Source organism: Hypomesus nipponensis, chromosome 23, assembly GCF_054491055.1.
Source record: "Hypomesus nipponensis isolate SF chromosome 23, ASM5449105v1, whole genome shotgun sequence".
Taxonomy (NCBI): Eukaryota; Metazoa; Chordata; class Actinopteri; order Osmeriformes; family Osmeridae; genus Hypomesus; species Hypomesus nipponensis.
Window position 1 is genome coordinate 21,427,507 of NC_140383.1, and position 141,820 is coordinate 21,569,326.

The 141,820-nt window shown below is 47.3% G+C and overlaps 8 protein-coding genes across 16 annotated transcripts in view; 2 read left to right on the forward strand and 6 right to left on the reverse strand.

Moving 5' to 3' along the window:
• The first annotated feature begins 27,315 nt into the window (after positions 1-27,315).
• Positions 27,316-47,296, forward strand: arhgap20 (Rho GTPase activating protein 20). Its single transcript, XM_084689151.1, has 15 exons — positions 27,316-27,660; positions 29,974-30,059; positions 35,755-35,925; positions 36,591-36,740; positions 37,543-37,584; positions 37,969-38,053; positions 38,186-38,263; positions 38,421-38,487; positions 38,598-38,777; positions 40,261-40,442; positions 40,743-40,907; positions 41,012-41,121; positions 41,686-41,875; positions 44,083-44,197; positions 45,045-47,296. The coding sequence occupies exons 1-15, from the start codon at positions 27,562-27,564 to the stop codon at positions 46,640-46,642; spliced, it is 3,318 nt and encodes a 1,105-aa protein (XP_084545277.1). The 5' UTR covers positions 27,316-27,561; the 3' UTR covers positions 46,643-47,296.
• A 4,664-nt stretch (positions 47,297-51,960) lies between these two features.
• Positions 51,961-63,588, reverse strand: fdx1 (ferredoxin 1). Its single transcript, XM_084688589.1, has 5 exons — positions 63,554-63,588; positions 61,036-61,095; positions 59,487-59,611; positions 55,527-55,656; positions 51,961-52,252 (listed from the first exon to the last, which is right to left on the reverse strand). Exons 1-5 carry the CDS (start codon positions 63,586-63,588, stop codon positions 52,132-52,134), a joined length of 471 nt encoding a protein of 156 aa, XP_084544715.1. The 3' UTR covers positions 51,961-52,131.
• A 2,316-nt stretch (positions 63,589-65,904) lies between these two features.
• On the forward strand, positions 65,905-91,077 carry LOC146234865 (radixin). 4 transcript variants are annotated; one of them, XM_084688423.1, is made up of 15 exons: positions 65,906-66,104; positions 69,895-69,992; positions 77,804-77,887; positions 81,672-81,767; positions 82,012-82,134; positions 82,787-82,938; positions 83,582-83,665; positions 83,917-84,063; positions 86,327-86,423; positions 86,633-86,796; positions 87,466-87,596; positions 87,895-88,055; positions 88,904-88,996; positions 89,346-89,549; positions 89,977-91,077. In XM_084688423.1, exons 2-15 carry the CDS (start codon positions 69,981-69,983, stop codon positions 90,139-90,141), a joined length of 1,713 nt encoding a protein of 570 aa, XP_084544549.1. In that variant the 5' UTR covers positions 65,906-66,104; positions 69,895-69,980; the 3' UTR covers positions 90,142-91,077. The 4 variants fall into 4 exon arrangements, with proteins under 4 accessions (XP_084544552.1, XP_084544549.1, XP_084544550.1 ...); XM_084688424.1 differs by lacking the exon at positions 65,906-66,104 and adding an exon at positions 67,932-68,208; XM_084688426.1 differs by lacking the exon at positions 88,904-88,996 and having other exon boundaries at positions 65,905-66,104.
• A 781-nt stretch (positions 91,078-91,858) lies between these two features.
• LOC146234866 (putative ribonuclease ZC3H12C) lies at positions 91,859-101,448 on the reverse strand. Its single transcript, XM_084689170.1, has 5 exons — positions 100,662-101,448; positions 100,027-100,166; positions 97,073-97,307; positions 96,796-96,902; positions 91,859-96,418 (listed from the first exon to the last, which is right to left on the reverse strand). The coding sequence occupies exons 1-5, from the start codon at positions 101,348-101,350 to the stop codon at positions 94,950-94,952; spliced, it is 2,640 nt and encodes an 879-aa protein (XP_084545296.1). The 5' UTR covers positions 101,351-101,448; the 3' UTR covers positions 91,859-94,949.
• A 9,454-nt stretch (positions 101,449-110,902) lies between these two features.
• Positions 110,903-119,464, reverse strand: LOC146234867 (interleukin-1 receptor-like 1). The gene is made up of 11 exons (XM_084689256.1): positions 119,340-119,464; positions 116,938-117,025; positions 116,532-116,787; positions 116,232-116,403; positions 115,865-116,015; positions 113,167-113,235; positions 112,952-113,075; positions 112,705-112,853; positions 112,479-112,616; positions 112,013-112,177; positions 110,903-111,599 (listed from the first exon to the last, which is right to left on the reverse strand). The coding sequence occupies exons 1-11, from the start codon at positions 119,364-119,366 to the stop codon at positions 111,190-111,192; spliced, it is 1,749 nt and encodes a 582-aa protein (XP_084545382.1). The 5' UTR covers positions 119,367-119,464; the 3' UTR covers positions 110,903-111,189.
• A 1,434-nt stretch (positions 119,465-120,898) lies between these two features.
• LOC146234868 (interleukin-1 receptor type 1-like) lies at positions 120,899-131,397 on the reverse strand. The gene is made up of 11 exons (XM_084689245.1): positions 131,325-131,397; positions 130,560-130,641; positions 127,788-128,001; positions 127,476-127,644; positions 125,125-125,275; positions 124,806-124,868; positions 124,570-124,699; positions 123,683-123,822; positions 123,188-123,334; positions 122,922-123,086; positions 120,899-122,798 (listed from the first exon to the last, which is right to left on the reverse strand). The coding sequence occupies exons 2-11, from the start codon at positions 130,627-130,629 to the stop codon at positions 122,434-122,436; spliced, it is 1,614 nt and encodes a 537-aa protein (XP_084545371.1). The 5' UTR covers positions 130,630-130,641; positions 131,325-131,397; the 3' UTR covers positions 120,899-122,433.
• A 3,106-nt stretch (positions 131,398-134,503) lies between these two features.
• Positions 134,504-138,937, reverse strand: LOC146234869 (interleukin-1 receptor-like 1). The gene is made up of 10 exons (XM_084688587.1): positions 138,806-138,937; positions 138,285-138,534; positions 137,881-138,061; positions 137,372-137,543; positions 137,162-137,224; positions 136,923-137,061; positions 136,669-136,823; positions 136,306-136,449; positions 135,360-135,527; positions 134,504-135,168 (listed from the first exon to the last, which is right to left on the reverse strand). Exons 1-10 carry the CDS (start codon positions 138,873-138,875, stop codon positions 134,690-134,692), a joined length of 1,821 nt encoding a protein of 606 aa, XP_084544713.1. The 5' UTR covers positions 138,876-138,937; the 3' UTR covers positions 134,504-134,689.
• A 1,410-nt stretch (positions 138,938-140,347) lies between these two features.
• LOC146234870 (interleukin-1 receptor-like 1) overlaps positions 140,348-141,820 on the reverse strand; it is a 17,484-nt gene continuing 16,011 nt past the window's right edge. For all 6 annotated transcript variants that reach the window (XM_084688584.1, XM_084688585.1, XM_084688583.1 and 3 more), the window contains exons 10-11: positions 141,596-141,763; positions 140,348-141,404 (exon numbers count right to left, since the gene is read on the reverse strand). In XM_084688584.1, coding sequence (XP_084544710.1) covers positions 140,926-141,404; positions 141,596-141,763 — 647 coding nt within the window. In that variant the 3' untranslated portion in view covers positions 140,348-140,925. The remainder of the gene's footprint in view (positions 141,405-141,595; positions 141,764-141,820) is intronic.

Consider the following 141,820-nt stretch of genomic DNA (forward strand, 5'->3'; position numbering starts at 1 on the left):
GTCTTTGCTTCATTTTACAGTTTGGGCCGACGGTAGGGTCAGACTGCAGACACCCAGTGCTTGGTACCACCGGTGCCGTCTGAGAGTGAATGCAGGTCAGTGGAGAAGAAGTGACTACAGTGGCTCTGCCCAGCGTCCATACCACCATGTTCCCATGACGCCCACATAACACAATGCTCACGTTGGTGTCAATGTTGTGTCGTAACTGGGTGGTGCTGATAAAGCCAACAGGCACACGAATATCTGAAATGTTCTAGAGACAAAGACTTCTCACCCTGTTACAGTTTAACTGTCCATTTCCCCCCTATTCTTTGTGTGTGTGTGGGTGTGTATATATATTTCACAGCAATGCAGAAATCATATTTGAGAGGTTCTTGACTTTGGCTCCAGGCCTGTTGTGGAGAATGTTCAGTGTCAAAAGTTCTATCCCTGGATGTTGATAGGTGAGGACATACACATATCAAATCAATGTGAACACAATAGCCTGCCTAGCTCTGTCGACTTGTGTGTTTAATGTTTAACTCTGCTGTAAATAACTGAAATCAATGGGATGTTTGAGGGAAGGGTGAGGCTACGGGCAGGTACAGGGTAAAGGACCAGGGTGAGGGTAAGCATCCAGGGGGAGGTTAAGGATCCAGGGTGAGGGTAAGCATCCAGGGGGAGGTTAAGGATCCAGGGTGAGGGTAAGGATCCAGGGTGAGGGTGAGGGTAAGGATCCGGGGTGAGGGTAAGGATGAGGCTGGAAGTAGGTACGGGGTAGGGGCCCACCATGACCCAGGGCTAGTGGACCGGCACAGATTGTTTCCGGGCTCGAGTACCAGTGCCCAGACCCAGGATAATTAACTAGGATGACTTGTGCTGGAACACAGACCAGATCGGACATGGGCCAAAACAACAGCCTCACTGAGAGCTTGGCCTCCCTCCCTCCCTCCCTCCCTCCCTCCCTCCCTCCCTCCCTCCCTCCCTCCCTCCCTCCCTCCCTCCCTCCCTCCCTCCCTCCCTCCCTCCCTCCCTCCCTCCCTCCCTCCCTCCCTCCCTCCCCTGCTTTAATTCTTCCCTCCTTCCTCTATCTTCCTATCAAGAAAACATATTCCCAGAAATTGACTTTGACTCATCCAAATCTTAATTGCAAGTTTCCCAATACAATATGGTGCTCCTACAACATGTATGTTTGTAGGAAACCTCATCCTGTGTTGGTCTATAATAATGAACGGTAAATAGGTTGCCATGGCTTGGTCTTTCTGTGTAGCATGTGAAAAACACCTGGACGGAACCAGGTAAGACCTCACATGACAACAGACTCATCTCGAGGCCAGGTCATCTCTGATTTGCAGAGCGAGCGCAGGTGTCCATTTGGACAAAGACATGTTTGGTAAACAGTCTCAAGGTGTGTTTGCTGTCAACAATCTCCACTTTAAATGTATTCACGTGGAGATCCTTAGTAAATAGGAGTCTGGGTTCCCATGCAAAGACAGACACACACACATGCACACTCTCACGCACACTCCCAGGCACACACACTCGGACACACTCCTCTCTCAGCCTCTGTTCTAGCCTTCCCCATTGGACGAGTCTTCCGTCCAATAGTGTGCTGGAGCACAGGTGCAGTCTGTCCAGGCTTTGGCTCCATCTAACGCTTCCTGACTCAAACCTTCCCTATTAGCAGATGCTGCCCTGCTTATCCTACACACACTCGAACACTGACACGCACACACACACACCTCTCCCCAGGCCCTCTCTGATTACAGACTCTCCTGTGTGTTTGGATGAGCTCACTGCAAGATGATGTCTGCAAAGCTTCCACACAGTTCATCCTCCCCCAGCCTCCCTTCCAGCCTCCCTCCAGCCTCCTCCAGCCTCCCTCCAGCCTCCCCCAGCCTCCCTTCCAGCCTCCCTCCAGCCTCCTCCAGCCTCCCTCCAGCCTCCCCCAGCCTCCCTTCCAGCCTCCCTCCAGCCTCCTCCAGCCTCCCTCCAGCCTCCCCCAGCCTCCCTCCAGCCTCCCTCTAGCTTTCCCAGCCTCCCCCAGCCTCCTCCAGCCTCCCTCCCAGTATCTCTCCCAGCCTTCCTCCCAGTCTCTCTCCCAGCCTCCCTTCCAGCCTCCTCCAGCCTCCTCCAGGCCATGCGCCTGCCACCCTCCCAGCCTCCCCACAGCTTCCCCTAGCTTTAAAGGTGGTGTGTGTTTGTTTGTGTGTGTGAAAGAGGTGTGTTTGAAGTTAATAAATGTATGTTAATGAGTTCTGACAGCTTGTGAATTTCTTTTAAAGAGGACGTCACCCTGCAGCAATGTTTGTAAATGCATGTGAGTTTGTGCGTGTGTGTGTGCATCAAACAAGGTTATGGCGTTTTACTACAGTTGACACGCATTCCCTTACTCAAGCAAACATGCTTGTACAAACACACTGTGTTCCACGAAATGTACTGTACATGTGGCACACACCCATAGACACACACTGCTCTGCACTCATGAGGAGTGACATCGTGTTGACATTGATGAACTTGGTGCTTCAGGTCATTTCTCAGTGAACTTCAAATAAGGGTACATTGGAGGCAACATGTAAGATGTGAAACAAGCTGTAGAGTTTCAAACACATGGAAGATACATGAAATGAGGCCAAGCTGAATTCTCTCGGTCCAAATCCGAATATTCTGTTCTAATTGATGAATTTAAGAGAGCTTCATTTACTCATTTGGTGCCTTTGCATGTACTGTACGCTTTACATTTGTGATCTCTTTACTTTCTTTGACAAAATTAAGCAGATCACAGGGTTGATTAGGTCAAATGCTGTTGCTCGGTAGACTGATTTTAAACTTGTGACATGTTGAATACAGCCACGCTCCACTCCCTGGAGGATCCTGAGCTTACTGTAACTGGGCCAGGGTGTCTAAAACAGAACATCACACATCAGTCTGTCGGTGTGTCTGTGTGTGTGTGTGTGTGTGTGCGTGTGTGTGTGTGCGTGCGTGTGTCCCCTCCCCACAACTCCACACACCCTGAATTGTGTATGTATCCCAGATGGCGCATAAAGCAGAGATACATCTGTAAATAGCTCAGATTGTAAATAAAAGAGCAAATTCAAGCCTGATGTTAGCGGATGCTTCGTAACATTCATAACATCCTCTTACAACACAACCATTTCCTTAATGTGTTTAGGACGTGATCTAGTGCTATCTTTAATGTGTCATGAAAGTGTGTTTTGGTGTGTTTCTGCCAGTGATGTCTGTTTGCATGTCTGTTTGTGTGTACCTGTTTGTGTGTGTAGAGAATGTCTCTGGTGATGGTTTGTTGCCCTCCACCCCTGTGTAAAGTAGTTTCCTGGAATTCAGCTGTATACAGAATCCTGGTGGTTAGATACATGAAAGTTAGTTCTCTGTGGATAACTTACTAGTGTTGCAGTACCTCTCCCACCAGGCTGTAGTTGTGGTTACATTTACATTTAGCAGACGCTCTTATCCAGAGCGACTTACAGTAAGTACAGGGACATGCCCCTGAGGCAAGTAGGGTGAAGTGCCTTTCCCAAGGACACAACATCATTTTGGGGCAGCCAGGAATCAAACTGGCAACCTCCAGATGACTAGCCCGATTCCCTAACCGCTCAGCCACCTGACTCCCTTGTTGTGCTTCATAACATGATCGTCGAGCAGACTCTTTTATCCAAAGTAACAGGTATCTCTGAGCTCTTCATCTGCCATCAAATGCCCTACCAATGAGCTATATCTATCTCCATCCTTCATCACGCAGACTAGTCTGATAACGGTCCAGTCCATCTCAAATGCAGATTGTTTGATAACAGAGGGTGGAGCTGCACTTATGTAACCATCTCTTCACTGCTGGAGGAAATCCCTGCGTACAAACATGCCTCTGGGCTGATTGGAGGGATCACATTGGAGTGTGTGTGTGTGTGTGTGTGTGCACCCATGTGTGTGTGTGTGGGTGTCAGTGCGTTCACACGTTTCATGCATCCATGTCTGAATCTAATCATGACACACACACACCATGGATCTTTCAAATATGTGTGTGTGTGTATTTGTGTATGTTTGTTTGTTTACTCTTCAACCGCCCTGAACAGGGTTGATTCTCAGACTCATTGAAGTTGGAGTGATCTCATGGAGTATCATGGTCAGTGAGACAGGCAGGCTGCTCTCTCTGGATCAACATCAGACAGATATGATCATTTCCTCTAATCAGTCCTGTTTCTCAGTAATGAGAGCCTGACAGTCACTTAGGCTCTCCTGGCTGTTTGTTCACACAGACAGCCCCTGACTTCAGATCGTGTCGAAGGGAGTTTTGCCGTTTTGGCTTCAAGTAAATGTGAAACATCGCTGACCTAAATAATGTCATCAGCCATCTGGAGCTAACAAACAAACTGAGAGCTGAGCAAAAATTCTGTTTCTCCGGGAAAGACAGAACAGAACATGTCTAACTGTTCTAAGGTTTTCTCTGACCAGAATGCATGCCTTTGTGTCTGTGCATTGTAGACTTAGTCGTGTTTGTTAGTGTTTCCTTGTGCACCTGAGTGTCAACGTGTGTGTGTGTCTGTGTAGGTTTGTGTTTGAGGGGGGGGTGGTGAGTGAATGTTTCCGGCTGGGTCCAGCTGCTCCCAGTCAGAGATATTCTGTTTGTTCTCCTGGTTGTTTAAAACAGCACAACTTAGTTACCTGAGGACAAACTCAGATCTGAATTCTTTCTTTAGACTCTCACCTTCTCACTTCCTGAGAAGTTTGGGAAAGGGGAGACCGAAGGTAACTTACAAACTTCTCAGGAAGTTAAAAGATGAGAGAGACTACAGAGAGGGAAAGAATGACGCTCTGGTTCATCCTCGGGTATACACAGGTCAGGCCTGTATTCTCTCTATCTTAGTTTAACACAATCCTCTCAATCACAAACAGACACACGCACGCACACAGACACACACCACGTCACTAGTACAGAGCTGTCCAGTCCATCTCAGCTTTCAAACCGGTCAGCTCAGGACGGCTGCCATGTGAGTCGAGAGAAGATCGGTTCTGTCTAACCGCTGTCTGAGGCTGAAGAATGTGTTTTGTTGGGCGTCCAGGGCCCTGCAAGGCAACGTTGTGTAAGAGAACGTCACAGGCTAGTAACAGAGCAGAGAGCAGACATTGTCCTGTTCGCTCAGGTGGAGATGTCCAGTACATGCAATGAGCCGGGAGGATTGCCAATACACCTCTCTCCTGCCTCAACCCTCTTGTTATCTGCTAATCCCTATTTTAGTTTGCAGATTAGGATATTGATATGTTTATAATGACAGGCAGGAGTCTGATTGTGATGTTTTAAAAAGCACGATAGCCACACAGGAATGAAAATAATTCTCTGCTGTAGAAGACCCACAAAGAAGTGGATTTTAGCTGAGGCAGGCGATGATCAGCTGAAACTGGAGGAGGCTAGCTGAGGCAGCAGAGGCAGCAGATACAGCAGAGGCAGGTGGAGGTTAGCTGAGGCAAGTGGAAATGAGTTTAGGCAGGAGAAGGTTAGCTGAAGCAGGTGGAAGTTAGCTGAGGCTGGTGGAGGTTAGCTGAAGCAGGTGGAGGTTAGCTGAGGCAGCAGAGGCAGGTGAAGGTTAGCTGAGGCAGGTGGAGGTTAGCTGAGGCAGGTGGAGGTTAGCTGAGGCAGCAGAGGCAGGTGAAGGTTAGCTGGAGCTAAGTCCTGGCCGCAGGCTGGATCAGCCTCAGATCTCTGGCATTTAGAATTAATTTAGAGAATGAAGAAAAAGTGTTTCAGTAGGAGGACTGAGAAGGTTCTCAGCTACCAGTCTGTCTTCAGCTACCAGTCTGTCTTCAGCTTCCAGTCCGTCTTCAGCTACCTGTCTGTCTTCAGCTACCAGTCTGTCTTCAGCTACCAGTCTGTCTCCAGCTACCTGTCTGTCTTCAGCTACCAGTCTGTCTCCAGCTACCTGTCTGTCTTCAGCTACCAGTCTGTCTACAGCTACCTGTCTGTCTTCAGCTACCAAACTGTCCTCAGCTCCCTGTTTGTCTTCAGGTACCAGTCTGTCTTCAGCTACCAGACTGTCTTCAGCCCACTTGCCACAGGCCTCTGACTGGGTTTTCCTTCCTACCATGTATGGCAGGGCCTGTTACGCTAGCTTTTACATAATGGCGAGAGACTGAGACAGCAAGACAGATGGAGTGAGAGAGAGAGAGAGAGAGAGAGAGAGAGAAAAGAGAGAAAAGAGAGAGAAAGAGGGAGATGAAGGTCAGGAGGAAGAGAGAGAAGAAGAAAGTGAGGGAGTGAGAGAGATAGGGAGGGAGAGAGTGAGAAAACTATAAGGGAGAGACAGAGAGGGAAAGACAGTGCGATGGAGAGGGAGAGAGAGAGAGAGAGAGAGAGAGAGAGAGAGAGAGAGAGAGAGAGAGAGAGAGGGTGTGTTCGAGACTCTAGGGCCTGTGGGCTAGCTGCTTCTCCTGGGTACTGAGGGGACTGGCTGAAAGAGATTGTGGAGGAGTCGTTAACACGTTGGGTTTTGGGCTTTGCTTGGATACAGAACAATACATCCACGCACGTACATACTGTGCTACAGTAACAGGTCCTATACATCCACTCTCTGATATATACACTGTGTCCTTGTGGCTGTGCCAAGACAAGACTTAAGGAGTGTGGGAGCAGGAAGGGGACATGTTTTCATCTTGAGGCTGTGGCATTCTGGGAAAAAGAACACAGCCTTCCAGACTTCCACTACTAGACGATCCCGTATCCCATGTTTTATTGCTGCTTCCTATTTAGACCCCAGCATACAAACAAGAAACACACACAAACACGCTCATGCACACACACAGCGCTATGTATGGAAAAGGAGGCTCACACATGCCAGCAGATGGTATTTGTGTGGCTTGTGACAGCCCAATGAACACCTTCTCCAGTCTAGTGGAGCTGGTCTAGTGGGAGGGCTGTTTCTGGTTACTCTCTGACCCAATCAGAGGGCTGTTTCTGGTTACTCTCTGACCCAATCAGAGGGCTGTTTCTTGTTACTTTCTGACCCAATCAGAGGGCTGTTTCTGGTTACTTTCTGACCCAATCAGAGGGCTGTTTCTGGTTACTTTCTGACCCAATCAGAGGGCTGTTTCTGTAGCCACCACAAGTGGGGGTTTCCTGGTGCAGCTTGGGGCTGTGGTTGAGTTGATTAGTGGCCTTTCTATGTGGGTCTATATATACTCCACAACACACCCAGAATACAGGCTGGTCTGGAGCGGAGGCAATAGAGCCAGAAAAACACACAACATACCTCAGATAGTTGTGCACCCATGGTGCCTTGCTGCAGTCTGCCTGACGGCAGGCCACTCATTTGGTGCCACTCTCTCATGACGTGGAAGTGAGTCTGTTCATTCTGCCATCCTTCAGTCTTTTTACTGTTTAATACGAATATTTGGGGATGAGTGATGGGCTTAGCTTCAATTTACCAAGCCCCCCTCCTCCCAGTGCTCATGTTATACTGGGCAGACTGGAACTACTTATGGCCATTCAGCTGTCAGCAATATCATATATCATATCACTATAACACTGTGACTTGTTTACAACAGTACTGTCCTCCTAGTATCGGTGGACTCATCTACCCCGCTGTCCTCCTGGTTTCGTTGGACTCATCCGCACTCTACTGTCCTGGCCTTTTGAATGCCAGCCTACATTTCTCCTCAGATATGTCAAGTAACAGTATGCACCCTTCCAGGAAATGGGGAAATATCTTTAGAAAACATCTGATGCTCCGACACCCCTGACCGGCCCACTGAAGTGGACTGAACTTGGGGGGGGGGAATGGCCCGTGAATGCTGTCACGGTTAGGTGGCTGTCCATTGGAGCAAGCATGACTGATGTTCCAGCGTGGTTGTTGTCTGGTGTTGTTAATGGAGGAGAGCCAGGGTGTTGTTGCTAGTCTTATTGGAGGAGGAGGGCTTGGTGGTGCGGTCCTGCCAGGCCAGCAAGCATTCCTGGGCTTTGCCCAGCGCGGGGCTGCCAGTGAGGCTTGGTATCTACTTCTGCTAACTACATCCAGATTGTGGAGCTGAGGGTTTGATTGGCTGTGTGTGGGACTTGGCTACAGGAGAGGTCCCGGTCAAAATACCCCCCGATCAAATCAGAGGCTAATAGTGTGTGTGTGTGTGTGTGTGTATGTGTGAATGCATCTGTGTACACATTTGTGTATATAATACCCTGAGATCAGTCAAATCCAACGGACTGTAGTGCATTTAGCTTCTGTTATAAACTCATTTAGACCGACAACACATTCATTATTAGAAAACACAGCAGTACCCTGAGAGAGAGAAAGAGAGGGGGAACGACAGGAAGAGATAGGGGGTAACAGAGAGGGAGGAAGGGAGAGAGAGGTGGAGTAACAAAGATAGAGACAGAGAGAGAGGGAGGTAGAGGGTGAGAAAGAGAGAGAGAGATAGCCGGGGCAGAGAGGGAGAGAGAGAGAAAGAGGGGGAGACAGACAGCAGGGGGAGAGAGAGAGAGAGACAGAGAGGGGGAGAGTGAGAGAGAGACAGAGAGAAGGGGGGAGAGACAGGGGGGGAGAGAGAGATTATGAAAAGCTGCATAATGACAGAAAACACTCCTGCTGCAGAGGTGATGTTTTTATGACCGTATTTGGAAAAGCCTTCTGAACCTCATCTAAGTAAACAGATCAATGTTTGGATGAAGCATTGTTTTTAAATTGGTCAGCATACACATATCCACACAGGCTCTCTCACACACACACACACACACGCACACACACACACACGCACACACACACAAAGTAAGCATTAAACACAAATCCTGTGAAACTCAAAGGAATTTAGTGTGTTTATCTTCATTAATAACATCATGAGCGAAACCAATGATTGTAGGAATGTGGGATCAGTCTTAACAGTCTGCTGTGTCTCTCCTCAGGGTTGCTGGCTTCACTCCGCACTGGCACAGACATGCTGTGTGAGCATTCAGTTCACACACAGATCATATGTGGAAGCAATAGCATCCACTCAGAACTGACACTCTTTGTCATTTGCAGGTAAAAGTATACGTTCACAAGTTCAAAGTATAGTTTGACCATACTTTGAATCTGCATCAAGAGATTAGCTGTCACTTAAAAGCTGTCTCTATTCACCTGTGGCCTCCCTGCAGATCTTGTGGCACATTCCACCTGGGACCCTAAAGCAATTTCCAAAAAACAGCTGTTTTGGAAAGATACGATCTTGTCAAATTACCCCTGTACCCTCTCCTGCTGACTCTCTCAAGCTTCAGACACACAAGGTGCTACCTGTTAGATTTAGGGGTGATTTGCGGTGGAACATGCCTGTCTGGATTTGACCCCTACAGGAACCCAGTGGCCTACATTCCAGCAGGTCATCCCTCTCTCCCTGCAACCTCCACCCAGCCCAACTCTCTGTCAAGGCCGTCGCATTTCCTCCTCTCCCTGCACAAACACATGTCATCATTTAATGGCGAATCAGTTGAAATAAACATCAGTTTATTTGGTTTCCATCTCCGAGTTTATGTTCTGGTGTCTGACCGAGAGTGCTCCAGTGAGGGCCTGGGGAAGGAGTGGGGGCGGGGGGTGGGGGGCGGGGCAGGGGGCAGGGGGGGTTGGCGGGGGGTGTTGACTCATCATCTTCATGTTTATCATTACCGTCGTCATCATCAATCGCTTCTTACGCTTTAAGAGTCTGCTCTGTGGATGGGAAAATGTTAGGTACTTGTCATTTACTGCAAGCCTCGGAAGGATCACTGTATAAATACAGGACACATACATTCACTTACATCACGTATGTACGTATTTCTGTGGTAAATATTTAGGGTGACAAGTAGCATGATTCCGTTGAGAGCACGGGAGGACAACCCTCCTGCGCTCCGTCTGACTGCAGTGCATGGGTTTCATTCCTGATATCTCCTCAGTGAATTAAAGTCAATCTGCCAGATGCCAGAAGCCTTTGTATTCTCATGCTTTAGCAGGACCTGGGTATGAGCGCTGTTTGTTTTCTTTATCATTTTTTAAGGTATGTTTGATTTACGTTGACTCTGTGACACGACCAATGGAATCCTTTCGCTAGTGCCAACGACACTTAATCCGGGTGCCAAGCAGGAAGATTCAAGTCCAAGTGCAGGCTTGTTTGCTCAACCATCACTTGGTTTGGCAGTCCATAGCACGTAAAATAACAGAGCACTCTATGCCCTACTTATCTCCTTATGTATCCTTACGATAGCTAACCCTAACCCTAACCCTACCTATCTCCTTATGCATCCTTATGATAGCTAACCCTAACCCTAACCCTACCTATCTCCTTATGCATCCTTATGATAGCTAACCCTAACCCTACCTATCTCCTTATGCATCCTTATGATAGCTAACCCTAACCCTAACCCTACCTATCTCCTTATGCATCCTTATGATAGCTAACCCTAACCCTAACCCTACCTATCTCCTTATGCATCCTTATGATAGCTAACCCTAACCCTAATGACAGCTGTGTAACCTTTGGCCTTGGCCATGCTCTCAACGGTGAATCAAGTCATCTTTGACACTCATCCCTTTCCTTTGGCCGATCCCTGACGATCACGGGACGTTAGCACGCAGAGCCCCGTCAGCTGTTAACACTGGCTGTCTTGGAACGCAGTCTCTCTCCCGGGCTCCAGTGCAGATGAATGAGCCTCATTAGTGGGTGAGGCTAGCCCACTTAGCAAAGGTCGCTAATTCTCTGTTAGCGCTGAGCCCAGGGAGCGCGCCGGCTCACTGCAGAGGTTGGGGAGAGCTCATTTACAGCGTGATGATCACTGTTATAAATTAGATTAATGAGACCCTCGATCATATGTCAGCCAGGAAGGCTATTGGGTCCAGAAGGGATGCATCTGAAGCGTGAAACTGGGTCAGCAGCACACTAGCTAGCAGCTAAGAGGGACTAGGCCCGAGAATAATGATGATGACTTTAGCATGGATAAAACCCAACAAGAACCAATGGAAAATGACACAGTGGAGAGATGGCGGAGAGATCCGGAAGGATTTCGGTGTTTAGAGTTATTGGACGCTGATGCGTTTTTACGATGCATCACATGCTGCTCACATGAATCTGTGCTCTGTTCCTTTCAAAACGCTGTACGCTGGAGGGCACGCTGTGCTTGCAGGAGAGGGGGCGGTTTGGTCGGGGGGGGTGAGAAAGATGTCTGTGTGCGTGTGTCTTTGTGTGAGGGAGAGAGAGAAGTAAACTCGTCCCTCAAGTGTACGCTGGTTGATCTTAAGAAGGCAAACAAGTTTACCCTCACATGCTCTCTTTTATTCCTCCGAGTTCTTCCATTCTGAATAGATGACTATAGGATAGAGAAGGCTCTTGTTTTTCATTCTCCCTCTCACTCTCCGTCTCTCTCAGAGGGAGAAGAGGGAGAGAATGGAGAGGAGGATTTGGAGGAAGGAGGAGAGGAGGGAGAGAAGGTAAAGGTTTAGGGTTAAGACGAGAAGATATTTATTGTCTGTACATCGGTGTCCTAACAGTCAAGACTCCACTGACCTGGTTTCTGCTCTGACTGTGAACTCCTTACTCCACACTACCTAGAAGATTAGGGAAGTTTGTTTTTGCCTTCGTGCGTGAGTATGTCTGTGTATATACGTGTGTGTGCACGTGTGTTTTCTAGCAAACCTAAAAAGCTCAATATTTGTTCGTATGAGGGGAGATAAGAGTTGAGGCCCAGATGACAGATGAAGAAAGCCAGGCTACTGAGACACCAACTTTGACTTCTCACTCTTCAGGAATTCTACCTGGCACTGATGAAGTATGTCCAGTATGTCTGAAACCCGTCCAGATCTTGGTGGTGTGTATTCATACAGGAAGACTGAGACAGGTGTCACACTCACTGCAGCTAAAGTTATTATCCTGTTGGGACTCATAACCCAGCCCTCCACACTCCAGCTTGCGTGGTTGTCCCTGCATGCTAACACTCTGAATAGGCGTAGCGGGTTTAACAAGTCGTTCCTCAGAGCACATTCATGATGTAATGCTTTTTCTTTTTTCTATGGAGTCAGTGTGATTTCTGTCTCTATGGAGTCCTGTCCCTGTACACTAGTTACCCCACGTTTTAACTGTTTTCTTGTAATAGGAGCTGGTATCATTATCAGGGGTAACCATAAACATGCACAGCTACAGGGATATAAAGACATGATTGACAACATACCTTACTTGTTCACGACACACCACACTCCCGCCCCCCTCCCCCTTCTCCCCCAATCAGAACTCAGCAAGGCCCTTGGAGGTCAGGGCCCTGTCAAAGGTAATAGGCAGCTCCATTGTTCTCGTCCACCAATGGGAAGCCGGCGATGTGGTACGGGGGTGTGGATTTGTGGACGGCGTGGGTCTGTCCGACGGCTGTGTGTAGCCGGCTGGAGCCACTCCCTGCCGTGACACACAGGCACTCTTTCTCCTGGTGTTTACCCTCGTTTGACCTACGGGTTCAGAGCAATTTCACTAAATTGCCCCCCTGGGTCCTCCACCCCCCCCCCCCCGCTCCCCTCCTCTCTGAGATGAGGAGCTCCCGGAGGCACTAAATGCTGCCTCTCAGGAGCGGTAGAGACCGGTCTGTTGTGGAGCAGGGTGTCTCTGTGGAGCAGTCAGCAGCAGAGAGGCAGGTCAAACTCTAGCTTGTTCTGGCAAGCCGGGACTGGGGAGGGTGGGTGACTATGGGGTTGGGGGGGGGGGGGAGATGAGGGGGGGAGGAGGGGGGGCCAGGAAACACCAGGTGAGGACAGGAATCTTTCAGTCAAAGACTTAACATACTTCTCCTGTTTGAAAAGATGACACCGTTAGTGTGTATGTGTGTGTGTGTGTGTGTGTGGGGGGTTGGGCTGTAATGCAAGAAAGTAAAAACATATGACTAGTACACCCGCACATTCGCACACCAAACACACCAAACACACACTCACACAAACACACATTTACACACACACACACACACACGTACATACCTGTAACAAATCCATCCCTCTCTTTCCCATACATACACATGCACGCAGGTACATACACACCCGAACGCATTAGTTCTGAGGGGGTTAAGAAGAGGTGAGGGGTGATTTCTACACATGTTGTAACACTTGTCAAATTGCTTTATCGTTTATAAATGAATATACGACTAGAGACCTACTCTGAAAGTCTCCGACAAGTGAAAGAGAGGATACATCTACACCCTGTTAGCATCAGAACACCCTCATAGCTGGGGGGCGTCCTTCCACTGGAGACAGCCATTAACCTCACTCCCTCCCCTGCTGTGATAATTAGCTTGTCTGGCGTGCCATGCTAACCTAGAGCGCTGTGCTAACAATCCCCCCTTTTGTCCGGAGGCCCACTCAGTTCCAGCAGCTTGGAAGAGAAGAATGAGAATATCTGGAGAGATTTCACATTCATATGGTTGGGTTGGCCTCAGCTGTCATAGATGCTAATTGCTACAATTCTTGTTCTCTTTCCAAGAATTGAGTTAACCTAGCTTGTTAGAAGTTTTGTAAGGAATTTTGGGAAGGAGCCAATTATTGGAAGATAGATTGGTTGTTTTTTTTTTCATCTATTGATTAGGCAAACCATGAGAAATGTGTTTTTTAGTTTTCTTTCAAAAATATTTTTCTATTTACTCCCCACTCCAGCCTGGTTGGCATGCAAATGTGATTCTTTTAAAATAAAAATGAAAGAGCTAGAGACAGATTCCTTAAAATGTAAATGTTTTTAATGTACCTGGCTACGACACTAACTCCTATATTTTGTCTCCTTTTGTGTTTGTGTAACTATGTTTGTATGTATGCCGCTGGCTATCTTGGCCAGGTCTCCCTTGAAAAATAGATTCTTAATCTCAATGGGTCTGTCCTGGTTAAATAAAGGTTATAATAATAATAATAGAAAATGTGTGTTCATGTAAAAATGCTGACCTTAGATTTGAAATTCTGTAAAATCTCTCTGGATGGGTAATGTATTGTTTACGTTTAAATTCTCTGTATCAACTTGCTGAGCCCTGTCTTGATGAACAACTGCTCAGGGTAAACAGATTCATGTGCTTTTCCTATGTGAGACAGAGGAGTAATCCTAACATATACACATGCATCAGCTTAAAACTCTCATAGAAACTGGAGCACCATCTGAAAATAAACACAGACATGCTAGCATCAAATTCAGGGATTCCCAGTCCCTTAGCCTAGTGCAGCACACGGGCTGTTCCACTCTTTCCCCTGCACTGACACTACACGTGTTTTGCGAGTGTTCATCTTGCCAGGCATATTTAAAAATAGCCTGTTTGGGATTAGTGAGGGTAAAAATGAAATCTCCTAATCTGCCGATGTAAATATTTGAAAAAGATCTACCCTGTGATGGCGGTTAACCTTCACCTTTGGTTCTGGAAGACTCGGTTTAAAGGAGAGAAAGAACAACTGTTCTTATCAAACGCTCCCCATTGTGTCGTGTTTGTCAGAGAAAACCTGTGTCCAAAGAAACATGTCATTACATGGCAATCTGAGTGTATCTCTCTGTAACTGATACACACGCACCATCACACGTGTGCATAAGGTAGGCTTTTCATGGTTGGATCCTATACCCAGTCATGTCTAGCACCAGGCCCAGGTGGCAACACTCAGACGGCCTGCGGTGAAGGGTCCTCTTTGTCTATCTGGCTGTGAGGTGAGTGACAGAGCAGCCTCTATCACTCGTCTGATTGCATGTTTGCATACATGCTCTCCACTGCATCTCAGGGCACACAAAGAAGACTGAGGAGAGAAGAGGAAAGCGAGGAGGTAGTGACAGACGAGGGAGTGAGAGAGAGAGAGTCGGGAGGGAGAGAGTCTGAGAGGACAGTTTCCTTTTGTTGTTGTTTCCACGCTCAAACCTCCGTGACCATGAGATGAGCCATGTGGACGTGGTAGGATGTGTAAACCTGAACTCTGACAGACAGCACACACAGGAAGGGCTTATGACTGTGTTTGTGTGCCAGAACACATTCCACCTATGTGTTCAATAAACCATTGCCTGCCTGCCTGCCTGCCTGCCTGCCTGCCTGCCTGCCTGCCTGCCTGCCTGCCTGCCTGCCTGCCTGCCTGCCTGCCTGCCTGCCTGCCTGCCTGCCTGCCTGCCTGCCTGCCTGCCTGCCTGCCTGCCTGCCTGCCTGCCTGCCCGTCTGTCTGACACTATCTGGTCCTAATACTGGAGACAGTGTGGTTGTCTGCCTGTCTGTTTGTCTGTCTGGCACATTGCTGGTTTGTCTGTCAGACTACAGTATTTAGTCTGGAGCTCCATAAAGAGGCTTATAAGCAATCATCTGTCTCTTCTCTCTCCTCTCTTCTCTCTTCTCTCTCCTCTCCTCTCCTCTCCTCTCCTCTCCTCTCCTCTCCTCTCCTCTCCTCTCCTCTCCTCTCCTCTCCTCTCCTCTCCTCTCCTCTCCTCTCCTCTCCTCTCCTCTCCTCTCCATCTGTAAGTCAGAGTAACACATAGAGACACCTGTTCTCTGACAGGAAAAGTAAAAGAAAAGGTTCATGTCGATTCTGGCGGGAAATCCCGTAAAATGTTGCCATGTGAGACACACTAGCTGCCCCGCTACCACGGAACAAGTCCACAATTATTTTCCACGCTTTCCAAAACACAATCTGTCTGGCGAAGTGAGGTCACCCCCCGCCCCCTCCACTCTATTCTTCTGAACCTCACCCCCCCCCCCCCCCTTGTCCCTCTCAGTATCTCCCCCGCCCCTCCTCCTGGCCTCCCTGGTCCCTCCCCACAGCCTATCTTCCCCCTGACTGGTCAGTGAGTGAGGGGGAAAGACCTTCTCGGCTGAGGGGGAAGCATAGCAGCCTGGGTCACGCAGAGATAGGCCAGCGCTTGGCCAGCACTGCACAGCAACACGGCTAGCGAGCCACCCAGCAACAGCAGGTTCGGTCAGCTGGCCTGACGCAGACACACACACACACACACAGACTGACAGAAACATAGACACAGCTGTGCAATGCCGGTGGGTCAGAAGCCCCTCGTTGCTGAACTCTCAGCGAGGATGGAGGGTAACTGTGGCGACCCCAGAAGGAGCAGAGCGGGGAGTTGTGTGGAGTTCTACCAGGTCAAAGTGAGTGCTGCTGCTTGTTTTCTTCCGCTTGGTAACACCCTCGATTGCTCTTCTTCTTCGTCTCCTTGACTGGAGGATTCCTGGAAATGGAGAGAGAAATTGTATATTCAGGAGATAAGAGAGAGATTTACAGTGACAGACACTCCAAAACCCCAAACTGTTCAGTGGGGAGTAAAGTTGTGGATTGCTTTTTCTGGAACTTAAAATATGATTCACAATAGTATGACTAAGTGTGTATCGTTGTCTTTGCCAACTTCAAACTTAGGAGATGGGCAGAAAGCTGGAGGTGTGTAGAGGAAGATGATGGAACGTAGAAGAGGGGAGGAGGAGATGGGGGGTGGATGGTGGTGTGTAGAGGAGAGGAGGAGGTAGATGAGGAGGAGGGGAGGACGGGGGGGGGGGGGGAAGATGGCAGTGTGTAGAGGAGGGAAGGTGGAGAAGGAGGAGGAGGGGGGGTGGATGGTATTGTGAGGAGGAGGAAGAGGGGCGGAAAGATGGTGGTGTGTAGAGGAGAGGAGGAGGAGGGGAAGGTAGATGCGGGTGTGTAGAGGAGGGAAGGAGGAGGAGGAGGAGGGGGAGGTAGATGGTGTTGTGTAGAGGAGGGGAGGAGGAGGAGGAAGGGGAGGTAGATGGTGTTGTGTAGAGGAGGGGAGGAGGAGGAGGAAGGGGAGGTAGATGGTGTTGTGTAGAGGAGGGGAGGAGGAGGAGGAGGGGGAGGTAGATGCGGGTGTGTAGAGGAGGGTAAGTGGAGGAGAGGAGGTGGATGGTGATGATGTGTGACAGGTTTCTTGCTTCTGGGGTTCCTTCAGGTGGAAGAGAGAGCTGTGATGATGGACCTGTTGTACCTGTTGAGCAACTGTTGAATTGCTGAGCTGTTCTTAATCATTGGTCTTCTCTGATTTATTTAGACACAGACATTTTTACTGGTTCGATTAGTAATAGTGGAGCCTGTGACCTAAAGGATAGATAACCTCAAGTGACCTAATAGTTTAGGTGGCCATGACTGTGTGTACGTGTGTGTGTGTACATGTGTGTGTGTGTGTACATGTGTGTGTGTGTGTGTACATGTGTGTGTGTACATGTGTGTGTGTGTGTCAGGCACCAGGATCTTGGTGTTCCCAGGGACCCGTTTCTGAGCTTCTCTGTAATGAGAACAGGAGGCTGGTCACGAGGGCCTCACCTGCTCGGGGGCTAGGAGAGGCTGGGGGAGGCTAGGAGTGTCTAGGAGAGGCTGGGAGAGGCTAGGAGTGTCTAAGAGAGGTTGGGAGAGGCTGGGGGAGGCTAGGAGAGGCTGGGAGAGGCTGAGATAGACTGGGAGAGGCTAGGAGAGGCTAGGAGAGGCTGGGAGAGACCGGGAGAGGCCGGGAGAGACCGGAAGAGGCTGCGAGAGACTGGGAGAGTCTAGGAGAGGCTGGGAGAGGCTAGGAGAGGCTGTGAGAGACTGGGAAAGTCTAGGAGAGTCTAGGAGAGGCTAGGAGAGGCTAGGAGAGGCTGGGAGAGTCTAGGAGAGGCTGGGAGAGGCTAGGAGAGGCTGGGAGAGGCTGGAAAAAGCCAGAAGAATGGTCAGGATAGGCTAGGAGAGGCAAGGAGAAGCCAGGAGAGTACAGGAGTAGCAGGAGCACACAGGAAAGTGTGTCATCGTGTCCTGGTGTTCCCCAGCTGAGCACGGGAGGGGGAGATTTGTGGGTGTGTTGAGATCCCCATCAGCTGCCGCTGGTGCGGGCAGCGGCCTCTCTTCTTCTCAGTCATCATCTGAAATAAGGAGGGGATTTGGTTTGGACGTTCCAGATGAATATGCAGGATTACACCGTCACACTGTGCCGTGAGCCATTGCTGTAGCAGAATGGGAGATTCAGAACTCGGATTAACAGTGAGTGTTTGTGGAGTAAGTCTGCTCAGATGGCCGTCTGTGTGAATGCTGTGGAATGCCAGTGAGATGAACGAGGTCAGAGGGGGTGTGTGGGGAGGTGGGGGAGTGTGGTGTGTGTGCGGGGGGTGCCAGGGTTGCGTGTGTGTCTGTGTTGGGGGTGGGTGGGGGTTATGGGGGGGGGGGGTTGGAGGAGTGGGGTTGGTCCTGTATCTGCACTCTATGGAAAGACTGATATGATGAAGTTTGTAGCTGAAGAAACACACACACACACACACATCCAAAGCAACCACAAACTCCCGTGTGAGAGATAGACAGACAGAGAGGTGGGCCGGGAGGCCAAAGGAACACACAGCAGGCAGTCATTAAAGTCATCATCTCCATCTGCAGGGGCATCATTACAGAATACCTGCTGCCCCTCATGGCTGGCTGACTGACTGAATATATATATTTAAACAAGATAACTAGTGTATATATTCAACTTTTAGGCGCCCATACAGAATATGAGCTGCTGGTGTGTGTGTGTGTGTGTGTGTGGAGAGAGACAGTTCATGTGTGGATTACGTCACACCAGCACACATCTCTCCCTGTGTTTATCCCTGACCGGCGGCCATGTTGGATCTGAGATCTGATCCCTCCACCAGCTGACCAGGTGCATGCTGGGAGCCCCGGGGTGCAGGAGGGCCCTGGACGCTGGGCCGTCTCAGTGACACGGCAGGCTGTTAGCTCTCAGACGCTGGGGTGGCGGCGGCAGGTATTAGGGCCTGAGCTGGACGGAGGATTATGTCTGGATGACCCCACCATCCTAGACGAGGAAGGAGGGAGGGAGGGAGGGAGGCAGACGAGGGGAGAAGGGCAGAGTTTATGGAGAGGCGGTGGGCTTCCCTGAACACTTTGAGGAGGACAAGCGAAGGAGCAGACAAGCTCCCTCTGCTGATTCCCCCAGGAACTACGTCCTATCAAAACTCCCTCCAACCCCTCCTCCTCCTCATCCACCTCCTCCCCTTCCTCCCCCTCATCCCCCCCCCCTCCTCCAACCAGTCCTCCCCCTCATCCACCTCCTCCCCTTCCTCCCCCTCATCCCCCCCCCCCTCCTCCAACCAGTCCTCCCCCTCATCCACCTCCTCCCCCTCCAACCCCTCCTCCCCCTCATCCCCCTCATCCACCTCCAACCCCTCCTCCCCCTCATCCACCTCCTCCCCCTCCTCCCCCTCATCCACCTCCTCCCCCTCCAACCCCTCCTCCCCCTCATCCACCTCCTCCCCCTCCAACCCCTCCTCCCCCTCATCCACCTACCCCCATCTTCCTCCTCCACCTCCTCCTCCCCTTCCTCCACCTCTTCCCCCTCCTCAAACCTCCTCCCCCTCCTTCACCTCTCCCCCTGCCCTTCATCCTCTCTGACTTTCAGATCTCCCCTAATTAGCTGAAGAAGAACGCACTGCCCCCCCCCTCCCCATACGGAGGGCAGAGGGGATCAGGGCATGGTGTGTGTGTGTGTGTGGGCGGGTGGGGGGGGTGGGCGGTTGAGGGTGGGGGGTTTATATGAGGGGTTGTCGGGTTTGTTTTGGTCTGAGTAGAGGGATATTCCTGGATAACTGGAGGCCCACTAATCTAAGAGCAACATGATAACAAGATGAACCATGAAGCACTCAGCACCATATGACCCCATGGAACCATGGCTCCTGGTGAACATGTCAGGGAAATATGTGGTTTTGAAGCATTGTTATGGTTCACTTCTTGGATGCAGTGTCTCAACTCAAAATGAACCCTGTCAGACTTTTTCATGATTGAAACATCATATTTATACCTGTTACAGCATCAACATGAATGCTAAAGGATTACAGTAAAACAGTCAGCAACACACTTTGTGTTCCGTTATTCACCAGTTCAAACACGATTAGCAAGATTTGTTCAACACAAAGCAAACATGAAGCCAGCCATGTTGTTTGCTGGTGGATATGCTGCTGAGACTCAGACAGACAGACCAGGCAACCACAGGAAACCTCACTGATGCATGACGTGACAGGTGGTCTAAGCTGATAGATAGACAGGCGGATAGACAGACAGACAGACATACAGACAGGTAGACAGACAGACAGATAGACAGACAGATAGAGTTTGCAAAGGGACTGAGAGAAAAAGAGAGACAGAGGGAGACAAATAGAGAGACTGAAAGAGTGTAGCGTCAGAGAGATGGGGGCAAATGTAAAGATAGATTGTGGTTGGGGGAGCCACTCCTCTGTGTTCCTCTGTGGTGTCCTCTCTGCTGTGGGTCGCACCATCTGAGGAGCTGCAGTTCCAGCCTCTCATTTCCTTCTATCTGATCTGAGGACTTTGAGGAATGCAAGTACTGCAAAGTTTATCTGCATCAGATAGGGTGTGCACAGGGACAGAGAGTACTGTCTTCATGCACACTATCTTCAAACACTGCTACAAGTGTGTCTGTGTTGACAGAGAGAGAGAGAGAGAGAGAGAGAGAGAGAGAGAGAGAGAGAGAGAGAGAGAGAGAGAGAGAGAGAGAGACTGAGAGAGAGAGAGAGAGACTGAAAGAGAGAGAGAGACAGAGAGAGAGAGACTGAGAGAGACTGAGAGAGACTGAGAGAGACTGAGAGAGACTGAGAGAGTGAGAGAGAGACTGAGAGAGACTGAGAGAGTGAGAGAGAGACTGAGAGAGACTGAGAGACTGAGAGAAAGAGAGAGAGAGAGAGAGAGAGAGAGAGAGAGAGAGAGAGAGAGGGAGGGAGAGGGAGGGAGGGAGATGAGAATGTAGAGGGAGAGTAAGGAAAGAGTTACAAAAAAAGAGAGGTGAAAGATTGAGAGTGATAGAGAGAGGGGGGGGCAAGGTGGAGAGAAGGAGGGAGAGAGAGTTATATATAGCAGCTGAACACTGGTCATGTGACTCCATTATTCCTCCTCACTAACTGTTCCCCTGCTATGGCAACAACGGCTTTAATCACTTAAGTGGTTATTTAAAACATGGCAGAGAGTGTGTGTGCGTGCGCGTGCCTATGTGGGTGTGTATGTGTCGGTGTGTATGTGTGTGTGTGTGGGTGTGTATGTGTGTGTGTGTGGGTGTGTATGTGTTGGTGTGTATGTGTGTGTGCGTGGGTGTGTATGTGTTGGTGTGTATGTGTGTGTGTGTGGGTGTGTATGTGTGGGTGTGTATGTGTGTGCGTGTGTGCGTGGGTGTGTATGTGTGTGTGTGGGTGTCCACCCACATGTCTACTGTAAGTCTTTCTTGGCATGAGGGCTTGTAATGAAAATAATTGTCAGTCCCCCCCATCTGACCGTCTTCAAAGCATCCCCCCTTACCACCCCCCCCCCCACACACACACACACATTTACTCACACACACCCACACGCACACTCTTACAAACGCATGCCACCTCACACACAGGATCCGAAGGGTGTAAAGGTTGAGATTCCTTCTCACGTAAAGGCTGTGTGGTTAACACTGTCAGACAGCTGGGATTACAGCTGTCTGATTCAGATCATTATTATGAAGTCAGGAGTCAAACACCTCATCACGCACACGTCTACACACTCGCCACACACACAATCGCATGCTATGCACACGCACACATATACACCTTTCACAATCACTTTGGAAGACATGAATCAGTCCCTTTCTCTTTTGACGTACTTTCTTTTACGGTAACTAGTGAAGCAGGGATTTCACAAGCACGATTTCTCCTTTCCAAGTGACCACTGTACTCTCTTTCTCGTACTGCACAGACAACGTTTCTCTCTCGCTCTCACACACACACACGCGCGCACACACACGCGCGCACACACACATGCGCTGAACAAAGATGATGGCAAAGATGAAAGGTCTTGATAAGGTTAAATAAGGTCATGAGTGACTTCAGTTGACTTTTGGGTTGTGAATAGGGCTTCTGTTGGATATGATGAAATATTGATGATGATCAATGAGGCATGACATGACACAGAAATCCATTGCTGCTCTCTTCAAACCTACACACTCACAAACGCATGCACGCATGCACACAGACACATGCACACACATGCACACACACACCTGTAAGTGTACAGAGCGCTGATCCAGTCATGACCCCTTTCTCAACTCTGCCTCCAAATCAAGACGCCTGACTCATGACAAGTCCGATTTTCCCCAATCGCTCACACACACACACCCACACACACACACACTCACACACACGCACGCATACACACTCACACACACACACACTCACATACACGCACACACTCCTTCAAACTCCCTCTTACATCAAACCCACGAACATCACGTACCATATGTTTACAAACGTCTCATCTCATGTTCGTATGATGTCATGACCGACTTACTATTCTGAGTGGCCTGTTGATCCACTAGAACCGGGATATGGCTGCATTCCCGCACAATACATGATCTGCAGAATAAGCAGGTCAGCACAAGCATGTCACACAACAACATAGCATACTGAGATGTTGTAAACAAGCATTCAGCCCCCTGACTTATCTGCCACAAAGGGAGGATTTCACTGTGAGGGTGAAGTTTCTGGAAGCAGGATATACTCTTTACTAAAGATAGAAGAACCCTATGTGTGTGTGCCTGTGTGTGTGTGTGTGTGTGTGTGTGTGTGCGTGAAGGGGAAAAGGAGTTTGGTTGTGGGTCGGATGATGGAAAATTGTAAACGTAGTAATTCTGGTCCTGACTTATTTTTGTCACTGGAGAGGAAGACATGCTGAGGACATTCATTAAAGCACACACGTGCACACACTCTCACACACACACACACACACTCTCTCACACACACACTTTCAGACGCACACAAACACACACACAAACACACTTTCACACATACTCAATTTCACACGTGCACACACGCTCACATGGGCACACACACACACGCAAGTACACACACATGCACACTCTTACTTTCTCTCTCTCGCACACACACACTCACTTACACACACACACACACATCTTTTAATAGTATCCAGACCCCACCCTCCCTGGTTAACTAAGCCGCAATGAAGGAAGGCTTTGCCTGATTACAGCTCTCTATGGCCTCTGCTGACAGCCATGTTTACACTCACCATTCCCCTCACCAAGACCTTACGTCTCCAGTATGTCCTGCATATACATTTTAACATTGTTTTTTTTTTTTACATTTTCTAGTTTAAGTTCCCCCAAACTGTGCTAATGGTGTGTGCTAAATGTGCCCTCCAGTTAGCTGGCACCAGGTCTGACTCGCATCACGTTCACGAGAACCTGGCCTGACCCCTGGTCACCTTACGCGTTGTCACGGCAACGCCTGCTCGTCGGGATGAACCAGAGCGCAAGCAGAGAGTGATGGTTGAGTTATCAAAGATGGCATGGCATGACCACGTTGCCCTGACAATAAGCTCAAGCAGTTTCCTGTCTTGAGGAGGAGGTAGCTCGGTCGAACACCTCCGGACACTTAACCTCCCTCTGAACCGTCACTCACCACCTCTGTTGTGTGTGTGTGTGTGTGTGTGTGTTTGTAGAATATGAGAGTTTTTACCTTGTGTGTGTAAAGACTTCTCAAGAACTGTATCTTGCCTCTTGGACAGTGACTACACATCCCTAAGTCCCTAACAAGTCCACACATAGGATTCACAGGCCCATGACCTTCCTCTAATAATGCTGACCTCAGATGGAATGCAGGGCAAGGCGCTTGACCTCTGACCCTTAAGAGGCTGATATGAGCCCTTTGACCCGGCTAGCAACACACACACACACCCACACACACTGATCTGGTTCTGGTGTATTCCTGGTCATGGTCAGATCTATTCTTGATCGGGTCCTGGTCCTGGTCTGGTCTGGCCCTGGATTGTCCTAATGGTCTGGTCTGCTCTAGCCTGCTCTAGTCTGGTCCTGGTCCTGGTCCTGGTCCTGGTCCTGGTCCTGGTCCTGGTCCTGGTCCTGGTCCTGGTCCTGGTCCTGGTCCTGGTCCTGGTCCTGGTCCTGGTCTGGTCTGAGTTGCGAGTAGAGACAGCAGACTACCAGTGGAACACCACATCCTCACAGCAGTTAGTCTCATCCACATATCACACACATAAACACACACACACATACTCACAGTCTACCCTCAGCCATGGTGAGTGATTAAGATACCCAGCTCTGTAGATAGGCCGGCTAATCAGATTAGCATGGGGGTCTGTGTGTATGTGTGTGTGGAGGGGGGTGTCCAGAACATACAGGCTAACTCTAGCCCCTTTTCCCACAGCTTGTTTAACTCAGGGATGTTGTGCCTTTATGCTGCCTCGCAGTACTGTATAAAAGGTACAAACACGGAATTGGGGGTCAATATTGCCCCGGCCTTAACGCGGCCGCAGAGCTAGTCACAGAGCCAAACAGACGCCTGTTTAAAAGAGAGAGCTGGCATAGCAGGACTACATATACTAGAGGCCAACGTCAGAATCACACATGGAGCGGCATTACGCCGCCTGAGTTTGGTTCAGTGTAAACAAACAAAGCCTCCGTAAAAAGAGGGGCCTTTTTAACAGCGGGAGACTGTCTCTGAGCAAAAAGGTCTCCATTCTGACTCCCTCCATTGTGTTTCTCTGCTCTAACTGGTCTGTCTGGCTGTCTGGCTGTTTCTCTGCTCTAACTGGTCTGTCTGTCTGGCTGTTTCTCTGCTCTAACTGGTCTGTCTGGCTGTCTGTCTGTTTCTCTGCTCTAACTGGTCTGTCTGGCTGTCTGTCTGTTTCTCTGCTCTAACTGGTCTGTCTGTCTGTCTGGCTGTTTCTCTGCTCTAACTGGTCTGTCTGTCTGGCTGTTTCTCTGCTCTAACTGGTCTGTCTGTCTGTCTGTCTGTTTCTCTGCTCTAACTGGTCTGTCTGTCTGTTTCTCTGCTCTAACTGGTCTGTCTGGCTGTCTGTTTCTCTGCTCTAACTGGTCTGTCTGTCTGTCTGGCTGTTTCTCTGTTCTAACTGGTCTGTCTGTCTGGCTGTTTCTCTGCTCTAACTGGTCTGTCTGGCTGTCTGTCTGTTTCTCTGCTCTAACTGGTCTGTCTGGCTGTCTGTCTGTTTCTCTGCTCTAACTGGTCTGTCTGTCTGGCTGTTTCTCTGCTCTAACTGGTCTGTCTGTCTGGCTGTTTCTCTGCTCTAACTGGTCTGTCTGTCTGGCTGTCTGTTTCTCTGCTCTAACTGATCTGTCTGTCTGTTTCTCTGCTCTAACTAGTCTGTCTGGCTGTCTGTTTCTCTGCTCTAACTGGTCTGGCTGTCTGGCTGTCTGTTTCTCTGCTCTAACTGGTCTGTCTGTCTGTCTGTTTCTCTGCTCGAACTGGTCTGTCTGGCTGTCTGTCTGTCTGTTTCTCTGCTCTAACTGGTCTGTCTGGCTGTCTGGCTGTTTCTCTGCTCTAACTGGTCTGTCTGTCTGTCTGTCTGTTTCTCTGCTCTAACTGGTCTGTCTGTCTGTCTGGCTGTTTCTCTGCTCTAACTGGTCTGTCTGTCTGGCTGTCTGTATCTCTGCTCTAACTGGTCTGTCTGTCTGGCTGTTTCTCTGCTCTAACTGGTCTGTCTGTCTGGCTGTCTGTTTCTCTGCTCTAACTGGTCTGTCTGTCTGTCTGTCTGTCTGTTTCTCTGCTCTAACTGGTCTGTCTGTCTGTCTGTTTCTCTGCTCTAACTGGTCTGTCTGGCTGTCTGTTTCTCTGTCTTATGACCCTTGTTCCTCCCTCTTTGTTTCTCTCCATTTCTCTCTCTCTCTCTCTGACCATAATATTAACACTGGCTTCAGTAAAAGTTGTTGCATTTATGTTGTGTCTCTGTATCTCTGTGTTCCTCATCAAGTCTTTCAAATAGTGTTCAGGTACCGCCTACCCTACGCGTGTTTAGACTGACATGATCATGTGACCCTTGTCTGCTCCCGTGGGCTTCATCATTGTGGCGAGGAGGGAAGGACAGGGGAAGGAGGAAAGGATGAAGAGAGGAGGAGGAGAGCAGCGGCTCCTATTTTGGGGGCAGCTACGTGGACGTTTGCTGAAATGCAAGGCCCCCATAGCAGCAGTGTCTCCATTGAGGCAACGTCCCAGCAGTGTTTTCACAGCAACAGTGTCCCAGCAGTGTTTCCATAGCAACGGTTTCTCCATAGCAACAGTGTCCCTGCAGTGTCTCCATAGCAACGGTGTCCCCATAGCAGCGGTGTCCCCCCTCCACCACCCTGGCCTCACAAATGCTCCCACTGGGTGTGAGCATTCAGATTGTAGGTGGGACCAAGAATATGGGCTTTCTGACACACTCAGTAAATGTCAAATATCCATGAAGACATATTGATTCATTTTCTTTCAGGGGAGAATACCTAATGCAATCAAACTTACTTGCACATGACTTGCGGCAGGGACGGACCAGGACCAAGACAATTATTACTACTTATTGGCTCTAGTCGGCTCCAAGATCTCTCCAGGAACAGTCGTTGGTTAGTCAAGCAGGCAGCTCATATTCATTGAAGCGCAGGTTGTGTGCTTCCTGATTTAAACGGGCTGTGTGGAAAAGATGGAAAGGCATTCCAGAGCTCAACATAGTCAGCCACCGGCGACTCCCACCGCATTTCAGTCACACCCGGCCCATGTTGTTTCGGTTGAGCCAACCAGACAGGCTATTTGGGGAAGTTTGGAAAAATAACACATACTTCATTTTCGGAAAATGTCATTTTTAGCTGTAATTTCCGACACAAGACACTGCTGTAATTTCACTGTGGTAACAAACACGAATTGTTTATACTTGATCAATGAGTGTCATATTTGTCCTGTTTAAAGTTATCTTGAAGCATATAGGCCCTATGCGCCGCCACGACTCATGACGTGATCAAAGTAAAGAACTGAACTCGCGCTATCAGGCCTTATCACCCTGTCGCGTGCCTTGTTGTGAGGGGAGACAGCGAGGTAGATGCTCTGCAATCCTCACATACCTGACTGACTGGTAGCACCTAAAGTATCTCTTAAATACAACATAATGTTTTTCCACACGAAGGCCTACTTGAAATAGTCATAAACAACACGATTTCTGTTTGCAAATAGGCAAGATTGTTATTGTTTTTCTTAAGGTAGATTTAATTTGTAAACGTGTCCAAATAAAATCTGGTAATTTGAGATATGTGTTTATTTCAAGGTTCTTCCAACTCCAAAAAAATAAAATAAATCAAAACCCCTTTGGAAATAATATCCTACAGGTGAATTGGCTGGAGAATAAAACTAAAAAAAATATTTCTGCAAAGTCTTGTTATTGCAGGCATGCAACACACATTCCTCAAACTGGTCTGCTAAATGTTTTCTATGTCGGTCTAAGAACAGTTAGTTGATAATTTAACGTTTTTGCAAAAGCGGCGGCACTAGGACCTCGTCCATACAGCGAAACACACACATGGTCGAAGCAGTCGAAACAGTGACAAGTCCTCAGACCGAGTCTAGGGAGAAGCGAGAGAGGATGCCCCGCAACCAGTGTTCAAAGTGTTGACTTCAATGACTTCAGCTCGTTCCATGTTTAGTCCAAGTTAACACGTCTCGTTTAGTTGTCAACCTGTCTCCTGACTTTATTTTTCTAAGAATGGATTTCAAAATGTTTTTTTCGACTCATTCATTTGGCCCAGTCGCAGGATAACATAGGATATGATGGGAATACGTGCGCTCTGAGCGATCTACGCGCGGATATACAAGCCTTCATGGAAAACATGTCCCCACAACTGGCAACTTTGGGACCGAACCGGTCCGGGTCTTTGACAGGGGAGAGCAAGGTGTGCGCAGTCCCCGAAAGTAAAAAGGTATCTATAGTTCATGTGACGTCTGTCTAGACAGTTTGAGATGATGGGTTGCGTTCAGGCGCGTGTGCCATCCCGGCTTGTGCACAGCGCGTTACTCCTTTGTCTCTGAGGACCTTGATGTATTTCTGTTAGCTATAAAGTTCCCCTACTGGTCTGCACTGACAGGGTGTGGGCCCATATAGACTATGTTAGGTCATGTTTGATGACCATATGCTTCAAAGAAATTGTGCTCGAAAAAGCGCAGCTCTGGAGCTGCCAGGAGCGGCCAGTCTTTGCCCGGGTTATGGCTCCTCTCCTGGTGTAGCCTACTCAGGGTCTATGGGAGACCTTCACCACCTAGAATACTGTTTCTACAAGCTGAGAAATAACCTCATAACCACCATGATAGTCTGTTTAGAACATTTTATGACTATGTCTAAGTTTAACGAATATGGACACCCCTTAACATTGATATCCAATTAATATTGTTTACACGTTAAAGCAATAATTCTGCACGTTTAGAATTAATTCACACATCACGAAGAAGAAATGTTTGCGTGCGCGTTAAGTTTGATCAAAATGACAGTTGTGATGGGGAGCGCCCTTGGCAAGTTTATTTTAACCGGGATTCTTGTTCATATAACATGTAACACAGTTCATTTGAACAATGTCATGCAAAACGTCGTCTTCAAAATGTGACATTTCAGTCGCCGCTTGGTCCACAAGTCAACCTGGAAACAGACAGCACTTGAAATAGCCAGACGCGTCATGTTGTGCCCGAAGTGGCTCAATGAGTTGTCAGCCTTCCTCATGATCCACATCGCTGTAGTCTGCAGGAATAACTAAAGCTAAACCTGCATAATAAATCACATTTTAAAAAGACGTGTGATGCTTCTTTGTGCCTTTTATCATTTCAAAAGGTATGGCCAGAAAGATTGCCTATACCTACGGCTGCCTGTCAATTGTTTACCTACAATTCCTCATTTTCAACCGTGTTGGTAAAGGGGAAATGTCAGGCATAAACACGCGACTGCATTCACTGATCATCTGAGGAAGCCCGTCATGCCTGGATCAATTTAGAGAAATAAGAGAGAACAGCGCCCCCTCTGCACTTGTGTTTAGAATGTGTAACTACTTAAATGGATGAGGTCATTGGAAAACGAATGTTGCGCAACAGTATTTTTCCTGGATAAAAACGTTGCTGAAGGATATAATTCATCTGAGCTATTTTCTACCAGATTAACTACCAGAAAATAAATATGTATGTGAATGTCACAGATAGCTCAGCTGCATCTTTGGACAACGACTCTAAACCGTTCTCGGGGGACTTGCAAATAAAGATCTAAAGTTATTGGTTACACCACACATCCTTCTGACTGCAAATGTAGATTTGCAGATGTTTTTGTAGATGGATTTCAAGACGCCGCTCTGCACAAACCCACGTCATAGCTGCAGTTCAACTTACACTGAGCGCAGTGTACAGTATGCATTCCACGGTTAAACGTTATTCTCTGTAATTCAGTTTCCCATATAGGACTATAGAAGGATGGGATGTTCCCTCTGAAAAGGCTCTTTCAGACAAGGTTATGAAGCTGCTGTTATTAGATTTGAGGATGTCATGTTTCTGTAAGGGCTGTCTCCCAGTTAAAGGGTGACATACAGTATGTTACTCTGAGCAGAGACAGTTTTACAACCCACATGCTAGTCTAAATAGATTACGGTTAAATGAAATACCTGTGGCAGCGCTGTTGAAATTCCTGACATTGCAAGATTATGATTTGTCTCGGAGCATGTAGAGAGATGACAAACATTGAGCAACTTTTTGCTACATACCACTCTCTCTCCACTTCAGTCCTATCTATCTTCATGTCTCTCTCTCTCCCATTCTTTCCCTCACTTAATGTTGGACTCATTCATGCTTTATCTTTCTCTCTTTCTTGTTTTCTCCACCCCCTCTCCCTCAAACACACACACACACACACACACACACACACACACACACACACACACACACACACACACACACACACACACACACACACACACACACACACACACACACAGAGACTTACAGTGTCTAAATCAGTCTCATTCATCCTGTATCCCTCTTTTAAACACAAGCTAATTCTCCTCAGAGCCTGTGTATTACTGTACTATACTCTCTCCTGGACCTGATCTGTGTATTACTGTACTATACTCTCTCCTGGACCTGATCTGTGTATTACTGTACTATACTCTCTCCTGGACCTGATCTGTGTATTACTGTACTATACTCTCTCCTGGACCTGACTGAGCACTCTGTCTGTCTGACCCTTGACATTTCTGCCCCTACAGAAGATGAAGACCTTGGCCCAGCGCAGGCAGTCTGCTCCTTCATTGGTCATCAGCAAAGCACTTACCAAATCCAGAAGCACATCCAGGTACGTGCCGGCCAATCACAGGCCATCATTCAACAAGGTTTGCTGGTTTGAAGTCACAGACAACACGGTGGAGTGAAGAATGTTCGGTCCCATTGCCTTCTCAGGGTCATTAACTCAATTCTGTTAGGTTCTCTTCCACTCTTCTCATTTATATTTCAACTCCATTTAATTCTTCAAGGCTTGTTGACATGTCCAGGTTTGATTGGAGTTAGAATTTGAAGGATTGAATGATAAACCGGAAGGAAGCTGTTTGAGTCGCGTTGAGACAGCCTCCTGTACAAGATATTCAGTATCCTCAGGAACCGAAGACAATCAGGCAGGCAAGCAGACAGACAGACAGACAGGCAGGCACACAGACAGGCAGACAGACAGACAGACAGACAGGCAGACAGACAGGCAGGCACACAGACAGGCAGACAGGCAGACAGGCAGACAGACAGACAGACAGACAGACAGACAGACAGACAGACAGACAGACAGGCAGGCAGGCAGGCAGGCAGGCAGGCAGGCAGACCGACAGACCGACCGACAGATAGGCAGACAGATATAGGCAGACAGGCAGGTTGAGCAGATGCCTGACATGTTTAAGATGCTGTGTGTTCAGTCAAGGAGCGGCTGTTCAACTGCCCCAGTGAGGGTGCTCCGCTGTTCCCCTGCTCTTCCATGGGCCACTTCTCCGGTCCGTGGAAGTGTGCATGTGCAAACGTGTGGTTCTATGTGTGTGTGAGTGTGTTTTTGTGTTTAGTCTACGGGCTTGTTCCTCTTTGAACGGAGAGTGTGTGAGTGTGCAGCCATTTGGATTGGCTGCTGACCTGTGAGCGAGAGTGTGTGTTGTGAGGGAAGACCTCAGGCAGAATCCTTTCAGCTGCTCTCACCCTTGACCCCAAGTCAGTAGGGGCACAGGGCTAGGAGCAGGGCTGGTGATTCACACTCGGTAAAGGTGGTAAAGGATTAGGTGAGATATGATATAAAGAGATCCTTTCTTTCTCCCTCACTCTCTCTCTCTTTCTCTCCCCCCCTCTCTCACTCTCTCTCTCCCTCTCTCTCTCTCTCTCTCTCTCTCTCTCTCTCTCTCTCTCTCTCTCTCTCTCTCTCTCTCTCTCTCGCACACTCTCTCTTTCTTGAAGTATTTTTTCTCTCTGCATCGTAACTCCTGTCCCCTACTTAGGTAAGACCTTGACTGTTTGCTCACTGGAGGGATTGAGCTAATGATCCTCCGGTCGTTTACTTTTCCTGTTCCTGAAAGACAGACTGATGCTGCTATTGTTTGCTTTTCTTGCCACAAGTGACATCTCCCATCAGACTCTCAGGCTTCTGCTCTTTTAATCTGCAACATGCATCACACCTTGCACGCAAGGCAGGGACATACAAACACACATACACACACAAACACATCTCATAGAGAAGTAACCTAATTCTCCCTAACCCCTGCCCCAGGGTCACAGTCTAAAAAAGGACGTTCTTTTGTCACACCCTGACCGTAAAATTCCCGTTAGTGAAATTGATACTTGGAAGTTGCACTGTATTAAAACCTGCCTTTTAGTCATGTGACCTGGTTCTATGTGGCTGCTGGTGGCAGTGTTTCCTGTGTGTCATCCTCAAGTCATTTCCCGATATGGAGAATGCGCCTGGACATGTTCTTTTGTGAGTTATGGATGTCCTATCACACAACTCCATGTTCTACATCTGATGTAGAGCTTTTCCTGCCCTACGTCTGACCTAGCCTCTTAACCTGTCCTACATCAGTAGGGCTCGCTCTCTTGTCCTACATCAGTAGGGCTCGCTCTCTTGTCCTACATCAGTAGGGCTCGCTCTCTTGTCCTACATCAGTAGGGCTCGCTCTCTTGTCCTACATCAGTAGGGCTCGCTCTCTTGTCCTACATCAGTAGGGCTCGCTCTCTTGTCCTACATCAGTAGGGCTAGCTCTCTTGTCCTACATCAGTAGGGCTCGCTCTCTTGTCCTACATCAGTAGGGCTCGCTCTCTTGTCCTACATCAGTAGGGCTCGCTCTCTTGTCCTACATCAGTAGGGCTAGCTCTCTTGTCCTACATCAGTAGGGCTCGCTCTCTTGTCCTACATCAGTAGGGCTCGCTCTCTTGTCCTACATCAGTAGGGCTAGCTCTCTTGTCCTACATCAGTAGGGCTCGCTCTCTTGTCCTACATCAGTAGGGCTCGCTCTCTTGTCCTACATCAGTAGGGCTCGCTCTCTTGTCCTACATCAGTAGGGCTCGCTCTCTTGTCCTACATCAGTAGGGCTCGCTCCTCTAAATCCAACGTCAGTACACCTATCTCTTCTTTCCCACATCTGCCCTAGCTCCTGTCCTGTCTTCTATGTTTCTGATCCGTAGCTGCCTTGGCTCTGTGTCCACAGTGTTCCATGTACGTTGTGTGTGTGAGAGGGCCCTTTGAAGGACCATGAAACTGTAGATGACATGAGGGCAAGAGAAGAGGAAGGAAAGGGAGAGTGAGAGAGAGAGCTGAAGTGTACAGACATCTTCATGTTCTGTTACCATGGTGCCCTGGTGGAGAGCTGCCAGCGGTGGACACACACACACACACACCACACACACACACACACACGACACACACACACACACCACACACACACACCACACACAGGGCTGTCAATCACCACTCTTCTCAAAGTGAGTCTGGTCTGGACAGTGTTTGTCAGGGATGAGGAGAGAGTCTGTCTTCCCGTGAGCCCCCCCCCGACCCCCGACCCAGACAGGGGGAAGCAACACAGGCGCGCACATGCAACTCTCTGCTAGGATCACAAGAATAGCGCTGAGAGCTTGGATCGTCTCCTTTGAAAACACCGTTTGTTTTAGTGTCCTGTCAAAGTTCAGGTGTTGCATAAGGCCTTCTAGATTTATGAGATATCACTCTTCCCCTTGAGGCCTTGTTAAACCACCAGTTATTTGTTTCTCTCTGTGAATGTCGTCATAAAACTTTGAACCTTTTGTACACCTCAGAGGAGGCAAGAGCTTGAGCTCAGGGTAGACGTGTGCAGACAAATTGATTGTGAATGAAAACGTATAAGTAGGTGTTCTGCTAGCAAATTACAAAGTGAGACAGACAGACACACACACACACACACACACACACGCACATCTTAACCAGAACAATGACACACACATATAGGATGTGTCAGCCTGGGGGTTTGACAGTGTATGACCTCACTGAGCTAAGGGAGAATATGGAGGGGACAGAGTTTCAGGAATACCCATACATGTGTGTACGTGAGTGTGTATGTGTGTGTGTTTGAGTGCGTATAAGTGAGTGTGTGTCAGTGTGTGTGGTGTCAGAAGGACAGCTGTAGCTCTTCCGGGGGTGTCTCCTTCCAGATGCTCATCCACTGGAACAGCTGGACCAAGGTGCCCTCATCTTAACACAGCATCCACATCACACACCTCACCCTGTCACACACACACCTCACCCTGTCACACACACACACCTCACCCAGTCACACACACACACCTCACCCAGTCACACACACACCTCACCCTGTCACACACACACACCTCACCCAGTCACACACACCTCATCCTGTCACTCTGTCATCTCAACCTGTCACAACTCACTTAGACACACAAATCCCCCTGTGGCGCCTGTTTAGGAAGGTGGTAACACCAGCTGAACGATCCTATTGGCTGACCAGACAGATATGGTGTCCGCTGCCTCATCAATATTCCCCGCTTGGAACATTAGCATGCGCTGTGGAGCTGGCTCAGGATATCAACAGACCTCTTTGTGCTCCTAAAGTCAACATCTCCCATCACACAACGACCCCGCAACAAAGATGGCCGTGTATACGCAGGTCCGGCCTCCACACTCCATTTATCAACATCACATGACACACAATGGACTGGCCGGCCAGCCATCCATCAGCCTCTGGGATGGATGGTTCAGCTGTCAATCAAGCATTCAGAGGGCGGGAGGGGAGTTGAATAGGGAGGAGGTTGTGTGCAGGAAGGCAGGGAGACGTTGGTGAGCGTTTGGCTGTGTGTGGGGTCCTCTGTCCCTGGACATGTGTGTATGAACCAGCTGAGGTGATGAGCATGGGGAGACCCACTACACACGAGGGATGTAAGGTTGGCCCTTTGGTGAGGCTGAAGGTTCGAGTCTCTCTTTGCCCCTCTTGTTTCTCTCTGTCTCTTTGTCTCTCTCTGTGTCTCTCTGCCTCTCTTTGTCCGTCTGTCGTTCTCTGCATCTCACTGTCTCTCTCACTGTGTCTCTCTTTATGCCTCTCTCTCTCTCTCTCTCTCTCTTTCTGTCTCTCTGTCTCTCTCTCTCCCCCTCTCTTTCTCTGTCTCTCTTTCTCTGTCTCTCTCCCCTTCTGTCTCACTGTGTCTTTATGTGTCTCTCTGTGTCTCTGTGTCTCTGTCTCTCTGTGTCTCTGTGTGTCTGTGTGTCTCTGTGTCTCTGTGTCTCTGTGTCTCTATGTGTCTCTGTCTCTCTGTGTCTCTGTGTGTCTGTGTCTCTCTGTGTGTCTGTGTGTCTCTGTGTGTCTGTGTCTCTATGTGTCTCTGTGTCTCTGTGTCTCTGTGTCTCTATGTGTCTCTGTCTCTCTGTGTCTCTGTGTGTCTGTGTGTCTCTGTGTCTCTCTGTGTGTCTCTGTGTCTCTGTGTCTCTGTGTCTCTGTCTCTCTGTCTCTGTGTCTCTGTCTCTCTGTGTCTCTATGTGTCTTTGTGTCTCTGTGTCTCTCTGTGTGTCTCTGTGTCTCTGTGTCTCTGTGTCTCTCTCTGTGTCTCTGTGTGTCTGTCTCTCTGTGTCTCTGTGTCTCTGTGTGTCTGTCTCTCTGTGTCTCTGTGTCTCTGTGTCTCTGTCTCTCTGTGTCTCTCTGTGTCTCTGTCTCTCTGTGTGTCTCTGTGTCTCTGTGTCTCTATGTGTGTCTCTGTGTCTCTGTGTCTCTCTGTCTTGACTACGCCCACCCCGCCTCCTCTGGCTATCCACCAGGACTCAGACAGACTCACATTAATCTTGGGTAAATAGATTTTCCCGGCTCCCCTCGGTTCTTTGAGTGGATGCGGCGAGCTGAGAAGGCCATTAAGGCCAACCTCTGATCTTTGAATGACTTCAGTATTACATAACTAATTAATTACACAAGCACATGGGCTAGTCTTCACAGGGGACATCTCAGAGTGGGTGTATTGGGCTTGTGTGTGTGTGTGATGGGATAGGGGCAAAGATTTTATCTGCAGCGTGATCTGAGCATGGTTCTCACAGCGTCTGTAAACAGGACGGAACCACTGAAACTACTTCCTCTGTCTCATGAGAAACATGCATACACAGACACACACAGACAGACACAGAGACACACACACACACACACACACACACAGACAGACACAACACACTGTGTAGCTCAGGTTCAGTTTGCCCACGGCTTGCTGATACAGGAACATGCAGGATTACACCAGAAGTTGGTGTGTTTGTGTGTGTGTGTTCTACTCTGCGGAAGTTGAATCCATTGTACTGTCAATCCTTTCTCACACAATGTGCATAATACTAACACGCATACACACACACAATGCAGTTATTCTAAGGGTGCATTGATGACTCTGAACAATGCATATTTCTTTATTGTATGTTTGAAGAAATGCCAATACGTCCCTAATCTGTGTCTGTACCTGTGTGTGTGTGTGTGTATCTGCGTGTGTGTGTGTATCTGCATGTGTGTGTGTTTATGCAGGGAGAACTTTGTGCCCCTGGTCAGCCCAGAGGCGTGTCCTCTGGTGCAGTCCTTCCTGGTTCCATCCAGGGCCTTCCTAGGCCACGCCCACGTGCAGCTGAAGACAGGCCTGCAGACCCAGGAGAGAGACCTGCTCCTCTTTACCGACACACTGCTCATCGCCAAGGCAAAGTGAGTGTGTATGTGTGTGTGTGTGTGTGTGTGTGTGAGGGATTGTGGAGTTGCATGAATGAAGTTTATATGTTTGTGTATTCATGTGTTTTCGTTTTTTGTATGAGAGGGAGAGTGTGGAGAGATATCTCTCTTTGCAGTGTGTAGCGAGAGAGAGAGAGAGCGAGACAGAGAGAGAGAGAAGGAGAGAGAGTGCGAGAGAGAGAAAGAGAGAAAGAAAGAGATTGATGAGAGCCTGGAGACTGACGTGACATGGATAGCACAGGGGCAGAACTCAGCGCTGAGGCAGAAAAGAGAAGGGAAGAAGTGAGACCAGCTGAAAGAGAAAGAGATTAAAAGTGTGAGTTGGAAAGGCTACATTCCATCTCTTCCTCCGCCAGTCTCCAGGGGACTTATTACAGCTCCACCCCTCTCCCCTCTCCCCTCTCCCCTCTCCCCTCTCCCCTCTCCCCTCTCCCCTCTCCCCTCTCCCCTCTCCCCTCTCCCCTCTCCCCTCTCCCCTCTGTCCTCTGTTCTCTGTCCTCTGTCCTCACTCCTCTCCCCTGTCTCCTTCCCTTCTTCCCTCCGTCTCTCTCTCCCCTCCAGCGTGTGTTTGTGTATGTGTGTGCGAATACTGTCCCATCTGCACAGGCTAACACACTCCTACCACCATGGTGTCTGTGCAGGTCATCCACACACTTCAAGCTGAAGGTGCAGGTGCGTGTGTGTGAGATGTGGACAGCGGGCTGTTTGGACGAGGTGTGTGAGGGCAGGACCAGCCCAGAGAGGAGCTTTGTCATGGGGTGGCCCACCTTCAACTGTGTGGCTACATTCAGGTATGCTAACACGCACACACACATATACACACACACACACACACATATACACACATATACAGTATATAGGAGTCAGGAGGCTGAGCGGGTAGAGCATCGGGCTAGTAATCTGGAGGTTGCCAGTTTGATTCCCGGCCGGTGCACATGACGTTGTGTCCTTGGGCAAGACACTTCACCCTACTTGCCTCGGGGAGAATATCCCTGTACTTCCTCTGGATAAGAGCGTCTGCTAAATGACTAAATGTAAAATGTAATGTATATTATATATTTGCACACACACACACACACACACAAACACACAGTGAGTTTAGCTTGGAAGGTTACTCTCCGGCTGGTCTCTCTTCAACCCACCCACCTCTCCCAGCTGGGTTTGCCAGAGACCTGAGTACGGAGTGTTCAGAGCAGCTGCTACTGTACTCTATGGAACTAGCTTCACCCAGCATGGCCTTCAGCCCAGCAGCCTCCACACCGCAGAGAAACACTCTGCGTATTCCTGCCTATTCCTTCACATATTCCTGCCTAAAACCCCTGAGCTGCGGCCAGTTCAAACTCTCACTCACAGTATTAGTCCTGAAACACACACAGTGTATGCCTGACACAGACCCACACGCAGTATAGGTCTAACACACGAACACACACACAGTATAGGCTTGACACACACACACACACACACAGTGCCGTCCCAACACCAGCATTGTAGCAGTCCACCAGTGGTGTGCCAACTGGACTCTTATGTAAGACAAGATGAGAAGAGAGATGCTTATCACCGTTGAGTTCCTCTGATTATGCTCTGTCTCCGCAGCTCTGTGGAACACAAGGACAACTGGCTGTCTCTCATTAGCAGGTAGGAAACCACAGCTGGCAGCATGTTACCCCAGCTCCCTCTACCAGTGTGTGTGTTACCCCAGCTCCCTCTACCAGTGTGTGTGTTACCCCAGCTCCCTGGAACAGTGTGTGTGTTACCCCAGCTCCCTCTACCAGTGTGTGTGTTACCCCAGCTCCCTGGAACAGTGTGTGTGTTACCCCAGCTCCCTCTACCGGTGTGTGTGTTACCCCAGCTCCCTCGCTCTAACAGTGTGTGTGTTACCACAGTGTGTGTGTTGTCCCTGGCTCTGCTCCACTCATCTCCAGGACACATCTGAGGGATGTGTTTAGGCTTGAGTGTGTGAAAGAAAGAGTTTCCACTTTTTTGATGTGAACCGACTTCCTTCCTCCCCCTTTCATTCAGCCGCATAAACGAGGAGAAAGAAAGGGAGGACCCCAAGACCATCCCCATCAAGATATTTGCTAAGGATGTGGGGAACTGTGCTTATGTAAGTGTATGTGTGTGTGTGTGTGTGTCTGTGTGTCTGTGTGTGTCTCGTGCTGTCAGTGTCTAATGGTGTGTGTGTTAGTGTGTGTGTGTGTGTTTCTTTATTGTAATGCTCCTCATTGTTGTCTTCCAGGCCAAGACTTTAGCAGTGAGCAATTCAGACACCACAGCTGGGGTGATTAGTATGGCCTTGCAACTCTTTGGCATTTCGGTGAGTGTTAATGTGTCTATGTTGTATGCGTGTGTGTTGTGGTGGAAAGTGAATTTGAACCGTGTAAGAGATAAATGGTGTGTGTGCTCACAGGTGTTTTGTGTGGTAACCTGGTGCAATTGTTTTATTAGCATTGTCCCTCTCTCCCTCTCTCCAGGGTTGTGTGAAAGACCACCAGTTATGGGTGAGCTCCAGCAAGGAGGACCCCCCCTACCCTCTCATTGGTGAGCCTGACGCGTCGATACACAGTATACTTCCTGTTCCTGTCAGCTGACCTTTGCCGACACCTCAGACACACTTTTAACCTGCTTGCCCCCCCCCCCCCCCCATTCAGGCCACGAGTTCCCTTTTAGCATCAAGATGAGTCACATCAGGGACGGAGGTAGGAAGGACGCAGGGACTCCTCCAGAGATCCAGGGGGCGCTGCTGCTGGACCAGTGCCTCCCTCCAGACACCCAGTGCCAGTTCATCTTGAGGCCAAGCGGAGTGGCTCAGGGCCAGGCTGCTTTTACAGGTAACCCCCCCCCCCGCCTCTCCACCAACACCATCCAACAGACATCCCCTTTGCCATCAAAGCATAAAAGAGGGATCGATATACAGGCAGAATAGAGGTTGAGGGAGGGAGGGAGGGAATGAGAGGGGACAGAAGATACTGTTGACAGGAAACGTGTGACAGATGGAGGGAAGCGAGAGAGAGTCTGTGGAAAGTGGAACTGAGAGAAGACAAACAGGGGAAACAAAAAAGAAGCGGGTAGGAAAGGGCCAACGGAGGAGAGGGAAAAAGAAGGAACCGATTTGTGGGAGAGGGCTGGCGAGTGGAGGAGGTTTCCAGGGTCAGTCCCCCATCCTCCCCCTGGCCTCTCCCATCCTCCCCCGGCCTCCTCCGGCCTCCCCTGACCACTCAGTTTCCATATGAACATCTTACACAACCCTCGATGTTTACATCAATGCCAAGCCCCTCCACCCTGCTTCACCAGTGTGTGTATGATAATGAAGCTTCACTAGTGTGTGTATGATAACATGCTTCACTGGGGTGTGTACATAGATGAAGCTTCACTTGTGTGTGTGTGTATGCTAAAAAGCATCACTTGTGTGTGTGTATGGTGGCCCCATCTCCATAAGACCTGAGGCTCCTCCTCTTTCCCTCCCTCCCTCTTTCCCCTCCCTCCTTCTCTCCGTCCCTCTTCAGAACATTCCGCTGCCCAAACTGTGCGGTGATGTAATGTCAGAGCGGCCCCACATGTGTTCCTCTTGGTGTGGGCTGGTTATAGACCCAGGTGGCTCCGTAGCTCCGCTGGTATTCAGCGCTAGCCCCAGGCTCTTACAGAGTGGAAAGCTATGCTAGCCCCAGGCTCTTACAGAGTGGAAAGCTAGGCTAGCCGTAGGCTCTTACAGAGTGGAAAGCTAGGCTAGCCCCAGGCTCTTACAGAGTGGAAAGCTATGCTAGCCCCAGGCTCTTATAGAGTGGAAAGCTATGCTAGCCCCAGGCTCTTACAGAGTGGAAAGCTATGCTAGCCCCAGGCTCTTATAGAGTGGAAAGCTATGCTAGCCCCAGGCAGCTATGGAGGCTACACCCCAGATGTTTAGGACTTCTGTTACATTCCTCCACGTTCTTAAAGACTGCAACACTGTGTCCAGCAGACGCATGTAGACACAGGGTCCACAGGGCTATCAATCAGAAAACACACACTCACACAACACACACAACAAACACACATATACACCCACACACACACACAACAGACATATACACGCACACACACACACATAACACACGCTGAACAAACACTTTGAAACCGCTCAACACACACAGCACATACTGTTACATGGCACTTATGGCAAATTACACTGCACAAGAGCCACCCAGTCACACACGAACGCCCAGAGGAGTTCTCCCACACACCCCAGACAGCCCCCCCAACCCCTCCTGCTCCAGACCCATCGCCCCCCCCCCCCCCCCTAACACACACTGAATCAATTCTGCCTTCTCCCTGCAGATGGCCAGAAGACCTTTAAGAGGAAGAGGTCCATTATCAACTGGGCCTTCTGGAGGGGGTCCAGCCCCCAGCTGGCCGGACCGCCCCTCTCTCCCACCTTCCCCCTCACCCCGGGACGCCTGTTCGGGCGGAGCCTCTCCTCCGTCTGCACCCCGGAACTCACCCTGCCCAAGGCCGTCATGGTGAGTGTGTGCGTGTTTGGAGTCAGGTGGCTGAGCGGGTAGAGCATCGGGCTAGTAATCTGAAGGTTACCAGTTCGATTCCCAGCCGGTGCACGTGAAGTTGTGTCCTCGGGCAAGACACTTCACTCTACTTGCCTCTGGGAGTATGTCCCTGTACTTACTGTAAGTCGCTCTGGATAAGAGCGTCTGCCAAATGACTAAATGTAAATGTTTGACTCTGAGGTAAAGTAACCCTGCCTGACAATGTTTTGAATGATGTTTCAACTGTTTGTTTGTGTGCCTGTGCGTGTGTGTCTTAAGGCCTTGCTCGTGGTCCTGTACCAGGAGGGCCCCTACACCAGGGGCATCTTCCGCCGCTCTGCCGGGGTCAAGGCGTGCAGGGAGCTCCGTGATAGGCTGGACTCTGGGGATGAGGACACGCCCCTCACCCACCAGTCTGTGTTTGTCACCGCTGCCGTCTTCAAGGTAGGACCTGGAACCTTCCGCCACTCCCCTCTCTTGAAGAACAGTCTGCTCTTGTGCAGCCTGGATGGGAGATTGCTCAACCGGTCCTGTGTGTGTTCTAATAGGACTACCTGAGGAACATTCCGGGCAGCTTGCTGTGTGTGGAGCTGTATGAGGAGTGGGTCAGAGCCATGGAGAGAGAGGAGGACGAGGAGAGGACAGGGGACATCCACAGGTACACGCACACACACACACACTGGCAAATACTCACAGACAAACACACACACACACACACACTGGCAAATACTCACAGACAAACACACACACACGCACTGGCACTCACACACACTGGCCCTCTGTTACGTTCCCCAGGTTGTGTGTTTGCGTTGCGTTCCCTCTAACAAGAGGCGCACGTAACACCCTCACGAACGCAAACACACAAACACACACAGATATGCACACAAACACACACGTACACAATGGTACAGTTGCCAACACCCAGTATGTAGGAGGTAAGGGGCAGAGAGAGATAGACAGAAGAGACAGAGAGATGGAGGATCTAATGACAGGAACATACATTCCCCGTTCTCTGGCCAGGAAGGAACAAGATAGAACAAGAGAAACAGAGACTGAAACGTCCCTCAGAAGGATGTGTAAACACACCACCCTGCTGCAACATGGTTTACTTTACCTTTATCTCCTCCCCCCATTCTCTCTCTCTCCCCATCCTCTCTATTTCTCCTCCCCCATCCTCTCTCCCTCCTAACCCTTCCTCTCTTCCTACTCCCCCCCCCCCCAGGTTGGTCCAGCTCCTCCCCAGTCAGAACCTGCTGCTCCTCCGTCACCTGGTAGCTGTGCTCCACTGCATCCAGGACAACGCAGACGAAAACCAGATGAACGCCTTCAACCTGTCTGTGTGCATCGCTCCCAGCATGCTCTGGGCCCCGGCCCCCACCAGCCCCCAGGTGGAGGGGGAGGGCACCAAGAAGGTGAGACACAAACACACACACACACTCACACACACTTAAAAGCTGAATATTTGGTTCCAGCTTTTACATGGCCAAAAACAGCTTGACAGCAACATGGACGATGTAGTGCTAAAACACATGTAGATGTGTGAGCGGACACGGCAACGTAGCGTGCTAACTCCTGCGCGACACGTGACAATGTGGCCAAACTCTATTTAAGACCAAGCATGAATCACGAAGTCTACAATGTTCTGTTTTTGACGCGTTGTTAAAACGCACACATTCTCTGTGTGGGTGTGTCCAATTCTGTTTGTCCTATAATCTATTTCACATGTATGTATTTGGTGTGTGTTAGTGTGTGTGTGTGTTCATGTGTGTGTGTGTGCTTCTGGTCTGGCCTGGTGCTGTTGAGCTTCACTGGGACAAAAAATCCAAAGCATTTCCTCCAAAGAATTCCTGTGTGCAAAAACCAGGCCTGAGCACTCCTCTCTCTTCTACACAGATGCACACACATGTTTACGAGCCTGACAGAGACACATGCTCGCATGCACACTGGCACAGCAACATTTAGAAGCCTCTACCATACACAGTGGACACATCCTTTTGGTCAGGTTGTAGCAATACCCAGCCAGACCATCGCTGGCTCTCCAAGATGGAACCTTCGTTTTGACACAGGAAGCAGCACTCTCAGACACTTCCCTTTGGTCGCCGTGGCGCCAACAACTGGCTCATTCAGCAGTTGTGGCCGGACAGAGCCTCAGTGTTAAGAGTTGGGAGTAAATATGGAGATTTGTGTTGGAAACAACACTGTAGCGACTGGGTTGGGTTGGCAGCGAAAGCAGTAGACCTCTCTTTCTTTCTCGCTCTCATGCACACACACACACACACACACATACACACTGCTACTACGGGTGCCTATCTATGAACCAAAAGGGCTCCTCTCCAAAACCCATGATTGTTTCACCTCAAAGTGTGTGGTTGAACATTCAAAGACCACTGGTCCATATTCACCTGAACACTCCAGACACCTGAACACTCCAGACACCTGAACACTCCAGTCAACTGAACACTGCAGACACCTGAACACTCCAGTCAACTGAACACTGCAGACACCTGAACACTCCAGACACCTGAACACTCCAGTCAACTGAACACTGCAGACACCTGAACACTCCAGTCAACTGAACACTGCAGACACCTGAACACTCCAGACACCTGAACACTCCAGTCAACTGAACACTGCAGACACCTGAACACTCCAGTCAACTGAACACTGCAGACACCTGAACACTCCAGTCAACTGAACACTGCAGACACCTGAACACTCCAGTCAACTGAACACTGCAGACACCTGAACACTCCAGACACCTGAACACTCCAGACACCTGAACACTGCAGACACCTGAACACTCCAGTCAACTGAACACTCCAGACACCTGAACACTCCAGTCAACTGAACACTCCAGACACCTGAACACTCCAGTCAACTGAACACTGCAGACACCTGAACACTCCAGACACCTGAACACTCCAGTCAACTGAACACTCCAGACACCTGAACACTCCAGTCAACTGAACACTGCAGACACCTGAACACTCCAGTCAACTGAACACTGCAGACACCTGAACACTCCAGACACCTGAACACTCCAGTCAACTGCAGAACACTCCAGACAGACTCCTGACCAGCCAGGCCTAATGGAGGCCCAAGACCAGACAGAGTCAGGTCAACAAACAGAGAGGCCCACTGTTTGTTTCTCGCCTGTTTCCATGGCGTCATGGAAGCACACAGGAGGCAGCAGATTCATTACGCTCCCAAACACGGCTCACGGCTGAGAACTTAGGAAAAACTTACCACAGGTTACACTTCTGAGAAGACGACTCCAACTTTGTTTAGCTGGCCTTGAAGTCAGCTGAACTGACTGTTTCTGTTTTGTGGATGTTTCATCTCTCTTCAACATTTGTGAACACACCACTTTGCTTTCTGAGTGGTTGTTTAGTTCCTCATCAAATGTTTAGCACTTTTGTACATGATGAATCTCTAAAACCTTGCAGATTGCTGTCAACAGCTCAGTGAAATGTTATGACCTAATATCACACGTTACATTATGTACTATCTAATGCTACAAATATATAAAAAGCATCCTAATCCTGGGCCACACACTAACCCAGGACTGGTTGTTGTCTTTGTGACTGAGCGTTAACCAGGCTGTATCATCTGACCCCAGGTCTGTGAGCTGGTCCGCTTCCTCATCCAGAACTGCAGGCAGGTGCTGGGCGATGATGTCACTTCCTTGTTTGGAAGCTTCCCTCAGAAGAGCAGCAGCAGTGACCAGGGTTCAGGTGAGTTCAGCACGCAACTCGCCCACGCCTGTATTCAGACAGTCAAACCAATGCCGTTTTTCAAACAGTCTGTACCAAACGAAACGTTCCTTTGAATAACACAGCTTTTGCAAGTGGGATTTGTATGGAATAGTGGCATGGGAGTGGGGAGGGAGAATAAATAGGAAAATAAATAGTAACAGAGCATCTTGAGGAGGGAGAGAGAGAAAGAAAAAGAGAGATAAGACGTCTGAGGTGTGAGGCCAAACCGCGTAGAACGACATAACCGTGTTCATTCTTCGCAAGGGTTACAAAGGTCCTGTGTGTGTGTGTGTGTGGTCTATGCGTTAAGTATTCTCAGTCTGTATGTGGCACGTGTCTGTATAAGCCGTGTGATTGTGTGTGTGTGTGGGTGTGAGAGGGGGTCTGATTGGCCGGGGTCACCACAGTGACCTGGTGTGACAGCAGTGATTAGGAAGGTGTCCAGGTACACAGAGGCTGTTCAGACTGCGTGAAAGGCTGCATGCAGCACAGCCAGACAGGACACGGCCTTCAGGCTCATTCAGTCTCGTTCAAGGTTTCACGCACGACAAAGCAGGAGTGTCTGAAGAAATTGAACGGCAAATGTGAAAATATTGTGAGAATATTCTCAGGACATAATGAAATGTCAGTAATATCTTTCAACTCAAAAGAGTAATTTATAGGACACTATGATGTTGACTGTATGTGGTAGAAAATTCAAGCTGGTCTGTGTAAATATGAATAGTCGAAGATGGCGGTTTCAATTTAATTGATTAAGACTATACGATTACATATGATTAAACAAAGCTTTGCTGATCAGTCATTCCTCCCCCCTCCCCCTCCACAGATGCCTCCTCCTTCCAGATGAACGACTCGTCCTACGACAGTCTGGAGAACGAGCTCAACGAGGACCCCGAGTCGCCCTACCAGGCCCCGCCCCTCCGGGACAAGACCACGCCTGGCCGCCGCAGCCGAGACTCCGTCATCACCCTGAGCGACTGTGACCCCGACCCCGACCCTGACCCTGACCCTGACCCCGACCTCCTACAGCTCCCCCCGCTGGCCAGACCCAGGAAGTTCACCCCGGCTGTCCGCCAGCCCCGCCCCCGCCAGGCCAGCAGCCAATCACAGGGCCCGCGGCGGCTGAGACGGAGCTCAGAGCCTGCCCTAAGCCACGCCCCCTGTGGGCTGTCTGTCCACGTAGAGAAGCATGGACTAGTGTCTCGTAAAGCCAGCTACGATGGGGCCATGGAAGGGGAGGAGGAGGAGGAGGTGTTCCTGGAGCAGGGCCTGAGAGGGCTGCAGTTGAAGGAAGGAGGAGGTGGAGGAGAAGAAGGAGTAAAAGGAGGACCTCCAGGACTCAATGGGCGGAGGAAGCAGAAGCATGCCCCGCCCCCCCCTCTGAGATTGGACGCCAGCTGTTCCAGCCTGTCGTCCCCGGCCACCTCCCCCACAGGCTCCTCCCTCAGCTCTTTAGACTCCGCCTTCTCACAGTATTCCACCGACAACATGGCTAATGGTGTTTTACCAGTTTTCGAGCCCCCCCCACTCCCCAGAGGCCCCCCCCTGTCTCCCAAGGGATCCTCCCCCCAGAGGGAAGCCCCCCCAGACTGGCCCGTGCCCAGCCAGACCCCCCGGTCCTCCCAAACTCACGGACTACACCCCAACACCCTGCTCAAGGGAGACCGCCGCCTTTCTCTACGGCAACCTGGCAACGGGCAGCTGGAGGAGGTGGAGGAGGGGCCAGGGGGCGGGGGGAGGGGGAAGCCCCCCTGCAGCCCCCCCTCCTACCAGCAGGCGGTGCTGCAGCTGCAACACAACCGCTCGCCCTTCTACCGGGGCGCTGAGAAGCCGCTGACTGTTCGAGACTTGCGGAGGCTCCACGGCCAGTTCTGCGCTCACAGGCCCCCCGCGGGAAGTGACACGTCCCAGGGGCCCTCTTTGGCAGGAAGTGACCTCATTCAGCCCCCGCTGGGCATGTTCTACGGCCAGAGCAGCTCCAACTTGGTCCTCCAGAGGAACAAGTCCCACTCCCTCACGCCCGTCCTGGAGGGCGGAGCACGCAAGACGCTCACGCTGCCTCGCCGGGCCTCGGAGCCGGCGGGCACCACCTCTGACCTGCCCCCCCCCTCCAGCCACACCCTGGACAGGCCCCGGGGTACCCGGAGGGTCAAAGGTCAACTCCAGGAGAGCGGACTCCGAGTGTCCGACGTGGAGCCACAGCACGTTGCCGCCACGCCGCGTTTTTGCCTGTCTCCCTCCGCCACACGGGCTGTTAGGGACTACTTTTCCTCCCAGGCGGAGGAAGACGCGTGCAGTCGTCAGAGTCAAGAGGTGGCGCTGGCCATCGTCAAGGGGAAGAGGGAGTGGCAGAGCCGGAGGTGCAGCGACCCTCGCGTCGACGACTTTGACCAAATATTCTTCGCCGAAGAGTCTTATGTGTAACCGGACTTTGTATGACTTTGTATGTAAATATAGTCCTTTTGAATCCTGGTGTTGTATGTTTTCACATGCGTGCAAATTTGTGTGTGTGTGTGAGACAGAGAGAGAGGAGAGAGAGAGAGAGAGAGAGAGAGAGAGAGAGAGAGAGAGAGAGAGAGAGAGAGAGAGAGAGAGAGAGAGAGAGAGAGAGAGAGAGAGAGAGAGAGAGAGAGAGAGAGAGAGAGAGAGAGAGGTTGCGTGTGTGTACATTATACATGTATGTTTGAGGGTGAAAACACCTAAAATATGTTATAGAATATATCTGTTGTCTCTTATTTACATTGTCTAATTACATTATGATGTGTTTATTATTATTGCTGCCAATATTTCATTAAATATATGATTTTTATATATTCTTAAGACTTTATATATGTATCACCTTTCTCTGATGATTTGTATTCCTTGTGTATAGTTGTATGTATTTATGAATCTGCTTGGTTATAGTATTGTATGAGTTCTAAGAAATCTAAGGTGTATTTTTGTACATGCCTGCTGCTGCTGTCTAAGAAAAGTATATTTGCTACCAAACGCACCATGTGAATATTGTGTATATCGGATGTCCATTGCTTCAGAAAACAACTTATCATGACTATAATAAATGTTGCTTTTGTGAAAGTGTCTTGGTATGAACAAGAGTCGCTTTGTATCTTAATCTTGTTTGAATCCAGAACTTACAACAACCCTAACCCATTACCCAACAGAGTCCAACATGGTCCAACGTAGCTCAACATAACATATACCAACATAGCTCAACGTAACCCAACACAGCCCATCTTAACCAAATTTGACCTACGATTGTCCAATGCAACCCACCATAAGCAACTAGACCGAGGATAGCCGTACATCACCCAACATAGCCCAACATAGCCCAACATAGCCCAACATAGCCCAACATAGCCCAACGTAGCCCAACTTAGCCCAACATCGCCCAATGACACCAAAAACCCAACAGGACTGCAGATGTACATTGTGCATTGTGTTGTGTCAAATGGGGAGGGAGGGTGTCAAATGGCTGAGCGGTTAGGGAACCGGGCTAGTAATCTGAAGGTTGCTAGATCGATTCCCGGCTGTGCCAAATGACGTTGTGTCCTTGGGCAAGGCACTTCACCCTACTTGCCTCGGGGGGAATGTCCCTGTACTTACTGTAAGTCGCTCTGGATAAGAGCGTCTGCTAAATGTAAAATGTAAATGTAATGTGTCTGTGGACTTCAGCATGAAGCCATGTTAACTGTCAGTAGCAGACTGTATTCACCACATCTGCTCATTCTCATGAGGCCCAGTGTAAACATCACAGTTTCCACTATTAACTCATACTGTATCAAAGCTGGGCATAAGGCCTGATGTTGTGTTAGACAGCACTGGCTGTGCTGGCCAGGTGGCCAGACGAACTGCCAAGTCATGCAGCTAACAGAAACTAACATAATCTAGAGAGCTGAGGATGCAATACAATGAGCTGTTATTGCTGAATGATACTACAGTCTAGTTTCCAGTATGACCACCGCGTCTCTTACACTCTTACATGGAACCTTGAGATTCTCCATTATTGGAAAACCCTCAGAAAAGAAATTGCAAGGATTCTGATTACTTCTCCAATTCATTTTACATCAAAACGTGAGCGAACAGGAAGTGGCGGGGCAAGTTCAAACCCCGCAGTTCCTGCAGCCATGACCTTTGACCTGCGGGTCCTTTTGGTGGTGATGACAACAACACAGACTTGTTCCAGAATATCGCCATTCTGTTGGCACTGCGAGGCCCCCTCGGAGACAGCGTACGTGTGTTTTGCCGCGTGTGTTGCCGTGTGTCGTAGCGGCTGCTCGTTCCTTCTGGGAGGCACGTAGCTTGTTACAGTCCAGGTGCGGCCATTGCTTCCAATTCCTCCGTGGTTTCCTCGGCTACGGCCCGTTTGCCTTTGTTTGCGTTGGGCCGAGTTAAGAGGGGGCCCTCTCTCTCTCCCCGACATGCCTCGTCCGCCTCGTGTCCCAGCGGGATGAGGTCAGCGTTGATAGGATCTAGACTCACTTATGACTGTGAGTCAAAACAGCCATTAAAGTGTGTTTTCTTCCTTTTTTGCACTCTTGAACCTCTTTGGAGCACACGTCACCTCCCCCTCCGTAGAAAGGCTGGTCGTGCCCCAGCTATTGTTTCAGTGACACGCACGCTGGTGTTGCAATGTGGAGCAGGCGTGAACTCCGTCCCCACACGTCGCTTTCAGGGACTCTCCAGATGATTCTGATCAGTTTCTGGGCTGTAATTTAAAACCCAACGATGACATTTAACATTGGAATGCTTGAGTTTAAACTGTAAGCGCAACCTCTTTTACTATGTTGTTTGTTTTGGGGGGGGGGGGGTCAGGATTTCTGTCCGAAAATCGTGTGAGATGAAATTCCAATAACCCTCACTGCGGTTTTTACGCAAATGAGTTTGGAAAAAATTCAATCACCTTTATTTGACATTTCAAGACACTACTGTGCAATTAGAAGATAAACATGTCATTTTTGAAGAGGGCCTGAACGATGTCCACATCTGAACACCACTAATTATAGGGCTGTGCAGAGGAAGAATGTGTCTGTTGTGTTACACAATGCGACGACAGATCGTTTAAGGTGGACCGGAAGGAGCGGGGAGAATGATGAATGGGGAGAGAGAGGCAGAGAGAGGAATATACTTGTCAGGGGGACTCAGACTGTAAACTGGAAGATAGCCCAGTCTTAGATAAGCTGCACAATGGTGTTAGAAGGCCCTGTGATGTCTCTGTGCTGTAGGAGTGTGAGTGTAAATGTGTGCGCAGACAATGCTCTGAAGAGACCTCGGAAACACTCTGGTCTTCAAAGCCTTGTCCTCAAAAACACCCAAACATGCACACACACACACACACACACACACAGTGCCACGGAGACACTTCCTGTATCGGCTGCACAGGTGTCTTATCGGGGAGCCTGCTTGCTTTGAGGATCAGTCGTGTGTGGAGGCATTCCACCCCTGCTTCAAAGCTGCCATTTTCCGTTTGCCTGGGAGTGTTTGAGCGTGTCCGTGCGTCCTTTCATGTGTGTGTCAGAGAGAGGAAAGGAGCAGGGGAACAGGACACTGACCTTTGTTGGTATTAACATAGCAGCGTTGGTCCAAGCCTTCATCACCCCACAACCTTCTCTCGTCATGTCCCCCCTCCTTTCACAGACCGCCTCCCCCAATCATAATCCCTCCTTCCTACTCAGCCTCCGAGGGCTTCAAATACAGGCCGCCATTTCATCTGGGACACCCGTCCCTTCCTGATGACACGGACGCGGGCAGCTCTTCATGTTCAGAAGATCGGTGGATGACTAAAGAAACCCCGGGTGTGTGTATGTGTCTGTGTGTGCGCGTGTGTGGGGTTTGTGTGCGTGTGTGTCTTTGTGTGTATGTGTGCATGTGTGTGTTAGAGTTCAGGCTTGACTTTTTTTAATTGTCCAGTCCGTACCTCAAACAGATGCACTGACCTCCATGTCAGGGAAGCACTCAGAGGACCACCTGATAGAAGAGATAGAACTGGTGACCAACCTAACACACTCACACACACAAGGTTATGTAATGCCAAAGACCATAATATGTAATAGCTGTTACCTGGCCAGGCACAGAAGACCCCTGAGACTGCAGTCCATGAATGAGAGATGGACGTCAAGAAACAGAGGGAGAGAGAGAGAGAGAGAGAGAGAGAGAGAGAGAGAGAGGGACAGAGAGGGAGAGAGAGAACGAGAGAGAGAGAGAGAGAGAGAGAGAGAGAGAGAGAGAGAGAGAGAGAGAGAGAGAGATGTGTGTGTGTGTGTGTGTGTGTGTGTGTGATGAGTGAGTTAGGCATGTGTCTGTGTGTGGTTGCCATGGTGGGTAGTTATTATCAGCTTGATCTCTGACCTTAACACTGCCTTACATGAGACATACTCTACATAAACATTCAGTGTACATCTGGCCTCTATACTTACACAATAACTCAACTGCAGAGTAATTATACAGGCTTCTCTTATAATTTAAATGTACTGACCAAGACTGGAATTCCAACTTTGAACCTTTGACACGTATGGGTAGCTGAATTGTGTGCAGTTGTGTGTAGGTGAATATGATGTAGTTATGGTTAGATTAGGTGAATGTTGTGTTGGTGCGGTTAGGTGAAGTAAGAAGCTTGACTTGACTTTACTGAGTAAAACTGTTGGTCCAGTCAGGAGACTTGGGTCATGTTTCACACAACATTATTGAAGGTACAGACACATCATCGTGGAGCCCTCAGAGCTCAGACAGCCATCAATTCCCCATCAACAAAGACAGAACCAGGGGTGGAGGCTGGGGTGGACGAGGGAACAAAAAGTCTGAATGGGATTTCCTGGTCTGAACTAGACAGCGCCGAGAGGATTGGAGAGGATGATTATATCGTCCTGTGACCGTGGTAATATCAACTGTGCAGAACACCACAGTCTCCCGTCTGAACCAGTTCCGCTTGTTTTTTGAATGATGCACGTGTAGTACAGTACGAGCTATTTACTTAGCCTCGTTCCACACACGCACGCATGCAAATACACAGGTCAACACATTGCTCACATTCTGTTCATCAGAGACATGAGCCAGAACACATCATTATTTAGGCTACTCCTGAGTCTAACCCTTCCATTCCACCATACTCCTCTCCTTGCTCTCATCGTCTTCTCTACCAGACTCCTTTTCCCTCCCTCCCCACCTATTCTATCTACTCTGTCTTAGTCCCCCCCCCCCCCCCACACACACACACAAACACACACACACACAAACACACACACACACAGAATGAGACGTGTATGAGATGCGCGACAGCGGCTCCTCTGTCAAACAAGATGTCATCACTGCCAGGTGAGCGACAGAGCAATCCCTTCCCCCTCTCGCCCCTCTCTCCCTTTCCCTTCCCCCTCTCACCCCTCACTCCCTTTCCCTTTTCCCTCCCCCCTCCCTCCCCCCTCCCTGGTTAATAACAGCTCTGAGCATTCCGTGCATTACCACATGGAGTTATGTCGAGTTATGTCTCAATTAGGCAGAGGAGGTGACATTGCTGGAGGTCCACAAAGTTTGCCAAATGATGGAGTGTGTCCGCGTGGAACACCGTGTTTCAGCTTGTAACAGAGTTACGGAGCCGAGGTCTAGATGAGTCAGGATGTTCTCTCTGTGGCAGTTAAAAAATTACAGTGTTCACAATTGAGGCACTCTGTCACTCACTGCATATTGTAATCAGAGAAAGGTGTATTTGTGTGTGGCCCGAATGGAACCGCTGCATTTCAACAATCCAAATGTTTGATGTTTGGTCAAGACTACTTTATTGCAGTGTTTTAACTATACAAAGATTGACGTTTAATCCCTTCCATGGCGACTTTGATTCCCAAGGAGAAGGGAGGATCAAGAAATCATCAGTGTGGTTCTACTGCTAGTTAAAGGTGTGTGTGTGCGCGTGTGTGTGTGGTGGTCTAAGGGGATTTAGTGGAGTCTGTGTCGTCCACCCTTCTCATGTCGTTAACCCCCTCGGGGATGCGCAGAGTGATGCCTTCCAGCTCCTCCGTCAGACAAACCTGGCAACCCAGACGAGACCTGTGGAGGGGAAGAGGAGGGGGCAGCTTAGCAGAGTAAGCATGTTCACTCACCAGAGCAAAGCCATACACTCCATGTAACTATACACTCTAACTTTAAAACACCTATAAAACCATATAAGTAGGCTCACAGAAGAGTAACATGTGCAGTGCTGTCAGTTATGTGGGTGGAGCCTTCCACTCTGGCCTTGACCTGGTAACACAGCCCCTTCAATCCTGCACACACACACACATTCTCTCTCACATACACTCTCTCTATCACACCCACACACACACACACACACACACACACACTCATTCTCTCTCTCACATACACTCTCTCTATCACACACACACACACACACATGCACGCACACATCCGGACACACATAAAACACACTCTCTCACATGTGCCCTCAGAGGCACCTCCGTGTCTTGGGGGAATCCCTTCAGCAACTAAGCTGGACCTCTGAGTGGATCCTTCCAGGGGATGAAGGTCATTCATGCATCCAGTCACTCCAGCTGAGACCACAGTCATGTCTCTAATGACACGCATCATCATCTTCCTCACCTTCATCCCCTCAGGCGCTGTCAGGAACTCTAACTAACTTCACAACGGACCGAATACAGGCTACATTTGAGCTCAACCAATGGCAGAGGACCATTGCTGTACCATTAGGTCTGTTTTGATTGGAAGGGTTTCCAGTAAAGCTCTTTAATCTCGCATGGCAATTCTACCTTTTACTGTATTACTATTGGCTCTGACCCTTGCAGAGGTCAGGTGAACTGTCACTCACATGGCAGTTAGAACTTGGATCCTGCCACATGCTCACTTTACAGCGTCTGTAGAGGGGGTTAGTGTGCGTGTGAATGTGTGTCTTTGTTGAAATGTGTGTTTGTGTGTGTTACAGTTTTTTACAGTCGCTGGGACACATTTCTCAATACTTAAGTCACGTTTTCAAAACTCTTCACAAAGAAGTATATGTGGGCTACACTGTGGATCATTTATCATTGTTTTGGCACAAAATGCATTCAATGACCACATCTTTCAAATTACATTCATTCTTTTCTCACTTCGACACAACAACCGTGTACAATGTACTTACAGGCCAATTTACAGATGCTAACATACTGTTTTCAAAACTGTTAAACTTCAGTTCAAAACAATAACATAATACAAAACTGAATTAGACAGAAATTCGCTAAATTTCTATAGTAATATTGTAATGAAATACATTTTCAATCAAAAAATAAAATGCTATAAAATGATCTCTACGGAAGGGCTGTGCTAGGTAAGGAAAGGGATGCAGAGAGAAGAAATCAGCCAACATGTGTACGGGACAATGTGGCATTTCACCACTCCCATGCAGTCACTGAGCGGTTTGTAGCCCATCTCAGAATGGTGTCACTTTTCTTCCCACCTTACTCTCCATTCATCAACCCCATAGAATCATTATTTTCCTCATGGAGGTGAAAGGTTTACTGTATGACCACCATCCACATGATCAAATGTACCTCCTGGACGCAATGAATGCTGAATGCCTGGACATTGCCAGGGATGGATCAGGCATACCAGAAGATTCTTTTCTAGGTGTATTGCCTTAAATGACATAAGATGTGATGTGGATGAGAACCTATGGCCAAATGCAGATGATTACAGTAGCAATACTATTGTATCTGTATCAGTAGATGGTGTGTATACAAATTCTTGTATTCTGGAATTACTAGTGAGAAAAAAAAGAAAGATATACAACATACAGAAGCATACTGCATCATGTCTGATTCATTCCAGTAACATATATTGCAGTGAATTCTAAACAGTAGAGAGGTGTCCTTGTTTTACATTGCAAAACATTGTATAATGCTCCCTTTTGTTAGTGATTTTCAGGTCATTGTTTTGTGGGTGACAAAGTATGTTTGTTGGCTGTCAACCTTTGCTATTGTTATGGAAGAATGAGTTGATTTGAGACATGTATGAAGTGATTTGGTAGTTTTAGTGCATTTTGAATATACAATTAACTGCTGTGCCAAACTGAAAGTTGGTGAGGAGAACCGTGTGAAGAGTTTTGAAAACGTGACCTAAGTATTGAGAAATGTGTCCTAGCGACTGTCAAAAACTGTAAGGTGTGAATGTGTGTGTGTGTGTGTGTGTGTGTGTGTGTCTTGTGCAGAAAATCTGGGATTTCTAATGTGCTTATGTTACTGTAATCATCTTCAGTAGATCAGCTATTGCCTTATTATCTGTTCATGTACTCTGTCTTACGGTAATATTTATTCAAATGCATTCCTACTGTAACCTATATTGTGTACAGTGAGGACAGTCCCAGGTCTATGATGTAGTATCCGCCTGACTGAAAAACCAAACATCTGTTTGCTGTGAGTTATATTTGTTTTTCCCTATTTCCCTACACATACCGACCTCTGACCTCCATGCCTCAGAGGGAGTGACCCTGCTATAACACCGTTTCTTTGTAACTGGTCATTTTTCTTGTTGGGGTGTCCATGAACTCTCTCCAATCAGCTGGTTTCTTACTGTGATCCTGATACACTGTTCCAGCGAAGACGAACAAAACCTTTCTTCCACATTGTGTGTGTGTGTTAGTGTGTGTATTTGTGTTAGTGTGTGTGTGAGTCTGTGTAAGAGAGCGTGTGTGTATGTGTGTGAGTGTGTTAGTGTGTGTGAGTGTGTATGTGTAAGTTTGTGAGTGTGTTAGTGTGTGAGTCTGTGAGTATCTGGGTGAGTGCGTGAGTGTGTGTGTGAGTGTGTGTGTGTGAGTGTGTGTGTGTGTGTTAGTGTGTGAGTGTGTTAGTGTGTGTGAGTGTGTATGTGTAAGTTTGTGAGTGTGGTAGTGTGTGAGTCTGTGAATATCTGGGTGAGTGCGTGAGTGTGTGTGTGAGTGTGTGCGTGTGAGTGTGTGTGTGTGTGTGTGTGTTAGTGTGTGAGTGTGTTAGTGTGTGTGTGTGAGTGTGTGTGTGTGTGTGAGTGTGTGTGAGTGTGTATGTGTAAGTTTGTGAGTGTGTTAGTGTGTGAGTCTGTGAGTATCTGGGTGAGTGCGTGAGTGTGTGTGTGAGTGTGTGTGTGTGAGTGTGTGTGTGTGTTAGTGTGTGTGTGTGTTAGTGTGTGTGTGTGTGTTAGTGTGTGAGTGTGTGTGTTAGTGTGTGAGTGTGTTCGTGTGTGTGTGTGTTAGTGTGTGAGTGTGTGTGTGAGCGTGTGTGTGTGTGTGTGTGTGTGCGTGCGTTAGTGTGTGAGTGAGTGTGTGTGTGAGTGTGTGAGTGAGTGAGTGTGTGAGCCTCACGTGTCTGTGAGTCCATAGGCCAGGTCCAGCATGTCCATCTCCTCGTCAGCCAGGTGCCCTAGCTGGTCATACACCTGCTGGTCCAGAATGAGGTGACAAGTGGAGCAAGCCAGGGTCCCCTCACACGCGCCTGGACACACACACACACACACACACACACACACACACAGACACACTCTATTATTTTTCTTTTATCAGTTGCAACTCCTCAACTCCCAGCAGCAGCATACCTGATCTCTACCCAGTTGAAGCAGTCCTCCTGTAGGAGGATTAAACATGCGGGTGACAGCAGTGTTATCTGCAGTGTTATCTGCAGTGTTATCTGCAGTGTTATCTGCAGTGTTATCTGCAGTGTTATCAGCAGTGTTATCTGTAGTGTTATCTGCAGTGTTATCAGCAGTGTTATCTGTAGTGTTATCTGCAGTGTTATCTGCAGTGTTATCTGCAGTGTTATCTGCAGTGTTATCAGCAGTGTTATCTGCAGTGTTATCTGCTCAAACAGATACAGAGTAAACATGACAGAATCCATCCAATAGGAATGTGCTTCCTGTGTGCGAAAGTGAAGTGTTGCAGTGCAGAGAGTTTAGCCCGTCGACTTCACAATCACAACATTCTGAATTACGACGATGTGTAAGGCTCTCATAAAGCGTTTGACGTCATTCAATAAAAAATATATAAACATCTCAGTGGAAAAGCCACAACCAAGTTGTATCTGTTTCCTGATTGGTCTGTGCCTTTGTGGCGTCTGTTTTTCTCTCTGGTAACGTTCTACTTGAGAGGGCTGAGCCCCACTGGACCCAGAAAACCTCTGCTGCTGACTTCCTGTCAGGTCGACCTCGGAGAACAGGGAGCTCTAAAACACTACAACATTCTAGAAGGTTTCTAGAAGGTTCTAAAAGCACGTCTGGACGTATCTGAAGATGACGGGTTCATACAGGCAGCCAACCTGCCTTCTCCGGACAGCTCTTCACATTTACAAACGTTTGTTGTGAACATGGCACACTGCCACGATTTGGTTGGAGGGACAAGAGGCAATTGAGAAGAGGGGAGGAGGGGAGGAGAGGAAAAGGGGAGAAAGGCGAGCGAGGGGAGAGAGAGGGTAAGTGATGGAGAGAGGAGAGGGTGTAAGTGAGGAGAAGAGGAGGTAGGGAGGAGAGGGGAGGGTAGGAGGGAAGGGTTTAAGACAGCAAGTCCAAAAAACATCCAACTCACCCACGCCTTGACCCGGCCCAAAAACAGGCTGTAAAAATCACCTCAGTCAAACAAACATGTTACATTCCAAACCGTTTCCCAGAATTCCACCAGACTGAATGTGGAGAATGTTATCTGAATGGTGTGGTTTCCAAATGGCCCCATGGAGGTCTGAGGGAGATGGAGGGAGAGTGGAAACCCTCTCACACCTTGATTCTGATTCTGACCACCCCGACATTCCTCTCACTAACCAGCTGGTCCTGGTATGGCAGCTATGGAGTTAGCTGGGAATGCTAGGCTAGCGGCTGTAGGTTAGTTAGCTTAATTGGGTTAGCTGTAGGTTAACTGGGTTAGCCAAGTTTGCTAATGTGCGTTGGCTGAGTTAGCTGACGTATGGCTGAAAAGGTCACAATTCTGTTGCCTTGTTCGTCATCAAGTCACAGCCTTTTTACACATTGATTTTATTTATTAAAACCTGTTTGCTCTGGTTCTGGTTCTGTCCTGTTTAAGAAACATCTAGATATTTATCATGTGCAGGAGAGAGATCTGATCTGATCCTAAACCCTAACTTATCCCCCTACGAGACCGATAGAGAAGGAGATAAAGTGACAGAAAGAAAGACAGAAAGGGAGAGAGAACGAGAGGGAACGAGAGAGAGAGAGAGAGATAGCAGTGAGACAGTAAGGTCAAAGGTGTCATTTGTCATGAAACAGCTCAAAGCTTGCAGGATGGGAAGATGTGTGTGTGGGTTTGGGTGGGAGCTACATGTGGAATCTCACATTTTTTCACCTCTTTGTCAAGTGAAATATTTAATCTAATTTGTCAATAGGCAATGTTCAGAACAATAACATTGTGTCTCGGTACAAAATTGACAATGGCAAACCTTCCAGCCTGAGATTTATAGACTGGCAGGTCATGAAAGGTGAGTTGTGTTATTGTTGGCTAGAAAACCCCAGATAAACTGGCAAAGAAACACTGTTGATATTGTGGGAAAAAGTATTGCCTAGGCAATACTTGGACTAGTACTGACTCAACAAACTCCTCAAAGCAAAACACTCAAACACTCAAACACACACACACACACACCCAGGACTGTAGCAGGTAGCTTAAGTCCACCTTGATATCCCCTGTAGCAGTCCTGTAGCTAAGTCTTGAATATGTTGCCAAGTCAAACAAAGGCAGGACATTAGAAAACAAAACATTTGTGTCGAAGGCCAGGCCAATGAAAATCTGTGGAGGGCAATGTAAGGTTAGTACATAAAACACCATATTCATGAACAGAATTCTATTCCCATTTTATTGGTGTTAATTGGTGTTTATCTTGTTTATATATCATTGAGATAGCTATAAAACTTTCCAAAATGTTGGAAATAACAACACATTTCTGTATTGAGTTCCTACTGGTCATCGTATGGAATGAGACCAATCCTCCTATTGGTCAGAATCAACCTATCAAGTCATGTACAGATACACCTATCATGGGGATGTTCAGTCTAGCTAACTTTTTCCACTAAGTTTATCTACACGAATACGAAGGCATGCCCACACTTTCTAACCCATTACTGCTATGGTCTTAGATGTGGTTCACTTGGCTAGCTAGTAAACTATTTACTACAGTAAGGTAACTAACTAGTAGCTATTGCTATTACCCAACATTATTCACCTTGCTACTATGTAAACCACACACGGAGGGATCAAGTAAGACTTTATCTTTGATGCTGTATCATTTGTTAATATTTATTTATGTTCCCACACATTGTAGATTTGAGAGACCCGCGTTAGAATCCCTGTCCCAGACCCATAGAGAGAGTGTGTGTGAGAGAGAGAGAAAGAGAGAGAGTGTGTGTGTGTGTGTGTGTGTGTGAGAGAGAGAGAGAGGTAAGGCTAACCCTGGGCAGGCTCCATTGTCAGTTTTCTCCAGGACTCCTTATCTCAGTACAGAGGGTTATGGCACCCGTTTTGAAAAAAACGTTAGAAGGCGATGTTGACCAACGAGTAACTTCTCTATACATTCTTACATGTGTCTGCCATAGCACCTTAACCAGCACTTTCCGTTCTTAGTTCTTTTCTCTATCCCTCTCCCTACCTCTCTCTTGCCCTCCCCCATTCTCTTTCTCTCTCTTCCACCCTCTCTGAAGGATCCCAGGACTGCAGATATCATCAACCCAATACCAAAATAGGAGCGACATTCAGCAGGGCAGAGGAGAGGAGAGAAAAGGAGAGGAGAGAGAAAAGGAGACTTTTGGTAGCATCTTGGATGACACACTCGTCTTCCTCCCACCCCAACTCTCGCTGTCTATGTCTTCACAATTTTCCCCTGCTCTCCATAGCTCCATCCCCCTCTCTCTCCCTCTGTCATACCCTTCCTCCCCCTCTCAGCCATGGAGCCCCTGTAGACCAGGGCAGCATTTTAGCACATTCTAGAAACCCATTCTAGAACCCCATTCTAGAACCCCAGTCTAACTGACACCAGGTCGACCTCACCACCAGACCTAATATTGGCATTACCCAATGGCTTCCTATGATATCTATATTATCTCCTGATATCCTGTTGGGAACTGTGTCACACCTGTCCCGTTCCATTGCAGAAACTGCACCTTCTACTTGAAAACTAGAGAATGGGAAAACAATAATGAGTATAAACTGGAATTAAAATCTATATTGCAGATGATCCTTGGACTCGAGTCTTCAGTAAGTTAAGAGTAGAGGAAAGCTGCCATTCGACAACCTTTCATGGTTGGATGATCATGTGGCGCAGAGCCTTCTTACCAAAGCCATCAAAGTCCAATTTCTGGTTGACCACCACATCCAGGAGTGTGTCGCCAACGTTCCCCGAGCCTGAGATCTTAAATCCAGCCGGGGTGACGAACTGAACTGTCACTTTTTTTGCAGACCTGCCAGCCAGAGAGAGATGGTCACACACATAACTCAGCCAGAAAGCTCATTTAATCAGGTATTTCTGACTGGATAGAATTATCTCTCTCTTTATATCTCTTACTCCCTCTCTCTCCCTCTCTCCTGGTCCTGCTCTCTCTGCCCCTTTCTCTCACTCTGATTCTCTCTCTCCCTTTTACCTCTCTCTCTCTCTCTCTTTCTCTCTCTCTCTCTCTGTTTCTGTCTCTCAAATAAACACACACAACACAATTGTGACTTTTACAAGGACAGTGTTTTTCTGTGTGGAGAGCAGGGATTGGCTGTCTGGTTTAAAAGCTGCAGAGTATACCTTCTCACTCAGCAGATACCTTCATGGGGTTTAATGGAGTTCATACTGAGAGTTTAATAACGGGCATTACTCATGTCCCTTCCCCTAAAGATAACACTGCTCTCTTTGTGAACAAAATCACAAGCTACATATGTGAACAATACCAATGTGCAATCTGCAGTTAAGCAATCTCACTTTTTCTCAAACCCCAATTAATAAATATCGGCCAACAGATTGATGAGTTAAACAACATGAAATAAACATGGAAACTTCATGAAATACTACATCGTTTCTTTTCGCAACAGAGCAAAATTGGAAATGAAGCATCAAAGTGATGCTTTGCTGCTCTCTTGTGTCCATTAGTTGGAACTACACTCTGACACGTGACGATACTGGGTGGAGATCAACTGTGCATCTGAAGCAGCGTCTGGTAAACACTGTACATTACACTACAAAAAATACTATGGTAAAAACGTATCAAATCTGTATAATGTGTACATAACCCTGTACATAACCAGTGTTAATTTAACGCCAGGAGTGTTTATAGAGTTCAGTATGGACCTGCAGTATATATAAACCAGAGGTGTCGTTAGACATAAAACTCTACTGGGGCACAGGCCCATTCATATCCCTTTTTGTTTATTTCAAGCTTGCTGCGCACAATCCACTACTCGGCTATAGAAACTCCCCTTGCTTAACCCACTATACAACAGTTGAGGTACGTAGGTTTGAGATCGGCTTTGGCAGGGTTTTTTTTCGCATTCCTTTGAGTGCAAATACGTTTTTTTTTTAGCTTCATGTAATATTGTTTTTATGTTTTAGTCTAAATAAGATGATCGGTAGGCCTATCATTTAGAAACTATCTTTAGTTTTGTAATGTTGTTTAAATGGTAACTTGTTTAACTACATGCACTTATGGTTCTTTCCTTTGGCACTTATTTTGGTTGTTCACAATATGTGCTTCATGTTTTTGGCTACTCTTAATGTTTTTGGGGCCATCTTGTTGTTATTATCAGTGACCTATGCACTTTGTAAAACTCTCTCTCTCTCGCTTTGAATAAGAGCGTCTGCTAAATGAATGAATGTAAATGTAGCCTAGATGTAATGTTTTCTTACCTCAATTCTGACTTGTGTGCCAAGTCCGACACCTGGACTTCTGTGTCCGTGCTGCAGTGGCTATTTGGAAAGTTCAGAAGAGCGCTCTGACATGGAGTTTTGTATGCATCAGTTTGTGTTTTCGGTCAAACACTTTTACAAGCGTTGATGGGGATACTGTTTATTTGTTTTCTGGGATTATCAATTCAAATTAATGCACTGACTAATAAAGTAAATTGTTAAAACTCAAACTTTAGATTTTACTGGGGCACAGCAGATTTATGCTGGGGCACGTGCCCCACAAAAAAAGGGTCTAACGACACCCCTGATATCAACACTCAGGCCCAGTTTCCCACACATGGATAAAGCAAAGTAAGAGAACATTAAGATCATTGAAAACGTTTTTAGTCAAGGAGAAGGCTTGATCCATGTCTGAGAAAGTGGGCCTCAATGAAAAAAACGAACACTCCTGGTGGTAAGTGAACAATTAGAAATGTTCTGTGTGCTGTCTGTTGGTATGTGTGTGTGTGTGTGCGTGTGTGTGTGTGTGCTTCTCTGTCCTACTCCAACCAGCCCCTGTAGAGTTGTGTGCACCATGTTCAAGTGCTTCTCAATCTAAAGAAGGTTATACAAGTTCCAATCTCCACACAGCCATGCAAAACCTACACAGAACTCCTACCAGGTGAGGCGGATTAATCCTAACATGAATTTGTGCAGCCTAACCTTAAACTGAGAAGATCATATAACCTAGAGTGACTCTGTGCTCTGGCCTTGGAACAGCTCAAAGTCCTCCACAGGATGTGTCTGAACTGCTGTTCGGCAGGTCATGATTGAACAACGTATTTTCAATAATAGAATTTGTATTTAATTTTCTCCGGAATTGTTTTAACCTAATACATAATGAGTTATCGAAATATCCCAATATTTCCCCAAATAGGATTAGCTAAACTATACCTAGTAGTGTAAATATGTAGGCTGTTGCAGGTTAAGTTCAAAACTGATATTTCAAAAAGGATGTCTCCTCTGGGTAATACGGTATTTTTGCCTTGTCTGAGTTTCCCCTGTGCTCCGCACCTGACGAAGTATTCATAAACTGCGCTGGATTTCTTTATTTCATCTTTGCCCGACGGAAAACAGCTTTGCTGTTTCAATTCAATTACATAAAATGTACTCAATTCAAAGAGTTAGTTTACAGTATCCAGAAGGTATAAGGATTTGTGTTCTGTTTGATCAACACTCTTGAATGAGCTCTCTCGAATTATATTGATGACTTGTGACCTTGACCTTGCGCTAGATACATTTTCATCACAGTTGTAATTAGACGATAAGATTTAGCTTCTAAAGAAACTGTGATATGAAGACCAACGCTTTACAATCCACTTAGTTAAAATACAGTTGAAAGCGGACTTTGTTTAGGAAACTACGAAATAAAGGCGTCTTTGTCAGATTATCTAACGTGCACACAAAAACTGATTAGCGGGTTTAATCCAAGCTTTCACAGCTGACATGCCAGAAAACAGAACAATGCATTGGTTAGGCTATTAGGTTCACATACTGCATTACCTCCATTAAATTTAAAGGGGAAATTTAACGAGGCCAAATTGCCCCACGCTTGCTGCAATATGAAATCTGCTTCATCTGGTGAAATTCCCAAATGCCAAAGTCATACTACTAGCCTATATATATGTTTGTGTGATGCTCATTATCGGCCAACTACTCTGTCACTAAACACTGAGGACAAAAAGATGAGATTGGTGAAAGTGGCGCGCCTTTCTAAATTTTATGAACTGTACACTTACCTACATGTCTGGGTCTATGCCTGACAGGCTGACAGTCTATGCTGTCATGACTAGCTTTCACATACATCTCAAACGGATTATAGTAAACATCGTATACTATAATACTATACAGTGTATACCATACCTCATAGGCTGAACGGATGTGCTTAACAGCACTTGGTTCCCAAGGAAGATTGACTGGAAGTTTGGAGACGTGCTGGAAACCCTAGGCGAGACATTCATAGCTGCGCATTTCCTCCGGCCGCGAAAGAAACCGTTTAAAAGAGGTGAAAGTTTACGTGTAGCTGAAAAAACTGACATTGTGTCACGACTCGAATGATAAATTAGACAGATACATAAAAAAACTCAGAAGTTGTTGCTCTGACTAGAAAGTCTCTCCCGGTGCGTGCGTAATGACGGCGCTATTATCACTGAGGAAAAAGTTTACTTCTCAGAGCTGCTCAACAGATTATATGACGACGCTGCAGTAAATTGTACACTCTGGCAAAACAGGGCATCAGGGCTCCATCTTAAACCTCTTTGGCATCAAACGGCAGTGTAGGTCTCCATCAGCCAAATCTCGCTCTTACAGTAATGCTGAGCACGACCCTGTTCTCTCACGCTCTCATTGTATTTGTAGCATATCTGTCATGCTATGTATGCTGTATTATATTTCTATACATAACATGTACCTATTTCCGCTGTTTACCACTACATTTCTATCTAGGCCTACGAGTGTAGGGCACAGGGTAAACCACTACCCTGCCCAGAAGTTGGTGAGAGGTTTATCTAACATGGTTTCCAGGTTTGGAAAAGCAAAGTGTACCATTACTGTTCCACATCATGTTTGTAACTCTGTATAGGAGTACTAGTATCATTCATCTGATTTATAATCCAACGGTTTGGGGATCAAGTGAGCAAAATCTTATGCTTAAGTGTTGACCTTTGGCACTGTTGTCTAGCCACAGGCTGGGAAACTACGCTAGGATTATACTCGGCATGTTTAAGATTAGAACCCGAAACCAATTATCTGCAGATGGGAAACTGCCATAGGGTTAGAGAATTGGGGGAATTATAATGTGTAGTAGTGTAACTTGGAGCTAGATAGTTGCGTAGAGTAGAGCAAGGTAAAGTAGAGTAGTAACACTTGGTTGAGAGTTGACATGGGAACCAGGTTCCCATGGAGCCAGGAGGAGTTAACCCACGGTCAGGAGCAGATTACAGACCATAATCCTCCATGCCACATCCCCCGTTAAGACTACGGGGGTACAGGACTTTACCAGGAACTGGATGTGAGCCAGGCATAAATCAAGGATAGCAAGACCTTTTTTCATCAGTATTTTTGAATGGGTTCAGAAAAAAAGACTGTAATTGTGTACTGTGTTAATTTGCACTGTCCAGTCAACATTCAAGAGTAAATTGGGGTGATAAAACTCTTTCTTTTGTATTTGATTTGAGCATGGTGTCCAATATTTTAATAATGAGGCCAGGGAAGGCCAGTCCTCAAAGCCTCACAAGCTGCCTGAGAGAAACAATCTCTCAGACACAAAGACCAAATTGTTTACCAGAAGGAGCATAGACAAGCATTTGTTTTCAATGAAATGGTTCAACTGCCCTCTGTGCAGTGCTTTTGATAAAAGCATCAGCTCAACGAATACATCGGGTTACACATTCCTGTGCACCAATCGGATGTATCCCTGCTGTTTTGGGAGTGTTGACTATTTCTACTCTCACCTGTTCAAACCATCATCACTGCTATATTGGTCCAAACCAGTAAACAGTTCAACAAATTCACACTTTCTATTCAGTTCATATAATTAAATGTAATCATTTGCACAAGTCTTATGGAATTAATCATGTAATTATTTGATCAAATTACCTATTTGTAAGTGAAGTTTCAACGTGTGAAAAGACTTTTAGAATTTTAGCCGACATGGTTAGTTCCCTAATTGGACATATGTTACAGCACAAGGCAATGACTTAGGCTACCACTGTTGCCCTCCTACGGTTCTCACCGCAAAAAAAAATCATTTGCATCTCATCATTTTATTTCAGTTCATATAACTAAATGTAATCATTTGCACGAGTCATATGGAAGCAGACATGTAATTATTTGTTTAAATTACATATTTGTTAATTAAGTTTCAATTTGTGAAAAGACTGTGGTAATATGGAAACTGGAAAATGTGTTGTGGCCAAGTGGGGCATAATAACGGCTTCACCGCTAGATAGCGCTGTTAAATCACTTGTATGAGTCACGGCTAGGAGAATACGGTGGTCTCCTTGTGTGAGTCAGCCACTTCATTACAGTATGGTTAATGGTTTAAGGTGTCAGATAACGCACCACACATGTGGCTTTCAGTCATGACAATTATGTAGCCTTGAGGTGAAATAACTACGTGAAACCCGTAGACCAGAGTAAATGAACAATGAACCATAGCCAACACCTGGAGATGTGAGTCATGCGTGAACGTGAAAGGATGAGTCCCCGGTGACAGAGAACCTTGAAATTAGATAAAAGCTCTTTGGTTTGATAAGACACAAGTTTGGTCATTTGGGCTAACTGCTTCGTCAACTTCATTTGTCCACAATCATTACCGGCCAGTTCATCAATAAGTGAATTAATGTGGAAAAACAGGTTGTGGTATAAATAGATCATGATTCAGCAATGTCGTCTGTAGCTTAATCTACATAAAGTTGACACATCATGTAGTGTGCGATGACAAAAACTGCACTCTGCGCACGTGGGGATATCTATCTGGGCATGGACTCATTAAATGTAGGCCTATAAATAGGCTATGTCATGTTTAATGTAGGCTACGTATAGTCTATGTCTAATTGTACAATTTTTTTTAAAGCTTCAGACATTCCTTTATTCATGATATTTGAGTTATCAATAAGCAGCCAACCACGATCCAGTACATTTATTTCGACGCAAGATGTGTAGGTAATAAACTGTTGTGTGTATAGGTGTGTGTTCCATTCCTATAGGTGAGAGGGGTGTAGATAAGTCGGACTCACCCCCCCCCCCCCCACCCCCCTCCTCGCCCCAATAGAATCAAATGAGCCACGCCCCGTACGGTAAGAGTCCGACGGCCATATTGACTATGCACCTCTTCCCCCGGTGGTGGAACGAGCAGTGGAGTCTCTTCTAACATAGGTTACATCAAGGTGCATACCTTGCCCGGGAATAACGGAGCAGTCTATCTAACGGGAAACCAGGCTATAGCTTATTTGTTTCGTTGGACATAAAAGTAGGTGCGTCGTTGACTGGGGAACATTTCCCGTTATATCAAGGGAGCTTTGTCTGAGGTGAGTTTGTGGTGCTTTTCGATGGGCTTATACCCATCTTTAATGTGAGGAAGGTTTGCTGTGGGTTCGGAAGTGTCAAGTCTAGTTGACATTACGATTGTCTGTTACCAGACCAACCATATGCATGAATGGAGGAAGCCTACGCTTTGCGTTAGGCAACTATCTAGCTACTTTGTGAAAGCAAATTTAAAACATTTGACAGATTTACTGCAAAATGACAAACGGTGCCCATGTTATGTAGCTTAACTATAATTTGGAATATACACTAAATACCATAAAATAAATAAGGGCAGTGCAGTGGGCGCTGCTTCACGAACGCTAAACGAACGTTTAATTTAGCCGACATGGTTAGTTCCCTAATTAATTAGACATATGCTACTTATAGCTATGACTTAGGCTACCACTGTTGCCCTCCTACAGTTCTCACCGCAAAAAAACGAATTTGCATCTCGTTATTTTTAAACAAGTCATTCATCGTACTAAACTAATGATTGTTGTTTTCATGACAGTTATGGTTTGTCTCCTGATAAAGGCATGGCGGAAACTGTTTTCAGGGCGGTCTGCAACTTTGTTAAAAGTGTAGTCAACGCGCCTTTTTTGAGCAACGTAATTACAGCAGTTTTTTGGTGATTGTTGTGGCGCATTTGACGAAAGAATCCTTCGAAATGTCCTAAGGTTGTTCAAATAGGCAACTGCTAGTCCTTGAGGTCGCTTCATCAAAAGCTTGCCCACATCCATTCTTCAACTTAAAACGGTTTTTTAACAACTTTGAGCCAAATTATTATCACCGCTGCGTGCGCTAGTGCGCGTCGTGGACTTTCGGGTTCTCCGCGTCTCCATCTGGCAGAAACAGATGCTGTGATGACGTTTGATATTTAGGCCTGTTGATTGGCCCGTATTGAGGGAGATTCTGTTTTAATGGTCCACTGTCCCAGTCACTCACACCTGCCTGTTGCTCAACGTTCATTCCCCCATGAGAGCACTGGACTGTCAATGACATTGACATTCTTTCTATTCAAAGTCTTATATTTATATTTGATAAGACCCACAGTTTATCCCCGGGAAACGCCTCTCCTGTAGGTGTGTTAATCTACGTGCATTAATTAAATTACTCCCAATGCAAATTGTGTGCCTTGTCATAATTTTTTTGACATTTAATGTACGTTTCCAATTCTATTTTCAGGATGTTATTACGGAAAGTTTAGCTGTTGCGTTAGATAATATGCTATTTAACACTGGGTTCAAATACGCCGTAGTGTGACCCACATTGCAGACAGTGTCACAGACGAATGCTATCTGGTTACGGTGGCGTTGCCTGGTTGGGTTACTCCCGCGGTACGGCCTCGGCCCCAGGGGAAGCCCATCTCCGTGGCTGCATACGGAGCGCCAGCTGAAACGGAACAGCGTTCACTCAGGAAATTGCTAAGTGTAGGAGGACGGCACCAGGCCAGGCCCAGGTCTGGAGGCTGTGTAGAAGCCGAGTTTGAAGTATGTAGAGGCAGAATGGAGGCTGTGTATGCTAGTTGGAGGTTGTGTGGAGGCTGAGTTTGGAGGCTGTGTAGTGAATGTATGGAGGCCCAGTTTGGAGACAGTGTAGAGAGAACAACTGCAGCATGATGTTGTCACAGCTGCTAGTGTTGCTGGTAGAGGTGCGAGCACACACACACACACACACACACACACACACACACACATACACACATACACACACACACCTACACACACACACACACACATACACACACACACACACTCACACACACATATACACACACACACATACACACACACACTCACACACACACACATACACACACACACACACACACACACATACACACACACACACACACACACACACACACACACACACACACACACACACACACACTGACCCTAGTGTTAAGAAGCAGTGAGAGTGTGAATGGAGAGGGTGAAGGAAAACAGGATTATCCCAATGCCCGCTATGTGAACAGAGGCCTCATATAACCAGCCTGCTAGAGGTGTGTAAAATACTGCAGAAGGCCAAACAAGTAAGAAAGGACGAGAGGAAGAAGAGATGAATGAAAGAGAAGCAATGGAAGGAGAGAGGGGTGAAAGAGAGGTAAGAGAGCTGAGTGAAAGAGAAACGAGGAGAGATTGGTGAGCGAGAGTAATCTGTGCTGAACAAAGCCTGTTTTCTTCTGCATGAACGATAACTTGAAAGCCATATCCAATTGAGAGTGAACCTTCGACACACACACACACACACACACACACACACACACACACACACACACACACACGTGTGCGCACAGCCTCTCAGCGTTATTGTGTGCAGTACCTGTGTCCTATTGACTGGAAGGTTACAATGGCCTCTAAGTGGGTGTGGAGGTCATTCCCCCATCCAGAGGTCATTAACTTCCATCCAGACTGAAGCTTCTTATTCGATAAGGGAGGTTAACAGCCAAGTGATCATCTCTGAGGCTGGATCTAAGTGTGGATCTGAGGCGATCTGTGAAGCCCTCTGTGACATTGCTTGTGTGTGAAAAATACTTCACAGATAAAATATGATTTGATTTGAAATAGCCAGTCTGCAAGTCCCTTCTCAAATGCCCTCTCAAAGTTTCTTATATTAAATATTGAGAAACAGAGGCCCTCTCAAGTAAATGTAGCGCGAGGAGCTAAAAGGCCAAGCGGTGTTGTCTATTTGAGGCGCAGAGATAATGTACGCCATGTTCCCACCCGAATGTCCTGCATGCTCACTAAAATGAGCAGTGATATCTAGGAAGGGGACGGCGCAGGGAGAGAGAGGAGCTTGGTGAGCTGACAGCATGCTCACATCATGCTGCAACACCGGGAAGGTGGACAGAAGACTGGAGAGAGACGAGCTGTAGGTCTCATACTGTGACCTGGTATCACTGGTATCTGATGGAGCTTCTGATCTCTCCCAGGCTTAGTGCTCCGCCTGCTCAGGGGGTGGTATTGTTACAGACCTTGGGTATCTTTTCTGCTCAGGTGTGTAATGGGGTAGCTCTCTGTCTCGCTCCCTCTCTCTCTTAGTTTCTCTGTTTTTCATCCCCTCTCTGATACTTCCTCTATCCCCCTCCCTCTCAAGGTTTCTCCAGCTCTCTCGCCTTTCTTACTCTCTTGCTCCCTCTTACCTCTTACTCCCCTTCTCTCTCTCACACTCGCTCTCTCTCTCTCTCTCTCTCTCTCTCCATATCTTTCTCTCCTTCTGGAGTCTATTTCCCCAGCCTTGCCAGTGTGCCAGTGAGAGTCATTTTACCTTCCCTCAGCTAAACCTGCACCTCATTTCCTTAACACAGGCACGCACACACAGGCTTGCCAGAGCCCTAAGCAGTGGTACAGGCTATCACATCGCTGCACAGCCTCCTCTCATTACTGAAGTAGGAGACACTATTTCTGGCTCTGCTAGTCTCAGAACTATGTGATGGAGGACTTCATCCATCCTCCGTCCAACCATGCTCTGTCTCTTACTCACTCACTCACTCGCTCACTCACTCACTCACACACACACACGCACCACACACACACACGCACACACACACGCACACACACACACACACACACTCACTCACTCACTCACTCACTCACTCACTCACTCACTCACACACATACCCGGGCACAGCGCGTGTTAACACTTCAATAAAAGAAACCTTGGTGAAGTGTCCTTCTCTCTCGCTCTATCTCCCCTTATTGTTCACTGTTGTTTATCGTGTTGACACAGGTGTTGACAGTGCCTATGTTGTTGACACCAGCCTGTTGTTGTTGTTGTTGTTGTTGTCAGGCGCTGGAGCCCAGGGGAGGGGGATCGAGACGGAGGACGACTTTTTCTCTTTTCCTCTGAAGGGGACGGGCGGAGAGAGGAGGAAAATGCCCAAACCGGTAAGACACCCTCCTCACCCTCCTCACCCTCCCCTCCCTCCTCACTCTCCTCACCCTCCCCTCCCTCCTCACCCTCCCCTCCCTCCTCACCCTCCCCTCCCTCCTCACCTCCTCACCCTCCTCACCCTCCTCACCCTCCCCTCCCTCCTCACCCTCCTCACCCTCCTCACCCTCCCCTCCCTCCTCACCTCCTCACCCTCCTCACCCTCCTCACCCTCCCCTCCCTCCTCACCCTCCCCTCCCTCCTCACCCTCCCCTCCTCACCCTCCCCTCTTCACCCTCCTCCCCTCCCTCCCCTCCCTCCTCACCCTACTCACCCTCCTCCCCTCCCTCCTCAGCCTCCTCACCCTCCCCTCCCTCCTCACCCTCCCCACCCTCCTCCCCTCCCTCCTCAGCCTCCTCACCCTCTCCAGCTGGGAGGAGGACTTCAGGAGGGGAGGAGCACAGGTCAACAGACACTCTCCACAGTCCCACTTGTGTCACTACACCTCAGTCACTGTCACAGACGCTGTAATTGCAGACACAGGAAACAGCACGTTTAAGGAAACACCACACACACACACACTCATTGTTGCACTTCATTGTAGGGATGCACTGATTGACTGGTCAGCAATGGGTATTTGCAGATTACAGGCCAAAAATTGATTGCTTGATTGTCTTGTCTGAAAAGGCATCATGCTTACCTCCTTTTAGGCAAACGTTTTTCTTTCCAGTCACGTGTTACAATGATAGATGATACTGTGCCAGGCTGCTTTGTTGTATATAAGAACTTAATAAGAACTTTCAACACTCACAGAAAAAACGGTATCGACCAATCATTTCGTTAATGGGGATTTCCTACTTTTTGGTTTTGCATCAGTCAAATATCTTAGACTTGCAGAAACTGACATCACTAAGACACACACACACACACACACACACACACACACACACACACACACACACACACACACACACACACACACACACACACACACACACACACACACACACACAGTGTCAGGGGCTGTACTAAGAACTGCTTCTCTGCTTGTGGTCAGTTCACAGAAACCACACAAACAAGTCGTTGTTATCTATTTATGGGCACAAGTGTGCATTGTGGCACTCTGGCATGAACACAGACAGACAGACAGACAGTGAGAGGGCAGCCAGGCTGCCCTGCTTACGTAAGGGCTCTATAAAGCCAGCACTGGACACACACAAGCAGGCTTGGCCCTGCACACGCAGTCATGTCGAGCTTGGCTGCCCGGGGCCACTTCCTGGAAAGAGGGTGATCATGTGACCAAAATCAAAGCGAGGAAGAGGGATGAAAAGGAGAGAATGATGAAAAGCAGGAGTGTGATTGAGGTGGGATGGGGGGTGGTGTGGTGTAGAGTGGTGTGGTGTAGAGTGGGGTGGTGTAGGGTGGTGTAGGGTGGGGTGGTGTAGAGTGGGGTGGTGTAGGGTGGGGTGGTGTGGTGTAGGGTGGGGTGGTGTAGGGTGGGGTGGTGTAGGGTGGGGTGGTGTAGAGTGGGGTGGTGTAGAGTGGGGTGGTGTAGGGTGGGGTGGTGTAGGGTGGGGTGGTGTAGAGTGGGGTGGTGTGGGGTGGTGTAGGGTGGGGTGGTGTAGGGTGGGGTGGTGTAGGGTGGGTGGTGTAGGGTGGGGTGGTGTAGAGTGGGGTGGTGTAGGGTGGGGTGGTGTAGGGTGGGGTGGTGTAGAGTGGGTTGGTGTAGAGTGGGGTGGTGTAGGGTGGGGTGGTGTAGGGTGGGGTGGTGTAGGGTTGGGTGGTGTAGGGTGGGGTGGTGTAGGGTTGGGTGGTGTAGGGTGGGGTGGTGTAGAGTGGGTTGGTGTAGAGTGGGGTGGTGTAGGGTGGGGTGGTGTAGGGTGGGGTGGTGTAGAGTGGGTTGGTGTAGGGTGGGGTGGTGTAGGATGGGGTGGTGTAGGGTGGGGTGGTGTAGAGTGGGGTGGTGTAGAGTGGGGTGGTGTAGGGTGGGGTGGTGTAGAGTGGGGTGGTGTAGGGTGGGGTGGTGTAGGGTGGGGTGGTGTAGAGTGGGGTGGTGTAGAGTGGGGTGGTGTAGAGTGGGTGGTGTAGGGTGGGGTGGTGTGGGGTGGTGTAGGGTGGGGTGGTGTAGGGTGGGTGGTGTAGGGTGGGGTGGTGTAGAGTGGGGTGGTGTAGGGTGGGGTGGTGTAGAGTGGGTTGGTGTAGAGTGGGGTGGTGTAGGGTGGGGTGGTGTAGGGTGGGGTGGTGTAGGGTTGGGTGGTGTAGGGTGGGGTGGTGTAGGGTTGGGTGGTGTAGAGTGGGTTGGTGTAGAGTGGGGTGGTGTAGAGTGGGGTGGTGTAGGGTGGTGTGGTGTAGGGTGGGGTGGTGTAGGGTGGGGTGGTGTAGAGTGGGGTGGTGTAGGGTGGGGTGGTGTAGAGTGGGGTGGTGTAGGGTGGGGTGGTGTAGGGTGGTGTGGTGTAGGGTGGGGTGGTGTAGAGTGGGTTGGTGTAGAGTGGGGTGGTGTAGGGTGGGGTGGTGTAGGGTGGGGTGGTGTAGGGTGGGGTGGTGTGGTGTAGGGTGGGGTGGTGTAGGGTGGGGTGGTGCAGAGTGGGGTGGTGTTGGGTGGGGTGGTGTAGGGTGGGGTGGTGTAGAGTGGGGTGGGGTGGGAGGAAAGCTGGTGGGAGACAGCCCCTGAATGGCTCACTGTAATAAGGCTTTATTCCTATAGGATGTCTTGTGCATGCGGGATCGCAGGTTCGAATCCCACACAGCCCAAGGAAGTAAATCTCTGTCTTGTGATACTGTCCAGTCTGTGCATTGTTTTATGACTTTGGGTTAAAATGGAGAACCAGTCTAGACCTCTCCATGCATCACTGTGTTTGGTGCTCTTAAAGGACGATCTGTGGGGGTTGAGCCGGCCCCTGTGGTGTTCAGGGGCAGGTATAGGTCACATTCCCCTCATCCAGGCCCCCAGGGGTGGGCTGTTAAAGCAGGCCCCGCAGCCTCTCCTCCTCCTGGGCAGGTTATAATGAGGGAGCTCTGGTTCTCCTGTCCTACCCTGGACCCCAGCCAGGGGGTCTCTCATCCTGTGAGAGCTGCTGGTTCGGGTGTTTCTAAGTAAAATACCGTTCTCTCCGGTGTGTGTGTCTTGGGTTTGACTGTTTTATCGTACCTTTTCCTTGTTACTTTGAGTGTGTCCACATCAGTCAAATCCCCTTTAGGAGGTCTGGTTTGTTTGTTCACACAAAAATGGGTAAGTGTGTGTGTGTGTGTATGCATGTTTAGCGCATGTATCAGGCTGCTTGGCCACGGTTAGAGGCACAGTGGGACTTGATGCATTATTAATTTATTGAGCCGTGTTGCACATGTCGACCCCCCCTCCCAATCCCCCCCGCCCCTCCGGACCACAGCGCTACAACCTCTAAATATTTCAGAGCCCAGTTTTCATTAATATAATGGGAATTATCCAAGTCACTAAATCTAATTATAGGGTGTGAACTTCACTAACCCCCAACCTGCCCTGACCACACACACACACACCTGCATTTGCTGGCATGCACACACTCTTGTAGACACACACACTACCTCCCTCCTTCTCAAATGCTTTGTTTCTCTCTCTCTCGCCCCCCCCACACACACACACACACACACACACCCTAAAGCGAGTGAATTCCCCACGTTCTTCTCTCTGACAGTTTTTTTTCCTTCTGGTCTCTTTGTTCACCTATCTCTTTCATCTGATACTTCATTCCCCTTTCCCTACTTTACTCCCTCTCCTAGACCCCTTCATCTCTCTCTCTCTCTCTCTCTCTCCATCATCGCCTTCTCCCCCAGCCCTCCTCCTCTTTTCCACCACCTCCTCCTCTCCTTCACCTCTTCCTCTACATTGTCATTAATCTGCACCTCCATCTCTTCTACCTCCTCTCCTTCACCTCCTTCGCACACACCCGCCTCTCCCTCCTCCTCTTTCTCCTTCTCTTACCTCTACTGTGCCTAATCTCTGCCTCTTTCTGCTCCACCTCAATCTCTGCCATCTCCTCTCCCTCCTCCCCCAGGTTGTCTGTGCTCCTGGAGAGGAGGGGTTAAGGGGGATTAGCTCTGCCAAGGCCCTGCACACAGACCGTCTGTCTGGGGGAGGTGAAGGAGGGAGGGAGGGAGGGAGGGAGGGAGGGAGGGAAGGAGGGAAGGAGGGAAGGAGGGAGGGAGGGAGGGAGGGAGGGAGGGAGGGAGGGAGGGAGGGAGGGAGGGAGGGAGGGAGGGAGGGAGGAGGGGGGAGGGAGGGAGGGAGGGAGGGAGGGAGGGAGGGAGGGAAGGAAGGAAGGAAGGAGGGAGGGAGGGAGGGAGGGAGGGAGGGAGGGAGGAAGGAAGGAAGGAAGGAAGGAAGGAAGGAAGGAAGGAAGGAAGGAAGGAAGGAAGGAAGGAAGGAAGGAAGGAAGGAAGGAAGGAAGGAAGGAAGGAAGGAAGGAAGGAAGGAGGGAGGGAAGGAGGGAGGCAGGGTGGGAGGGAGGGAGGGAGGGTGGAGGATGGAGGACAGAAGTAAGGAAGGTGAATGGAGGAGGGAATGGAGGGAGCTGGCCCATGGAGGGAGGGAAGGAGGGTGGATGGAAGGAAGGACAAGGAGGAGTGGGGGGTGGGGTGGAGGGCTGAGGGGGGGGGGGTGAAGACCCAGACAGGCCCTCTGTGCCCTAAAGCCCCTGCTAAACGGCTTAGCTACAAACAGCTGTGCATTTAATTAGGCTTGTCTGGCTAAACAGAACACACAGGCTCTGCTTGCTGAAACACACACGTACGCACTCACACACATTGGCAATGGATGGTGGTCGGTGGACTGAATCCAACGCAGTGTGTTGTGTCCTGCCGGCATTTTGCAGATTTAACGTCCTTTGTTTTGGTTATTTAAATGTGAATCTATATTATTTTGGAAGTATATGATTTGCTAAATTGTTTACGATTGATGAGTAACTTGGGTGAGCAACTTGGCCTCTTGCAGTTGAGGTGGCTACTGCTGTTGGTACTCAAGTAGCTTGTTCATCCGAATGATGTACCTGCAAGTAGTGCAGCATCAGATCGCTAAACTCGCAATTCAGATTGAACTGCGGATTTGAGTCATGGATGGGATCATTGTCCATATCAGCAAATACATTATACAAATTGAACGTTTGCTTTCCATTTACTTGAATGTTATTATTAATAATCATCCGATTTAAATGATATAAGTGGCGTTTCAAGTTCTTCTTCTTCTGCTCCATCAGCTAGCCATGACTGTTTCTGCTCTTTTTTATTTTGTGTTCTTATTTGCTTTTTGGTAACTTTTTGGTCGTAACTAATTCACGCTTGTTAGTAATAATCAAAGGCAATTAGCACTTCAGAGTAAAATACAGCACACACAAGATATATTAATACATAATGTCTAGTCTGTATCTTTTCACTGCAACTCTGCATCGAGATTTGGGGGAATTACAGGGTACCGTATGGATCACGGATCAACCACTGTCTGTTACTGGCAAATTGCCAAATATCAAATTAGGAGTGCCGAATGCCGAACGTCAAACCCACACAGCTGGTGTTGGTTTGACAGTTGGTGAGAAGTTATCAGTATGACCACATCTTGCTCTGTCTGCTGCTCTATCTATGTCAGTCAGTCTGTCTCCCTCTCTCTCTCTCTCTCTCTCTCTCTCTCTCTCTCTCTCTCTCTCTTTCTGTCTTGCACACACACAAACACTAACTGTCCCTCAAATAAGCTATTTTGGGTGCAAAGGACATCACAACAGCACAAATACACCAGATTCAATCCATTAGCAATACAGTTCATGGAAACGAGTCTAGTGAACAGGCTGTAGGAGGTCAGAGTGGATTTAGCCTGAGCGTTAGCTCCCAGTTAGCTACGCTACGTACTGTACATGAGCTACATGACCACGGGCCTTCACTCAGTCTAAAGAGGGTTAATCCTGGTTGGTTTATTTTCCAGCCCTTCGGCGTTTAAATCCCTGTGTAGAACCATCACCAGGCTTTTTAGGAAATTAGTTGTGAGGCGTTCACACACTCATCCTCCAAGCCACTGGGAACACACTCTCTTTCTCTCTTTCCCTAAATACACACATCATAACGTCAAATCTGTTTTCCAAGCCACAAGTGACACAACAGTGTTCCATGCTCTTCTAAAAGCAGACTGTTCCATGTTGACAAGCCTTCCTTGGGATTGTGTGGGGCTTTTCTCCCGGAACACACACACACACACACACATTTAGCCAACATACTCTGGCGGTCAATAAGGCTTGGAGGAATCCCTGATGTAATAGTTATTTTAAGGAACTTGGAAAAGGAGCTTGTTTCTGTCGAATGTCCTTTGAGCCAGAGCTGGATTGTGTTCATGGTGGCTATTACGGACACTGAGACCATGACAGACCTTTGAGGACATCACAGACACTCTAATGAGCACTCCTTTGAGCAGGAGATGCACTCTCCTCTGTGGGGGGGGGGGAGTCTCTGCTCACTAGACAGGATTAAGATAGCGGTTTAGTTTAAATTGACTGTTTAATTCGTGATAAGGTTGGATGACTTTGAGGCAAAATAAATTAGGGGCAAAGTGTGAACTGAGGGAAAGGTTATTCCAGTAGTGGTAGACACTGACATTATCTCTCTCTCTCTCTCTCTCTCTCTCTCTCTCTCTCTCTCTCTCTCTCTCTCTCTCTCTCTCTCTCTCTCTCTCACTCTCTCACTCTCTGTCTCTCACTCTCTCTCTCTCTCTCTCTCACTCTCTCTCTCTCTCTCTCTCCCTTCTCTCTCTCTCTCCCTACCCCTCTCCTACCTGTCTCAGTGTCTCACTGTCTGCCTGTACTTCTTCATTCTCTTTCTATTTTCCATATTTCTCTCTCTCTTTCTCCCTCTCACTCTGTCTCTTTTTCTCTGTGCCCTTTGTCTACTGAAGGTGAAAATTAGCTTTGACCCTTGACTTAGAACCAGCTAATGAAACTTTTCCTCTCCTCTCACCTTTCTCCCCCCCCCCATTTGTAAGTACCATATACAGCACTATGACTTCATTGTATGTAAGCGGGGCACTGCAAGGCTGTCACACTAGAAGTGCAGGGTATTTATAGAAATCTGATAGGAAATGGAACACACACACACACACCCTCACACACCCGAGTCAGCTGAGACCTTTACGGTAACGGTATGTTCCTTGAGTCACACAGCACATACAGCAGTTCCAATCAGGAGGCAGTGTACATACAACACATCTAACACAACACAGCACACTAGGTGACACTAGGACACGCTCTGCTCTCTCTCTCTCTCTCTCTCTCTCTCTCTCTCTCTCTCTCTCTCTCTTGCTCTCTCTCTCTTGCTCTCTCTCTCTGTTTTGAGGTGGAGCTGGTTGAATTAGACAGCCAGCTGAGAGGACTGATAGAGCGAGAGAGCGAAAGAGAGAGGGAGATAAGAGGAGAGGAGGTAGGGAGGGGCAAGAGGAGAGTGGGGGGGGGGGAGAAGCGCACCACGCAGTGTCTATGTGTGACGTAGATGAAAAGAGAGAGTGTGTTTGACGTTAGCATTGTGTCTGCTTGGTGTGGTAAAGATGGGTATGTAGAGGTTTTTGTGTTTGTGTAGGACAACACTGTTGCACACAGCATACATTGTCTGAACTGGGTGAACTTGGATTAGTAACATTGTAGACATTATGACAACACAAACAACATGATCTATACGTGACTAATATCAATATGCCTCTGTGTGTGTGTGTGTGTGTGTGTGTGTGTGTGTGTGTTTGTGTGTGTGTATGTGTGTGTGTGTTTGTGTATGTGTGTGTGTGTTTGTGTGTGTGTGTTTGTGTGTGTGTGTGTGTGTGTGCCTCCAGATAAATGTGAGGGTGACCACCATGGATGCGGAGCTGGAGTTTGCCATCCAGCCCAACACCACAGGAAAACAGCTGTTTGACCAGGTAGGATTCTGACACTGCTTACTGACCTACACTACTGACTTATACTACACTACTGACCTACACTACTGACCTACACTACTGACTTATACTGCACTACTGACCTACACTACTGACTTATGCTACACTACTGACCTACACTACTGACCTACACTTCTAACTTATACTGCACTACTGACCTACACTACTGACCTACACTACTAACTTATACTGCACTACTGACCTACACTACTGACTTATACTGCACTACTGACTTATACTACACTACTGACTTATGCTACACTACTGACCTACACTATACTACTGACATATACTACCAACTGACCTATACTACTGACTTATACTACACTACTGACTTATACTACACTACTGACTTATACTGTACTACTGACTTATACTATACTACTGACTTATACTACACTACTGACTTATACTACACTACTGACTTAATACACTACTGACTTAAACTACAACTTATACTTTTTTGGGAATAATTGTATTTTCTTTCTTCACTGAACTGAAGTGGACTGGTGGAGAAGTGGAGGGCTGTCCTGGTTAGGGAGTGTGGAGGCTGCCTGGTTAGGGAGTGTGGAGGGCTGTCCTGGTTAGGGAGTGTGGAGGGCTGTCCTGGTTAGGGAGTGTGGAGGGCTGTCCTGGTTAGGGAGTGTGGAGGGACTGGACTAGGCTGAGCCGAGCTGGACTGGACTGGGTCAAGGACAGAGCAGTCATTGTCCCCATGTCAGTGACAGAGAGACAGATGAGCACAGAGAGAGGCTGGTGGAGAATGGTAGGAGGTGGGAGGCATATGTGTGTGTGTGTGTGTGTGTTTATATTGTTTGAGAGGAGAATGGTTATCTTTCAGTTCGTAGTGCTCAGAGACAGCCTGCTGAGAAAAGGAAAAAGCATAGAGCAGTGTGTGTGTGTGTTTGTGTGTGTGTGTTTGTGTGTGTATGTGTGTATGTGTGTGTGTTTGTGTAGGGTCACACTCACAGTAGGACAGAAGGTCTGAATGAGAGGAGGGTACCAGGTGTGTTTTGTTCCCTCAGAGGAGTGTACCAGGTGTGTTCTGTTCCTTCAGAGGAGTGTACCAGGTGTGTTCTGTTCCTTCAGAGGAGGGGACCAGGTGTGTTCTGCTTCTTCAGAGGAGGGTACCAGGTGTGTTCTGCTCCTTCAGAGGAGTGTACCAGGTGTGTTCTGTTCCTTCAGAGGAGGGTACCAGGTGTGTTCTGCTCCTTCAGAGGAGGGTACCAGGTGTGTTCTGTTCCTTCAGAGGAGGGTACCAGGTGTGTTCTGTTCCTTCAGAGGAGTGGACCAGGTGTGTTCTGCTTCTTCAGAGGAGGGTACCAGGTGTGTTCTGCTCCTTCAGAGGAGGGTACCAGGTGTGTTCTGTTCCTTCAGAGGAGGGTACCAGGTGTGTTCTGTTCCTTCAGAGGAGTGGACCAGGTGTGTTCTGTTCCTTCAGAGGAGGGGACCAGGTGTGTTCTGTTCCTTCAGAGGAGTGTACCAGGTGTGTTCTGTTCCTTCAGAGGAGTGTACCAGGTGTGTTCTGCTTCTTCAGAGGAGGGGACCAGGTGTGTTCTGTTCCTTCAGAGGAGTGTACCAGGTGTGTTCTGTTCCTTCAGAGGAGTGGACCAGGTGTGTTTTGTTCCCTCAGAGGAGGGTACCAGGTGTGTTCTGTTCCTTCAGAGGAGGGTACCAGGTGTGTTCTGTTCCTTCAGAGGAGTGGACCAGGTGTGTTTTGTTCCCTCAGAGGAGGGTACCAGGTGTGTTCTGTTCCTTCAGAGGAGGGTACCAGGTGTGTTCTGTTCCCTCAGAGGAGGGTACCAGGTGTGTTCTGTTCCTTTAGAGGAGGGTACCAGGTGTGTTTTGTTCCCTCAGAGGAGGGTACCAGGTGTGTTCTGTTCCTTCAGAGGAGGGTACCAGGTGTGTTCTGTTCCTTCAGAGGAGGGTACCAGGTGTGTTCTGTTCCTTCAGAGGAGGGTACCAGGTGTGTTCTGCTCCTTCAGAGGAGGGTATCAGGTCCATCCACTGCTTCAGAGAGGTTTTGACTGGAACAGTGTTGGACCACAGCCCAGAGTCTGACTCTGAGACGATCCTCTTCTGCTGACTCCTCTGGGGCTTTCCATCACACACACACACACACACACACACACACACACACACACGCACACACACACACACACACACACTTTAATGCACTTGCTCACATAAGCTCTCACACCCATAGACAGTTCATCTGTCTCTCTCTTTAAATATGATAAGGGCCATCATGTGATCGCAGATGTTCTGGATAGGGGCATCATCTACATGCAGTCTATTTATGATCCCCATACACACACACACACACACACACACACACACACACACACACACACACTCACACACACACACACTCACACACACACACACACACACACACACACACACACACACAGGTCCATACAGCTGAGTCGGGCCAGGAGCAGACTGCTGACTCACCACTTGTCGATGTCTGATGCCTGTGCCCAGAAGTCTCCATAGCAACCAGCTCTCTGCCAGTAATTGATGCACGCTGGCTGTGGCTAGACCTTCATGTGAACCGCTGTGTGTGTGTGTGTTACTGAATGAGAGAGAGTGATAGGGTGTGTGTGTGTGTTACTGAATGAGAGAGAGTGATAGGTTGTTTCTGTGTTTCTGTGTATCTCATTCATGAAAAGCCGTCAGTTCATTTTTCCTCATGCTGATTTTCGGATCAGGGGTAGACTACATCACAGGCTGCCTGCAGAAGTCTGATTGGAAGACAAACACACATGCACGCACGTACACGTACACTGATGAGCCGAAACAGCAGCACATTAAGCAGTTGGTGATGACTGTATGACTTTATGATTTATTTCGATGTATACAGATACTAGGAATTGGATTTTTGGTATTCTCCATGCAGGCTATAGCATCACAAACAGAACAACAAGACAAAACAGAACAACAATACAAAGACAGATAGTACCAGTACGAGCATAATAATAAATAAGAGTGGAGGTAGTGCAACACTAGTGATGAAGTGAATGAAGTGCCATAACAGTCATGTGTTGGAGCTATATAGGAGGGCTATTGCTTGGGGGGAAAAACAGTTGTGGTGACGTGATGTTGTGGTCATGATGGCCCTGTATCGCCGTCCAGAGGGGAGCTGGTTAAGAAGACTGCTGGCAGGATGTGAGGGGTCTGCCGTGGTCTTTATTGCTTTGGTTTGGCTCAGCTACATCTGCATATGTGTGTGTCTATGTAAATATATATACAGTACTATACAGTACATATGCTGTATACATATACACACTATTAGGGGTGTGAGAATATGTTGTAGTACAATATATCGCAATGCAAAATAAATACGATATGTATCGTAGATAGAGATTTTTTATTTATATGTTATTTGTTGAGCTACAAACATGCCACCTACTTTGCACACACCAACACACACACACACACACACACACGTACACACCCTTTAGGACATTGAAACACACTACTATTCAGTGCTAACCAGTAGCATACAGTGACCTCCAGCACCAGAGCTGTCAGTGTTGTATCAGTGCTGAATCTCTGCTGATTATACTTATTGTGTGTGATTATATTGGATGAAGGGAGTGGATGAAGGGAGAGGATGAAGGGAGAGGATGAAGTGGTTAGTCTGATGACTATGAATGGGGATTTGGAGAGGAGGGGAAGTAGCAGTGATAGGTGCCACCATACTGGGATCACGCCACACTGACACTGTATGTGTGTGTATGCGTCTGTGTGTGTGTTCCAGGTGGTCAAGACCGTGGGGCTCAGGGAGGTGTGGTTCTTTGGCCTCCAGTACACAGACAGCAAAGGATACAGCACCTGGCTGAAGCTCAACAAAAAGGTCAGTGTGTGTGCGTGTGTGTGTGTGTGTGTGTGTGTTTGTTTATGTATGTTTACTCTGTGCTCTGTGTTCACTTGATGTTCATATTGACAGTGTGATGTGTCTTTGCCTGTGCGAGTGTGTGTATCCACCTTTGTATGTGTATGCATGTGTGGATTTGTGTATGCGTGTGTGTATGTGTGACTGTGGATGTGTGTGAATGCGTGTGTGTGTGTGTGTGTGTGGATGCGTGTTTGTACCCCAGGTGACCCAGCAGGATGTGAAGAAGGAAAACCCGCTCCAGTTTAAGTTCAGGGCCAAGTTCTTCCCCGAGGACGTGTCAGAGGAGCTGATCCAAGAGATCACACAGAGGCTCTTCTTTCTGCAGGTACACACACACACATACACACACACACGCCCATCCTTTCTTCAGCCCTGAGTTGGACCTCTACGTTGTTTCTGCAGGTCAAGATTTTATAAAATAATTTATAAACTAAATTCAGCACTTAAATAGGACATGATGTTTGTAACAGGAACTCCAGCATCAGTGGAGGTTTCCCTGCAAGTAGAGAACAGGGCTGAGAGTAGAGATGGAGCGTAGAAATAGAGAGTAGAGATGGAGCATAGAGATGTACAGTAGAGATGGAATGTAGAGATGTAGAGTAGAGATGTACAGTAGATATGTAGAATAGAGATGGAAGGTAGAGATGCAGAGTAGAGATGGAGAGTAGAGATGGAAGGTAGAGATGTAGAGTAGAGATGTACAGTAGATATGTAGAATAGAGATGGAAGGTAGAGATGGAAGGTAGAGATGTAGAGTAGAGATGTAGAGTAGAGATGGAAGGTAGAGATGTAGAGATGGAAGGTGGAGATGCAGAGTAGATATGGAGAGTAGAGATGGAGGGTAGAGATGCAGAGTAGATAAGTAGAGTAGAGATGTAGAGTAGAGATGGAAGGTAGAGATGTAGAGTAGAGATGGAAGGTAGAGATGTAGAGTATAGATGTAGAGATGTAGAGTAAAGCCATGCTGTGTGTTCCAGGTGAAGGAGGCCATACTGAACGATGAGAACTACTGTCCTCCAGAGACGGCCGTGCTGCTGGCCTCCTACTCTGTCCAGTCCAAATACGCTGACTACAGCAAGGACATCCACAAGCCTGGATACCTCACCTCAGACAGACTGCTGCCCCAGAGGTCTGCAAGCCCTCCTGTCTGTCTGTCTGTCTGTCCATCTGTCTGTCTGTCTGTCTGTCTGTCTGTGGGGTAGAACACTGGGTAGAACGCTGGCTCGACGGGCAGAGATGTTCTCTGCTAGGTTTAACTCTAAACTGTCCTCATGTCATTCTAATACTTGTTTCCAATACGTGTTTTGCTGTGGATCAAATCAGCAGCTATGATTGTTTCTCATAGTTTACTAGTCAACGGATTGCTGTAAGTTCACCACGTTAAAACCTCCACTTCAGCCCCACCAAGCGCTAGTCTAGCCTGTCCACTTCCTGCTCGAGTGGGTGCCGTGTTGTCATAGTAACTGGGAGGACCGGCCCCCAGGACCCCTTCTGTGTGCTGCCCGTCTCCTCCCCGCCCCCCTCCTCTGAGAGGGGGCCTGTGTACGTGTGTGTACGTGTGTGTGTGTGCATGTACATGCGTGTGTGTGTTTGTGTGCTCGGACGGCCATTGTTAATGTGGATGGAGACTATGCTCCGCATAGACTAAAAAATGCTTTAGGTGCAAACCAAAGGTGTCCCTTATACAGTAGTGGTTTGAGACTGTGTTAGTGTTCTGTGAGTGTGTGTGTGTCTCTGGTCGGGTCTAATCTGTGTGTGTGTGTGTCCTGCAGAGTACTAGAGCAGCACAAGCTTACCAAGGAGCAATGGGAAGACAGGATACAGAGCTGGCACGAGGAGCACAGAGGCATGCTAAGGTAAGTGTTTGTGAGTGTGTGTGTAAGTGTGTGTGCGTGTGTGAGTGTATGTGCGCATGTGTGAACGTGTGTTTCCTTTGTCTGGGTCTCCCAAGGTGTGCGTTGAGATCTTTTGACATCAGGATATGTGTACACGGTGAAAAGTGTGTTTGTGTGTGTGTCACTATCCTGACTTATACACAACATACTTGTGTGTGTGTACATGTCATTCATCTGACACATACGGTGCCTGTGTGTGTGTGTGAGAGCAGGGAGGACTCCATGATGGAGTACCTGAAGATCGCCCAGGACCTGGAGATGTACGGGGTCAACTACTTTGAGATCAAGAACAAGAAGGGCACTGAGCTGTGGCTGGGAGTGGACGCTCTGGGCCTGAACATCTACGAGCACGAAGACAAGTCAGACACTCTCCTACTGCTCCTCTACCACGCCACACTCTCCTACTGCTCCTCTACCACGCCACACTTTCCTACTGCCCCTCTACCACGCCACACTCTCCTACTGCTCCTCTACCACGCCACACTCTCCTACTGCTCCTCTACCACGCCGCACTCTCCTACTGCTCCTCTACCATGACACACTCTCCTACTGCTCCTCTACCACGCCACACTCTCCTACTGCTCCTCTACCACGACACACTCTCCTACTGCTCCTCTACCACGCCACACTCTCCTACTGCTCCTCTACCACGCCACACTCTCCTACTGCTCCTCTACCACGCCACACTCTCCTACTGCTCCTCTACCATGACACACTCTCCTACTGCTCCTCTACCACGCCACACTCTCCTACTGCTCCTCTACCACGCCACACTCTCCTACTGCTCCTCTACCACGCCACACTCTCCTACTGCTCCTCTACCACGCCACACTCTCCTACTGCTCCTCTACCACGCCACACTCTCCTACTGCTCCTCTACCACGCCACACTCTCCACCTGCTCCTCTACCACGCCACACTCTCCTACTGCTCCTCTACCACGCCACACTCTCCTACTGCTCCTCTACCACGCCACACTTTCCTACTGCCCCTCTACCACGCCACACTCTCCTACTGCTCCTCTACCACGCCACACTCTCCTACTGCTCCTCTACCACGCCACACTCTCTTACTGCTCCTCTACCACGCCACACTCTCCTACTGCTCCTCTACCACGCCACACTCTCCTACTGCTCCTCTACCACGCCACACTCTCCTACTGCTCCTCTACCACGCCACACTCTCCTACTGCTCCTCTACCACGCCACACTCTCCACCTGCTCCTCTACCACGACACACTCTCCTACTGCTCCTCTACCACGCCACACTCTCCACCTGCTCCTCTACCACGCCACACTCTCCTACTGCTCCTCTACCATGACACACTCTCCTACTGCCCCTCTACCACGCCACACTCTCATACTGCTCCTCTACCACGCCACACTCTCCTACTGCTCCTCTACCACGACACACTCTCCTACTGCTCCTCTACCACGCCACACTCTCCACCTGCTCCTCTACCACGACACACTCTCCTACTGCCCCTCTACCACGCCACACTCTCCTACTGCTCCTCTACCACGCCACACTCTCCTACTGCTCCTCTACCACGCCACACTCTCCTACTGCTCCTCTACCACGCCACACTCTCCACCTGCTCCTCTACCACGCCACACTCTCCTACTGCTCCTTTACCACGCCACACTTTACGTTAAGGTTACTTTAACTACCATGTCACTGCATGGCAAGACCTGACGTAAAAACCATATAGGTAAATAGGAATTGCAATGTCATGAAATTGTATTCGCTGTTAGCGGTGTGGATTGTTGCTAGGATGGAAGAAGGCACTGTGTGGGGAAGGGATGGAAGGAGGTTGTTGACGGTTGTTGCCAAAACAAGATCAGTGTTAACATCCTCTCACCGCTGGAAAGCCTAGCCGGCCCCATACCACGTTTCACGTTATAACTTGTACAGCTAACACAGCACACTACATAAGCATTGCTGTGTTTCTACAATGTTAGTACTATAGACATCGCTATGTAGTTACATGGTAGTTCATGTAACCTTAACGTGAAGTTAATAACTTAATCACATTAACTCTAGTACCTACTCCTAGTACCTACCACTAGCCCCTCACCCTAGTACATTCCTCTGACACCTACAACTATCTCCTAAACCTAGTACCTAGCACTAAGTCTACCCCTACTCCTTATATCTGGTCCCTAACCCTATAGTTCCCAGTCTCTGAAGCTAACTCTGCCAGACTACTGTATGTGTATGTCAACCAGATCTTGTGCTTGATATGTGTTTCTGTGGTAACATACAGTATCAGCCAATCAGAATGCTTCATCACATGCCGCTTGCTACCATGGAGACGGCTGAGCGCGTTCAGGCCAGAGTAGCTGTGGAACACTAGCGCCCTCTGCTGCCTGACAGCAGTACATACTGGTCCATTCTGCTTAGTAACACAGGAAACACACCACTCTTACCCTAACCCTGAAGGGCTATAGACAGGATTTAAATCATCCTCTCTTTCTCTGTCTCACCCTGTCTCTCTTCTTCTCTCTCCCTCTCTCTGCTGTTCTGGCTCTCTCTGGCTCTTCCTCTCTCTCTTTCTCCCTGTCTCGCTCTTTTCCCCCATCTCTCCGTCTCTGTCTCTCTCTGTCTCTCTCTCTTTCTCCAGGTTGACGCCAAAGATCGGCTTCCCCTGGAGCGAGATAAGAAACATCTCCTTCAATGACAAGAAGTTTGTCATCAAACCCATTGACAAGAAAGCTCCAGTAAGTCTGCTGTACTCTCTGTCTGTCTGTCTGTCTGTCTGTCTGTCTGTCTGTCTGTCTCTCTCTCTCTCTCTCTCTCTCTCTCTCTCTCTCTGTCTCTCTCTCTCTCTCTCTCTCTCTCTATGTCTGTCTCTATCTCTCTCTCTCATACACTCACACACAGAGCACATAAAACAACACACGCACGCTAACGGAGGCCGTCTCCCCAGGACTTTGTGTTCTACGCTCCGCGGTTGCGGATCAACAAGCGCATCCTGGCCCTGTGCATGGGCAACCACGAGCTGTACATGAGGAGGAGGAAGCCCGACACCATTGAGGTGCAGCAGATGAAGGCCCAGGCCCGCGAGGAGAAGCACCACAAGCAGATGGAGAGGTTACTGGAAGCACACACACACATACACTCATACAGTCACAAATGCACACACATAAACATTCACACACACACACATGTACAAAGCACATATTGTGTGCATGCATACACACAAAACTGACACACGTACACAGTACATACAGAGCCTTCACACGACACCTACACACACACATACACACACACCTACACTTACACTTACACACACAGACACACACACTCACACAAACACACACACATACACACACACCTACACACACACACACACACATACACACACACTCACATACACAGAACAGATCAGATTATCAGTCCAGCTCTTTGATGGAACTATCATGACCAACAGGGGGCAGCATTGTATTTGTAAAACTGTCAGGGACATCTAAACACAAATGGATCACAGTAGTACACCGAGGCCCAGTTTCCCAGTCATGGGTTGAGCCTAAAGTAAGAGAAGAATTCAATGAAGATCTCCATTGAAAAAGGTATTTAGTCTGGGACAAGGCTCAGTCCAAACTGGGCCACAGTGTCTGAGGTGTTGAATGGAGAGGTCCATCACACACACATAGATAACCCAGGTTACATGTTGGTCCTGAGGCCCTCTTTAGATTCCTTTCACGCAGTTGGACATCACAACACGCTTGTTTTGATCACTTTGACGGTCCCGCCCGGCAGAGCCCAGCTGGAGAACGAGAAGAAGAAGAGAGAGCACGCGGAGAAGGAGAAGGAGAGGATAGAGAGAGAGAAGGACGAGCTCATTGAGAGGCTGAGACAGATTGAGGGGCAGACACTAAAGGCCCAGAAAGGTACGGTATATTATATGTATATATACTATATATATATATAGGTTCTGTATCTGTGAACATAGCTGAGGTCCCACACAACAGACTGGTGGATTAGGAATTGCGGGATAGACATGAACATGCGGTTGTTAAGCTTCAAGCCAATCAATTTGACATCAATTGATGTCAAAATGTGTCTGTGTGTCTGTACATGTCTATGGTGACTGTGTGTGTGCCCAAGCATGTTTGTCTGTGTATATGCCTGCACGTGTCCTATATATATATATGAACGTGTGTGTCCTGGGGGTGGGTGTGTCCTCAGAGCTGGAGGAGCAGACGCTGAGGGCTCTGGAGCTGGAGCACGAGAGGAAGAGGGCGAAGGAGGAGGCCGAGCGGCTGGAGAGGGAGAAGCAGGCGGCGGAGGATGCCAAGGCAGCGCTGGCCCAGCAGGCTGCAGACCAGATGAAGAACCAGGAGCAGCTGGTAACGACACACGCCTGGAGGGGAGGGAGGGGGAGGGGGTCGTACCTGGTGGAGACACCTGGAGGGAGGGGGAGGGGGAGGGAGGGAGGGAGGGAAGGAGGGAGGGAGGGAGGGAGGGGGAGAGGGAGGGAGGGAGGGAGGGAGGGAGGGAGGGAGGGAGAGGGAGGGAGGGAGGGAGGGAGGGAGGGAGGGAGGGGGAGGGAGGGAGGGAGGGAGGGAGGGAGGGAGGGAGGGAGGGAGGGAGGGAGGGAGGGAGGGAGAGGGAGAGGGAGAGGGAGAGGGAGAGGGAGGGAGGGAGACATAGAGAGACATACAGAGGTAGAGGTAGATACAGTGAGCTGCAGGGGGAAGGGTTAGGAGGCTGGCTCCTCCCACCAGATGAAGAACCAGGAGCAGCTGGTAACGACACACCTGGAGGTGAGGGAGGGGGTCGTACCTGGTGGAGACACCTGGAGGTGAGGGGGTTGGGTGGGTCTCATACGTCATACCTGGAGGATCACACTTGGGGGGGGTTGGGGGAGAGGTGGGTCAAAAGTGTGGGTTATACCTGGGGAACGGGTTATACCTGGGGGAGGGGTTAAACCTGGGGGTCCCAATTCAGCATCTAGATAAATAACTCAATAAAGCGTCCAGTAATTGATAAACCCTGACAGCCCAGCCCCACAATGGAGCTCCAGCCTCTGGCAAGTTGCGTGTGTGTGTGTAACACTAATAATGGCTGGGTTTCCCAGATTCGTTTAGAAGCTCTTAACGCTTACATCTTCTTAGGAACGTTCTAAGAACGTAGTGTGTGTCACAGAGGTAAGTGTGTGTTACAGAGGAGTGTGCCCTGTGCTTGTTGCTTGCAGGCTGCTGAGCTTGGAGAGTTCACAGCCAAAATCGCTCTTCTTGAGGAAGCCAAGAGGAAGAAGGAGGAGGAGGCCAGCGAGTGGCAGCACAAAGTAACGGTTACCCCCCCCCCCCCCCTCACACGCACGCTGCCCTCTCTACCTTCTCTTCCTGTATCTTCATACATCCCTGGCATGACTGAATGTGTGTGTGAATGTGTGTCAGTGTGAGTGTAAATGTTTAGTATCACTGCTGCCTAGTGTCTGACCCGTGATTAGCTCCGCCCCTTCCTAGTGTCTGACCCGTGATTAGCTCCGCCCCTTCCTAGTGTCTGACCCGTGATTAGCTCCGCCCCTTCCTAGTGTCTGACCCGTGATTAGCTCCGCCCCTTCCTAGTGTCTGACCCGTGATTAGCTCCGCCCCTGCCTAGTGTCTGACCGGTGACTGGCTCCGCCCCTGCAGGCGTTGTCAGCTCAGGAAGACCTGGAGAAGACCAAGGAGGAGCTGAAGACCGTGATGTCATCGCCGCCGGAGCAGGACGAGCAGGACGAGACGAGTGGCGAGGCGAGCGCCGAGCTGCGCAACGAAGGGCTGAACAGCCATCGCAGCGAGGAGGAGCGCATCACCGAGGCCCAGAAGAACGACCGCGTCAAGAAGCAGCTGCAGGTGGGAGGAGCCAGCCTCCTAACCCTTCCCCCTACAGCTCACTGTATCTACCTCTACCTCTGTGCGTCTTGGTCTCTCTCTCTGTCTCTCTCTCTGTCTCTCTCTCTGTCTCTCCCTCTCTCTCTCTCTCTCTCTCTCTCTCTCTCTCCCTCCCTCCCTCCCTCCCTCCCTCCCTCCCTCCCTCCCTCCCTCCCTCCCTCCCTCCCTCCCTCCCTCCCTCCCTCCCTCCCTCCCTCCCTCCCTCCCTCCCTCCCTCTCCCTCCCTCTCCCTCTCCCCCTCCCTCCCTCCCTCCCTCCCTCTCCGTCTCCCTCTCTCTCTCTCTTTCTTTCTCTCTCTATCTCTCTCTCTCCCTCTCACTCACTCACTCACTCACTCACTTTCATGTCATTCCTCCATCTTTGACCTCTGTCCTCCTCCCCCTCTCAGGCGCTGAGCTCAGAGCTGGCTGAGGCCCGAGACGACTCCAAGAAGACCCAGAACGACGTTCTGCACGCGGAGAACATCAAGGCGGGCCGCGACAAGTACAAGACCCTGAGGCAGATCCGCCAGGGCAACACCAAGCAGCGCATCGACGAGTTCGAGTCCATGTGAGAGAGAGGGACGCTCGTTCGCCATGACGACGCCTCGCTTTCCTTGTACAGCTGACCCTTGACCCTGTCCCCGAACCCCCTGCAGAATAAAGGTCAGAGGGGCGGGGTGTACCGCCCTCTACGCCTTGCCAAAGCTCCGCCCACTAGCAGGCGTCCAAGCAAACAGCGTGTGGCCTGGAGCCACGTCGGGAAACCAGATGCAAACTGCAGACGAGGTATCCTGTTCAAACTAACGGGCCCTTCGGACAAGGCTGCTTCAACGCTCGTACTGTCTTACGGAAGAACGGATAAGAAGAAGGAACTAGCTGGTTGATAATCTCGCTTTTATTTGAAAATGGCCATTTGTAGCTTTTTGATGTCACTAAGCTTGTATGTAAAGCTTAATTATGCATACCTATTTTGTTTGTCAACAGTTGAAGGATTTAAACAATGTTCTTGTATAAACAGCCTTGTCTCATTGTGTTTCCATGGTTTCACCATCAATAGGGGTTTCCATGGTTTCTCCATTAGGTGCATAGTTCCCAGGGTGAGCAGTATTTTGTCAAGCTAGATGGATCAGATGCAGTCATGTCTGATGTGTCATCCTAACTCTTCAGCCGAAACAGGCTTCTCTTTTAGTCCCTGTGTGGGGTCTCTTCAAATACAGGGCTAAGTAGGGCCAATACATTCAAGGTCTTGTCAGGACTGACTAATGATATATACATATACAGTATGTGTGTATATATATATATACTGTATATATATATATATATATATATATATATATATACATGATTTGTACTATAGGCTATATTTTCATCAAATTGTCTACTAACTACCAACCGACTTCCTGAGGAATACTTGTGTTCATTACTAGCTACCCGTCTTTCTGATTGGATGTTCATTGTTCATCGTTAACATTGAAATCTTGGTTCTCAATAAAATTTCGATTACGTTTTTTCACTGTCATCCGATGCTTACATATCCAGTAGGAATAATGTTATGAATCAGGTCATTCTTCTGTGAAGCAGATACAGTGTTCTACTGATTATTTAACCTTTATCAACAATAATCAGGCTTCTGGAGCAATATTTCCCCACTTGAGGATCAAGAAAGTCTATTTAATCAGTGAAACTCCTGAGTCTATCCTACCTATGACATTATTCCCAGAAAACGTAAGACTCAAGTGCGTTTAAACAATAAACATAATTAATGGAAAAGAAGTGTTTAACGCGTTCTCAAAAAATACAACCTCTGGCACTAGGTTTTTAGAGGGTTTTCTTCTGGGTGGAAATCTGCACCCCATAATTGCCAGGCCTGACTATGATAGACAGTTGAAGGTTATCGCTCGAGAGGGAGCTTTCTATATGACATTAAGCAGCCTGATGGTGCTTGTCCCACACAAGCACCATTAATTTGACCTTCTGTAAATGTCAGCGAAGGAGGGTTCTCATCATGGCCTGTAATCACATGTAACTGTGCTTGGAGCGTCCACACAAAACCATTCCTTACATTTACAAAGTTCTACTTGGTGGTGACAGGATTCAAATACTAAATACGCAACAAAAAAAAGGAGGTTTGTGATAGATTTGAGTTATAGTCGTGTTGACAGGATGTTAACATAATAAAAAGATTTGTATTTCTACAGAGAAATCATGGTACTTTACCATATATAATTCAAATAAATCCTTACATTGTTAGCCTCACAAAAATCCATTAAAAACAATCGTCGCAACATCTGAAAGCTTAAGTAGGAATTTATTGCGTTAAGAATCACAACACTAAAACAAGTCAACATTTTGGCCCGTTTCCCTGAATAGGGCCTATGCTGAACACAGGCCTGTCTGAGAAAGGCATGGCTTTGGGTTGCAGTGCCTAAAGTTTCCCCAGAACATGTAGGAAGAATCCAAACATCCAGTCTGGTCAGGACGTTTTGGTCTTCCCTCCACCCTATACAGGCTAAACTGTGGAGAGGAACCTCAGAGAGCTACAGAATAACTATAATCATCTTAACACAGTCATGTTGCCCATTTGCTTTGGTCTCTGAAAGAATACTACATCCCACCTTTGTCCAGGTTAAACTGATTTTAAACATTTCTTTCAATATTTAACCTGGATAAAACATTTTGTTGAAGCTTGACAGACAGTACATTTCAAGTTTGATGATAGGACAGAAGAAATAAACAGCGATGCGTTCTAGTGAACACAGGACACGTTCCTGACTGGGATGTGTATGCGTTCAACTGAACTACACAGATATAACGCAGACATGTTGACAATGAAAAAGATTCTCTATAAAGCTGACTCAGCAAACCCAAATGACAACTGAGCTTTCAAACATGACAGGTTTATACCCCAGCACCAACCGTCCCAACATGCATTGAAACAGTACACAAACTGAACACAAAATCTCAACCAGATGTTAAATATTTTCCTGCAAAAAAAAAAAAAAAACTAATTCAGCAACAGGGAGGACACCCTCAGATAAAAGGTTTCAATCTGTCCCAAAAAAAAATTTTGACGTGGAAAGCTCTATCTTTGACACATCCACATGATCCGCTGGTTTAGATTACAGTACAAAAACAGACATAGCTCCAGCTGCCCCCCCCAAACCCACCTACACTAACCTGTCAACTCACCCTGACACACAGTGCCAGGGGCTCTCCAAGCTTGGTGTTCAGAAAAAAAAGACTTATTCCATCAACCCTGTCATCTCAAAGCAATCAAACCAGTTTAGGAGATGATGAAACTCAACATGTAACCAAGGGCCATGTCACGAAATACTGTTACCATGCAGACAGACAAAATATGGAAAAGCCTTTTTGAAATCATTGAAAAGCGAGTCAGGCAAATCTTTGTGACATGCTGTTAGTAAACTGGTTCCTGAGATACCTGAGCTTCCCCCTGAGCAAGAATCTTTCCTATGTGAGAGGACGTGAGCTACATTCACAAAGCTGACCTCACTGGCATCCCCAAGCAGTGACAGGTTAGCATAGAAAGATGTCAGGCTTAGGTGTAGTAAACTGCCTAAGACTTTTATAAAAACACCCACAGGATTCTTACGAAGCACAAGCTGACTAACCAGTCCTAACAATCCCTCATGTTCTGAGCATCCAGCATAAACACCTCCGGGTCAACGTTACATAACAATTATGCTGACAGGATCTACTGGCACCCTCCTCGTACACCGTCAGACAACCCTGCTATTGGAAGAACTAGCATTTGATGCTCTTTTTTTCTCCTCCAACTCAAATGACGTGCTGTATCCTTATACAGAACATGTTAGATATATTCAAAATACTTTCTTGTATAAATATTTTCTTATAAAACAATTATCTGGATAAGTAAGAATACAATTTGTATCAACGATAGGAGAGGTGTTTTCTGGAGTGCTGAGCTGGTCACTCTGACTACAGCTCTGTTCTGTAAGGACAAAATAATCCCTTTTGTATGTGTGCCAGTGTCTACACGCAAGTATAATTTGCAGTTAAATTGACTGTTTGCTTGCCATGAGAAGGTTTTAACTCTGAACGTGTGCCAAACCAGCAAGCCCTTCCAGAAACTGACAGATCTTGTCTGTCATCAAAGTAACACCTGACCAGATGGCAAGACTCTATTTCTGCAATGGTACTCATTTACATTTAGTCATTTAGCGCTTATCCAGAGCGCCTTACAGTAAGTACAGGGACATTCCCCCCGAGGCAAGTAGGGTGAAGTGCCTTGCCCAAGGACACAACGTCATTTGGCACGACGGCGAATCGACCCGGCAACCTTCTGATTACTAGCCCAACTCCCTCACCACTCAGCCATCTGACTCCCAAGCCACAGACACCTCATTTGGACACACCACAAACATTTACATACGTGACATCATTAACAATGATAAATTAACACATTTGCACATCTCCCAAAACCATCCTGATGTGATTTCAATGTCCAGGATGGTTTGAGGACAAAAAAAAAAATCATAAATAAAAGTAAAACTATGTAGAAATCCCCCAGATTCTGAAGGGGGCCGTGTGCTAAACCAGGAGGGGAAGTCAACTCAGTAAATAGATCTGAAGGGTTTTTTCCTAAAACATCGGAGGGCTTTTTTTGCAGTTTAATTCGGTTTCACTTCTCTAAAGGGGAAATTCATAAAATACATTACCACCTTAGTCAACACAACACCCGGTAAGAGAAATCTAATGAAGATGAATCTAACGTCTGAAACTGAAACTGGTTCATACTGAGGCCAGATTGGTCCATGACAAATTAAATATTTTCAGGGAACATTTCAAAAGCTATTAAACTCATCATCCTTCCCCGAAGTATGATTGCCAAAATTAAAATGTTGATAAGAAAGCAACAAAAAGTGCCAGAACAGCATGCTAGCTATTAAAATAACTTAAGAATAATGAAATACTTACTTAAAACATCTGTAAAATATAAATAAATTAAAGCAATGGATCCCACCAACAATAAGTCAACAAAGAACACAATAAAATACATTTTCTGCACACACTTAAACCACGTAGACATTTCCCCATTGTTACACCAAAACATTTCCGCCCATGGAGAAAGAAGTGCTGAAGGTACTCTGAACAGTTACAAAAAATCATCAACATAGAAAAATAAGGTAGCTAGGATTTTCCTTTACACAGTATCAAGTAACAGACACACCGCTTTGATGAAGCATATTATTTGGAAGCTAAGCTAACATCAGTGCTCCTGATGATCTACAGTAAAAAAAAAAGTGAGAATGCTTCTGCTACACACAAGCAGATCAGCTTTTCAAGTGTTGGGGGGTAGAGAAGCCCGAGTCATCCACCAAGATGGCTGCCGCCAGCATCAAGACCCATTCTGGGTCTTCTCCACCAAGATGGCCGCCGCCAGTTGCTGGGCATCGATCACATGGGGGTTCCTCCCCATCACCACCCTCACCTGCTCCGGAGGAAAGATGTTACACAAGTTGGTGAACACCTTCTCCCGCAGCTCGATGTAACGGCTCTGGTCTGGGGATTCCTTGAGCTGGGTGGCCATCATGGACGAGTGGGTGGGTAGGGCTGGGGGGGCAGGGGGCAGGGAGGATGGAGGCCCACGGGGGGAGTGCGTTCCCCTGGCCCAAGGGGAGTACCAGGGCTGTGGGTGTCCCTCCGGCAGGCTGTGAAAGGAGAAGGGTTCGTAGCAGTGTTGGGAGGGCAGCTGATAGTGGGGGTCCCAGCTGGCCAGACGCGACTCCTGCCCAGAGCAGCCCCTCCTGGGGCGGTGGGGGGAGTGCCCGTACAGCCGAGGTTCCAACAGCCCATCATCCTGCCAGGCTGTGCCCAGCAGCGTGCGCCCCAGAGGGGATCCCTGTGAGTGGGCGTGGGGGCTGGAGGTCTGGGGTGGGGGGTGGGGATAGTCCCCAGGGTAGCCCGAGCGGGTCTGCAGGTGGGACGGCAGGTAGGCCAGGGGAGCGTTGAAGTGGAGGAGGGAGGAGGGAGGATCCTCCAGGGTGTATCCATGCATCCTCCCCAGGCCCTGGGAAAGAGGGTAGCTGTGGTGTGGGTGCTGTGACATGCCGGTTGGGGCGTGAGAGGGCTGGGGTTGGGGGTATCGTCCGGGGCAGGGGTGATGGTGGTGGTGGTGGTGGTGGTGGGGATATCTGAGGCTCTCCTCCAGCACTGGGTCGGGGGAGAAGGAGTCCGAGCTCACGCTGCCCTCACTGCTACAGTCCGAGGGCAAGGAGCCGGGCCCCAGCTCTGCAGGGAAGAACCTCTCTGGGCTCTGAGGCACCACCAGGCTCAGGCTTGAGTAGGCCCTCATCAAGGAGGGGTAGCCCAGCTCTGGGGATTCACACCTGGGGTAAGACTCCCCTGGAGCCAGCCCCATCGCTCCATGGCCCCTGGAGGCTCCTCCTCCCTCAGGCCGGTCTCTCCGGTCCCGCTGGCCCGAGGGCGTTGGAGCTGGAGGGAGGAAGCTGCCACTGCTGCCGCTACGAGTTTCTGTCCTGGTCCGGACCTCCAGCTGCTCATCCAGGAGGTCGTTGTAGGAGTCTGAGCGCCTCTTAGGGTGCCCGCCCCGGGACTCGGACAACGAGTCTATCCTGGAGCTTGCTTGGCTCTTTCCCGCGATGGAGTCACCCAGAGTCTTGGAAGAGGAGGGGGAGTAGAAAGAGAAGGAGGAGGTGAAGAAGGAAGAAGAGGAGGAGGAGGAGGAGGAGGAGGAAGAGGAGGCCTTGGCACTTGCCCGAAGCTCGTCGGCCACGGAGCGCTGTGGTAGGGAGCCCCTTTCAGGGTGGTAGAACTTACACTTGTGCCCGTAGGTACACTTCTTACCTGAGGATTGAACAATAACAACAGCCAGTCAAAAAATTACATTGCTTTTATGAATGGGATGAATATAGCTTAGGGGAATATAGCTTAGGGGTACAGCATTTGGCTTCAGAACAAGTGAACCCACCCAGTGACTGGCAGGTTTATCCAAAGCAACAGTTTGGATAAAAGTGTTTGCTGGACCAATACATTATTACAATGCATTTTTAATGGAATGACATTAGAAAGAGTTTTATTGTTTTGTATGTTTTTTTCATGATGTTTCTTAATGTATGACAGAACTGTTTTTATGCTGGTCTATTTGCAGAACCAACTGCCCTTTCCAGACATAAAGAAATGAATGAAATGAAAGAGGGAGGAAGGAAGGAAGAAGTGGTTACCGTAGGGACAGGGCTGCTTCCTGTGCTCGGGGATGACAGGTCTCTTCCGCAGGAAGTTCTCCAGACTGGGGCCATGGCGACCCAGAGGGTCATCAGGGGGCATGAACCTGAACACAGGAAGTGTGAGCTTTGTTCTGACACAACACAACTGAACGAGTCCTGGCAGCAGACAGCGAGGAGAAACATGACAACAACAAGAGTTGCATTGTTGATGTGGAATCAGCCGAACCTCAATGACCCGTCTGTGACATTGACAAAGTGGGCGGGGCTTCCTTACTTGTCGTTCACAAACGAGTACATGAGGAGTCGCTCGTCGACAAACTTCTTCCACTCTGGCTTCTCATTGGCCAGGTCTCTGTAGTTGTCGTTGGAGACGATGATGCCGTCCGACTCGTGTGCCAGCTTGACGATGAAGCGATCGTCGTAGCAGACCACCCTGCGGCCCTGGACGCGGCGCGACGGCGTGAACACCAGGATCTTCTCCTTCTCCAGGCGCCGAAGAATCTCCTGGTCTGTTGCAGACATAGAGAGAGATTGACAGTGAAGTAGAAGGGTGGTGGTGGTGGGGGGACAGAAAGAGAGAGGGACAGAAGGAGGGAGAAAGAGAAAAATACAGAAAAACATTAAACAAGCAGAGTATTAAAAAGTGAAGTCATCCTCACATATCTTTGTTGGTTTTGTTTGTAAAACAATACGTGACCTACACTGATAAAAAACTGTATGTTAAGCATACATGCTTATCATCATACCATTACTTTTATCATAAGTTTGTTCTTAAAGAGCAGTTCAATTTTTTTTTTGATAGGGCCAATGTGAGCTTTAATCCCCTTTCCATTGCATGATTCTTTGTGTAGCCACTGCTCATGAGATTGCATCAGGAAAATAAGTTGCACATATTTGCAGGAACGTGCACAGGCTATGGCTAAGGTTGTCCGGGCAACTGCTAGTTTGCCCTCCTCGAGTCTAAGTGCCCCTCCGAGGAAAATAAATAAATAATAGTGAATTTAAACAGCTGCAGAATTTCATATAGACCTAGATTTTTTAAATCTCCACCCGAAACATTTCATAAAGTAGCCTTATTCACTTCCAATCGATAAGCCTATGGGCAACGAGAGTGGAAGTCACAATGGGGAGGGGGTCTGCCCCCTACTCTGTTTACTCTGCGGTACTGCACGCGACCGCCACCTGAGCCTGCATTTTCTTGCACTTAAGAGACGGTCACGGTTGTTTTATTCTGTGTCGATAAAAAAAGCTTTGACGTTGTCAGAAAAGGTGAGTTTGAAGTTGTAGAAATGTATAACAAACGAAGAATCATCATCAAGTTTTATGAAACCAATTAAAAACTGCATAAATCCAGGCTCAGTTTGCCACGTTTAGCCTAAATAATCAGACGGCTAGCTTGCCTACCAGACAACCAGCCCGTTATCACATGCTAATTTTTTGGTAGGAAAATTAAGCTACATGTCTGCTGATGGTTGGTTTATAACATTTTGTTTTAACAAGAAGAATGAATGATGGAAGTAATGCATTACATGAATTATTATCATTAGTAGGCAGGCTATTTCTTTTTTCCTTTTATCAGGCACTGGATCAGATTTAGATGCCAAATGAAAAAGACCTCCGGTGTTGCCCTTTAAAAAGATTTTTCCTCGAACAACTAGTCTAAACATGGCTGAACGCAGCCCATCTGAGGGGTTGTGAAGTCTGTACCCGAGGCAGTGGTAGGCCTTTGATGTGACTGAAGAGGAAAGCACCTGAGTGCTTACTGAGTGCATGTGTGTGTCTGCGCGTGTGCATGTGTGTGTACGTGTGTGTGCATGCACGTTCATGGTAGGGCTGCACGATTAATCGAATTTTAATCACGATCACGATTTCGGCTTCCCACGATCAAATTCGCGTGATCGAGCGATATTTAAAATGCGTCTCTCCGTTCAAAGAACACTCCGTATCAAAGTTTTTTTTTGCAAAGCCAATCTTGCGCTCCGTAAACCAATAGGTGCGTTCGACATCAGCTGTGGCTGCATGAAACGACCAGCGAGAGTTGCCGCTTGCTGTCGGGGAGGAGTTATAAACGGCTCCTTAAGTCGGAAAATGTGGCATTTCATGTATTGGGTAAACTCTTTCTCCAATCTGCAGGCTGCAGCCGGCTGCGGCGCTGCGTGGAGTCGAATACACCTAATGTCTGTTCACGTGCCTCCATGAGCCAGTCAGAGTTGTTCCCTGCACCATACAGCTCAATTTCTAGATGTAGACGGTTACAGACAGAGTAACGTGAGGAAAATTCCACAACTGATAGAAGTCAGTCATAAGGATGTCAGCTTAACAAAGAAAACAAAAAAACTACCTGTGACCTGCCTTCGCTAATCCCTAAAGCCTTATTTTAGATACAGTATAAGTTTAGATAGCTTGCAAATACAGAGGATAGCCTACCAAAGTTGAGTTAGCCAATGTCGTTAGCGATGCTAGCTAACGTTTGCTAGCTGCATAACTTTTAACTGGGTCTTGCAGCGCTGCTTGATTTACTGAAATAGCCATTAGCCTATTTGAGCTTGGTACAGTTTTCCAAAGCCCTAGTGTAACTGAGACGACACAGTAAATAATTCCTCTTTCAAGTAATAAGCCCCCGTTCAATTGTTGAGCATTAAATTAGCTGAAAAGTCTGTAGAGATCTTGGGACTATGCCACTCGAGCGAACACAGATCTGTGTTTTGCTCATGCAGAATTCGGTTAAATATAATCGGTTAAATAAACGTAATGAGTGGAACAAAAGATGAAGTAACGTGGCATTTTATTTTGTGTGAGTTTTAACTTGTCCAGTGGGGCAAGTACATTTCTCTTCCACTTGCCCTACAAAAAAATCCACTTGTGCCGGACAAGCGGACAAGCCTTAATGCTGATCCCTGCCGTATTTGTTTTTTATTGATTATATATGAGTTTTATACACATCCATTATGCAAGTACAATGTATTGTGACAGTAACATTTGATTAGGTTATAATCAACAAATAATCGTGATAATTAATCGTGATCTCAATATTGATCAAAATAATCGTGATTATCATTTTGGCCTTAATCGTGCAGCCCGTGTGTGTCTGCACCCGTGTGTGTGTCTGCTTGTGTGTGTATGAGTGTGTGTGTGCGTGCACGTTCATGGGTGTACTGTGTCTACATGGTTGTGTGTGTGTGTGTGTGCGTGCTAAAGGGTACACCAACTCCCGACCCCTGCTGGTACCTGTGATAAGTGCGTCGGGTCTCGACTGTTCTTTCCGCCAGGCGGGCACAAACACTGTGACGTCTCTGTGGCCGCGCTCCAGGAACCAATCAACTGCCAGCTGTATGCCGTGGCAGGAGAACACTTCCTTATTCCCGTGACTGCGAAGCACAACAGTACGTGATCAGTAGTGTCAGGATGTGCTTAACGTTCTCAGTCATGTCTACAGCGGTTTCAGGATGGCTTTGAGATTGAGCTTGGGAGGGGAGGAGAGGGGAGGAGGGGAGGCTGTGAGATTGAGCTTGGTGGTCAGATCCCACACAGCATCAGAGACAAAAAGCAGGCACATTTCAAAAGTTTGAAAAGCAGGATGACATAGTCTACAGTATATGCAGGCACATTTCAACCAGGGTTCCCCGAATTCCCAACCTCAACTGAGCAGTGATACCTGGGTAAGGGACAGCACAGGGAGGAGAGGGGCTTGGTGAACTGACAGAATGTCCAACACGTTCACACCATGCTACAATTCTGGGAAACAAAAGAGAGCAGATGTGGGGAGAGGAGAGGAGGGGAGGATACAGGAGAAGGGAGACAGAGAGGAAGGGAGGAGACAGGAGAAGGGAGACAGAGAGGAGGGGAGGGGACAGGAGACTCACCTCATGGCCACGTTGCTTCCATCCACCACCACCGGCCTCAGGTTGTCCTGGTCCTCCAGACGGGAAGACTCAGACACCTGGCGACAGAAGTCCAGAGACGACGAGGAGGACGAGTGGGAAGACGATAGAAAGGAAGAGGAGGAAGACGCATAATGGGTGATCACTTCCTGTTCCATCTCTGTCCTGGTTCCAAGTTTGACCAGCTCTCCCAGGATGTCGTTGATGAGCGCGCCTGGGCCCAACTTTCCCAGCACCTGCAGCACCAGATCCTCAGAGTAGCCCAGCTTCAGCGCAAACTCCACCTTGGTCTGGCTGGGTGTGAGGAGGGCTGTTGTGTGAGCAGACTCCCCAGGGGTAGGGTTCTGAGTTGACGAGGTGGGTGAGGGGTGAGGACGAGGTTTCTGGACCTCAGAAGCAGAGATCTGGACTCGCTCATCTTCACTGTCGGAAGCAGCACTCTCTTCAGAGTAGTTGCTGCAACTACTACTGGTGCTGGTACTGGTGCTGGTACTGGTGCTGATACCATGGGCTCCCCTGGCCACCCCTGCCTCCAAGGGCCCTGCGTCTGAACCAGCCGTGGCGCTCAGGTCTGCCTGCCTCACGCTGCCTTCCACGTGGAGATATTCCAAATCCAGACCCAGGCTGAGGATGCGGCCTGTTTCATCCTCCAGGTGTTCCTTCAGGCCCATGAAGTCGTCTCATACATCCAGTCCTGTCTCCCCCGTGACCTCGATGATTCTGGCAATCCCTGGATGACCCCGCTGTCACCGCTGTCGCTAGGCTACTGTCTGACTAATCCTGGCACAGAAGCCTGAAAGAGAATGGTACCGACATCAAACAAATAAGTCAATCAAGTCCCTACCTGGATACCAAATGTTGTCATTGTGGCCAAATGTGGTCTACTGGGGTTGGGGGGTTCACACACATACACACTCACACACACCCACACACACACACACATGCGTTGCTCATTGTTGTGGAAGGACCACCAGGCAATGTGTTAAGATGCAATACAATCAATGCCAAACCACTGGCTCTGTAATGGAAGAATTACACATACGTGCTCAATGTAGTCCTAAATGTGTTGAGAAAGTCAACTGCAACCAGCACTGGGCCCTTGGGGCAGTATGGACATCAATAAATAAAGTCATCTGTCATCGGAACAGCTTTTAGCCACACCTCTGAAGTTCTCAACGCGTTCAACATCATTCTACTTTGCAGAAAATAGACCTGAGGGGGTTTCTCCAAAACGGCAAAAATCGTTTCCATTGTTTCTCTCGTCTCCATTACCGGCATGACTTCACTTTCAACTGATTTGCATTTAACCGATCAATGTTGCTTGAGGTGTGTGGAGTTGCTTGCAACAACTAAATCTTGGCCTTTAAGATGATAGCTCACTAACTTCTGGACTTAATTCAATACAACGTTTAACCTTTTCCTGTAATATGGTTATTTAGCCTGACGTCGTCATACTCATAATTCTAGTCAGAATATGAGTCTGAAAACTCTCCGTTGGGCTGTGACTACGGGGCGTGTTTCAACCGAACTCGTAAAACAAATGCCTCTACGCTCAATTGGATAGACCTACAACCAATCAGAGCAATGTAATATGTTGTTTGTTGAAAACAAATTCAACCCAAGGGCTCTTTCGTGACGTTGTTGATTACGTTACTGTTGATCATCTGTCCATCATCGTATAAAGCCTGCCCTGGCAATTTCATTGGTCCGCCCAGATCCTGGTTTTATGTAGTTGTTCCCAATACGAGACCCTCCAGACCCAACTTCCCGACCAAATTTTTTTGTGGGCGGGGAGAAGTTGGGCTGGCAGCCAGGCTAATGTTTATTGGGCAAACAGCAACCTTTCAACTCAAGCATGTTTCAGACAAAGGAGATTTGATGCACTTGGGTTCCAGGGGCTTATTGTGTTTGTCGTGTTTTATAAAGACAGGCACCTCTTATTTGCACAGCACTGAGACGGAGCCTGTCGTATAAGAAGGGAAACCTGATTGGCTTACACAAAGGAGATCTGTTGAAGCCAGGCCTACCCCGCTAATTGCTCAGTGACCCTTTAAACAAGGGCTTGTTTTCTAGTGTGTGGCATTGTCCTCGGTGCATAATCTGAGCTTCACAATGTCTGATTATCCACATATGGCTGTGAAATGTATCATTGTTGCTTGCTTTTTTTGCACAGGTACACCCTTGCACTTTGGAGGTTCATGTTGTTTAGTTGTAACGTTGTTTAACTACATGCTCTTATGATTCTTCCCTTTGGGACTTATTTGATTTTCACAAAGTATGCTTTATGTTTTGGCTACCTGCAATGTTTGGGGCTATCTCACTGTCTCATGATCGGTGACGATATGCACTTTTGTAAAGCTCTCTCTTGGAGTCGCTTTGGACAAAAGCGCCGGCTAAATGCATAAATGTCAGGTTACAGGAACACTTTGTGTCTGGGCACTGCATGAATGTGGACTGATTTTGTCTACTGAACAGACGCACGATCGACAGAAGTTGTGTCTCTGTCCAGTCGGGATTACACAGCTCCGCTGAAGAGCGTGCACGTGTGGAGGTGCAGAGAGGAGACGTCCTGCTTGGAGCATGCACGTAGCGGCTGGACAGAGGCCCTCTGGACCGGAACACAGAAGCCCCCATGACCCGCGCCCCTCTCCTCAAGCTGCCACTCCAGAGGGCGGGTCCACGAATGCCAGAAGAAAGACGCAATAATTTAGTCACTCTACAACAAAAGAGGAGAGAAAGAGAGCGAGAGTGTGTGCGTGTGAGCGAGGGGGGATTGGGGTGGGGCGAGGTGAGGTGGGGTGGGGTGAGGGGGGGGGGGGGGGGTTGGGGGTGCGTGAAAGTGTGTCTGGCTTGCTGTCCCCTCACAAAGCAGCTGCCAGCACAATCTGGAGTTCTCTGACCAGCCATTGTTCACCAGGCCTGGGCTCCAAGCACAGACGGAGGCTGGAGCTATTCAAACAACCCTCCACTTTACATGCTCACACACACACACTCAAATATACGCTTACACACACAGCCGCTAACACACACTCAATGAGCGATGCATCTTTGCGTAGCGGGCTTCCTGAGTCACTGTTTAGCTGTCAGCTAAAATACCAGACAAGCACAAATGTGTCTCCTCCGCTCCGTTCCGGAGTGCTGTTTCCCAGCTCTTACCCACATATATCTGTTATTGTTAAATATACTACCTGCCATTATTAAATATAACACCTGTCAAACAGACTGATGATCTCTTTAAGTTTCAAGAAGTTTCAGCGACCATTGCTAGATAAAGAGCTTGTACTTTTCATAGTGGAATGCTGAGAAAACTGAGAAACCACAGATGACTTTAACATGTCTGATATCCTCTTCTACAAACATTGAGGTTAGAATAATAATGACATGTAGGAAACCACAAACTCCCTGGGAAACCGTGACTGTCACCGATATCTGAGTTTCCCAGTCTAACCTCTGTCTGTCTGGGAGCTAGATGAAGTCTGGTTCAGAGACTGCAGAAAGATGAGGTCTGGGTCTGAGATTGCAGAACACTAAGGTAGAGGATGAGGTAGAAACCAGATGCTGCAGTCTGGACCCCACTGCTCTAGGCCCAGGGTCGGGAGGGCAGGGGTGGTTCTGGGTCAGGGTGAGCTCCCCTGGGCATGGGGGAGGGGTGGGACTAACTGGGCCAGAGTTAGCTCCTCTGGCCTGGTAGTGGAGGGGCTCCCCTGGGCACTGCTGGTTCCCTCGGGGCCAGACCTGAGCCAGGTCCCTACGGAGGCCAGCTCCAGATCCCCACTAGAGTCTGGAGAGAGGGGAACAAAGAGAGAGGAGGGAGGGGAGGATCGAGGGAGGGGGGAATGGGGGGCTGCATAGGCAGCAGGGGTAACAGATGCCTGCTGAAGCCACAGGGGAACCCTCTGCAACTGGTGTCCCTACTCATCCTCCACTGAGCGCACTCAGTACAGACCACAGATACATATCGCCGTGGTCATGTGACCAAAGTAAGGGGTTGTGGGGGTAGGGGAGGGGGGTAGGAACTATCACCCCTCAATGCAGACATGGACCCCTCTTACACTCGTCTGGAAATATGTCCTCACACACACACACACACACATACACACACACAGCAGCAGCTGAGTACCTCAGTTACACCTCAGTTGCCTTACACACACTTATCAAACACACAGACACACATAGACACACACACACACACACACACAGCAGCTGAGCTCCTCAGTTGAATGCTCTCACATATGTTTCCTCTTGTTCTTTGTTAGTCAACAGTTCAGGTCTTTCGCTTTTCCACCCCTGACCATCCAATCATGCTGAGGTATACACCAGGTTGAAAAAACTAAACGTATGTTATGTTTTCAAATTCTAACCTGTCTTTCTGTCAACTCTGATCAGTTTATGCATAAGAGGTGCACTTTAGATTGTACAGTATTTATCGTTCGAAAGACTTCCTTTGGCTTTGAGCAAAATGAGTGCACTTTATCTTTTTATCTCTCCACTCGACATACAAATGTTTGTGGTTAGCATTGGCTGCCAGCTGGCGCAGTGTTTAAATCACCAGGAGCCAGCAAGTTTTACTGTAAACAAGGTTATACAGCCGTGAAACTGCATGTTTTCAGGTTCAGAAGAAGTGATCGATTCCACAATGTGACCTTTCAAAAGTTTGGCTTTTCATTTGACTGTAGCAACTCCTGTATTGGACATCTAATTTACAGTCATTGACAACTCATAAAACAGAAAGCATTTACAGTTATAGAGGGAGGGCCCCTTTTAATACAGAAACACACACACTGAAGACTTCTATTTTCCAATGCCTTGACTTTGAAAACATTTTTAAACCAAACTTCTAAACCGCTCTTTCGGTAAAAGTGAATTCTCCACAAAAAAACTCACCGCAGGGCTCCACAGTGAGGGGTGATGCGGGGAGAAGTTAATCCAGCCAAACACACACTTTCTTCTGCAGGAAGTAGACTCCTGTGAGAACACCGCGGGCCATTCCAGCGAGGACGTCGTTTCACTTCCAAGAGCTTTTCCCAGCTTTGCCGTGTCGACGTTAAGGAAACTCCAAACCCAGCCTCACAGTCTGCTCTGCATCCAAGCAGAGGAGGAGGAAAGAGCTAAAGTCCCAGGGAAGCTGAGGGGAGAGGAGGTCCCTGTGTCTGAGTCTATGATCCCGTCTGTGGGCAGCAGGACCCTGGGGGGCAGCTTGAACAATGTGAGAGTTAGCAGATGGAGCGGCGGTATCAACTATTCCCTCAATACATTCAATCTGCTCCTGACCAATGAGAGCCCCGTGACCTCACAATGAGACACTCGCACACACCCACACACTCTCTCTCTCCCTCCGGCAAGCCTTCTCCTACGGCACGCGCTTTTTTTCAAACACACACATTCAAACACTCCCCCCTTTACATACACGCACACACTCTGCTTCACTCACACACACACACACACACACTCACACACAGACACCCACACCAAAGGAAACTACGATAAGAATCCCCCCACACCCCTCCCCCCACACCCCTCCCCACCACCACATCCAGCCGACTTGAGCCATGAATGGGTGTGTGTGTGTGGGGGGTATGCTGACAATGAGGACATCCACACAAAGGAGGGCCCATGGCAGGCAGCTGCACACAGACACCAGGCACACGGCCATTAGAGACAGAGAGACATGAAGAGCACCCATGGCTAAGCCCTGAGGAACACCTGGTCTACCATTGGGGGGTGGGGGGGGGGCGTAGGGTCAGACAACAGATCATGTTGAAAGCAGATCATGCTGTACATCTCTAACCCTGAATTACTGCAGGCAAATAAGCAGCCAAAGATTTAGTGTCCGACGACAGGGTTAACAACTTTCCCTGAACGTTAAAATGGATACAAGCTTGGTTGTCCATGCACGTTAAAATGGATACAAGCTTGGTTGTCCCTGAACGTTAAAATGGATACCAGATATTTGCATTTAACAATCTCCAAAAACACCTAGAGTGATGTCGTTTTACACGTTCACATTGCTTCCAAACAACAAAAAGTGCTAACACTAACAAAATCACGCTTGGGCTCGCCAAGGAATCTGAATATCAGTCCAATGGAATATACGTTTCATTGGGAGATTGAATCACACATACACTTCGACATTAGACAAGTACAATTTTGTACATGAGAAGCAGATGGTGATGTCATATCAGAGGGAGAGAGGTGAACTAAGTTTGCAGAGCAATGGTACGGTATTGCACGATGCATTTGGACTGTCCTGTGTGTGTGTGTGTGTGTGTTTAGTGTGTGTATGTATGCAGTGTGTGTGTGTGTGAAGTGTGTGTTTAGTGTGTGTATGTATGCAGTGTGTGTGTGTGTGTGTGTGAAGTGTGTGTATGTGGAGGGTATCTCCCTCTCTCTGTCTCTCTGTCACTTCTGTGACTTGCCCCGACTCCTTAATGGGGCTGCCAGCCCCTGGGGGACTGTGAAGCGACGGCCATCTGCTCGCCAGCCCAGCATAAACAGGTGTCCTCTCCCCTCCGCCTGCACCTTACCAGACCCTGCAGCACTGTTAACAGAGCCCTGTTCCATGCACCCATCCTGCCTCCCAGCCCACACCAGCCCAGCCTCAGAGGACAGCTTCCTCCACCGACCTGCACCTGGGAGGGACCATCCTTAGCTGACGCTTGTCTGGGGAGACAGCTGCTGGAAGGGAAATGGCAGGGTTTCCATCATTGGGAAGAATCTTTTCCAAAATACAACACAGCATGAGAAAAAAGCCCCAGTGATCAGAACTGGGAGAGAGGAAGAGAGAGAAGGGGGAGAAAGGAGTGCTGGGGAGAAAGGATAAAAGAAAGAAAACTAAAAAGGGAGGGAGGGAGGGAGGGAGGGAGGGAGGGAGGGAGGGAGGGAGGGAGGGAGGGAGGGAGGGAGGGAGGGAGGGAGGGAGGGAGGGAGGGAGGGAGGGAGGGAGGGAGGGAGGGAGGGAGGGAGAGGGAGGGAGGGAGGGAGCATTTAGACTCAATGCTCCATCTCGCCCCGTGCGATTGTAGACTGTGGCAGAGACAGATACACCAGAAAGTTGGACAGAAATAAAAAAGACTGGTTAGCAGCCACAGATGTAGAAGACGAACAGAAAGGGGTGTGTGAGTGGAGAAATGAGATACAACTCCTAATCCTGTTGACCAGAAGACTTGGGGAACAGACGGTCCAGAAGAAGTCCCTATGGCCAGGCAGGTCTTGCTTTTCAAGCTCACTGTGTCAACATGTGTCGGGGGACGCAGGGATTACTCTAGTCCCAGGCCTCAGGGCCAGAGCGAGGCCTACCAACTCCAATCCAACACGGTCAAATCAATCTGTGCCCAAGAGCTCCAATGAAACTTTGTCATGGCATCTGTCTCTCTCTCTCTCTCTCTCTCTCTCTCTCTCTCTCTCTCTCTCTCTCTCTCTCTCTCTCTCTCTCTCTCTCTCTCTCTCGCTCTCTCCATTACAGTACACACACCCTTTTCTCCAACGTAATACAGCCCTCACACATGCCTCCATACCCCCCACAGTGGATCAGCAAGCCAGAGGGACCTAACAGGCCACATGGTGTGTGTGTGTGTGCGCACACATTGCCTTTAAGTGACCCTGAGGGCATTAGGCCTAAGGCCAATCTTTTGTACCCTCAAAGTCCTTTACGACCCCTTCCCCAACCCCCTTACACACACACACACACACACACACACACAGTTGCACACACACACACAGTTGCACACACACAGACACGCGCACACACACACACCACCTGCTGTTTTTGTAGGTTACCGGGTATTAGAGTGAAAATTGTGAAGTGAAACACCACATTCTGTGATGTCATGAACACAGTCTTGCAACAAACTAAATGGTACTACGACTCATACCCCTACTCACAGTGCTCAAAATATACTACATAACAGGAGATAGTGACTCATGTTGATAAACTGTAGAACATGTGAGTTCTGTGCTCAAAATGTCATCTGATACAGACAAGGTGCAAATACTCTGGATTCTAGGCACGTTCTGTTCAGTTTAAATTCCAGTATGTCGCTCACCACCCGTGTGTAGCTAACAATCAGTACAGCGAACCAACGGTACATTGCTAACCAGCCGTGTAGCCAACCACCATAATATGTAGCTAATTGTCAGGATGTAGCTAACCACTCGTATTTAGCTAACCATCACTTTGAAGCTCACCACCACCATGTAGCTAACACCAGTATTCTGTATGTTGCTAACCAGAAGCTAACTATCAGTATGAGGATATCCATGTATGCTAGGCTGGGAGGTCACCATGTGTCGGCAGAGTCTGATTAAGTCATGATGGATTACCCAGGAGGGGGATAGGGAGAGAGAGGGGGATAGATAGGGGGAGAGGGGGGAGAGGAAGAAGGATGGGGGGTTGGGGTGGGTGTGGAGCCGGACGAGTGCCATGTCACTGGGGCCAGAGGAGGACAAAGCCAGGGACCAGGTCCCCAGAGGGCTGCGGACAGCTGTTAGGACAAACGTCATCACTGACACACACACGTTCCACCCAGGGATCCCGGGTCACGTCTGGGCCTGGCTAGAAGCTAGGGGAAAGGTCACATGGAGACATATGCGAGGCACAAGTACCCACATGCATGAGCCTGTTCTCTCCCTCTCTCTCTTTCTCTTTCACACACACATGCCATCGTTCACATACATACACACACATTCAGCAAACACACATACTACAACAGAAGATGTGTTATCCTGTAAACCATCTGAGATGGAAGATGAAGATCTACCTAAAAGGTACCACCCCATGTTTGGCACCTGGCTTTCTGTAATTACACAGAGCTGCGTACTCAGACACATTCAGATTAAGACCGTGGGCTGATGTTTGTGTATGGACTGCCTTGGTTGGTTTGTTTTTAGCTGCAACATTATTGTCATGTGTAAATGCATGTATGTGTGTGACTGTTATAATTTGAATGTTATTGTCGTATTTTCTTAAAAAAAAAAAAAAGCTTAAAACACAGCTGGGATGTATGTCATTGCTATTCACTACTACACACATACTACTATTATCTGTCCGATAATCCTTGGTCTTTTACCAGACCTGGGTCTAGCAATCTACTTCATCACACACAAACAGAAACAATGAATGATAAAATATAAATATTTGGCCTATGTCGTGTCACAAGTATGCGTAATTGCCATAGTATAGAGTCTACTCACATCAACAGGAGTCTATCCAACTGTCAGCTATCTTTGGTGGAACCATTTACAACCATAACACTCAGTCAAACAACAGGAAGCTCAAGCTTGAAGGAGCAATCTTAAAGAAATGTTTCACCAAACAGATAATGGCCTTCAAGTAAATGTCAGCCTGTCTGTATCTTGCATTCTCTCGCCCACAGGCTGGATTAGCCACACAACCAATACAGCAACTAACACACACACCCACACACACACACCCCATAATGTCCTCAGGTGTGTTTGCAGGTGTAACCCCAGATACTGTATGTCATGAGAGCAGATGGCTTGGAGGTGTCAGGTTGATCAGAAAACTCCAGAGTATCAACATCAGCAGGCACATGTTACCGCCGCCAGTCCTAGGGGAAGCAGGGCAGTAACAAGTGGCACACAGCCAAGGCTAGACTGTGTAGCCTAAAGGTTTGGTGACGCTGAGGAAAGACGGAGGGGACGTTGGTCTTGCCACAGCTCATTAAATTCTGAGGCGGCGCCTGCACTTAACATTGACATTACATTTAGTCATTTAGGAGACGCTCTTATCCAGAGCGACTTACAGTAAGTACAGGGACATTCTCCCCGAAGCAAATAGAGTGAAGTGCCTGGCCCAAGGACACATCGTCATTTGGCACAGCTTTGTCCCTCTGGTTCCCACAGTAGCGCTTAGCGCCCTCTACTGGTTTGGATGTCAGCCAAAATAAAAGACACAGGAAAATTAAAAAAAATAGAGGGTGTGTCTGTTTCTTCATGAAACTATAGATGTAGCATTTCTCAACCTACTGCACACACACGCAAACACACACACACACACTACAAACACACTGATACACACCACACACACTACAAACACACTGATACACACCACACACACACACTACAAACACACTGATACACACCACACACTACAAACACACTGATACACACACACACACAACAAACACACTGATACACACCACACACACAGACACATACCACTGACCAAGGAGTATGCAAACACAAGCAGACATAATCATGTTTCTCTTTATTTCCAGACATCATTAACAGAGTTCCAGAGAAGCAGCAGATGCAGTATGAAGGCTCACGTTGACGCTGTTGCAGGTTCCTCCAGTAGGTGACAAGGAACATTTGAATGTAATCTGTGACATTTACCTGTGTTGGTTCAGGCGTAATTGCTTAGTCAGGCACAATGAGAGGGGAGCAGCTGTAATTGTAGTTGTGTATGCTGGCAGGAATGCGTGTGTGTGTGTGTTCGTTTTGTAAAAACGGTTGGCTGGTGAATGGCTGGTGAATGGCTGGTGACTCTGGATCAGGGTCTGTCAGTCAGGAAGAGTATCTCTGATGGCTGGTGTCCCTGCTGGTGTCCCTGCCTGCTGGCTGGTGCAGCACTGGGCATCAGGTACCTCACCCGCTTCCAAAAGGCCGATGTAGCCATGGTAGCGCCCCGTGCTGCCTCACTCCACCTGAGGGGGGCGCTGCTGCGGATCAGCAGCTGCAGGGTGGGGGGCAGGTGTGTGTAGCTCACGTCCCCCAGCTGAATCAGGATCACAGTCACCCCACTCTGCATCAGGGCATGGTGAAGCCCCAGCTGCCAGTCGTACTGCTGCGCAGCACCCGGACCTTTGACCTCTGACCCCGACCCTGACCCGGAGGTCGGAGTGAGGATGACCATCAGCCTCCTGCTCAGCCGTATGCACCTCTCCGCCAGCTCCATGCAGTCTGGGAAGGGGAGGGGGCGGGGCCGGGGGCGGGGGCGGGGCCGGCAGGGGATGGAGATGGTGAGTAGGGGAACGGGAAGAGGAGAGGTGGAGGAGAAGAGGAGGGGATGGAGAATAGGAAGAGGGCAGGAGGAGAAGGAGGATATGGGAGGAGAAGGAGGGGGCAGGGGAGGAGGAGAAAAAGGGTGAAGGAGAGGGGGAGGACAGAAGATGCAGTAGGGGAGAGGGGAGGGGTCAGGGAGGAGGGAAGAGATGAAGAAGATGGAGAGTGTGCAAGCAGAGAAACAGGATTGTGTCTGTGTTTTTCTCACATCTGTCAGGTTGGCACTGCACTTACCCCACCCCTAGAATAACCTTCCCTAGTCGACCTCTAACCCCAACCGGCACACCCTCTAACCCTGAACAGTATCTCACCTTCTCCTGGCAGGTTGTCTCTGCCGTGGATGAAGAGGCGGAGGCCACACTGGTTCTCCAGGACATAGGGCAGAACACCAGTGACGAACAGGCCCAGTCTCTCCTCCGTGGCCTGGTCTAGTCCCTGGCGCTGGTACGCCACATATGCATCATATACCTTCCCATCTGCAGAACACACACAAAGAGATGCTCTACCGCACACACAAAGAACTGCTCTACCGCACACACACGGATGCCCGACCGTACCATACAAAAGAAACTGCTCTATTCAATTTTTCTTCATTTGATGTTTTCTTCGCGAGTACAGTCTTTTTTTGTCTTCGAAAGTGTGTGGAATCAGAGGTGAACAAACACAAAGAGCTCTGCGCTGTTCAGGGTTAGAGTGCCCCCTTGTGGCGAGATGAAACCCGCACGCAGCCACCTGCTGTGTTCTGTGTATAGTCCTGTAGCATCTGACAGTGCTCACCTTCAGGACGGCTGTAGGAGCGCAGCAGCCATCTGAAAAAGAGAGCCAGGTCGATGGCAAAGTGTCGGACGGCCAGTGCAGCCAGCAGGGCCAGCAGCAGGACACACACTCCCCCCACTAGGGGGAGCAACAGGGAGGCTGAGGGGCAAGACAGCAGGAGGGAATTAGCGAGATTACTGAGGGTGTTCAAGTTTGTAAGTGTGTGTGTGTGACCGTATTTGCAGACCTTCAGGCTTGAGAAACAGAACAGCAACTGTATTGCTCTGGTCGGTCATGGCGTTGCATTCAAACGTTGAGTGGAAGTCCTTGACAGAAACTCTGTCTATGGTTAAGACAGACTTGAAGATATACAGCTTCTTGGTAGTTACATACTCGCTATATATGTAGAAAAAACATATCAGTGAGTTCATCAGCAAACATGAGATACGTACAAGGATAATATAATGTATGTGTGTGTGTGTTTGTGTGTGGACCTGGTGAGGTTTTGACTGTAGCCCTCCAAGTCGTCAGCCTTCTGTCCATTCACGTTCCACCTCACCCAACAATTTTTAATGTTTGTTCCACAATGCGCAGAGCAGGTCAGAGTCTTAATGGAGCCTGGCATAATACAAAACTACATGATGAAGATTGCCCACTTTTTCCGTGGGCCAGGAATAATATTCTGCCCATGCCCAAGTGTCGGGCTCACCCATCACTGCCGTCTCCGTGGATACGTTGGCTGGGGTGTTGATGATTGGTGGATAGTATGCCAAGGGTTCTGGAGGAAGAACACACACCACATGTCCTTCCCAACAGACTTCTCAAGACAGCCTACTCAACAGTCTTCTCAACACAGCCTACTCAACTCTCCCTACTCAACTCTCCCTACTCAACACAGCCGACTCAACTCTCTCTACTCAACACAGCCTTAACAAGGGGAAGAAAGATGACGTTGCCCAAGTGAACTCCCACATTATTGGTTTAAAGATCCTTATATTTACCCACAGGCTTGGTAAAGGGCTGAATCTCCAAACAATAATAGTTCTAGGGCTGTAACTGTTACTGTAACTCCATTACTGATAGATCTCCCCACTTGCTTTCCTTTAAAGATCCAAGGAATATACTTTCTATTCAGCTCTGAATTTATATCCTTTTCTCAATAAATTGACTGTGTTCAGATGTCCTCTTACTTCTATGGAGACATCTAAGGCCTATGCAAGGAGACACATACATACATACATACATACAAACATACATACATACATACATACATACATACATACATACATACATACATACATACATACATACATAAACCCCTCAAAAAAAGTTCGGAAACCAATCGATTATTTCTCCCCTTCAATAATACCAATTGGTGTTGTATTTTATATCATTGGGAAGCCTGATTAGTCACCTTTACAACGAGGTACAACTTGCAAGGATTGTGCATCAGTGGAATGAGCAACACAGCTAACCGTGTGGGTAGCGGCTCAAAGAAATGTGCCAAAATCCCCTGCAATATTCTTCTGTTGGTATTCACTCTCGTTTTGAGTAGCTTGGTGGATTGGATAATTGCACTCTCCCACAGTAATAAGATAAGAACAACACATATTGGCCTTTTCTAAACTTTATTCATTTACACTGTCAGGGACCTCAGTAACGTGTGGAAGATCCATACACAGCCACAACAGCTTGGCACCTCCTCATGCTGGTCACCAGCCTGGTCACACACTGCTGTGGGATGGTATCCCATTCCTCAACCAGGATTTGTCGCAAGTCAGCCAACATGTTTGCGTTGGTCACTCTGGCACATACAGCATGCCCAAGCTGATTCAACTTGAAGCACAAAACGAGAATGAATACCAACAGAAGAATATTGCAGAGGATTTTGGCCCATTTTTGTACCCACACAGTTAGTTGTGTTGCTTACAATCCTTACAATTTGTACGTCGTTGTAAAGGTGACTAATCAGGCTTTCCAACAATATATCAAATACAATACCAATTGGTATCATTGAAGGGGAGAAATAATCGGCCAAAATAACGTTTCAAATCTTTTTTTGAGGATTATATATATATATATATATATATATATATATATATATATATATATAGGCGGTATTACAGATACCTCTTATCTTTCTAGAAAGGAAACTGAGTTCCAGTATATCTCATCAATTGCAAATGGAAATCAAGTTTAGAATCTGAGAAGCATAAATGATATCTGAATGTGTTTGCATCAGAACAAACACAAGATGTGCTTCAATTAACTATTTATTTGCTGATATGAATTAACCAATGATTATTGTTAGATGAGGGTCCCTTCTCAGTGCGCTTATCATGCCAGAAGACGTATTGCACACTATTCAAATTTTACCAAATGAGAATGCCCCTGGGCCTAATGGATTTTGCAATGAGTTTTATGAAGAGTTACTTGAGATGTTTTATGATTTATGTTTATGGCTCTCTGCGTCTTCCTCAGTCACTGCAGCCAGCAAATATTTAACACATGGTTTACAAAAGGAAGCCCCCAGATTCCAGTTCATCATACAAGCCAATAGCACTCATGTATGTGGACCAGAAAACAATGTCACACACTTTGGATATCCGATTGAAGCTTATCCTGCCCTTAATCATTAACGGCAATCAAACTGGTTTATTGGAGGAAGTCAGTTATGTGATAATGTTAGACAATTTCTTACTGCAATTCTGGCATTCCAGCAAATAAATTAAGATGGGCTGGTACTCACCCTAGATGCTGAAAAAGCTTTTGAAGGTATAGAGTGGCCCTCACACTTGATGTTGTCGTGATTTTGAGTGTTTACAATGGTCATTTACATTTGAAAGGATTGTAAATCTAGTTCCTCAAGTAAATTGTAGCAAACCGGAGTCAACTTTAATTCAATAAAATGTAATCTCCCAACAACAAAATTGTGGCTAGTGAAATTGCTGAGTGGATAGTAACTTTGGAAAACCACTAGCCACAGTGGCTGGTGAGCAAAAATGTTAATGTCAAGCGTTGCCTGGGTGACAACTTTATAAACAGTAAAAAATATTCTTATCTTCATGTGTACTACATCGGTTTTACAAGGTATGAAATCAATTCCTAAACCACCTGGGCCCTGAAATTTCAACTGATTTGTTAGGTGGATTTACCCGAACAAGGATAATTTGCACCAATTGCACGGGACTCGAGTGTGCTTTTTGCATAACTGTCTGTTATTGAAATTAGCTGGGTTTTGTGTGTGTGTGTGTGTGTGTTTGTCTAGTGTTGTAATGTTCGCCTACTGATGTTGATTTTTAAAAGGCTGTCTTTGTTTCAAATGGAAAAGTCCAATCAAAGTTTTCTTTTGAACACCCTCCACAGCTTAGCCCCCATCTTTGTGTATAGTTAGTATCCTGTGTTACCTCTGACATTCAGCCACCTGGACGCAGAGCTGTTGTACACCTTCTGGTTGTGTGTCCAGGTACACACGCACGTGTAGTTGGCCTCGTCAGCCTTGGTGGCATTGCGCACCCACAGCAAGCTGCTTTTCTCAGATGGAAGGAGACGTAAGTTCTGAAAAACAAAAAGGAAACAGCAGTTGCTCGATCATCCAATGAACTTGTCAACCAATTTACCAGTCATCCCACCAAATAGCGCCAACAAGCCAACCAGTAATCCCGTTGTACAATCTACTCAACAAGCCAACCAACTACTCAACCAACTAATCAGTCAACCAGTCAACTATACAGTTCACCAACCATATTAACTAACCAGCCCAAGGGGACGTACCTTATACCAGCTGAAGTTTCCTTCACACTCCCCAAGTCTGTAGTTGGGCCATTTGATGTCAATGTTGACCGACGACTCGGAGATGGGCCTAAACAAGACACGGGGACGCGGCTCGGTGGGTAAAACGATCACCTTAGTTACAGACAAGAAGCATCTGTCCGGTGAAGCCCTCCTGGAGACGGCACAGAGCACAGAGGCACAAAGACACACACACACACAAGCACGTCTTAGCACGGTAAGACAAAGACATGCATTGGCTAGAAAAAGTACAGGATGTCGTGCCGGGGTCGTCTTGGTCACCCATAGCTGTAATAGTGTTCCGAGTCATTGAGGAGGAGGGGGAGGAAGAGGAGAAGAGAGCCGTGCTGATGCACACGCTGGCCCTCGGAGGAGGAGATCTCCTCGGTGCTGTCGCGGTACCACCGGGGATCCGTCACGTTGGCCAGGACGTCATTGGACACCTTGGCATGCAGACGAAGACCCTCCCCCTCCAGCACCTGCAGCCGGTCCCACTCATCCTCCAGCAGGCACCAGGACAATTCTTTCGGGGATTCATCTGGACCAGAGGGTGAACCACAGAAAAAGACCTTCTCCATTATTTAACACAATACGTGTTTGTGCAGCACATGTACTTTCCTAGTGGGGGTGACGTAGGGCTGTGAGTGTGAGATGTAGCCTTGTGAGTGTGTGTGATGTAGCGAGGTACCTGGAGGTTCGGTAACTTCTCCACAGGTTGAAACCCAGGCCAGGGCCAGCAGCAGATATGCTCGTATGGGGACAGACATCTCTCTGGGCTGCGGAGGAGAGGGGAGATGTGAGGGGATATGTGAGGTGAGGGGGGAGGTGAGGTGAGGGGGGAGGTGAGGTGAGGGGAGAGGTGAGGTGAGGGGGGAGGTGAGGGGAGAGGTGAGGGGGGAGGTGAGGGGTGAGGTGAGGGGGGAGGTGAGGTGAGGGGGAGGTGAGGTGAGGGGAGAGGTGAGGGGGGAGGTGAGCTGAGGGGGAGGTGAGGTGAGGGGAGAGGTGAGGGGGGAGGTGAGGTGAGGAGGAGGTGAGGTGAGAGGAGAGATGAGGGATGAGGGGAGAGGTGAGGGATGAGTGGAGGGGTGAGGTGGGAGGTGAGGTGAGAGATGACGGATGAGGGATGAGGGGAGAGGTGAGGTGAGGGATGAGTGGAGGGGTGAGGGGGGAGGTGAGAGGTGAGGGGGGAGGTGAGGGGAGAGGTGAGGTGAGGGGGGAGGTGAGGTGAGGGGGAGGTGAGGTGAGGGGAGAGGTGAGGGGGGAGGTGAGGTGAGGGGGGAGGTGAGGTGAGAGGAGAGATGAGGGATGATGGGAGAGGTGAGGTGAGGGATGAGTGGAGGGGTGAGGGGGGAGGTGAGGTGAGGGGGGAGGTGAGGTGAGAGGAGAGATGAGGGATGATGGGAGAGGTGAGGTGAGGGATGAGTGGAGGGGTGAGGGGGGAGGTGAGGTGAGGGGGAGGTGAGGTCAGGGGAGAGGTGACGGGGGAGGTGAGGTGAGGTGAGTGGAAGTGAGGGGAGAGGGTTGTCAGGGAGGTGCAGAACAAGAGGACCCAAACATAGGAGAGGATCAAAAGAATGAAGGTATAGTAACTAACAAAAAAAACTGCAACTAAAGTACACGGTTACAAACTGCTGCTTTTTGCGTTGTAGCAAAAAACAACAAAGTTTAGGGACAAGAACATGAAGGAACAAACTTACACTTGGAAACCTTTGTACCTTGTACTTTCATTTACTTGCCTGGATGCTGCAATGCCATTTTCTTCCAGGAATCACTGGAGCTAATCTGCTCTTTATGTTTATGATATTCATGCAGAATTTTCTATTGGTCATGCTTTCAAATTGTCTCCGTTTGTAAATAACAGCAAAATTATCCATGACAGGCCTTATGTCTTGGACCTTTTAAACCAGGCTATATATTTGATCACATTGAATGTTTCACATCTCCGAATAAATTTTACTTAATATCTGAATATTCCTTATGTAAAGGTAAAATAGTTTGTTCCAGTTCAGACAAGTTTTATCAACCTAAATGTATTGTATAAGCTACCAAGGCCATCTGAAAGTATTTTAGCAACACAGACAGCTAAGTGCAAGAGAAATGTCAAATTTTAAACATTCAGTGGTCCACTACTTTCAAGCCAATTAGGTTCCAGTAATTTAGTTCCAGCTAATCACTATCATCGAGGTGGCCTTTTGCCATTGGCTTATTTTGTGAAATTACTGTCAATCAACAGTGGGTTGGAGGAAAGTCAGGAAGTTCAGACAATAATTGGGGGAGCTGGTTCTCATACCAGAACTTATTTTATAATATGACCTAGTGCAGTTTTAATGACTGGGTAAACATAAAATGAACATGATTAGATGCTTCTTTGTGGTCAATTTGACCTGAGGATGTCTTACATTTATCAAACATAAAAGACATGTAAACATTTTACACACATTTGTTTTGGATGATCTTGAGATGAGAACATACAATTTCATAATCTTCAAAAACTGCTTTAGGTCCCCAACCTAACAGTTCCATACGTTATGGTGATTTTCATATTTTCTCATATTTGTGTGATAGGTATAATGGAAATGTAAGGAGGGAGTTGGAGTTAAGTTATTTTAAGGGCTACATGGGTAGTTAACAAGGACACAGGACCTAACAGTACCCGACAGTACCTGACAAAAACAAATACCTGACACATAATTTTTAGCATAATCATCGTCTGGAGGTTTACATTGCTCGGGTCAATTATTAAAAATGTTAGTACATTTGAAGAACACAGGAGGGTTGAACTTCTAGCTTTTAATTAAATTATAGTATATATAATAGTGTCTCTGTTAAAAGCATAGATACAGTACTGGATAGCCTGAAATATGCTACATGGTGGACTGAAATGCCTTACCAAGATACACATGAGGAGAATTATGTTGAAAAGATTCAGATTTCTTTGAGTTTTAAGAACTTATACTTAAACGTTCTGTCAGCGGTGATATCATTAAGCGTTTGCTATAGTTCAAGTTCAGTAAAAAGCTTTAAATTGAGAGGTCTTAATATCCATAAAAAAAAATCTCTATAACCAGGACATAAAAAAGCAATACTCACTTTATATGCAACCTTGGCAAACAACATAAATTGCTTCTTGTTAACTGTGCTCTGTTAGCCTGACGTTGTCATACTCATAATTCTTGTCAGAATATGAGTCTGATAACTCTCCGTTGGGCTTTGACTATGTGGCGTGTTTCAACCGAACTCGTAAAACAAATGCCTCTACGCTCAATTGGATAGACCTACAACCAATCAGAGCAACGTAATATGTCGTTTGTTGAAAACAAATTAACCCAAGCGCTCTTTCGTGACGTTGTTGATTACGTTACTGTTGATCATCTGTTATATAGTTTGTCCCCAATACAAGCCACTCCAGACCCAACTCCCCAACCAAATGTTTTTGTTGGCGGGGCTAAGTTGGGCTGGCAGCCAGGCTAGTGCTCTGTGCTTCATTTGGTCTAATTATTATAGAGAGGGTGGGTGCATTCTGTAGACTCTAACATCAGATATAAATCTACATGGTAGTCAGAATGTGCAGCTGCAAACAACCCACAAACTAAACACACATAGGGACACACAAATACAGTACACACAGAATCCAAACATCCACATGTAATCCAAACAGCCCTACGTTGCTGTTAGTGAACAGCCGTCTCTCTACATTGTTGTTGGTGAACAGCAGCTTTAGAGATGCCTTCAATACCAGGCCATCCAGCTCACTGGCATACTGTACCATGGTCTCTCTAACCTAGTCTATGAGAGGAGACAGAAGGTTCTCCTACAGAACCCTAATTTGGTTCTTGAATAGAGCTCATGAGTTCCTTATTACTTTCCATCAGTTATATCAGTTATATAAGTTTCCCCCAGCCTCCAATGCCCGGGGGAAAGTTCAGGGTATGAACACTTGTTCCATAACTTTCCATTTAGATGGATACTATGTTTTTCCAACGTCAATCCTTCTCTCAAGGATCCCTCCCAGATCAGCCTGGTTCACATAAGGACAAACTGATATATTTAAAAGCAGTCTTAATTCACTAGGGGACAGAACCTTGTACAATAACCATCCTACAATCCAAACAAACACAAATACTCTTATTGTAAAGGAGGAAATGTGTGTACGAAAGCTTTCACATAGTAATAACCGAGTAATTCCATTGTATTACAACACAGTAGTACTAAACGTTTCAACATAGCAACAAACAGCTGGATTTAAGTATTTAAATCTTTAAAGCTTTAGCCTAGTACTGACAGATTTGTTAAACCATAATAATAAAGTAACAGTAATGTTCAATTATGTTCTAGTAAACTTTATCACCGGAAATGTTGTTTGAAGGATGTTAATCTGTCAATCTGCTAGCGTCACCTATCCTGTTCAACACAACCTGATTGTGGAAACTGATTGTTCAGAAAGTCAGATATAGTTTTTCTTGATTGCTAACACACAAAAATTGTATGTGTAAGCCATCCTCACAAAACTATTTGCCAATTCCCATTAGAAAGACCATGTACCCCACTCTTAAAACACAATTTACCCTTTTTGACACATTACTCAGGTTCATTCACAATTCTTTGCAAAAGTCTAAACACCTTTCACTTAACAGTATTTTACAATCGCTATGAACATTTTGTCAATACTTTTAACATGTTTCCTAAACCCTTGACACAGTGACAGCAGTGTGTAAAGGGTATTCAGAAAGTTGAATTTATTTGAGGGCTTGGTGTGTATTTTGAATGCAAAGTTTGGTTTCTATGACAGATGATATGGTTTTGACCACAGTGTTTGATTTTGGGTCAAAAATTCTATACATCTAAACTTTTGGGTCAAAAATTCTATACTTTATCCCGCTTATTTACACGGCTACTTGCCAACAAAAATAACTTGACACAGTGTGTCTTTTTACAATGTATTTGTTACCATTTGTATTGTTGATCAGCAGAGAAATAGTTCGCCAAGGACCTTGAACTTCTCAGACTTTGAACATTCTTTAGGCTTCAAATCAGCTGACGTTGCTAAGCAACGCAGTACGCTGGGGTTGAAAAGTTACCGGACTACTTGTGGAGTGCTACAAAAGACGTGAATCCGAGGCAAAAAGGCCACTTCCTTTGACAGCGTCAAATATGCATAGCAACGGACAAATATGAGAAAATTGTTCACCACAGGACGTTGGGAAGCCCCATTCAAGTGAACGGAGCATTCTACAGCATTAAGAACAGCCGTGTAATAAAGATAAGAAAAACGTTTTTAAATAACATTATGGGAACTTCAGTAGTCAGACTTCATAGACAATACATCTACATAAATTCACATTGCTATCATAATACAATAACAATTTCACATTCAAATACAAGTACACTTCACATTTGATGAATACATACAAATGTAAACGTACAGAACATCCACTTATTATTCTGCAACAAAGATATTTTAAGTTATAATTAGAGCTCAGTATAAATCCTTCATGTCAGACTTTGTCATGATCATGTCAGCTGATAGAGCTACATGTTTCTTTTCTTTGAAAATACAATGACTCAAACCCCATCACGGCACAGCAGGTTAGGGATCAGTAGCAGGGAAATACAATGACTCAAACCCCATCACGGCACAGCAGGTTAGGGATCAGTAGCAGGGAAATACAATGACTCAAACCCCATCACGGCACAGCAGGTTAGGGATCAGTAGCAGGGAAATACAATGACTCAAACCCCATCACGGCACAGCAGGTTAGGGATCAGTAGCAGGGAAATACAATGACTCAAACCCCAATGCTGCCAACAAGGCTAAGCAGGCGAGGAAAATGGCTTGAGACCAGACGCGTCCCCTGACTAATTACTTTGATATCCCTGAGCTGGGTGAGAGAGGGAGACAGGCTGGGTGGGAGAGAGAGAGAGAAAAGTCGGGTAAGAGAGAGAGAGAAAAATAGAGGGACAGAGGGAATATGTTGGGAAAAAGAGAGAGTGAGAGAGAAGCTGGATGAGAGAGGGAGAGAGAAGGAATGTGAGAGAGAGAGAGAGAGAGAGAGAGAGAGCGAGAGAGAGAGAGAGAGAGAGAGAGAGAGAGAGAGAGAGGGAAGATGGAGTGTGGGGATGTGAGAGATGGAGAGAAAGAGAGACAGAGAGGGGCTGGGCAAGAGAGGGAGAGAGGGGCCGGCCCTCAGACTGTCCCCAGGGTGCTCTCTCCAGGCTCAGAGGGCATGTGATATCTTAGACATTTCCAGAAGCGTCCACTGGGGGGCGCCGTGGGGCTGCCTGCAGGGCTGGGCTTCCACCTCAGAGCCCCCTGCTTCATGTGGATGTATCTCAGGGACTCGGGCAGGGCAGAGTAGTCCACCTGGGCGTCAGCCTCCACCAGGATCACCCTGAGGCTGCTGTGGACCAGGGCCTGGTGCAGACCCATCCTCTGGTCATAGTCCTGTTGCCATAGTGACTTCTGCTCCACGCTGGAGATGCTGCTCCCTGACAGGACGATGATAAGTCTGCGGCTTCTCTCCATCGCCTGGGCAACCGCGTCGTGCATTGCTGTGGAGGATTGTGGACATGGGGCATCACTAGGTTGTACTTGGGCCAAATAGGGTATTTCTTATTTGATACTTGGAATGCAAGTTCTATTCTAAGTGTTTATGTGTGTGTGTGTGTGTGCACCTTCCCCAGGGGTGTCATCTCGTCCTATGACGTACAGCGTGTACCCGTGCTGTTTCTCCAGGACTTCAGGCAGCATGCGCAGGGCAAAGGTCATCGCCCTGGACGAACACATTGCATCGCCATGGAGATAACTCACAAAGGCATCAAAGAGCTTTCCATCTGGAGCTGCAGAGGAGAGAAGAGGACAGGGAACGGAATGTAGACTTGACCTTGAAAAGACAACATCCTCTTTAAAAGGAACAGATAAACCAAGCTTGTTTTCTCACTTCTCATCCTCCTGAACACACGGGGGCGCAGTTTCCTGTAGACCAGCACCAGGTCCACCTTGAACAGGAAGCCAAAGACCACGGCCAAGAAGACCACAGGTAAGACCAGAGGCAGGCTCACACCAATGTTGAAGAACCTGTGATCGGCTACATGTTGAAGACATCCAAAAAGCGGGAGACAAAAGTGAGTCAATTTTTAAAATAGTTTTGAACCAAAATCTGGATGTTTGTTACATAAAAACCATTACCCAACCAACTTTAATCTTTTAGTGGACTTGTCATTTTGGAATAGCATCCGTAGATCCAATCCCTACTGTAGGGACTTTACAAGTCAGCCACATGTGTGTGTGTTGTATATGTGTGTGTGTATTGCATGTGTATGTGTGTATTCATGTGAGCATGCACGTGTATGTGTGTGTAGCTGGTGTGTGTGTAAGGTGTGTGTTCAAGGTTTGTTTGTGTGTGTATGGGCATGCGTGGGTGCATGGTGATTACCAGGCTGTAGCTGCAGCACGCCAGTATCCTTGCCCAGGGGGTTGATGACCACGCATTTCAGCTCAACGCCCAGGAAGTCCACCAGGACCTCGGAGATGTTGAGTGTGGACTGGAGGTAGACATTTGCCCCCTCGTAAACACTGGGGACCAGGACATCACAGACCAGTCACTGCCTGGCTCAGAAGCCACATGTGGCTCCTTCACCATTCGTGTGGCTCCCACACAATTTGGGGATTAGTTCTACAATTTATGGTAAGTATTAGTGTTAGGGAGTCAGATGGCTGAGCGGTGAGGGAATCGAGCTAGTAATCAGGAGGTTGCCGGATCGATTCCCCGGTTGCCGGATCGATTACATTTAGTAATTTAGCAGATGCTCTTATCCAGAGCAACTCACAGTAAGTACAGGGAGATTCTCCCCGAGGCAAGCAGGGTGAAGTGCCTTGCCCAACGACATGTGCACCGGCCGGGAATCAAACTGGAAACCTTCAGATTACTAGCCCGATGCTCTACCCGCTCAGCCACCTGACTCTTACAGTGAAAAGTAACTGGAGATGCCAGACAGAAGGCAATGGCCACCAGAGGTAAATCTGTTCCTCATGTACATACCTATACTACAATACATAAGCTGCCAACTAGAAAACATTTTTGTTGTGATTATCATTTTGAATCAATGGATGGCAAAACATTGTTGATATCTGTGTTTTTCTTAAACTCAAAACTAGTTTTTCACCCACTGGGGCTCCCAATGTACCCTATTTGATTAAAATGGCTCGACATCACAAAAATTGCCGACACCAAGACTAGATGCTGCTTCACACAACTGTTCACTGTGAAGTTTGCTACTCACTCACAACACCCAAACACTGCCGCACATAAAGACAACTCACAAATCCCAGGAGTCTCTGAGCTGTTGAAACTCGTCAATGTGTTTGCCATTGATATTCCAGTAACCATGGCTACTCTCCACATCTTCACCAGCACCGACCCAGGCAGAGCAGGTTAGCTGCAGACTGGAACCTGGAACCAACACAGCAACACACAGACGTCCTTTACAAGATGCCCAGACACAACACGCTTCGAGTCTCTGAAGCTTCAGCAAGGTGTGTTAGTAATCAGTACTAGCCTGGTTCAACTGTGATCATTTCCTGCCTGGGGTAGGTCACCTTAGGCATCTGAAGAACTTCAGCTAGACAGACACACACACGCACACAATGTTGATATAGTTAGGAGTTTGAACAGGATTAAGAGTAAACATACAGCTTCGAACATAACTTAATTTAGACAGACACACTAACACACACATTATACACACAGGAGTTTAAATTGAATTAACAGTAACCATAAAGTATCTCTCTCTAATACTACCACTGAAATTCGAAATGGATAAGATTAATGACATTTGTTCAGTTAAGTCTCAGTCAAAGTTGTTAAGCGTGCGTTACCATGGGTAACAGAGAGTCTCATGCTTCTGGAGGCATTGTAGTTGTGGCCCTCCAGAGAGAAGTCCACCATGCAGGTGTACACTCCAGCAGCCTCTTGTGACACGTCCGGGACTCTCAGCACATCTTCAGAAACATCCACTGGCCTGCAGTTCTGACCAGTCAAAAACAAGGAGAAAGTACAGAAAGGATCTGAAGAAATATTTCAAAGATTTTATTCGCCATGAATGTTTGCACAAACAAGGAATTCACTTTGGCAGGGAAGTGCATACATTAAACATATAGGAATATTGAAACTTAAATATGTGGACTAACTATACAAAAGGAGCAAATTGTAGCTAATACTAAGGAGAATACAAAATAAAATATAAAATACAAGTAGTCATAATTTACAATCTAACCTAAAAAAAACGTTGGTCATGTGGATGATGTACTGTGGTGGATATAAAGCTCTGGAAAGAATTGAGAGACCACTGCACCTTTTTCTTTCATTTAATAAAATAAAGTAGAGAAGGACAATTTTGAGGAACTGAAGGGTAAAATTTGCAGTGGCCTCTTAGATTTTACCCTTCAGTTCCTCACTCACAATTGTCCTCAACTTTTTTTTTTTTTAAGAAAAAGGTGCAGTCGTCGTAAAATAAATTCCAGAGCTGTATTTATGGAAAGTCTTGGGTAGAAACTATGCTGTGCATTTGTGGTTCTCTGTAGGTGTTTTGTGTCACTTTAATTTCTGTAGTCGTGTGTGAGTGAGAGAGGGGGATTTCCAACCTAGGGGATGGTTTTGGAAAGGGTTCCTGTAACTTGAGAGGTACTATAAAAGGTATATGAAAGGTATAATGAGTAATAAGTACAATGTCTTGAAAAACAAGACATTGTTTAAAAAGACAAAGACAAAAAATGTGTCAATATGAATAGCTTGACAGTGTAGATCAGGACAGTAGGCTATACTAAGTGCAGTCAAACATACGGCCCACCACAACTGGCCCACCACATGGTCCCACCCACTAGATGACATGGCAAAGTGTGAAAAATAGAGAGAAGTCATTCATTCTGAGTTTTCAATAAAATGCTATTCATGATTTGTTCATAGTCTGTTTGAGGGAAGTTTAGCAACTCTAAGCAGTGGCTGCACACGTTAATCGTGTGCAGTGAGTTTCTTTTAAATTATACCTCCACAGTCTTAAGATGTGTCAAACAAATTGGGTTCAAGGAATCCAAGTACTTTACACATATTCAGAGATCTAAGCTAGGATACAAACAAGTACTTTTGTAAAGCTCTCTCTTGGAAGTCGCTTTGGATAAAAGCGTCTGCTAAATGAATAAATGTAAGTACTCAAACTGTGCAACTCCAAACTAGCCAAAATGTGACCAAACAAACCAGGGACAGGAGCGAACCATTTCCTTCTTAAACTGACAGTCCACATAAGCGTAAACACTTCCATAAATAAAAGAGACCTATCCCAATTATATAAAACACCAACATAAAGAGATACCATGCTTAACAATAGGTTATTACAATAAAATAAATGATAACAATACAACAATAGTCTTGAAAAGTCATGTAACTTAGAAAGTGACTAATCACAGCCAAACCACATGTGGGCTACAAGTAAGCTGGTTCCCACAACCTACTTCCATGAAAATACTGCTTCATAAGCTTTTCGACCCTGCCAGTTTCTCTGAAAAACAACTGACTACTTATTGTGGTCATGTTTAAAGACATGATGACAAGACATTTATGTATTGCAAGTTAAATGCTAAAAAAAAAACTAGTTAAATTCTGTATAGTACATATAATATACTATATGCTATAGTATACACCAATCATAACATTATGACCACTGACAGGTGAAGTGAATAACACTGATTTTCTCTTTATAATGGCACCTGTCTGCCAGACATATCCTGGGTGGGATATATTAGGCATGAAAGTTAACATTTTAAGAAGTCTCAGGATGTTCATCTTCTGGTTTGTAAATGGATGGTCCATTCATTTCCATTTACATTGAGTCATTTAGCAGACAGAGCGACTTACAGTAACATTCCCCCCGAGGCAAGTAGGGTATAGTGCCAACGTCACACAGCCAGGAATCGAACTGACAACCTTCTGATTACTAGCCCAAGTCCCTCACCGCTCAGCCACCTGAGTCCCACTCCCTGAGAATGTTCTTTACATTTAAAGAAAGGGAAAACAGGGAGTGTTGTTTCACTGGTTCTGCACACGATATCAAGTTGGCTATATGAACTAAACTGAGTTTGACAGCCCTGTAAGTGACTCTCTGTGAAACATGTTATTAATTACCCATCGTGTTCTAGTTGGCAACAGTTAAAGGGTTGCCAGATTTAACTCCTACCTTAAACCACCTTATGCGTGCTTTGCTGTCCAGGATGAAGACATGGTCCTGCTTGCAGGGGATGTAATCGTTTTTCCCCTGGGTTAGAGACCGGTTCTCGTCAGGCACAGGGCATGGTCCTTGTTCCACAGACACAGAAAACTCATTTTCCCAGGATTCATTGTCGTTCCTGCTATTACAGATACAAGAAGGATTAATGAATCCAATTTGACCCCTTGAAATGCATTCAAACTACTCAGAAACCGTAATGATGTTGGCAGTGTAGGTTTAAATGTGGTTGAAGCTGTTGGTTCTCTGCTAGTACATTCTCACCTGGCCTTACAGGTGTACAGTCCACCATGGTCGTACTGGGCGGGTAGGAACCACAGCAAGCCTTGTCTGACCTCCACTCCCAGGGGAAGCCCTGGGCCTAGACTGCCCCCTCTCGTCCAGTTCACACTGTCACATCCCTCATTGCAGCCAGCACATGAAAGCTGGAAGAAGTGGCCTGAGGTCGCATGGTAGCTATCCAGTGCCCCCTCGTGGCCTGTTGAAGACAAGCAGCAGAGCAGCTTCATATCAGCTAATGATGTGGGACAACAGGACAACACAAAGGAGAAGTCAACTGCAATAACACTTCCAAGAAATGACCTATGAAATTCAAGTCTGTCGCATGAATAAAACATTCAACGTTTTTACTGTTATTTAACCAATATTTAATTAAAAACGTAATGGGATTTCAATAAAACGGGAACAATTACAGTAAGACACAATGGAAATAGCACGCAACAACAGCCAATAACTACAACAGCAACTGCGTGTGCAAACCAGCACCAGCACCAGAAAAAAGCCCACCACAGTGACAGTACCAGACACATCATGTGACAGCAAGAGTGAGTGATTGAGTCCTTGACTGAGGGGATGGTGATAAAACTATTCTTGAGATCTTTCTGAAACTCTTTTGGTCAAGGTTAGCTACAGCGCACATAATATAAAGAGTATTGTATCCTGTATGTGTCTACATACAGGACCCTTTATTCAAAAACAGGACTGACAGTGCAAATTCACAGTGCAAAACAATCTTCAGAAAGTTCACAAACTGGCACACAATTTTGAAAAAGATATTAAGATTAGCGTGGATTTAATTCTATTTTCACAGATGAGCAATTTATTGGAATTTTGTTAAAAACGTTATTGAAAATTGAAGTAGGCCAGACTTTATTAGAATAATCTGGTGTATATTTAAGTTTTTTCTGTACAATTCTGAAAAAGTTAAGATTAGCGAGGACTTCATGCATTTTTCAGAGATTAGTGATTTCTTAGCATTTTGTTTGAAACGTAATTGAAAAAGTAAAGGGTGTGGAAGTAGGCCGAACATTATTAGAATAATCCGGTGTATATTTGAGATTTTGTGACACAATTTTGAAAAAATTATTAAGATTAGCTAGGATTAAGCTATTTTAGTGATTAGTGATTTTCTATAATTTTATTTGAAACGTCATTGAAAAAGTAAAGGCTGTGGAAGTATACCAGACATTGTTAGAATACTCTGGTGTCTGATTGAGGTTTTATATTCATAACATTTTTAGAAAAGTCATAATTTTTCAAAATTGTATGGGTAGTTTTCACCCGGTCCCTAACGCAACGCTGCAAAGTAGCGTCTTCCGAATGTGAGACGAATGCCGACTATGAAACTAACTTCACCTCGGTCAATTAACACACTTTTTCGATGTATTTAGTGTGAAATGGATGATTTAGGAGCATTTCTCTGTGTTTCAGAACCACGTGATGATGGGTAGGGGAGACCAGGGATGGAAGTAACACTTTTTCTTTGAGCGTCAGTAATTCAGTGATTGCTTGTGCTAGGTCTCTCAAACTTTGATACATACTACCCATATCTGTCTTCTATAAATATAATTCACTTGGACATCTACTACACAATCACAGATTATGTGAGTTAGTGCCAAATAAAAAGAGTTCCATTGTTACAACCTACCCCACAACTGGGGCTCCATGTATGGCCAGATGAGCACTGCTAACTGACAATGCTAGCACAAAAGTCTGAATGAACTTATTTTAAAGGGTTTTCTTTACAGGTGAAATTCTAGCCAGCTAACTAACAGCAAGACAATATCAAATATCAAATAAAGTGGATACTTAATTTTCAGTATCAATAAGTGAACATTTGTTATAAAGCAGCATCAAAGGGAGAGCATCACAGGCACAGCACAGTACTAGTATATTACAATACAAGACAATTTGGTGGTGGTTTCCAAGCACACTGTAGGAAACCCGAATGTGTGAACATACACCAACACTGCTAACATAGAGTAACACCACAATTACCTCATCTATAGCAGATTCAAAACAAGATTAGGCTAAATCTCTGTAGTTGACTACAGTTGAGAAATAATGACGTGTGTCAGTCCGAGAGAGATGCACTGAGAGGAGAAAGTGTGGGACTGTACCATGCATTAACTCAGATAACACATGCTAATAAACCTCTCTGGTGGAGGCAGGAGCTGGAGGCTGTGTCGATCGTCAGTATCATGACTAGGGCAGAGTCTTTGGAACTTTTGAAAATGTCCTCGCAGTTACAAGATGTGGGTGGGTGACATTTAACTGGTTTATCTGGGTTCATGAAAATGAGGCCAATAGGTTAGGGCAGCACAATGTGTGTGTTGCATGTCTCTGACCTATTTTGAGATTGGAGACAGGATGAAGGAAGACCACAAAGTCGTTTTTATTTATAGAACTGAGGCTAAAGTATCAGTAAAATGTTTAAGAGAAAAACATCTAGGGCTGTGAAGCATCTTAACCAACTATACAATCTAAAATAAGGATACAATATTTTGATTTTATGTCTTCCCATTGTCACCATGCAAGAAGACATAAGAATACAACAACCCTCAGATTCCTGCAACCTTCCAGGAAACAGCCCAAGAAAAAAGCCTATAGTACCTTTAGCAAAACATCCCACTGTTTGACAAATTCAAATAACCTACTACACGATTCGACCTTTGGTGAAAATGTATTTTTAAAATGTTTAAATTATGACTGCTATAGCCGAGTATACTATTTCATTTTCTCTGCCAGACTTCTTACCGTGTTCAAGAGTTGACAGGATCATTGACGGGATCAGTAGAAAAAGAATGCCGATGTAAACCTCCTGCATTATAGTCAACTCCTGTGGAAGGAGACAACATTAACGGATACCATTGTTATTGTGTCTAATTATGAAGACTACACGTTCTGTGTTCGATCATGTGTAGGCTACCGAAGGATTTGGACATTTCCTGTTAGTTAACTTATATTCAGCAATGTCGAGGACTTCCCAACAACAACAAAGGGAAGTGAAACCGCAAAAGACGGACTTATTTTCCAAACAAGTTATTGTCCACTCAAGTATTGTAATTTAAGCCATTACTGAAAAAGTACTAACAAATAAGTTATAATTTGTGAAAGTTCTTAAGGAAAATCCAATGATCACCCTAATCCTATAACTCGATGCATAGTATAGTAGTAGTAGTAGTAGTAGTAGTAGTAGTAGTAGTAGTAGTAGTAGTAGTAGTGTTTGAAATACAGTACACCAAATACAGTGTAGGAGGTAATAGATGTAGGCCTACTACTACAATGAATCTGGTTTGTTATCTGTCAGTTTGTGGTAGCCTACCGCCGCGTTCATAAGAACCTCTCTCTTGAAATACAGTAGTGTTTTATTTAGCGAACAAAACACCGCACCTGTTTAACACAAATAAATACTTTCTGATGAACTCTAGTGAAAAACACTAGCCTAGGTTTACAGTCAATGGAACATGCGGAGTCACCAAAAAGTCCTATATAATCCAAACAGATCAAGCTAAAATGTACCTGTATGACATTCGTTTTAGGTAGCGTCTTTGGTTTCGGAGTTTCCCATCCTCTTGTGAAACCGTGGTGTAAGGTATAGACGCCCAACGTTCCACATCAAGCTGACGTTTAAAATCAGCGTCCGGTGTTGTAGGCTACCTTTCACAATGTAGCCTTTATGGAACTTGAGAGGTGTGACGGAAAGAGATATGTTAGCCAATTGGTTGTCAACGCAATCTTCATGGGCCCCCAGCCCTGCATGTTCTAGAGTTGGAGCAGGGAAACATTTCGAAGATGCAGGGCAGCGGGGTATTCCAGAAAAGCTGAATATGCGACATAACCGGGCAAGTAAACTCTCCAGCTGACACACAATGTTGCAGCAACTTACTGGCAATGTTGCTACAACGCTGGGTGTCAGATGAGGAAATTGCCATAAAAATGTAATCAAATTCATTATCAAACGTAAGAATTGCCATTTTATAACCACTAGTTTCACTGATACCGGTGTTCTGTACGGGAGGTATAAACTCGCACTGGTTTGTAAGGATGAGATGAGAGGGCACGAAGAGTGAGGGGGAGAGAGCGCGAAGAGCGAGGGGGAGAGAGCGCGAAGAGCGAGGGGGAGAGAGCGCGAAGAGAGAGGAGAAAGCATGGAGAGGCAGTAGAGAGCGCGACTGTCTCCCTAAATATTTATTTAAAAGAGTGAGATTGTTTGCAATAGTGTGGACCATGGGCGTATCCAGCCCCCCTAAAAGTTTAATTAGCCCCCCCCCCCTCAAAAAAAAAAAAAAGATATATAAAATATATATATATAAATATATTTCTTTTTTTTGTTTTATATTTTAAAATCTAAATGTGTTAATTTTTCTTCCTAAAACCCACTAGAGGACACTTTAAAAGGATATTTTCAAAAAATTATTCTGTGGGAACATGCCCCCAGATCCCCCTAATAAAAAATAATAGGTTTTATCTAGGGGCTTAGCCCCCCCAAAAGTGGGAATCTAGATGCGCCCCTGGTGTGGACCCAGGGATGGATTAACGAACGGGCCTACCGGGGGGCCCATGAGCTCAGGGGGCCCCTAAGCCAGAGCCTGACGTCGCTGTTTTTAACTTTGTATTGATATGATGATATGACACGATGCGCCGCAGCTGGTATATGCTAGGCTTAAGTAAATCATGTCATTAACAGGGCCCCAAAAGTCGAAAAGTGAAAAACGAAAGAATAGCCTAAGCATTCACTTTGAAGATGTCACAAGAAAGAAACCATCATGATACCTTTCAAGTGAGTGTTTATCTACTCAGTTTATCTATAGGACTTTAGAGGGGCTGAGTACTCCATGTTATATGGGCCCTTCAACTCTGTAGGGAGAAATCCAAAAAGCAAGTGCAAAACAATTATTATGACGTTATCCACCCCTGATCTGTCTGAATGGAGCCCCTTCATTATAACACATCATAACATTTCCCTTTATGCTCCTTTAAACATGTTTTACTGGAAGGCCTTAACAAGTGAGATTCCTTACAAAAACTATTTTGAACAGTTTATAGAGACCCATCTTGAACAAAAATCACGCAATGCCCTATTTATTGAAGATATAATATTGTTAAATTAAGCCTATGATGGTCATTTTCTAGGCTACTCCAAAGGCTGTGGGTGCTGAAAACAATTCACCGCCAGAAAAGTTGGTGGAGCAAGTCCGTTGGCCTAATCAGTGTAAATAAGCATTCTCTAAAAACGATTGACAGCCCGTTATTGTGTAGGAGTGAGTGTGCTTAAATCTGTCTGCTAAAATGATTTAATACTCTACCTGCAGTACATTTCTATTCAACCTAACTTTAACAGTACACTGAAGTTATTTCTAAAATTACCCCATCACAGTAGATTCTAGATTATGAAGCCTACAGGCAAAAAAATACATTTTTCATGGAGGATTTAAACTTCCTGATGCTCATGATACTGACGATCGACACAGCCTCCAGCTCCTGCCTCCACCAGAGAGGTTTATTAGCATGTGTTATCTGAGTTAATGCATGGTACAGTCCCACACTTTCTCCTCTCAGTGCATCTCTCTCGGACTGACACACGTCATTATTTCTCAACTGTAGTCAACTACAGAGATTTAGCCTAATCTTGTTTTGAATCTGCTATAGATGAGATAATTGTGGTGTTACTCTAAGTTAGCAGTGCTGGTGTAGGTTCACACATTGGGGTTTCCTACAGTGTGCTTGGAAGCCACCATCAAAACGTATTGTATTGTGATACATTACATTTACATTTATTCATTTAGCAGACGCTTTTATCCAAAGCGACTTCCTCTGGTCACTGATAATAACAACAACAAGATAGCCCCAAAGCATTGCGGGTAGCCAAAACAAGAAGCACACATTGTAAACAACCAAAAAATAAGTGCCAAAGGGAAGAACCACAAGAGCATGAAGTTAAGCAAGTTACAATTAAACAACATGAATCTCTAAGTGCAAGTGTACCTGTAGAAAAAGCAAGCAACAGTAAAAATAAAATAAGATTAACTAAAATAGAATATTTCGCAGCGAATACAACAGTTTAAATCAGTTACCAATAACCAACAAGAGCAAAAATTCTCTAAGCAAGAGTCATTGTGATCCTTGAGGAAACTAGCATTGGGTTCAGCAAACCATTCCTATACCGTTGTACTCCCGGAACAAGTGCGTCTTGAGCCTTCTCTTGAAGGTGGAGTGACAGTCTGTGTCTCTGATGGAGGTGGGGAGTTGATTCCACCACTGGGGGGCCAGGCAGGAGAAGAGCTTGTGTTAGGACTGGGCGGTCTTGAGCGGTGGGACCACCAGGCGGTTGTCTGAAGACCGTAGGTGGCGGGTGGGGGTGTAAGGCTGCAGGAGAGACTTGATGTAGTCGGGTGCAGTCCCGTTCACTGCTCAGAAGGTCAGTACCAGGATTTTGAATCTGATGCGGGCCGTGATGGTTAGCCAGTGGAGGCAAATGAGGAGCGGAGTAACGTGGAAGTAATATACTAGTACTGTGCTGTGCCTGTGATGCTCTCCCTGTGATGTTGCTGGTCATTAAGATGTTGGTTCGTTGATTTGGTGCTAACTTAAATGGAGGCTATACGCACTGGCAAAACCTTTTTGCAGTTCGATTAGAGATTACGGCGCATACACAGGGTTTATCAGAGAACATAATAATTAACATAACAAATGTTCACTTATTGACACTGAAAATGAAGTATCCACTTTATTTGATATTTGCTATCTCAATTCGTCCATCCCTCCGTCTGTCCATTTGTCAGTCCGTCCCTTCATTACTCTATATATCCGTCCATTTATTTATTTATCTATACCTCATTTCAGTCATCCATCTTTCCTGCTCCAGTGTTCTGGCAAGGGGGGATTTACACGTTCCCCAGTGTTTTCCTCTCAGAACATGGCGTCCTCTTGCCCCTGACTGGCATGTGATACCTCAGCTCCTTCCAAAACCGTGACGACGGACACAGAGGGGGTGTTGCCAGGCCTTGCACCCCCTCCTGCTTCTCCTCCTCCCCACTTGCCAGACTCCACCCCCCCGGCCTCCTGGTGGTCCTGCGGGCCGCGTGGTTCTTACGGAGACGCACGACGCCCTGCTTCTTCCGTAGCTGGCGTAGCGAGGGTGGGAGGACGGCCAGCTGGGCAGGGTGGAGCTCCTCCAGCTCCAGCAGCACCACACGCAGACTGCCCTCCAGCAGGGCGTGGTGCATGGCCGTCTCTCGCTCGTACCAATGCTGCCACGCCTCAGAGACAGTGCTGACATCACTGCTGCTGAATGAGGAGGCGGAATAGAGAAGCAGGAGACGCCGGCTGGCCCGTATCCTCTCCTCCACCACGTCTACCAAAGCTAGAGGGAAGGAGGGAGGAAAACAGAACAGGTCATATTAGGTTCATTTGAAAGGAAGATGTTATGTTGTGCTGTATCTGAAGAAAAGCAACAGAAACTCCTCGACGTAACGTGACAGAAGTGGTGTACAGTAGTGGTATATTTAGTTATCAGACTCCTGATTGGTCCTTGTTCTATCCCACATGACTTACCCTCCCCTGGTAGGTTGTCTCGCCCCGGTATGAAGAGTTTGTAGCCACACTTCCCCTCCAGCACCTGGGGCATCGTGTGGAGGGCAAACCCCTCCAACTCCTTGTTGGCTCTGTTTCCAAACAGCCGAGGATACGCCACATAGGCGTCGTACAGCTTCCCATCAGCGTCTATCACAGAAAGACAGGGGGCGCCAAAATCACTGGAGGTTAGGGACCTCAGGGAGGGGAATTGTGGTTTAACTTGTGGCCAGTGATTTTTTACTGAAAACCATGGCGCACCCATCAGTATGCAACAATATGGGCAAAGCAATACCTATGTTACTGTGTACAAGGTCAACAGTGAGGTTTGATGCAAGGTTAAACCCAGAAGTACATCCTGTGTAGTTGTTCCATCCAGCTAGTCTGCTGCGTTGGGTGTAGAGGAAGTGCCACTCTGAGAGGAGACTGTGGTACAAGATTGACGAGAGAAGATTGTCTCTGTATTTCCTGTGAAACAGGCTGAATGTGCTTTGCTGGAGGTATTTATGCATGCACACTCGCTTCTGTCACACTCACTTCTGACAACCATGTGGTCACCATGCATACTTATCACTACGTATCAGAGAGTATGTAGGTCACCGCCACAGCCATGTCCGTTTACGTTCATCTGGTCTTCCCTGAAACTCGTGTTTTCTGTCTGCGTGTGTGTTGTCCAGTCCTGGTTTTGTCACTTTTCTGGTTCCCTGTCTTGTTTCAATCAGCTGTTGGCCATTCATTGTGTGATCCCCCTGCCCTGTGTAAATGTCTGCTCCCTATGTCAGTCCTGGTCGCATTGTCGTTGTGCAACGTAAGAAGCTCCTGAGATTCCATTTGATAAATGCATTTTTTGGTAACTTGGATCCTGCCTGCGTTTGGGTCCACCTCCTGCCTTACCACTTGACACACTTGTCAAGACACACACACATACCTGTGCTTTTGTAAAGGAAAGGGAAGACTCCCCGGAAGCAGAGCACAATGTGGATCTTGAACAGGTAGTAGAAGACCACAGCAGCAGTGAAGTTCAGAGCCAGGCAGCCTAACAGCAGACCAACAGGAAGCATCAGGTTGGGATCTGTAGAGACGGAGGTTTAATAACTAGGATCAATAAAGAAATAGGTCAGTGAGGTTGAGGTGAGGTTACACACTCATTGTTGTTGTTGTTACATGAACAGAAGTGAGGTTCCACTGTCATAGATGAGATTCAAACACTGTTAATGAGGATTGACCAGTGAGGTAACACTATCATAGTTGGTGTTACACTGTCACGTCAGTGGGTTGGTTGTTTTCTGACCTGCCGGCAGGAGTGTGAACTGTGCCTCCACAAAGTCATGGGAACTGTAAACACAACATGAGTAGTTGACATAGAAGTCTTCCTGCTTCACTTCAGAGAACGTCAGCAGGTGATTCAGCCACACACCTTTTTCTCCGTCAACCTGTCTCTGGTCCCTGGCAGGGGAAAAGGAATACACGTACTCATGGATGGATAAATAGATAGATACATGGATGGATGGATGGTTGGGTAGATAGACAGATAGATGAACCTACGGTTGTTTTTGGTGAAAGACTCTCTGTGTGGAATCATTGTTGATGAAGTCATCAGCACCGCTGGCCAGCCAAAACACATTCACCGAATGTTTTCCCACACACGGAACAAACACACGACACTCCTTGGTGAAGTTTGACCCTGTAAACACATGAACCCACATGCAAACAAACATATGGTACAAGACAGGGGAGCAAAACAAAAGCATATCATGTCACAATGCGTGTTAAATGCAACTCACCTAACTCTGCCTTGACCGACTCATTAATAGGCACCACTAGTCTGGGTTGAAGAACATATTCCTCTGAAATAACAAGGAAGTCAAAAAACTGTTATTTTATCATGCACAGGAAGACAACTCCAATGGTTAATGTTAAAAAAATGATGGACAGTTTGCGTACCTGTCTGCATTTTAATGATTGGTCATTACAGTAATGTAAGCATTTATCACCTGTCACTCCACAGTTGATGGTGGCTGACATGCTTGTACGGATTCCCCCCAGGTCAAAGGTCACAGTGCAGGTGTAGAAGCCTCTGTCCTTGGGCTCGACGCGCTTCACAGTCAGACTCTGGTTGCCATCACGATACATGAACTTGTCGTCTGTTTCAATAGGCTGACAGTCCTGGAGAAGTCCATTAAAGGAACTATCACATGGGGGTTCAACTGAAACTGAGACTTAAATACTAATGCAAATAAAATAACATTTATTATTATATTTATTAGCATTTAATTTAATTATGCAACTTGCAGTGTATGGATACTATGTATTTTTGTGTGGCTACTATGCACTATATATTTCCAGATCATGATAGTCATTACAGATTTTCTAGAAAATCTCTTGTGCCACGTTAGAAAAACATGTTGAGTTACAAGGTTCATACCTTTTACATAGCTACAAGCCAGTAATTTTTTGTTGAAGTAAATATAACAAAAAAGATCGTTTTTACCTCAGGTCTTACCTTGTACCACTTGAAAGAGTAAGAATCTCCTAATTCCATTTTCATGTTCTTCAAGGGACAGACCAGTTTGTCATTGACCAGGTTTGTCAGGTACTGGATGTATTTATCTGGACGGTCACAATGTGAGTTGGTTTGGTTTACGATCAGTAAGGTGGTCTGAGAGAAACACTGGGTTGGAGTTCTGATGACCAGAGAACACACAATACTCCATTAGATCATGCTGATGCAGAAGTACACAGCAATCTGATCTGATCAAATGAGTAACTCCTTCACTAGATTTGATGTCCTTGTCTCACACAAACATACAGTACCAGTTCATTTCCATTTACATAGCACAACATGTCCACCATGAAAGAAAATACTCGTTAAGTTTGACGAGGAGGTTGGTACTGTTCAATAGGTACCTCACAACACACAGGTATTTCCCCGTGTCCTGCAGTGAAACATTGAGGAACCACAGGGTGGTGCCCCTCACAAGAGTTTGTTCTGTATCCTGCCCCAGCTCCAGGGTGTCCTCGCTGTACCACTGGATGTTGTAGGAGACATTCCAAAAGTCGAACACCTCAGAGGCTACCAGGGTGCAGTTCAACATGGCAGCCTCCCCTACGACTGAGAACGTCCGCTCAAACTGCAGGCCATACTCCTTACAGCCCTCTGCAGAGAGGCGGCAGGGGAGATAGAGGGAAGGGAGGTCATTGATGAGTAAACACACATGGACCAGTCCACTGACACAAGAGGGCAATCTTTTGAATTTGTCGAACCTTATGACTATCTCACTTTCTCTCAATCCTTACTGTATGAGGCTTCAATCACTCTCTGTTTCTGTCTCTTTCTCTCCACTGTTTATCAATGTGGTATTACAGTTATGTGTATCTGTATTACAGTGGTGACTTGAACAGGTGATTGAAATGATGGTCCTACTTACCACCTGCTGCTGAGGAGCTGCTGATGAGGCTGAGGGCTGAGAGGAGGAGAAAGTTCTGGAGCCAACCCATGTCTGGAAGAAAGAAAGAGAAATTTCCGGTAACACTGGAGATCACCTGAAGTCACACGTGACTACCAAGAAATATGATTTAACAGTGAAGCACAATCTTTTTTGCGTTCTTCCCAAAACACAAGATTGAAACATCTTTGGAAAAATCCTGTCTCATACAAGAAACCATTTACTCTCAATAGAGCTGTTGTAGCTACATTGCGTCCGTCATTTACACAACACTTATAAGTCGGTAGTGCATGAGCCTCTGGCAGGTGAAAGTCCATGCATGAGTGCGGGACTCCTCCCATGGACTTATTTAAAAAAATCCTACCACAACCGCAAGAGTCGGATATCTTATAGAAAAAACTCACATTTTATTGTAAAGTAAAATCGTATATTACATTTGGTCGGGCAAGTGGATTTTAAAATAGGACAGTAGCAGACTGTGGTAAAGGAGGCAAGGAGTCTTGAATGAAGGGGCACAAGGTCTTTACTTGAAACAAAACAGCGTTGCACAAACAAAGGTCAGCTGCCCGCACGGCCGATAATACGAAACAAGAATAAAACTCTACAACGAAGTCAGAAACATGTCGGCTTATATAGCCGTCATAATTAGACTTAAATCGAAACAGGTGCGCCTCACAATTCCGGTGACACAGACTGGCGCGCACCGTCGCCGTGCGCTCCGTGACACAGACGCCCGAAAATTATCAGCATCTGGCATCCTAGCAGGGCCGTACCTAATAATAATATTTATCCCCCTCAATATTCAAATCTGGTCAAAATGTCCCCCCCAATATATTAATATAAATAGGCCTATAAATAAAATATAAATGTGCTACGCTACTACAGGCAACCACGCACGCTGTCCGAAATTGTCATAAAACATTTAATCATATTCATAACTACATTCATACTACTATACACTATTCATACTACTACACGTTAAATTCCCCAGTTCATTATAAAATACCTTGAAAGATGTCCAGAAGTATCAGCGTCTTTACCAAAGTTATAACAGAAAAGGCTACTAATGATGGATATCTGAATAGGAAACCAAGTCAAACAAATAACGTCTGTAGCCGATAACATCTAGTTTAGAAGTTTCCACACCATCCAACACAGAACTCAGCGGCCAATAATAAACTTTCTACTTCAGACGTCGAAGCTAATTATTGGTTTCGACATTACAAGCCGCCCTTTCCCCCCCCAACCCCATGAACTGCGTTTTTTTCGAACTGAAATATGCTTATTGTAAATCATGATAACAGTTCCAGTATTTAACTTCTAAATTGTAAGCGATTCAAAAGCGCACCTCGGATTACTCCCTCAGTAATCTATAGATTGAGTAGGCCAATGCTTCTTATTTGGCACGATTTCGATTTCTGTGTCTGAAAAGGAAACCGTTGTCAGGTTTTGTCCATTATTAGCCTTGCTTCACGCGGCTTAATGTCGGTGACGGTGTCTGTGAATAACAACGAGAAAAATCACTGAATCTATGTACAATCTTTATTACATAACTGTTGCTTAACCTTATTTACAACAGTAGAGATGCACTACAGTGGTAGAGTGTGTGTTACAGATCTATTGTGTGGACACCTATATTGACACCACCATTGACAGTCTATGCAGAAAGTCTAACACCCAGCAACTATGCAGCTGAGAGTCTACAGTCATTCTCTAGGGAAAAAAGTACAGGATTGTGACTGATATCCAATACAGATTTAGTAATCGGTAGTCCAGGAATCTACAGGGTGAAAGGCTGTCTGAATGCCCATTTATCCATCCATTAATTAATTCCTTTATCCCTCCGTTCACCAATCCATCATTTACATTACATTTACATTTAGTCATTTAGCAGATGCTCTTATCCAGAGCGACTTACAGTAAGTACAGAGACATTCTCCCTGAGGCAAGTAGGGTGAAGTGCCTTGCCCAAGGACAAAACGTCATTTGGCACGGCCGGGAATCGAACTGGCAACCTTCTGATTACTAGCCCGCTTCCCTAACCGCCCAGCCACCTAACTTCCATCGATTTTCTTTTTACATTACAGTCTTTTTACAGAGATTTACATGTTCCCCAGTGTTTTCCTCTCAGAACATGGCGTCCTCTTGCCCCTGACTGGCATGTGATACCTCAGCTCCTTCCAAAACCGTGATGACGGACACAGAGGGGGTGTTGCCAGGCCTTGCACCCCCTCCTGCCTCTCCTCCTCCCCACTTGCCAGACTCCACCCCCCCGGCCTCCTGGTGGTCCTGCGGGCCACGTGGTTCTTACGGAGACGCACGACGCCCTGCTTCTTCCGTAGCTGGCGTAGCGAGGGTGGGAGGACGGCCAGCTGGGCAGGGTGGAGCTCCTCCAGCTCCAGCAGCACCACACGCAGACTGCCCTCCAGCAGGGCGTGGTGCATGGCCGTCTCTCGCTCGTACCAATGCTGCCACGCCTCAGAGACAGTGCTGACATCACTGCTGCTGAATGAGGAGGCGGAATAGAGAAGCAGGAGACGCCGGCTGGCCCGTATCCTCTCCTCCACCACGTCTACCAAAGCTAGAGGGAAGGAGGGAGGAAAACAGAACAGGTCATATTAGGTTCATTTGAAAGGAAGATGTTATGTTGTGCTGTATCTGAAGAAAAGCAACAGAAACTCCTCGACGTAACGTGACAGAAGTGGTGTACAGTAGTGGTATATTTAGTTATCAGACTCCTGATTGGTCCTTGTTCTATCCCACATGACTTACCCTCCCCTGGTAGGTTGTCTCGCCCCGGTATGAAGAGTTTGTAGCCACACTTCCCCTCCAGCACCTGGGGCATCGTGTGGAGGGCAAACCCCTCCAACTCCTTGTTGGCTCTGTTTCCAAACAGCCGAGGATACGCCACATAGGCGTCGTACAGCTTCCCATCAGCGTCTATCACAGAAAGACAGGGGGCGCCAAAATCACTGGAGGTTAGGGACCTTAGGGAGG

Bases quoted from the DNA above. Each gene is read 5' to 3' on its own strand.
- arhgap20 (XM_084689151.1), top strand. From the start codon at position 27,562: ATGGAAAACATGTCCCCACAACTGGCAACTTTGGGACCGAACCGGTCC. The intron at 30,060-35,754 runs GTACGTGCCGGC...GTGTTTATGCAG, and splicing joins AAATCCAGAAGCACATCCAG to GGAGAACTTTGTGCCCCTGG. The intron at 36,741-37,542 runs GTATGCTAACAC...CTGTCTCCGCAG, and splicing joins AACTGTGTGGCTACATTCAG to CTCTGTGGAACACAAGGACA.
- fdx1 (XM_084688589.1), bottom strand. From the start codon at position 63,588: ATGTTAGATAAACCTCTCACCAACTTCTGGGCAGG. The intron at 61,096-63,553 runs GTAGTGGTTTAC...CTTTCCAAATAG, and splicing joins CTCACCAACTTCTGGGCAGG to CCACTGCAGCACGGACACAG. The intron at 52,253-55,526 runs GTGAGGCTCACA...TCCCCTCCACAG, and splicing joins GCCTATGGACTCACAGACAC to GTCTCGTCTGGGTTGCCAGG.
- LOC146234865 (XM_084688423.1), top strand. The intron at 87,597-87,894 runs GTACGGTATATT...GTGTGTCCTCAG, and splicing joins GACACTAAAGGCCCAGAAAG to AGCTGGAGGAGCAGACGCTG. The intron at 88,997-89,345 runs GTAACGGTTACC...CCGCCCCTGCAG, and splicing joins CCAGCGAGTGGCAGCACAAA to GCGTTGTCAGCTCAGGAAGA.
- LOC146234866 (XM_084689170.1), bottom strand. From the start codon at position 101,350: ATGGGCCTGAAGGAACACCTGGAGGATGAAACAGGCCGCATCCTCAGC. The intron at 97,308-100,026 runs GTACCAGCAGGG...TGTCTGCAACAG, and splicing joins ACCCGACGCACTTATCACAG to ACCAGGAGATTCTTCGGCGC. The intron at 96,903-97,072 runs GTAAGGAAGCCC...TCCTGTGTTCAG, and splicing joins TACTCGTTTGTGAACGACAA to GTTCATGCCCCCTGATGACC.
- LOC146234867 (XM_084689256.1), bottom strand. From the start codon at position 119,366: ATGTTGTTTGCCAAGGTTGCATATAAA. The intron at 117,026-119,339 runs GTGAGTATTGCT...TCTCCTCCGCAG, and splicing joins TTGCCAAGGTTGCATATAAA to CCCAGAGAGATGTCTGTCCC. The intron at 112,617-112,704 runs GTCTGCAAATAC...CTTGCCCCTCAG, and splicing joins TCTGTTTCTCAAGCCTGAAG to CCTCCCTGTTGCTCCCCCTA.
- LOC146234868 (XM_084689245.1), bottom strand. From the start codon at position 130,629: ATGCAGGAGGTTTACATCGGCATTCTTTTTCTACTGATCCCGTCAATG. The intron at 124,700-124,805 runs GCTAGTACTGAT...TGTTGGTTCCAG, and splicing joins AATGATCACAGTTGAACCAG to GTTCCAGTCTGCAGCTAACC. The intron at 122,799-122,921 runs GTGCACACACAC...AATCCTCCACAG, and splicing joins AGATGACACCCCTGGGGAAG to CAATGCACGACGCGGTTGCC.
- LOC146234869 (XM_084688587.1), bottom strand. From the start codon at position 138,875: ATGGGTTGGCTCCAGAACTTTCTCCTCCTCTCAGCCCTCAGCCTCATC. The intron at 137,225-137,371 runs GTGATAAATGCT...TTGTTATTTCAG, and splicing joins CATCAACTGTGGAGTGACAG to AGGAATATGTTCTTCAACCC. The intron at 135,169-135,359 runs GTAAGTCATGTG...CCTTCCCTCTAG, and splicing joins AGACAACCTACCAGGGGAGG to CTTTGGTAGACGTGGTGGAG.